Genomic DNA, 125,466 nt, shown 5'->3' on the forward strand with positions numbered 1-125,466 from the left:
AAATGAAGGCCATATGAAGCCTCATGCTTTCACCCAGTCTTCCCCTGTCAGGCCACAGGCTCCAAGAGGTGTTCATTCCAACACTTTGTTGCTGTTCATTCGTGGGTTTTTATTGCAATTTTCACAGGTGATCAAACGTTACGACTGATAATATTAGGAGGCAAACCACGTCCACCATCCTACTAAATCCACATTAGGTTTAATTAAGATGTCACCATAACACGTTTTTCATTTCAACTTTTTGTCAAATAAAAGGGTCAAAAAACAAATTAAGGTGTCATGTATTTTTTGGATGTGTATTTTGTAGCAAACTGAAGAAAAACTTGCACAGGACAGGAGAAATGATGACTCCACTGGCAAATGTGTGGGAATGTCACTGTTCTAGAATAGTGAATAAAAACATTCTTCAGAAATTGAGATTTCCCCTTTAAACCTTGGACACGCCTCTGTTTTCAAACTTGTTTTCTCCACGTTGGTGAAGAATGTGGAAAGGTAGGTTTTGCATTGTAAATCATCAGGCCATTTCTTCCAAATCATCCACTTTGTTCAGGCATGTCATTTCATCAGGTGATATTTGCAACAATGGTTACATATGACTATTTCTGCTCATGCATGTTACACATTGCAAGTCTTAAATTGATGGAAATTAGCAATGGCTTTCTAATGCTTGTTACACCTGCAATTGTCAAGCTGACAATTTTACAAACAAAACAGGTTAGAAGAAAAAGAATGAGATTACTAACTGAAATTCCAGCCAATCATTGAGCAGCATTTGCACTGTTAAACAAATGAATCTCACCTATTTGTATTTGTTCCCCTGCCTCCACACAATGTGGTTATTTCCAAGAGAATATGCTGTTTCAAAACGTGGTCAGAGATAGGCGATGGTAGCCCATCCACGGAGTGTAGATGGCAGATAAATGAAAACTAATTTAGACTGCAGGTAAGACATTCCTCACTATTTGCTGTCATCAATATGTCATGTTTTTTCAATGGGTGGCTACTTTGAAGAATATTAAACAAATGAAAACGTGTTATTTCACATTTTTGATGTCTTCACTATTATTCTACAATGTAGAAAATAGTCTAAATAAAGAAACTTGAATGAGTAGGTGTGTCCAAACCTTTGACTGGTACTGTATATGACCTGCTGCTGCTTACTATCAGGCTGTTAGTAAATGAGTGAGTGAATGGTGGGAAGGGGAGGCCCAATGTGTGCAACCTCTGTAAATGTCTGTACTGCTCTATGTCACTACACCAATGCGACGATATGTGTTCCAGTACCTCAGAACTCCCCAACCACCCTCTCGTGCTCACTTTTTGTTCCGGCACCTCCCGAGTTACAGAATTAGCACTGCCGACATGCCTAGCTGTGACTCTCCCATCTCCCTCCCTCGCTAGCTCGCTCTTTCTTTGCTGTGAAAGATGTGAGTTTGTTCTCAAAGTAGACTACAGTAAATAATTTCCTCCATTCCAAAAATACTGAATCTTAGGAGTCCCCACCACACTCTCTCTTTATTTCTCTCTGTCTCCAATCAGCATGGTGTGTGTAGAAGCCATCAGATGAGCACAATAGACAGAATCCACAGGACCAGGTTTCTTATTCCTTCTTGAATCCGGGAATCTTCCAACCAGAATTCCTGGAAAACCAGAATAATTTGGGGAAAGTTTAACATATAATAGTTACTTGCTAAACCTGTTCTAGGATTCTTCTACCTTTGATGATATGCCTGTACTGGAAGAAGAAACTAGTGAACCCACTTCTGACCTAACTCTAGATGGCGCCACCAGTACCTGGCAGGGCCAGGTAAGGCAATTAGGCTTGTAACGATAACGAACAGATTAAATGTCACCATAGAGAGAACGTCTCCTATCTTTGCCATAATGGCTTCTTTCTCTATTTATCTATGCGTTTATATAGTGGCCAACTCCTTGAAATAAGGGGAAGGGGGGTACCTAGTCAGATGTACAACAATGTGCCTTCCGTATTTAACCAAACTCCTCTGAATCCGAGAGGTGCGGGGGGCTGCCATAATTGACTTCCACGACTTCGGCACCCGGGGAACAGTGGGTTAACTGCCTTGCTCAGGGGCAGAATGACAGATTCTTACCTTGTCAGCTCGGGGATTCAATCCAGCAACCTTCCGGTTACTGGCCCAACGCTCTGACCACTATGCTACCTATTGTAGTGTACTATTAATAAGTACTAAATTAGTGTACTATATAACTACTGTGCTTTATCTTGGCCAGGTCGCAGTTGTAAATGAGAACTTGTTCTCAACTGGCTTACCTGGTTAAATAAAGGTGAAATAAATAAAAATATATATAGGACACGGGGTGTCATCTGAGACTTAGCCATTGATATTGTTGAATCTGATTGATACTGATAGGGGTGCAGTGGTTTTGTACAAAATATAATGCTGTCACTAAGCCCCCTCTTAGGATTGTAGCTGTGGTGAGATGCCGGTACTGGAGGAACAGGCTAATGCTACTACCACTACTGACCTCCACTACTGACCTCCTAACTCAAGGTGGCGCCACCAGTAAAGAAAATGTATGGGAGTAAAAAGTGCATTTGTTCTTTAGGAATGTAGTCGAGTAAAAGTTGTCAAAAATATAAATAATGTACAGAGCCTGAAAAATTACTTCATTACTGAAGTAGTACTTTAAAGTATTTTTACTTAAAGGGGCAATCTGCTATTCAAACAATAACAAAGCGACACACAACCACTGTAAGGGTGTATGGAAATCCCCATTGTTAACTGAGGAGTCACCATTTGTAGTTAATGGTGATCATCCAACCATTATGTTCAATATAATGATAAACTGTGTTCATCAATCTGACTCCAATAATATGGGAATAAATGCAACAGGCTGTGTACGTCTTTGGAGGATCTAGTCATCAATCTGACTCCAATAATATGGGAATAAATGCAACAGGCTGTGTACGTCTCTGGAGGATCTAGTCATCAATCTGACTCCAATAATATGGGAATAAATGCAACAGGCTGTGTACGTCTCTGGAGGATCTAGTCATCAATCTGACTCCAATAATATGGGAATAAATGCAACAGGCTGTGTACGTCTCTGGAGGTTCTAGTCAAGGTAGCGAGCCTTGCATCACCTCTCAGTATGACTATAATGGACATATGTCTAACTTTCACCGTTATGCAATTATTAAGAGACTAGATGCAAATAGCTAATCCTAGCGACCAATATTCTAGCATTCATTTATTGAGGCAAGCAGATCACAGATGTCAAGGTGGTACTGTACAGTGCATTTGGAAAGTATTCAGACCCCTTGACTTTTTCCCATTTTGTTACGTTTCAAAAAAAAAATACATTTAAAATGTATTAAATCATTCCCCCCCCCTCATCAATTTACAAACAAACCCCATAATGACAAAGTGAAAACGGGTTTAGACATTTTTGCTAAAAAAAAATGTTTTTAACAAATGGAAATAATACATTTACATAAGTATTCAAACCATTTACTCAGTACTTTGTTGAAGCACCTTTGGCAGCGACTACAGCCTCAAGTATTTTTGGGTATGACGCTGCAAGCTTGGCAAACCTGTATTTGGGGAGTTTCTCTCATTCTCTGCAGATCCTCTCAAGCTCTGTCAGGTTGGATGGGGATTGTTGCTGCACAGCTATTTTCAGGTCTCTCCAGAGAAGTTTCATCGGTTTCAAGTCCGGGCTCTGGCTGGGACACTCAAGGACATTCCGAGACTTGTCCCGGAGCCACTCCTGCATTGTCTTGGCTGTGGGCTTAGGGTCATTGTCCTGTTGGAAGGTGAACCTTTGCCCCAGTCTGAGGTCCTGAGCGCTCTGGTACAGGTTATCATCAATGATCTCTCTGTACTTTTCTCCATTCATCTTTCCCTCGATCCTGACTAGTCTCCCAGTCCCTGCTACTGAAAAATATCCCTACAGCATGATGCTGCCACCACCATGCTTCACCGTAGGGATGGTGCCAGGTTTCCTCCAGACTTGACGCTTGACATTCAAGCTAAAATGTTCAATCTTAGTTTCTTCAGACCAGAGAATCTTGTTTCTCATGGTCTGAGTCCTTTAGATGCCTTTTGGCAAACTCCAAGCGGGTTGTCATGTGCCTTTTACTGAGTGGCTTCACTCTACCATAAAATGCTGCTTGGTGGAGTGCTGTAGAGATGGTTGTCCTTTTGGAAGGTTCTACCATCTCTCCAGAGGTACTCTGGAGCTCTGTCAGAGTGATCATAAGGTTCTTTGTCACCTCCCTGAACAAGGCCCTTCTCCTGATTGATCAGTTTGGCCAGGTGGCCAGCTCTAGGAAGAGTCTTTGTGGTTGCAAACTTCTTCCATTTAAGAATGACGGAGGCCACTGTGTTCTTGGGCACCTTCAATGCTGTTGGGAGAGCATCAGTTATTGTTTATAATTATTTCCACAGAGCGTGGTTTGGAGCGCACGCTGCAAACCTATTGTGTTAGGTAAATGGTAAATGATCACAGACCAACAGATCATCACGGGAGTATTACACCATGGATAAATGGTTAAAATGTAACAAAATGACATGAACATAAGATAAACCTGGAAGGATTAAATATGAAACATAATTATTATTTGCTAAATTGAAAAATCCTGATATCAAACTAATTGAGATTATAGATTGAGATCCTAAATGACTCAATCATGCTTCATATTGAATTCCTATTGAAATGAATTGCTGAATTACTTAATTATGTTAATGATGAGAATGATTGTTATGATTTGACTTTCTCATTTGATTGGATACATGTTATTCTGTTTTGTTTGTTATGCAGCACAGACAAACTACCCAGTAAATATACCACTTTGTGTTTAAAGGAATTCCTGCCTCAGTCTCCTCCAGTCTCCTCCATTCCTGACCCCTTGACCACCTGTTCACCTTCACTAGTGTCAGTCATCCTACCTGTCCATCTACACACACAGATTCTAATAATCTTTCACCCTCTCTCTTCTTTATCTCTCTCTTATTTCTCTCATCTTTCTCTCTTATCGCTTTCTCTTATTTCTCTATCATCTCTCTCATCTCGCGCTGGCATTGCTCCCTCATCTTTTTCTATTATCTCTATCGATCTAATCTATACCGGGATTCTCCCAGATTGGATAATATTGGGATTTGAGGAGCTAATAAACCAGGCAGCTACTGATGTCCAAGTTTCCAATGGAAAGTGAAAAGGGGCATACCTAGTCAGTTGTACAACTGAATGCATTCAACTGAAATGTGTCTTCTGCATTTCACTGGGTGTCAAGGCTTGTCTGGCAGGAAACCCTAGAACATCAAGAACAAGAGCATAGCATCTACTAAGAACATAATGCCTATTGAGATGCCAACCAGGAGTAAGGCGTCTAGCAAGAGAATGATGCCAAGCAGAAAGCAAACACCTACCAAGAAATTGACCCCTGGCAGGAGCAGAACTCCAACCAAGAGCGTACTGAAAACCCCTGCCAATTTTTTAATTTAATTTCACCTTTATTTAACCAGGCAAGTCAGTTAAGAACACATTCTTATTTTCAATGACGGCCTGGGAACAGTGGGTTAACTGCCTGTTCAGGGGCAGAACGACAGATTTATACCTTGTCAGCTCGGGGGTTTGAACTCGCAACCTTCCGGTTACTAGTCCAATGCTCTAACCACTAGGCTACGCTGCCGCCAATAGAATAGTGAAAACCCCTACCAAGAGAATTTCATACTGAAAACGCGACAAAAGGGCCTATCAAGAGCAAAAAACGGCTATGGAAAGCGAAGACAAAACACCAACAGCGACTGTAAGATCTACAGAGATTTAAACATCTATCAAGTGTGAAGAGGAAATGCCTACAGACAGTGAAAGGCCTACAAAGATTGAAAAACTCAGACAGCGAATGGCAGAGTTTATTTACAGAATTTAAAAGGCCTACCAGTGAAAGAGAAAAGCCTACCCAGAGAGAAGGGCCTGCAGAGACTAAGAAGCCTACTGACGGAGAAACGCCTACCGAAAGTGAAAGGACTAAAAAGACCAAAAGGCCTACCGAGAGGGCGAAGTCTACCGAGATGGCGAAGTCTACCAAGAGGGCGAAGCCTACCGAGTGAGGCCAATCAAGTGGGAAACACCTATCAAAAAAAGTTATTTAATAAAATACTACACACTTTGCAGTGTAGCTTTGTTGTTAAATTTGATGGTTGGCCTAATATATTGTACAATGGTTCCACAGGAGGCTGGTGAGGGGAGGACAGCTCATAATAATGACTGGAATAGAGTGAATGGATTGGTGTCAAACTATGTGTTTGATGTGCTTTATACTCCGTTCCAGCCATTACTATGAGCCCATTCTCCCCAATGAAGGTGCCACCAGTCACCAGTGGGTGGTTGAGTCTCCTTTCCCCCCTCCTCATCCCCCTCTCTCCTGCATTCTTTCTTAGGACTCTCCCAGAGTGGATGGATGCTTGTGGGTTTCTCCCTGAAGATACTGGTCACACTACACCTTCACAACAGTCAGCGTGCCTGGACCAAACACAAACCACCTCCTCTTTAACATGTGGTTTTATTTATCTTGCCTTTTTAATAAGCTGGCTCATTGAAATACACTGTAATGTACACTATTTGGTTACGAACTTTACATTGAAAATACTGAGTTACATTTAATCAGTTACATGCACAGTAACATCAGAACAGTGATTACTCACCACGAACTGGTAGAAGCTTTTTCCTTTAACGAGTCCAACGTGGAGGATATACTGCTTTCCCGGGAACAGGCCCAAATCCCTGTCATTTGCATGAAGAGAAGACAGAGAAAAAGGGGGCGGAGGTCAGGCTGCCTTTATGAGAATTTGTTGGTGAACGAGTAAACCCCCACTGCCATCAGTTCTATTGGCAGACATGCAATCATTGGAAAATATAATCGATGGCCTGCGAGCAAGATTAAACTACCAACGGGACATTCAAAACTGTAATATCTTATGTTTCAATGAGTTGTAGCTGAACGATGACATGAACAACATACAGCTGGCATGTTTTACACTGTATCGGCAGGATAGAACAGCAGCCTCTGGTAAGACCAGGGGTGGCGGTATATGTATATTTGTAAACAACAGCTGGTGCACGATATCTAAGGAAGTCTCAAAGTTTTGCTTGTCTGAGGTAGGGTATCTCATGATAAGCTGTAGACCACACTACCTACCTATAGTTTTCATCTGTATTTTTTGTAGCTGTCTACATACCACCACAGACCGATGCTGGCACTAAGACCGCACTCAATGAGCTGTACTCCGCCATAAGCAAACAGGAAAACGCTCATCCAGAGGCGGTGCTCCTAGTGGCCGGGGACTTTAATGCATGGAAACTTAAATCCGTTTGACCAAATTTCCACCAGCATGTTAAATGTGCAACCTGAGGGGAAAAAAACTCTAGACCACCTTTTCTCCACACACAGAGACACAAACAAAGCTCTCTCTCGCCCTCCATTTGGCAAAGCTAACCATAACTCTATCCTCCTGAGTACACCACATCAGTCACTGGCTTCATCAACAAGTGCATCGATGACGTCGTCCCCACAGTGACTGTACGTACATACCCCAACCAGAAGCCATGGATTACAGGCAACATTCGCACTGACCTAAAGGGTACAGCTGCCGCTTTCAAGGAGCGGGACTAACCCGGAAGCTTATAAGAAATCCAGATATGCCCTCCGACGAACCATCAAACAGGCAAAGTGTCAATACAGGACTACGATTGCATCGTACTACACTGGCTCCAGAGTGTGCAAAGTTGTCATCAAGGTGAAGGTTAGCTACTTTGAAGAATCTCCAAAATAAAATCTATTTTTATTTGATTAACACATGATTCCATATGTGTTATTTCATAGTTTTGATTCTACAATGTAGAAAATAGTAAAAAAATAAAGAAAAACCCTTGAATGAGTAGGTGTGTCCAAACTTTTGACTGGTACTGTACATATTACCTCGACTAACCTGTGCACACGCACATTGACTCTATACCGGTACCCCCTGTATATAGCCTCACTACTGTTATTTTATTGTTTATTGCTCTTTAATTATTTGTTATTTTTCTATTTTTTTTACTTCTGTTTTATTTATTTTGTTTATAAATACTTTATCACTTATTTTTCTTAAAACTGCTTGTTGGCTAAGGGCTTGTATAAGTAAACATTTCACTCTAAGGTCGACACCTGTTGTATTCGGCGCTTTTGACAAATGAAATTTGATTAGATTTGATTTAATACTAAATTACCTAGACGATTGGCTAACCTGTGCTTATTCACGAGAACAGGCAGAAGCCGACACGACATCTCTCCTGAAGCACATCTCAGAGCTAGGCCTCAGGTTGAACATGCAAAAAGCCACCTGGCCCGCACACAAACTGCAATATTCGTGGGCATGCAGATCGACTTGTCTCTAATGAGGGCCCATTTCGACGAAGAGAAAGTCCAGAAATTGTAGTTCACCTCAATGTTTTTGTCCAAAACCAGAAGGTAAATGTTTTTCAGTGTCAGAGACCGATGGGTCTCCTCTCCGCAGCCTCTTTTTTGACCCCATTGGGCCTTCTACACTTGCAGAGCCCCCGGCCAAGTTGGTTCAATGCTCAGGGTTTACATCCCAAGGAAGACAGGTATTGTCGTCTGACTGTGTCTAAGGAATGTACCTGAGCAGTTGCAAGATAGCAATCATTGAAATTCTTTTCAGTCAAGATACGCCTGGACAGAGTCCATCGGAGGGAACTGGTCCAAACAGACGCCTCCTTGACAGGCTGGTGAGCAGGTATTGTGGAGGAGGGAGACCAGTGAGACATGGAGCCCCAGCTGGTCCAAACTCCCCATCATCATGCTGGACTTAAGAGCAATCCAACTAGCTGGGCTCAATTCTTCAACTACAACTGCGAGACTAACCTGTGCTGGTACAGACAGACAGCACCACAGTGGTAGCTGTGGGGGATCTGGGCTCCACCAAGGGGGTCTGGGTTCCATCCGCCTCCACCAGATGGCACTTACACTTCTGCCGTGGTCACAGAAGAATCTGGCTTCACTGCGAGCTGTACACCTCCCAGGGACTCTGCAGCGGACATGCTGTCCAGGGAAAGCCCTCAGAAATGGGAGTGGCGACCGCATCCCCGAATAGTGAGAGGAAGCAGAGCTGGATCTGTTTGCCTCAGAGAGAAACACACAGTGCCCCCTCTGGTTCTTGATATCCCCCCCAGGCCACTTGGTCTAGATGCCCTGGTTATATACCTTTCCCCGCTCCCGCTGATTCCAGTGACTCTTGTCAGAATCAGGGAAGCGGGCCACCAGGGGTTGCTCCAGAATCTTGTCGAATAAATTGATGGATACATGAATGCTATCGAAATTATTTGGATGCATTCAAGCATCTATCAATTTATACGTGCATGTATTTATTTATTAATGTATTCGTCTATTTATTTGTGTGTACATTTTATTTATTCATTCATTTTTTTCTAATTGTGGCAGATTAGGTCCTCCATACAATTGACCTACTTGTTGTTTGTTTCTTTGTTCTATGGCCTATCTCATGTTGCTATGTAGGCCTAAATGTTGTTGACTGAGATTGGATGATGGAGCATGATGTTACACAGATTGCGACAGATGTCCATGGTCCATTCTTTACCCGACATTCTAATCGAACACATTTCTCCAGTATTAGGTTATGAGAATAGACAATACTCATTTAGCAATGCAGCCAATGATGACTATTTTCTCAAAACATGTTTACTGGCAAGCTTATTAAATGGGCTAAATGTAAAACAAATGATCAATAGTTTTTTTGGTACAATAAATTAACTTTAACACCCTAATTAGATGACTGTCGTTCGACTGGGCGTGTAGGCCAATAGGCTAAACATGTTGTACCTGTGACCGACCTTTTAACCGGTTCGACTTGATGCCACAACCGTGGTTGCTTGGATGTCAGTGAGGGAATTCGATTAATCTGTCTCGGGAGCCTGGTGTGGCGTGTTTTGCACCGGGTGAAATTTGATCGCATTCGTTTTGGAACCGGGCTGCCTCCTAGGCGTGAGCCAGGTGCCCGTTCAAAGCCCACGGCGACGTCGTCTTAAAACAAAAGTGATGTAATTAAGCATGTGGGGTAATGAGTAGCATATGCTAAATTGATTGCCATATCTGCCTTACCAATGAAAAGTCGTTTGAAAATTAAAAAATATACTTTATGGAAATGATATGTACGTTTCTGGACGATGCACCATGCTGCCTTGTTAACAAAATGACCAAGCAGCACATATTATTGTTCTTTTTGAGAGGGTACTCCTCCCTTACCGCTTTTCCCCGTTCACGTCACAGTCCATAGACCGGTGTCTCGCGGCTCAGCATAATCGAATCCTCCCATTGTCGGAGTCTTTCACTTGTCATGTCTTTCTGAAGGGCGTGACATGTGTGGTATGTTAAAAGGATGGACTAACTACCCAGGTTGTTGTTATTCTTTTACTTTATGTGCAAGGACGCTAGCGCACCTTTCTTATAACGTTCATTGTGTTGTAGTACAATAAATCAACGTTTGGGATTTTTTGTTTGTTTTGTACGGGTTCACGTCTTCACTTGGCTAGTTTTCATTTTGGACTAGTCTTTATTTTTTATCCAACCAGCTTTTTCGCACTCGGTCTCCTGTCCTTCGCTCTCTGTATCTAGACACATTTTGAGATATCAGGTTTTATGCAAAGCAAAACAGTTGCAGCGGAATTAACTTTCGACTCTACGGCATATGTATTACCATTCAGTGAATAGCTCACACAACAAAGCTGAAAGGGTTAATTTGAAATCTGGTTTGATCTGTCAAGGCTTGCCTCGTCGCCATGGAGAGGCAGAACAGTCACCAAGCAACTTATTCTTCCCAACACCCATTTGTGCACACGTTGAAACTGACCAGGGCGCAGTTAATAAGGGTGAGTTGTCTTATTATGCTTGAGGAAATGTGGTAAGAGCTGCACAACGATCATACCTCCAAAACATGCTAACCTCTCACCATTATGCCTAACCTGGTCAGCCGCCAGTGGGCGTTATGGATCTCAACTATCCAGACATAGCGCCCACTAGCGGCTGCCCGGCAGGCTACATTATATTTATACCACTTTCACACTGATCATTCTTCACGATTGATTAATGATTATCTGTAATCATGGTAGCGTCCACATTTAATGTAGTTCATTAAATGAAGTGTTCAGAAATATAGAATATTCTTATTTATAATAAAAATGACACTACATTATTCACCATTCAGTTACTATTGGGCACAACATGATCTGAAAACACAACCAAAACGAAATGCAAATGCCTCCAACAAGTTGGTAGTCAACAAGTTTGATGTAGTCATTGTGTGCTATGAATATGGGACCGAAAACTAAACTTTTGTGTACTTTAATACACTAAGGGAATTTGTCCAAATACTTGACACCTTCAAATAAAACAGATATGTATGAAAATACCCACAAATAAAAAGTGACATTCTGTACTGTCGACTCATGAAATATTTGATCTCAAATTCAAAATGCTCGAGTATAGAGGCAAATTAAACGTTTTAGCTTCACTGTCCAAATAAATATGAAAGGGATGTATGTCTGTGTGCAATGCATGTATGATACAGTTGAAGTCATTAAAACTCGTTTTTCAACCACTCCACAAATTTCTTGTTAACAAACTATAGTTTTGGCAAGTCGGTTAGGACATCTACTTTGTGCATAACACAAGTCATTTTTCCAACAATTGTTTACAGACAGATTATTTCACTTATAATTCACTGTATCACAATACCAGTGGGTCAGAAGTTTACATACTCTAAATGTACTGTGCCTTCAAAACAGCTTGAGAAATTACGGAAAATGGTGTCATGGCTTTAGAAGCTTCTGATAGGCTAATTGACATCATTTGAGTCAATTGGAGGTGTACCTGTGGGTGTATTTCAAAACCTACCTTCTAACTCAGTGCCTCTTTGCTTGACATCATGGGAAAATCTAAAGAAATCAGCCAAGACCTCAGAATTTTTTTTTTAGACCTCCACAAGTCTGGTTCATACTTTGGAGCAATTTCCAAACGCCTGAAGGTACCACGTTCATCTTTACAAACAATAGTACACAAGTATAAACACCATGGGACCATGCAGCCGTCATACCGCTCAGGAAGGAGACGTGTTTTGACTCCTAGAGATGAACGTACTTTGGTGTGAAAAGTGCAAATCAATCCCAGAACCTCAGCTAAAGACCTTGTGAAGATGCTGGAGGAAACAGGTACAAAAGTATATATATCCACAGTAAAACAAGTCCTATATCGACATAACCTGAAAGGCTGCACAGCAAGGAAGAAGCCACTGTTCCAAAAACAAAACCAGACTACAGTTTGCAACTGCACATGGAGACAAAGATCGTACTTTTTGGAGAAATTTCCTCTGGTCTGATGAAACAAAAATAGAACTGTATGGCCATAATGTCCATCGTTATGTTTGGAGGAAAAAGGGGGAGGCTTGCAAGCCGAAGAACACCATCCCAACCGTGAAGCACGGGGGTGGCAGCATCATGTTGTGCGGGTTCTGCAGGAGGGCCTGGTTCACTTCACAAAATAGATGGCAGAATGAGGAGGGAAAAATATGTGGATTTCTTGAAGCAACATCTCGAGACATCAGTCAGGAAATTAAAGCTGGTCGCAAGTGGGTCTTCCAAATAGACAATGACCCCAAGCATACTTCCAAAGTTGTTGCAAAATGGCTTAAGGACAACAAATTCAAAGTATTGGAGTGGCCATCACAAAGCCCTGACCTCAATCCCATAGAAAATGTGTGGGCGGACCTGAAAAAGAAACAAAAGCAGAAATAAATCATTCTCTCTACTATTATTCAGACATTTCACATTCTTACAATAAAGTGGTGATCCTAACTGACCTAAAACAAGGAATGTTTACTAGGATTAAATGTCGGGAATTGTGAAAAACTGAGTTTAAATGTATTTGGCTAAGGTGTATGTCATCTTCCGACTTCAACCTACGCTATGCAACATAATATCCTCCATATATGATCATATCCCTGTCCCTCCCATCCACAGGGCATGGTGTTGGGCTCCATCCTCGTCCCCATACGAGTTTTTCTGGCTGTCCTCTGCTTCCTGATCATGTGGCCTATTGCCCGGCTCCGATTGGCTGGCCTCTCAGAGGCGGAACGGTCCCGGCCAGTAACGACTGGGTGGAGGAGATGGTTACTACACCCCATCATCTGGTTCCTTAGCCGGGCAGTGTTTTTCTTCCTGGGGTTCTTCTGGTTCCAGGTCAAAGGTTGTAGGGCGGGGCATAAGGAGGCTCCTGTGTTGGCAGTGGCACCTCACAGTAGCTTCCTGGATATGTTGGTGCTGACGGAAACCCAGCTGCCTACGGTGGTGTCTAGATCAGAGAACCAAAGCATTCCCGTTATAGGGGGTGAGTGTTTTGTGGGAGACTGGGAGAGGTTCTGGGTCAAAGTTGCCCTTTTAAAGAGACAGGATGGACATTTTTCTTTGGCATCACCTTCATTAAAAGAATCACATACATTTTCACATCATACATTTTCACATAATACACATTTAAACCAGTCAGTCCATCATTAATACATTAATACATTCACTCACAAACAACCACTGTCCCAACTGCACTAGATAAGTACATATACCGATACAGTCTACTTTGCATTTAGTAATCCAACAGCACAAGGAACTAATGAATATTTGAACACAACTCTCATGACTCTCTTCTGAATGTGTGCTAAAGTTGTATTTTCCCTCATTTTCTTTCACACCTTCCCCCTCTTAGTCTCTTGTCTCTTTGTCCTGCACTCTCTTTCCCCACATTCCATCTTTCTCCTTCAACTTTTCCATCCCCTCCTCTCCTCCCTCTTCCTTGCCACCTCTCACATTTCCCTGTCTGTTCTCTCTAGTCTCTCTCTCTCTCACATTTCCCTGTCTGTTCTCTCTAGTCTCTCTCTCTCTCACATTTCCCTGTCTGTTCTCTCTAGTCTCTCTCTCTCTCACATTTCTCTGTCTGTTCTCTCTAGTCTCTCTCTCTCTCACATTTCTCTGTCTGTTCTCTCTAGTCTCTCTCTCTCTCACATTTCCCTGTCTGTTCTCTCTAGTCTCTCTCTCTCTCTCACATTTCCCTGTCTGTTCTCTCTAGTCTCTCTCTCTCACAATTCCCTGTCTGTTCTCTCTAGTCTCTCTCTCTCACAATTCCCTGTCTGTTCTCTCTAGTCTCTCTCTCTTCTCACATGTCCCTGTCTGTTCTCTCTAGTCTCTCTCTCTCTCTCTCTCTCTCACATGTCCCTGTCTGTTCTCTCTAGTCTCTCTCTCTCTCTCACATGTCCCTGTCTCTCTCTCCCTCTCTCTCTCTTTCTCTGTCCCTGTCTGTTCTCTCTAGTCTCTCTCTCTCTCACATGTCCCTGTCTGTTCTCTCTAGTCTCTCTCTCTCTCACATGTCCCTGTCTGTTCTCTCTAGTCTCTCTCTCTCTCTCACACATGTCCCTGTCTGTTCTCTCTAGTCTCTCTCTCTCTCTCTCTCTCACAATTCCCTGTCTGTTCTCTCTAGTCTCTCTCTCTCTCTCTCTCTCTCTCACATGTCCCTGTCTGTTCTCTCTAGTCTCTCTCTCTCACATGTCCCTGTCTGTTCTCTCTAGTCTCTCTCTCTCTCTCGCTCTCTCACATGTCCCTGTCTGTTCTCTCTAGTCTCTCTCTCCCTCTCTCTCTCACAAATCTCCCTGTCTGTTCTCTCTAGTCTCTCTCTCCCTCTCTCTCTCACACATCTCCCTGTCTGTTCTCTCTAGTCTCTCTCTCCCTCTCTCTCTCACATTTCCCTGTCTGTTCTCTCTAGTCTCTCTCTCCCTCTCTCTCTCACATTTCCCTGTCTGTTCTCTCTAGTCTCTCTCTCCCTATAGAGTTTAAGTCTCTCCCTCTCCTCTCTTCAGTAGCACTTCAGTGGCGTTTGTGTCCTAATGAATATAATTATCATGTCAATTTGGCTATGTCACATTATAACAGTCGTGTGTATGGTTTGTCTTTTCTCTCTCTCAGCCCTCCTGGAGTTTAACCAGTCAGTGTTGGTAAACAGGAAGAATCCAGAATCCAGGAAACGGGCTGTCGTTCAGATCAAAGAGAGGCTCACCTCCAATGGCTACTGGCCACAGGTAAGCAGGGGTCAAAGGGCAAATTAGGCTCATGGGGGAACTGGTGTAACGTAGAAGCCCTGCCTGAGACATGCAAACCCAATTGTTGCTAGCAGACTACAAGGATTTCCTCTTGGTCTAATGGTGAAGACAGAAGACTCTGGTTCAGATCCCACCAGTTACACATGAACCTCACTGCATCAGTCTTGCGTCATATAGCACTACAACTTTGTTGACTTGCAATACCGGTATGTCATGTTCGAATAATGTTACTGGCGGCCAACAATGAACTTTACTGATGAAGGGACGGCTTTCATAGAACTGGTTTAACACACCTCTATTCATCAGTCCCTCCTCCGAATGAACCTTCCTGATGGGAGAACATAGAACTGGTTTAACACACCTCTATTCATCAGTCCCTCCTCCGAATGAACCTTCCTGATGGGAGAACATAGAACTGGTTCTACGAACTCCCTTGCTTTCTAAATTCCCATCGCTCTCATTGTCTCTATTCATCAAACAGTCTCCCTTTCTCTCATGGCCAGATGCTGATGTTCCCAGAAGGCACCACGACGAACGGCACCACTCTCATAAAGTTCAAACCTGGTGAGATTTAGACCTGGGTTCAGATAATATTTGAAATCTTTCAAATGCTTTTTGCCTTTGCTTTAGCCTGCTTAGGGTGCCAGATGGGTGGGGTTTGCACTTTTGTGACTATTCTACTGGTTCCATTGTGCCAGTCAAGCTCAATCAAGCCCAGATAAAGTAGTTGAGATAATTTAAAATAGTATTTGAACCCCGGGTTGGTGAGAACATCATAAAGAATGTCACTTCTTCTACACCTAAAGTAATGTATGGTATGTTGTGTTACATAAGAGGGTGAGCTGACTGGTTTGCTGTTTTGTCTCCCTCCTAGGTGCCTTCCTAGCTGGAGTCCCAGTCCAACCTGTCCTGCTGCACTACCCCAACAAACTGGTGAGTAGACTGGACTGCGTCAGTATTGGGATACAGCAGAGAAATTGAGTGTCAGAACGGAGGGATGGAAGCGCTGGCTCCAGGGGTGCATGTTGTCAGGGGAAGCAGCACTGTCACTCGTAGTTTACATTCCGACGCAGCGGAAGGTGTAGGGTGAAGTTGCACATACATTTGAACTGACTCTACACACATCCCCTCACATACAATCATCATGTGCGCTGCTGCTACTCTGTTTATCTTATCCTGTTGCCTAGTACCTTTACCCCTATACATATCTACCTCCATCACTCCAGCATTCCTGCACATTGTAAATATGGTACTGAAACTGACCCTGTATATAGTACCCTTACCCCTATACATATCTACCTCCATCACTCCAGCATTCCTGCACATTGTAAATATGGTACTGAAACTGACCCTGTATATAGTACCCTTAGCCCTATACATATCTACCTCCATGACTCCAGTATTCCTGCATATTGTAAATATGGTATTGGAACTGACCCTGTATATAGTACCCTTACCCCTATACATACAGTGCCTTGCGAAAGTATTCAGCCCCTTTGAACTTTGCGACCTTTTGCCACACTTCAGGCTTCAAACATAAAGATATAAAACTGTATTTTTTTGTGAAGAATCAACAACAAGTGGGACACAATCATGAAGTGGAACGACATTTATTGGATATTTCAAACTTTTTTAACAAATCAAAAACTGAAAAATTGGGCGTGCAAAATTATTCAGCCCCTTTACTTTCAGTGCAGCAAACTCTCTCCAGAAGTTCAGTGAAGATTGCTGAATGATCCAATGTTGACCTAAATGACTAATGATGATAAATACAATCCACCTGTGTGTAATCAAGTCTCCGTATAAATGCACCTGCACTGTGATAGTCTCAGAGGTCTGTTAAAAGTGCAGAGAGCATCATGAAGAACAAGGAACACACCAGGCAGGTCCGAGATACTGTTGTGAAGAAGTTTAAAGCCGGATTTGGATACAAAAAGATTTCCCAAGCTTTAAACATCCCAAGGAGCACTGTGCAAGCGATAATATTGAAATGGAAGGAGTATCAGACCACTGCAAATCTACCAAGACCCTCTAAACTTTCAGCTCATACAAGGAGAAGACTGATCAGAGATGCAGCCAAGAGGCCCATGATCACTCTGGATGAACTGCAGAGATCTACAGCTGAGGTGGGAGACTCTGTCCATAGGACAACAATCAGTCGTATATTGCACAAATCTGGCCTTTATGGAAGAGTGGCAAGAAGAAAGCCATTTCTTAAAGATATCCATAAAAAGTGTTGTTTAAAGTTTGCCACAAGCCACCTGGGAGACACACCAAACATGTGGAAGAAGGTGCTCTGGTCAGATGAAACCAAAATTGAACGTTTTGGCAACAATGCTAAACGTTATGTTTGGCGTAAAAGTAACACAGCTCATCACCCTGAACACACCATCCCCACTGTCAAACATGGTGGTGGCAGCATCATGGTTTGGGCCTGCTTTTCTTCAGCAGGGACAGGGAAGATGGTTAAAATTGATGGGAAGATGGATGGAGCCAAATACAGGACCATTCTGGAAGAAAACCTGATGGAGTCTGCAAAAGACCTGAGACTGGGCCGGAGATTTGTCTTCCAACAAGACAATGATCCAAAACATAAAGCAAAATCTACAATGGAATGGTTCAAAAATAAACATATCCAGGTGTTAGAATGGCCAAGTCAAAGTCCAGACCTGAATCCAATCGAGAATCTGTGGAAAGAACTGAAAACTGCTGTTCACAAATGCTCTCAAATCAAATCAAATTTGTCACATACAAATGGTTAGCAGATGTTAATGCGAGTGTAGCGAAATGCTTGTGCTTCTAGTTCCGACAATGCAGTAATAACCAACAAGTAATCTAACTAACAATTCCAAAACGACTGTCTTATGCACAGTGTAAGGGGATGAGAATATGTACATAGAGATATATGAATGAGTGATGGTACAGAGCAGCATAGGCAAGATACAGTAGATGGTATCGAGTACGGTATATACATATGAGATGAGTATGTAAACAAAGTGGCATAGTTAAAGTGGCTAGTGATACATGTAATTACATAAGGATGCAGTAGATGATATAGAGTACAGTATATACGTATACATATGAGATGAATAATGTAGGGTATGTAAACATATTAGGTAGCATTGTTTAAAGTGGCTAGTGATATATTTTACATCATTTCCCATCAATTCCCATTATTAAAGTGGCTGGAGTTGAGTCAGTGTCATTGACAGTGTGTTGGCAGCGGCCACTCAGTGTTAGTGGTTGCTGTTTAACAGTCTGATGGCCTTGAGATAGAAGCTGTTTTTCAGTCTCTTGGTCCCAGCTTTGATGCACCTGTACTGACCTCGCCTTCTGGATGATAGCGGGGTGAACAAGCAGTGGCTCGGGTGGTTGTTGTCCTTGATGATCTTTATGGCCTTCCTGTAACATCGGGTGGTGTAGGTGTCCTGGAGGGCAGGTAGTTTGCCCCCGGGGTGATGCGTTGTGCAGACCTCACTACCCTCTGGAGAGCCTTACGGTTGTGGGTGGAGCAGTTGCCGTACCAGGCGGTGATACAGCCCGCCAGGATGCTCTCGATTGTGCATCTGTAGAAGTTTGAGTGCTTTTGGTGACAAGCCGAATTTCTTCAGCCTCCTGAGGTTGAAGAGGCGCTGCTGCGCCTTCTTCACGATGCTGTCTGTGTGAGTGGACCAATTCAGTTTGTCTGTGATGTGTATGCCGAGGAACTTAAAACTTACTACCCTCTCCACTACTGTTCCATTGATGTGGATAGGGGGGTGTTCCCTCTGCTGTTTCCTGAAGTCCACAATCATCTCCTTAGTTTTGTTGACGTTGAGTGTGAGGTTATTTTCCTGACACCACACTCCGAGGGCCCTTGTGGATAGGGGGGTGTTCCCTCTGCTGTTTCCTGAAGTCCACAATCATCTCCTTAGTTTTGTTGACGTTGAGTGTGAGGTTATTTTCCTGACACCACACTCCGAGGGCCCTCACCTCCTCCCTGTAGGCCGTCTCGTCGTTGTTGGTAATCAAGCCTACCACTGTTGTGTCGTCCGCAAACTTGATGATTGAGTTGGAGGCGTGCGTGGCCACGCAGTCATGGGTGAACAGGGAGTACAGGAGAGGGCTCAGAACGCACCCTTGTGGGGCCCCAGTGTTGAGGATCAGCGGGGTGGAGATGTTGTTTGCCTACCCTCACCACCTGGGGGCGGCCCGTCAGGAAGTCCAGTACCCAGTTGCACAGGGCGGGGTCGAGATCCAGGGTCTCGAGCTTGATGACGAGCTTGGAGGGTACTATGGTGTTAAATGCCGAGCTGTAGTCGATGAACAGCATTCTCACATAGGTATTCCTCTTGTTCAGATGGGTTAGGGCAGTGTGCAGTGTGGTTGAGATTGCATCGTCTGTGGACCTATTTGGGTGGTAAGCAAATTGGAGTGGGTCTAGGGTGTCAGGTAGGGTGGAGGTGATATGGTCCTTGACTAGTCTCTCAAAGCACTTCATGATGACGGAAGTGAGTGCTACGGGGCGGTAGTCGTTTAGCTCAGTTACCTTAGCTTTCTTGGGAACAGGAACAATGGTGGCCCTCTTGAAGCATGTGGGAACAGCAGACTGGTATAGGGATCGATTGAATATGTCCGTAAACACACCAGCCAGCTGGTCTGCGCATGCTCTGAGGGCGCGGCTGGGGATGCCGTCTGGCCCTGCAGCCTTGCGAGGGTTAACACGTTTAAATGTTTTACTCACCTCGGCTGCAGTGAAGGAGAGGCCGCATGTTTTCGTCGCAGGCCGTGTCAGTGCCACTGTGTTGTCCTCAAAGCGGGCAAAAAAGTTATTTAGTCTGCCTGGGAGCAAGACATCCTGGTCCGTAACTGGGCTGGTTTTCTTCTTGTAGTCCGTAATTGACTGTAGACCCTACTGTAGACCCTGCCACATACCTCTTGTGTCTGAGCCATTGAAATTATCCAACCTCACTGAGCTCGAGCTGTTTTGCAAGGAGGAATGGGAAAAAAATTTCAGTCTCTCGATGTGCAAAACTGATAGAGACATACCCCAAACGACTTACAGCTGTAATCGCAGCTACAAAGTATTAACTTAAGGGGGCTGAATAATTTTGCACGCCCAATTTTTCAGTTTTTGATTTGTTAAAAAAGTTTGAAATATCCAATAAATGTCGTTCCACTTCATGATTGTGTCCCACTTGTTGTTGATTCTTCACAAAAAAATACAGTTTTATATCTTTATGTTTGAAGCCTGAAATGTGGCAAAAGGTCGCAAAGTTCAAGGGGGCTGAATACTTTTGCAAGGCACTGTATCTACCTCCATCACTCCAGTATTCCTGCACATTGTAAATATGGTACTGGAACTGACCCTGTATATAGTACCTTTACCCCTATACATATCTACCTCCATGACTCCAGTATTCCTGCATATTGTAAATATGGTATTGGAACCGACCCTGTATATAGTACCTTTACCCCTATACATATCTACCTCCATCACTCCAGTATTCCTGCACATTGTAAATATGGTACTGGAACTGACCTTGTATATAGTATGCTTACTTGCTACTTGTGTTTATATCTTGTGTTTTGTTCTACGTTGTTATTTCTAGTATTACATTGTTGGGGTTACAGCTAGCAAGAAAGAAAGACTATGCACTGTACGTGTGCATGTGACATTGAAACTTGAAGTTGGCACTAGATGCTTATCTTGGGTCAGTTTTGCATTTCCCCCCCACTAATGGCTAAGGTTGGGCTTGTGGGATTTTAACCCGGAGCGCATTGGAATTGTGACTGAGAGCACCCTACCTTGTCGTATAAAGAAGTAGCATGTGGTTTATAATCATAGTTAATGTTTGTGGATGTTGGAACTCTCGTGGCCCCACAGCATGCCTGTACAGTCAGACGTAGGCCCATGATGTACTGTCTGCACATGGCAGTTCACCTTCTAGAGTTATTATTTCTATGCCCTGTTAAAAACATGCTTACTTTCTAGGATACTGTGCGCTGGACCCACAGGGGAACTACCTGGTAAGACACCATCTATACGAAATAAAAACGTCTAATAATCATTCAAATCAATCCTTATTTGTCCCATGCGCCGAATACAACAAGTGTTGACCTTACCGTAAAATGTTTACTTACAAGCCCTTAATAACCAACAGTGCAGTTCAAGAACTAAAGTAAAACATAATAAAAAAGTAACACAATAAAATAACAACGAGGCCATATAGAGGAGGTACCGGTACCGAGTCAGTGTACAGGTTAGTTGAGGTAATCTGAAGTGACTATGCATAGATCATAAACAGCGAGTAGCAGCAGTGTACAAAACAAATGAGGGGAGGGGTGGTGTTAATTGTTAATTATTAATTGTTCAGCAGTCTTATGGCTTGGGGGTAGAAGCTTTTAAGGAGACTTTTGGACCTAGACTTGGCGCTCCGGTACCGCTTGCCGTGCGGTAGCAGAGAAAACAGTCTATGACTTGGGTGACTGGAGTCTCGGACAATTTTATGGGCTTTCCTCTGACACCGCCTATTATATAGGTCCTAGATGGCAGGGAGCTTGGCCCCAGTGATGTTCTGGGCCGTACACACTACCCTTTGTAGCGCCTTACAGTCAGATGCCAAGCAGTTTCCGTACCAGGCGGTGATGCAACTGATCAGGATGCTCTCGATGGTGCAGCTGTATAACTTTTTGAGGATCTGGGGACCCATGACAAATCTTTTCAGTCTCCTGAGGGGGAAAAGGTTTTGTCATGTTCTCTTAATAACCGTCTTGGTGTGTTTGGACCATGATAGTTTGTTGGTGATGTGGACACCAAGGAACTTGAAACTCTCGACCCGCTCCACTACAACCCCGTCGATGTTAATGGGGGCCTGTTCGGCCCATCTTTTCCTGTAGTCAACGATCAGCTTCTTTTTCTTGCTCACTTTGAGGAAGAAGTTTTTGTCCTGGCGCCATACTGCCAGTTCTGACCTCCCTATAGGCTGTATCATCGTTGTCGGTGATCAGCCCTACCACTGTTGTGTTGTCAGCAAACTTACTGATGGTGTTGGAGTCGTGTTTGGCCATGCAGTCATGGGTGAACATGGAGTACAGGAGGGGACTAAGTACGCACCCCTGAGGGGTCCCAGTGTTGAGGATCAGCGTGGCAGACGTGTTGTTGCCTACCCTTACCACCTGAGGGCGGCCCGTCAGAAAGTCCAGTGCAGAGGGGTGTGTTTAGTCCCAGGGTCAGTAGCTTAGTGATGAGCTTCGTGGGCACTATGGTGTTGAACGCTGAGCTGTAGTCAATGAATAGCATTCTCACATATAGGTGTTCCTTTTGTCCAGGTGGGAAAGGGCAGTGTGGAGTGCAATAGAGATTGCATCATCTGTGGATCTGTTGGGGCTGTATGTGAATTGGAGTGGGTCTAGGGTTTCTTGAATAATGGTGTTAATGTGAGCCATGCCTTTCAAATCAATTCATGGCTACAGATGTGAGTGCTACGGGTCGGTAGTCATTTAGGCAGGTTACCTTCGCATTCTTGGGCACAGGGACTATGGTGGTCTGCTTGAAACATGTTGGTATTACAGACTCGGTCAGGGAGATGTTGAAAATGTCAATGAAGACACTTGTCAGTTGGTCCGCGCATGCTTTGAGTACACGTCCTGATAATCCCTCTGGCCCAGCAGCTTTGTGAATGTTGACCTGTTTAAGGGTCTTGCTCATATCGGCTACCGAGAGTGTTATCACACAGTCATCCAGAACAGCTGGTGCTCCCGTGCATGCTTCAGTGTTGCTTGCCTCGAAGCGAGCATAAAAGGCATTTAGCTTGTCTAGTAGGCTCTCGTCACAGGGCAGCTCGCGTCCGGGTTTCCCTTTGTCGTCCGTAATAGTTTTCAAGCCCTGCCACATCCGATGAGCGCCAGAGCTCATTATCATCTTCATTATCAAATCTCAATTTAACATACATATTATTGGAAACAAGTTGTCAATATATGATATTTCACTGATTGGTGGGGGTGTTTTTCCCTCCAGGGTTGAGGCATTGTGGCACACCTGCTCTCAGCTCTACACTAACGTTACTGTTGAGGTAAGGCCATATTGTCCATAATCAAAATGACCACTCACCGAAGAAGAATTTCCTGTTTTCTCATTGGCTGTAATACCTGTCAGTAAAAAATGTATGTTCTCTTATTGGCTACAGTACCTGCCAGTATACACCCCCTCCCAGGAGGAGAAGGATGACCCTAATCTGTATGCAGACAATGTCCAGAAACTCATGGCCAAGTGAGTCTACACAGCGTGTGTGTGTCGTTTGTGGACGTCTCCCACTGTTTGGCATGTTGTGGTCAATTTTGCCTCTGTATTTGCATAATGTATACTTGGCTATCTGTTTGCTTTGGATGCATGTATTTTCTGAATGTGTGTAGATGATTCTAACATCTGTAACCTCTTGTGTCTATCAGGACCCTGGGCATCCCGGCGACAGACCATGTGATGGAGGGGCGTGTTCCTACCAGAAAACTGGGAGGGCTCTCCCTCCCCCTTGAACCACCTGCCAGAGAAACTCTCTCTCTGCTGCATAAAGACGGGTAAGATACGTGTGTGTACACTACATGATCAAAAGTATGTGGACACCTGCTCGTTAAACATCTCATCATTCCAATATCATGGGCATTAATATGGAGCTGGTCCCCCCTTTGCTACTGGGCCCCTCATCTCTCTTTCTCGCCCCTCTCATCTCTCTCTCGCCCCTTTCATCTCTCTCTCATCTGTCTCTCTTGCCCCTCATCTCTCTCTCTCTCTTGCCCCTCATCTCTCTCTCTATCTTGCCCCTCATCTCTCTCTCTCTCTCTTGCCCCTCATCTCTCTCTCTCTCTCTTGCCCCTCATCTCTCTCTCTCTCTTGCCCCTCATCTCTCTCTCTCTCTCTCTTGCCCCTCATCTCTCTCTCTCTCTCTCTCTTGCCCCTCATCTCTCTCTCTCTCTTGCCCCTCATCTCTCTCTCTCTCTTGCCCCTCATCTCTCTCTCTCTTGCCCCTCATCTCTCTCTCTCTCTTGCCCCTCATCTCTCTCTCTCTCTCTTGCCCCTCATCTCTCTCTCTCTCTTGCCCTCTCATCTCTCTCTCTCGCCCCTCTCATCTCTCTCTCGCCCCTCTCATCTCTCTCTCTCGCCCCTCTCATCTCTCTCTCTCGCCCCTCTCATCTCTCTCGCCCCTCTCCGCCCCTCTCATCTCTCTCTCCGCCCCTCTCATCTATCTCTCTCTCTCTCTCGCCCCTCTTATCTCTCTCTCTCCCCCCTCTCATCTCTCTCTCTCTCTCCATCCTCAGTCTCAGAGAGTTCGAGGTGGAGGCAGCACTGAGTAAGATAATTGACAGGTGTCAGTCAGAACAGGGTTGGAGGGCTGGTGTGGATGAGCTGGCACCACTCCTGGGACTGACAGACAGACAGACTGCTGCTAAGATCTGTGGACTCTACTCCAAGGTAAACTACTCCAAGGTTAAACTGGCCACCACCAACCGGCATCAAGTGTGGTGTGTGTGCTTCTGTGTCGAGTACTGAAGTAGTAGATTTCCATAAGTATTCCTTGGTGTTGTGTACTTTGCATACTCTGTGTATGTGTTAACAGTACATGTGTGTGTTCCAGGATGACAAGGTGGACCTCAGACAGATCTATTTAAGTGTGACATCAGTCTCTGGGCTTCTGGGATTTAAGTCCCTCCTTCACACTGCATTCACTGTAAGTTCTGCTCCAAGTGTGTGTAGAGTAGATTTAGAACCCCAGTGTTTGTGTAGAGTAGATTTAGAACCCCAGTGTTTGTGGAGAGTAGATTTAGAACCCCAGTGTTTGTGTAGAGTAGATTTAGAACCCCAGTGTTTGTGTAGAGTAGATTTAGAACCCCAGTGTTTGTGGAGAGTAGATTTAGAACCCCAGTGTTTGTGTAGAGTAGATTTAGAACCCCAGTGTTTGTGGAGAGTATACATGTTAAACTTGGTATGTACGATATGCAGTTATACGTTTGAACCTATAACTGTATGTACTATACGTAGCCTGGATCCCAGATCGGTTAGTGCTCTTGTCAACTCCAACATGTTTGCAATGACAATTCAATAAGGAGTTGGCAAGGGAGGAGAAATAGACTGGCACCCAGGCGGTATGTCCGGTTACTACGGTATAAAGAGGAAGCTTTAACCTATATACTAAATGAATATATTTTATATAAACTACATTAATATATTTTACATAGACAGTATATAAATGGTATAAATTTACATAAATGTATATATTTGAACCCAGTGTAAACTGTCTGCAGCTGTATGACAGAGAGTGTAGTGGCAGTCTGACTGCAGTGGACGTGTCTGACCTGATGGGGGCGCTAGTGGGGAGTCCTCAGTACCACACAGAGGAACTGTACACTGAACTGTCCTTGAGAGGAGCGCCCACCGAACGTAAGCCCAGGCACCCATCCACTAACAATGTTGACATTCAAATACATGAATAACTTGAAACTTATCTTGATTATTAGTGGTGTATTAGAAACTTCTCCGCCTGTTTGTTGGGCACAAACCAAGTCTGTGATTTGACCCTAGTTATGGCTGTTTCTCAATTCGTCTTTCTGAGATCCCTCGCAACCCATCTCCTCGCCTCCTTCTCAACAGCATTCGAGAAGTTCCAAGGACCTTTTTCTCCAATGAGAAGGAGGCAAGGAGAGCAGATGCAAGGAATCGAGGAAAGATGAATTGTGAAAGCCATGTCCTGTTGTTCGTCCCACTGTCCCTTGGAACTGCAATGCTATGTGGTTGTATCTCTACAGAAGACCTGTTCAGTGTGCTGACCACCCACCCCACCTATCAGAAACTGATCAGCGAGTACTTCACACCTGAGGGGGTGGAGTCCTCACCACCATCCTCTCCTCTGACCAAAGGGAAGGCAGGGAACAACAATGCAGGATCGCCTAGCGACAACAGATCGGCCTTGCCTTACAAAACGGCTGATAACGGCTCTCCTCTGCCCAGTAAGAAGAACGACTGAGTGAAGGAACTCTGAAGCATACTGATAGAATTCCTAGCATGGACTGGGCAGTTATTACGGATTAATCTATATGGGTGAGCTTACTTACAAAAATGGCTGCCGGTTATACATCGACTTGAATGGGGATCCCCTTCTAGGAATTCTATTTCTAATGGGGCTTACGCCATTTTGTGAAATTGAAGAAAAACCTAAGGCAGCTCAACAGTATCGACAGATATGCCACTATAACACGCTGTTCTCTAAGAAATCAAAGGGAACGACTCATAGTGAACTAGTGCATATGTCTTTCAGATGGGTTATATGTGGTCTTTTAAGACTTGTTTACAATGTCATAGCTACATAGCTAGCTATGATTGTTACACAATTCTCTGGATCTGCCTGTCAAGATGCTGGGAAAATAGTATCACGGTAGTGTTTATTTATAAATGTAATACGATTTTAATCAAATTAAGTGTGTCTGTCTTATTTTGTACGGCTTGAAATGGGATGTGGTATGTGAATTTGTATTGATTTAATGAACAAAATATACAAACCAAATGATTATGTAAATTACTATTCTCAGGATTTTGTATTGTATTTTACATTTAATCTATTAAACTGAATATTAAACATTGGACTCCTTTTGTTTCATTGTAGCCTTTATTTTAAAGAGGTCTTCTTCCTTTTCCTTTGAAGTTTGTTTCTCCCATCCTTCCGCCCTCTCATGTCACTCAGTCTCTGTCTTTTACCCACTCTCTGGCTCCATCTCTCTCTCGCTCTGTCCATCTCTGGCTTTCTCTCGGGTTCCACTTTCTCTCTCTTCTCACTCAGTCTCTGTCTTTTACCCACTCTCTGGCTCCATCTCTCTCTCGCTCTGTCCATCTCTGGCTTTCTCTCGGGTTCCACTTTCTCTCTCTTCTCACTCAGTCTCTGTCTTTTACCCACTCTCTGGCTCCATCTCTCTCTCGCTCTGTCCATCTCTGGCTTTCTCTCGGGTTCCACTTTCTCTCTCTTCTCACTCAGTCTCTGTCTTTTACCCACTCTCTGGCTCCATCTCTCTCTCGCTCTGTCCATCTCTGGCTTTCTCTCGGGTCACCAGTCTCTGTCTTTTACCCACTCTCTGGCTCCATCTTTCTCGCTCTGTCCATCTCTGGCTTTCTCTCGGGTTCCACTTTCTCTCTCTTCTCACTCAGTCTCTGTCTTTTACCCACTCTCTGGCTCCATCTCTCTCTCGCTCTGTCCATCTCTGGCTTTCTCTCGGGTTCCACTTTCTCTCTCTTCTCACTCAGTCTCTGTCTTTTACCCACTCTCTGGCTCCATCTCTCTCTCGCTCTGTCCATCTCTTGCTTTCTCTTGGGTTCCACTTTCTCTCTCATCTCGTCAGATGTGTGACCTTCTGCCTGTGTTGGTTCATCCTCCTCCACTTTACTGAGCTTGGCTGGGATGGGAGGATGAATGGTCTCTCCATTTCTTTTTCCTCCCTCTGTTTTTCCTGTCCTCCGTTCAGTTACAGGGGACAGAACTGTTTCTATCTCCCTTTTCCCGTCACTGTGTTTGGTTCTGGATGCTGGAATGGTCTTTAGCTCTATTTTGTTTTCTGTTGTCCCTCTGTTTCCTGTTATCTTAGCATCGGTTTCTACCTTCTCTATCTTTCCGTTGGAGGACGAGGTGGATTCCTCTGTTAGTCCTCTCCTGTTTTTAGTTTGAAGCTTTTTGAATCCTAAATGGCTCCCTTCTTCAGATTGAACCACTACTTGTCTTTCCTCCTTCTTCCCTCCCATATCCCCACTCTCTCCCGCCTTCCTTTTCATTCCTTTGCGGTTTAGACCCCTGTTGGTTACGAATGCATCATTCTCGATAGTCCCTTCCCCCTCGATAGTTTTACTTTTCAGATTTTCTGTCAGTTGCTCTTCCACCTTGTCCCCTTGTTTCCCCGTCTCCTCCTCTGCAGTGTTTGGGGACTCTTCCTTCTGCTCCTTCCTGCCCATTACGGCTTTAGCATGCCTCGTTCTTGCCATGGGACTTGGAATAGGAGAAGACTTTTCAGTCCTCCCCTCCTTTGTCTCGTTCCCTTGTTTTCCTGTCTCTTTCTCTGCTGGTTTTGCTTTATCCTCTTTCTTTCCCTCTACATCCTTCCTTCTTGCTCTAGTCACAGGACGTCTAAGACTAGACTTCTCAATCGTCTCTCTCTCCTTTTTCCCCATCTCTCCATCTATCTCCATATTTGCTGTGCTCGGCTCCTTCTTGTCTTTCCTTTCCACGTCGTTCTTTCCCCATTTCCTTCTTGTCATAGGACTGAGCTCTCTCCACGTCACCTTCCCTGAGGTTGGTACGTCCTCCCTCTCTTCTCTCCCTCCCTCTTCCCTCTCTTTATCAGTGTAGATATTAGGGGTAGTAGCCAAGGCCTCTTTTTGAGCTGTGTGCGGATTCTGTTCTTTCTTACACTCTTCAGCTCTCCAGTTCCCTCTAGTTGTGATCATACGGTTTGTCGCAGTACTAGTCATGGGACAGGGGTTTTCAGTCCTCTCCTCTACCTCATCCCTTTGTTTCTCTGTCTCGCCACCTGTCTCTTTCTTTGTGTTTGGCTTCCCTTCTTTTTTCCCTTCTGCATCTTTTCTTTGCTTTCTTGTCACAGGAGTTAGAGTTCTGGGCCTTTCAGATCTTTTCTCTTTTCTCTCGCCCTCTTCTTCATCCATCTCTACAGATGTCACTTTATTCATTGTGTTTCCTGGTTTGGGCTTCTCCTTCTCTGCTGCTCTGCTCTTCCTTCTTGTGGTTATCATAGGACTTGGGATAAAACGGGGCTTTTCTGTCCTTTTTGCCTCATCCTCTTTCTCTGTCTCTTTCTTCGCCGTTTTGGATGACTCCTCTTTCCCCTTCTCTGCAGCTTTGCTACTCCTCCTTGCTCTTATCATAGGTCCTGTCATGGTACTTGGCTTTTGTGTCTTATCCTTTGCCTCGTCCCGTTGTTTCAACGTCTCTCTGTCTGCCTCCGTTTTCTGGCCTTGACGCTGTTGAGGCTCTTTCAGTGTCACCTTCACTTTATCAGTGTTAATATTAGGCGCAGTAGCAGCCTTGAACTCCGTCTGCACCGCTCTGTCACTCCTCTGTTCTTTCTCTTCAGCCTGTTCTCTATTCACAGCTTGTCTCTCTCGTCCTTTCCTTGACGGTCTCTGTTTCTTTTTCTCTGTTTTCTCTTCCATCTTGTTTTCGATTGCTATTACTTCCCCCTCTTCTTCTTCTCTAACTGCTACTTCCCTCATTTCTATTTTCTCAGTTTTCTTTACTACCTCCTTTTCATTTTCTATTTCTTTCTTCCCCTCTTCTGTTTTCATGGTGTCGTTCCTCCGTCTACTATCTCTCTGTTTCTGATGTCTAGTTGACCTCTTGCTGTTTCTGCTTGGATTCGCCTTTGACGGCTCTTCAAGTCTTCCAACGATCTCGTTCCTCTCCTTCATTCTCTCTTCATCTTCTTCTCTTTCTCTCCTCTCTGTATTCCCTCTATCTGCCCGTTGACCGGTTTGGGTGGTCTCTACCTCCGACTCAGTCTCTCTCTTCTGCTGCTTCATCTCTTTTACCTCCATCTCCGCCTCCTCTCCTGTCTCCACCCCGTCTTCTCTCTCTCCATCACTCTCCATCTGTCCCTCGGTGCCACCCAAAACTGTCTCCCCCTCTGTACTTCCACGAGACGCTGGGGTGAGGGAGTGTTCCACCTCAACCTGCCCCAGGTTGAGGAGGGTGTGTGCGGTAGAGATGTTGGCCGTCTCCCTTGTGCTGTCCCTGGGCATGTATGACTGGAGCTGGTCGCTGTTGACCCCTGTAGCCTCCAGACACAGGGGGAGTGGAGTGGACTCATCCCAGGCAGAGTGAGGGTGGAGCAGCCCAGGTATGGAAGCCTGACTATCGGACATAGACTCATCCAAGTTCACCCCTTCTATAGGCTGGTTCCATGTTTCCTCCATTCTAGGATAGGCTTCTTCAACTGTCTCACTCATACAGTCTGACAGTAGGGTTGATCCAGGATCTCTGCTGCTTATGGATGGCGGTGAGCTCTCTATGTCTGAGTCCACCTGAGTGATAATAGGAACTGTACTGAGGTCAGCGAACTCTTTCACACAGTCAATAGCAGGAGAGTCTGGCGACGGTTTGTTGCCACCAGCTGAACCACATGACTCAGTGATACCAGAGGCTTCGGTGGCTGTGATCACGTCTGTTAGCTTTTCGTTGACAGTGGTTGAACTTCCAGAGTTAGTAACGCAAGGTGCTTCAGTGATGGTTGTGTCTGTTGCTTGAACAATTGCACTGTTAGTTGCCTGAGTGTTGACATTGTCTGGAGGATTTGTTTCAGACACATTTGTCACCTTAAGATCAATTATATTTAATGCTTTAACGTTGGCACGGTCCAGTCCTGAAGCTTGAGAACTGACACGCATGTCTGAAGCTTGAGGACTGACATGCATGTCTGAAGCTTGAGGACTGACACACATGTCTGAAGCTTGAGAACTGACACACATGTCTGAAGCTTGAGAACTGACACGCATGTCTGAAGCTTGAGAACTGACACGCATGTCTGAAGCTTGAGGACTGACATGCATGTCTGAAGCTTGATGACTGATACTCATGTCTGAAGCTTGAGAACTGACACGCATGTCTGAAGCTTGAGAACTGACACGCATGTCTGAAGCTTGAGGACTGACATGCATGTCTGAAGCTTGAAAACTGATACACATGTCTGAAGCTTGAAAACTGATACACATGTCTGAAGCTTGAGGACTGATACACATGTCTGAAGCTTGAGGACTGATACACATGTCTGAAGCTTGAGGACTGATACGCATGTCTGAAACTTGAGAACTGATATGCATGTCTGAAGCTTGAGAACTGATACGCATATCTGAAGCTTCAGCTTTGTTGCCATCTGAAGCTGAACTATTCACACAGTCTAACGTTTTAGCAGTGAAACTATCAGATGTTTCAGTGTTGGGCCCATCGAATGACGAAGTGTCTATCACCCTCCATTCCTCCTCACCTCCATTGTCAGCTGCCTCCACCTCCATTCCTCTCCCAGTCACATCCAGTCTAGGACCTTCCTCCAGCTGAGGCCTGTGTTCCAGACTCCCTTCCCCAATTTGAGGCTCCTCTATGGGGTCTGAGAGAGAGGCAGTAGCCCATAGAGGTAGAGGCTCTGGATCTCCCTCACCTGCCGGGTTCAGGGTGTCCCTAACCCAGCCTGTCAGGTGAGCATCCAGGAAGGGGTCGCCTCTGGGGGTGGAGCAGGAGACAGCCATGATGAAGGACTGGATGGGTACGGTGCAGGGGGTATCCCCATCCCCATGGCCTAAAGGGGGGGTGACCCTGTCCCTGTCCCGGGCAGGGTGAGACAGCTGAAAGGGGCGAGGATCCTGGGGCTTCCAGTTCAGTTGACCCTCGTCCTTGTTGTCGTCTCCTTGGCCCTCCGGGGGCGTTGAAGAGGCAGAGTGGATGAGTGCAGCCATGGCTAGGAGTCTCAGGTTAGGGGGGCAGAATGGTGGGTTTTCCGTCAACATCCTCCTGCCCCCGTGATAAGCCGCCAGAGGGAAAGGGCCGGGGGATGCAATCGGAGTAGGCGGGCCTAGACTAGAGACAGGAGGAGGTGAGGGGAAAGGATATGTCTGGATGGGTGATAGTACTACTCCTTCTTCTCTTCCTCCCTCTTCTTCTTCTCTCCCTCCCTCCTCTTCTTTCTTTTCTTCCAGATCCTCCTGTTTCGGCACATCTCCCACTTTCCCCGCGGTGGAGTCGCCCGAGTCCTCTTCTTCTTCACTCATTCCCTCCATCACTCCATCTTCCTCTCTTTCCAGAGGCAGGATCGTGAAGGTTGACCCATCTTTACTCGTATTTAAGGGGACAGACAAGTTTGACAAGTTTGCCTCGTTCCGGGGGTTGTAGTTTTGTTGACCTGACTGGTTGTAGTTCTGTTGATCGGACTTAATCCGGTGCAGGTTGTTGAGTACCCCAGACGTGGTTGAGGATGTGGTGGGCTCGGAGGCTAGAAGATCCCCTTGCAGAGGACCGCCCTGGAGGTCAAGGACTGAAGTGATTGAGAGTGGGTCTTTTGATTCCTGAACCACAAAGTTTGAGGCTGAATGTCCTGTTCTATATTGACCACTGCTGCCAACAACAGGCAAGATGGCGGCGGGTAGTTCTATTGACGAGCTATGACCATGTGACAATATAGCTTCATAGGCTGTATTAGGCCCAGTTGTTATATAAAGATTCTGATTGTTTTCATTTTCTACAGGCATAGCTCCTGGGGGATAGTAGACATCAGTCACAGCAATAGTATTGTTTGGATAATGATACTGTGTCTGTTGGGAAGTCTGGTTACTAGGAGTATAACTCAGGATTTGATGTTCAGAGAAAGGAAATGGGGAGGGGAAGTTCATCATCATCGGAAGTGGTGCATTGTGGGGGACGTAATCTCCCATAGGAATAAACATGAAGGGTCCACCCTCAGGGCTGTCCTCACTGAACACAAAGTGCCTGGAACGTTGTGGAGGACACATCTGAAATGCATCCTGGCCTGCCATAGGGGTAGGGAGTGTGGAATAGTTTTCCGGTAGGACGAAAAACCCTTGCGGTGGTGGTGCGTTATGGTAGTTGTCATTTTTGTGACTAACAGGTAGAGGTGGCAGAGGGAAGGCTCGGAGGTGTAGTGTGGGCATTGGGAATGGTGCATTGTGGGAGTAGTTGTTCCCAGGTTGAGGAGGAGGGCAGGGACCTTGAAGCTGAAACATGCCGTCCTGTGAGGTTGCCAGTTGGAAAGTTCCAGACGGTGAAGGGGTAGGAGGGATGAGGTAACTAACAGTACAACCATCCTGGGTCTGTATGAACAATGGAGGCCCGTGGTCAGGTGCATTGTGGTTATCGTAGTTTGAAGTTGAACGGCTCTTACGATGAATACTGGTAGACATAGACCTGCAGTGCCTCTCGAATTGTAATTCATATGATGTCATAGGTGGGCTCAGAGCTTCTCTGTGTTCTGTGAGTGACGGGGCCTGTTGTTGTGCAGTACAGCCTTCAGATGCAGTGTGGGTAGCGTAGTCCTCTGGGTCACTGCAAGTAACACTGGCAGGTACATCTGGCATCTCCTGATCCACCTGTGAGGAGAAAGGGACAGGAGACACACCAATGAAATAGGCTACATCAAAGCATTTCTTTGTTTGACTTTTATTGAGAGATAGAGCACGTTGTAACACCTGTGCCTCCTCCTGTGCTCGGAGGTCGATGGTATCGGGGTCTGAGGTGAGGAGAGAAGACAGGTACTGCAAATCCAGCACTGCTCCGACCTGCGAGGGAAACACAGAGGGGTGGTGGCATCAAAACCCCACATATCAACCACTGCAACCTACAGGAAACACAGAGGGGTGGTGGCATCAAAACCCCACATATCAACCACTGCAACCTACAGGAAACACAGAGGGGAGGTGGTATCAAAACCCCACATATCAACCACTGCAACCTACAGGAAACACAGAGAGATGGTGGTATCAAAACCCCACATATCAACCACTGAAACCTACAGGAAACACAGAGGGGTGGTGGCATCAAAACCCCACATATCAACCACTGAAACCTACAGGAAACACAGAGAGATGGTGGTATCAAAACCCCACATATCAACCACTGAAACCTACAGGAAACACAGAGGGGTGGTGGCATCAAAACCCCACATATCAACCACTGAAACCTACAGGAAACACAGAATTCAACTGTTGTTTGAATAGTAGCTTATCATGTGTGAAAAAGCAACAATAACATCATCCACGATGGATGGAGGACCACACTGGAAAACAAGTCTATTGACTTTATTGTGTTTACACCAGAGGCTAGCGGGAGGAGCTATAGGATGTGGGTGGAGCAATGTCTACATAAGGTTGCAAATTACAAACACTAACAAAAGCTCCGACGAAGGCCTTGAGGCCGATATGTAAAAATAGCAGGGATACCAGCGAGAGCAGTGTGCAGGTTTCTTATTTTTCCTCAACTGTTGTTCCTTACCTTAAAACGCCATCATCACACTATAGGATTTATAAGACTGAAAAGACAGAATCCACCAGGAAATGCTTATGATTGTAAGAAAAATAGACATCACATCAATTCCTTTGTCTGTTCATTACCTTAGTGACAAACTCCTTCTGACTGCACAGCTCATTTAGGTACTCTGTGAACGAGCCTTCCCCATCTCCTCCTCCCTCCTCATCATTCTTCTTCTCATCCCCCTCTTCCTCTTGATTTCTGACCTCTAACCTCTCCCTGACCCCGGTGGGGTCAATAAGGAGGGCCTCCATGGCTGCCGTGTACTCCCCGAGGGCACGTTCCTCCAGGACCTTGAGGAAAGAAGACAAATTGTTTGCCTTTGTTTAACATTCTACACGGCCATGCCAAATGAATAAAGTTTAACTGCAACTAAAGCATCTGACAAGAGTGACTGGGTCCTTTTGGGACAGTCTCTATATCCTACAAGTGTAGCTTCCAGTAACTTTTGTCAATACCTTGATGTCCACTTTCCCTAGTCGGCGACCACGGGACACTCTAGGACCACTGCCACTCTTAGCGGCCCTCTGAGTTTTGTCTTTGGCTTGGTTAACTCTTGTGTTGCATTTGGTTTCTGTCTCTTTGGCTGACGTGGTGGCACTGCTCTTCCCCGTGTAACCTGCCGAGAGGGGAGAGAATTAGAGAGAGAGAGGGGAGAAAGAGGGAGAGAATTAGAGAGAGAGAGGGGAGAGAGAGAGAAAGAGGGAGAGAAAGAGAGACCATCATAAAGTTGCCACACCATGTGGCTTCATTCGTTGATACAAATGATTAATTCACTTTTTGGTGAATCACTTTAACTATATATATAATTAACTATACACTACCGGTTAAATGTTTTAGAACACCTACTCATTCAATGTTTTTTTTTATTTTATGTTCTACATTGTAGAATAATAGTAAAGACATCAAAACTATGAAATAACACATATGCTAAACAAAAAAGGGTTAAACAAATCTAAATATATTTTATATTTGAGATTCTTCAAAGGAGCCACCCTTTGCCTTGATGACAGCTTTGAACACTCTTGGCATTCTCTCAACCAGCTTCATAAGGTAGTCACCTGGAATGTATTTCAATTAACAGGTGTGCTTTCTTAAAAGTTAATTTGTGGAATTTTTTTCCTTCTTGATGCGTTTCAGCCCATCAGAAGATAGCCCTATTTGGTAAAAAACCATGTCCATATTATGGCAAGAACAGATCAAATAAGCAAAGAAAAATGACAGTCCATCATTACTTTAAGACATGAAGGTTAGTCAATCTGGAAAATGTTGTGAAATTGCTGGTGACCTATTGTGACCTCTCAGTGGTAGTTAGCATGCAGGAATCCTGACCTTTCAACTCAGCCTGGGCTCCACTCTGACCTGACGGTGACCTTTGTATGACCTTTGACCTTTCCTTAGCTGTCACCTCCTCCACCTCAAGCTCCACGAATCTAGAGTTGATCAAGCACACACACACACACGCATGCGCACACCCACACACAAGACACCTCAAATGACACCCTATTCGCCAACATACTTTAACGTGATCAAAATGTATGTGCACTAATATATTGGTAAAATATTATGAGAAACAACCAGAAACCGAGCATCAATTACCAGGTCGTCCAATTCTCTTGTTTCGCATGCATAGTGCTCTAATTTTGACTGGGCCATTAAGGCTCTGGTCAAAAGAAGTGTATAGTACATACTACCACTTTATAGGATATAGGATGCCATTTAGGATGCAGCCATGGCATTTAGGGCCACAAACAGCATGTTTTGACAAGCTATGTGACAAGTGTTTGTAATCTAATTACATTCAGAGATACTAGAGAAAGAGGAGCTGATCGAGGGAGGAGCTGATCGCAGACGACAGGAAACAGGGGGTGTAGAACACGCCCCCATCCACATTGGCTGGGCTGCAGTGGAGCGGGTCGAGAGCTTCAAGTTCCTCTGTGTCCAAATCACAAAGGACTTAAACTGTTCCACACGCACACGCGCACAGTCGTGAAGAAGGCCATCATTGTAAATAATAATTTGTTCTTAACTGACTTGACTAGTTAAATAAAGGTTAAATTTAAAAAATGTAAATTGAAAGTGTTGGCCCCATGTTTCATGAGCTAAAATAAAAGATCCCAGAAATGTTCTATACGCACAAAAAGCTTATTTCTATCAGATTCTGTGCACACAATGTTATATCCCTGTTGGTGAGCATTTCTCCTTTCCCAAGATCACTCCAGTATCCCTGCACATTGTAAATATGGTACTGGAACATACCCTGTATATATATATATATATATATATACTGAACAAAAACATAAATGCAAGCATCTATCAGATTCTGTGCACACAATGTTATATCCCTGTTGGTGAGCATTTCTCCTTTCCCAAGATAAGCCATCCCCCTGACAGGTGTAGCATATCAAGAGGCTGATTAAACAGCATGATCATTACACGTCTGACACCAGCCACCCGGACAGCTGATGAAACCGAGGAGTATTTCTGTCTGTAATAAAGCCCTTTTGTGGGGAAAAACTCATTTTGATTTGCTAGGCCTGGCTCCTCAGGGGGTGGGCCTGATCCCTCCCAGGGTCCCCCATGGCAGAGCCCCTGTCCAGTCATGTGAAATCCATAGATTAGGGCCTGATGCATTTATTTAAATTAACTGATTTCCTCATATGAACTGTAACTCAGTAAAATCTTTGAAATTGTTACATGTTGTGTTTAGATTTTTGTTCAGTATAGCTTAAATACTTCTCGTGTTCTTATTTTTTATTTCTCGTGTTTTTGTTCTACCTTGTGTTATTTTCAGTACTACATTGATATTGATTACTGCATTGTTGGGTTTAGAACTCGCAAGAAAGGTATTTCACTGCACTTGTGCACGTGACATTAAGACTTGAAACTACTAATGTAAATTGAATCTAAATGGATAAATAAACTCTTTCCACATGATTCATATCTTTATATCTTCAGTAGGGTATCTTTGTTAGTAGCCTTCAATGTAATTCCACAATGATGCAGTTACCCACTTATTTGATAATCTAATCAAACATTCCATCTTTTATGAGAACATTCTGTTGACGTTAACACGAAAAGTACATTTAAAGGAGCAATCTGGGGGATGGAATCAATGGCAATATCAGTATAAAAATGGATGAACCAATCCCAGATTGCTCTTTAGGTGCAGGGCTATGGGAGTTACAAATCTGTACAAACTGTGAGGGTAGTAAATTGGATGGTATGTCAGTGTTAACACTTCTTTCAAAAGTTGTTTGTGTGTCTTAAAAACTGTGCCAAAGTTGAATGACATCTTGTGTTTTGTGAGGACACACACAGACACACTGACTGACTGACATGCACACACGCACCACACACACACACACACACTGTGGACTCACTTCTGGGCCAAGTGATAGTACTCCATACGGTCGTAGTTAGAGAGCTTCCCCCATTCTCCCACCGCTATACTGATGCCCTGGATGAAGAGGAGCGAGGGGTACTGGAGACAGAGGGAACGAATCACTGGACTGAAGAGAGACACACACACACACACACACACACACACACACACAGGGTTAGGGGTAGCACGGTCAATAACTATGTAGCCAAAACTGTAACAAAACCCTCTACAACTCTCACTCGCAGGTCCTCTACTCAGAGACTATTAGTTTTCAAGTTTTAATGTCACATGCACAAGTACAGTGAAATGTCTTTCCTGCTAACTCAAAACCCTACAATGCAGTAATCAATAACAGTGTAATACTATTAATAACAAGGTAGAACAAGAACACAAGATATAAAAATATGAAGAACACAAGTAGCAAGTAAGCATACTATATACAGGGTCAGTTCCAATACCATATTTACAATGTGCAGGAATACTGGAGAGATGGAGGTAGATATGTATAGGGGTAAGGGTACTATATACAGGGTCAGTTCCAATATCATATTTACAATGTGCAGGAATACTGGAGAGATGGAGGTAGATATGTATAGGGGTAAGGGTACTATATACAGGGTCAGTTCCAATATCATATTTACAATGTGCAGGAATACTGGAGAGATGGAGGTAGATATGTATAGGGGTAAGGGTACTATATACAGGGTCAGTTCCAATACCATATTTACAATGTGCAGGAATACTGGAGAGATGGAGGTAGATATGTATAGGGGTAAGGGTACTATATACAGGGTCAGTTCCAATACCATATTTACAATGTGCAGGAATACTGGAGAGATGGAGGTAGATATGTATAGGGGTAAGGGTACTATATACAGGGTCAGTTCCAATACCATATTTACAATGTGCAGGAATACTGGAGAGATGGAGGTAGATATGTATAGGGGTAAGGGTACTATATACAGGGTCAGTTCCAATACCATATTTACAATGTGCAGGAATACTGGAGAGATGGAGGTAGATATGTATAGGGGTAAGGGTACTATATACAGGGTCAGTTCCAATACCATATTTACAATGTGCAGGAATACTGGAGAGATGGAGGTAGATATGTATAGGGGTAAGGGTACTATATACAGGGTCAGTTCCAATACCATATTTACAATGTGCAGGAATACTGGAGAGATGGAGGTAGATATGTATAGGGGTAAGGGTACTATATACAGGGTCAGTTCCAATATCATATTTACAATGTGCAGGAATACTGGAGAGATGGAGGTAGATATGTATAGGGGTAAGGGTACTATATACAGGGTCAGTTCCAATATCATATTTACAATGTGCAGGAATACTGGAGAGATGGAGGTAGATATGTATAGGGGTAAGGGTACTAGGCAACAGGATATAAGATTAACAGAGTAGCAGCAGTGTAGAGTGTGTGTAGAGTCGGTATAAATGCATATTATGTGGGAGTAAGCAGATGATGGTGTGAGTGTTTGTGTGTGTTGGAGTGACACTGTGTGTGTGAGTGAGTAGGGCCCTGTGAGTCTGCATAGTGACAGTGCAAACATTTAAATAAAAGGTCAATAAGATACAAGGTTTCTATTTATATTCAGTTATTACGTGGTAATAAAGACTATATTACCAAAACAATACACAGCACCAAGTCACTGAGCAAGAGTCTACATAAAAACTAGCTAAACAAGAATAGTTAAGGGAAAGGGGGATGGAAAGTGCCCTATAGAGTGCACTCATTTTTGTCCATTGCTCTATGAAAAATAGTGCATTACATAGGGAAAAGGGTGCCATTTCAGACGCAACCTCAAAACTCACATGAAGAAGCAGGCCAGGGCCTCTGCGTCAGGTCCACTGTCGGGGTAGATTTTGCTGGCTATGTCTCGGAGGTTCTGCCACCACCTGTAGTTCTCAAACATCCCCCGGGAGGAGGAGCCCTCGCTGCGACACCAGGCCTGGGGAGGTGGGGGCTGGCTGGGGATAGAACCAGGGATGGAACCAGCCATCCCAGGGAGATGACCGGGTAAGCCTGGGCCGAGCTGGAAGTCCGGTGGTGGTTGGAGGTGGTTCGGGCGTAGCTGGGGGGCCAGTGAGAGGAAATTAGTCCTCGGTTGGGGGGTCAGTGAGGGGTGATTAGGGCCTGGTTGAGGGCAGTTGTGGTTCATCTGGGGGTGATATGAAGGAAAGTCTGTTGGGAGATCCAGGGGAGGGCAGCTAGGGATAAGGATTGAGTGACAGATCATCGGACAAGGGCCATTCGATATGGATGGAGACTGCTGAGGCCGCATGGGTGAATATGTTGGTGATTGTATGGGTGGAAAATATGGGAGAGACTGAGACTGTGGTTGGAGATATCGCAGGTGGGAACTTTCAAGGATTCTGTCCCTCCCCTGTGAGTCAGACTGCAGAGTCTCTACACCTGGTTCTTGTCTGATGTATGCTGCTGGATACAATATAGCCAGAGAAGAGAGACCGGGCTCAGTCTTGACAGTCAGTGAGACTGGGGCTGGCTGTTCTGGCAGTAGGCCTGTCTGTGCTGGGTCGGATTGATGAGGTGGCACCGGCTCAAATTCCTGGGAGTCTAGGTGAGGTAGAGGATCATTAGCCTGTATTTGGACCAGATCAGGGCATTTTTCTATCTCTATCTGAAGTGGCTCTGAGGCAGGCATGGGATTTTCAGATCGCATCCCATTGCACAAGTCTGGTTGTCCAACACATGACGCTGAACATGATACAGCTGGAGAGGCCAGGTCAACCTCCGATTCAGACATAGAGGTCAATGCTGTGGCCGGCTGCTCTGAAGGTATCTCGGCTGGGTCGGGCTCCCCTTGGAGCTCAGGCGGTGTCTCTGTTGTAAATCTTGGGTTTTCTGAGTCTGTGTCAGGGCTTGGGTCTGGCCCCAGCTTCGGAGTAGCCTCTAGCTCTCTGGAATCTATGTCAAGATGAGGAGTAGGCCTGGGCATAAACGCCAACTCAGGGTCTGGTTCCACGTCTATCTGAGGTGGTTCTGAAGCAGATATGGGATCCTCAGAGCCCCTCATGTCATATGGGTCTAGTTCTGGTCCTAGACACAGTGCTGTCTCTGACACAGTTGGAAAGGAGAGATCAGTCAGCAGGATCAAACCTGGGACTGGATCTCGCTGCTCTGATGGTTTCTGTGCCGAGTCGAATTCCTCTTGTGTCTGACATGGAACTGAGTCAGAGTTTGTGTTTTCGGGGTCCACCTCAGGGCATGGGGCTGTCTCCAGCTTCAGAACTGACTCTGATTCCTCAGGGTCTATGTTAGGAAGTGGAGAAATAGACACCGTCTGTGCAGGGTGTGATTCCCATAGTATCTGAGGTGGTGGCTCTGACTCAGACATGGGCCTTTGCGAGTCCACCCCACAGTCTGGGTTTGCTCCCTGTGCCGTTACAGACTTCGATTCATCCGGGTCTGTATGAGGAAGAGGAGTTGGTATGGATGCTGTCTGTGTATAGCCAAGGTCCATGGGAGATGATGTTCCTTCTCCTTCCTCCTGGGGTAAAGAAGTGGGTTGTGGGGTTGTTTCCAAAAGTGGATCGTTCAAGAATTTGAATTTTTGCACCTGCCAAAACACACAGTATTTGATATCATGCTAAACTTACTGTAACTTTGGGAGTTTCTGTTTAGTGAGTGTCAGTAAGCGTCTCAATCTCTCCCTGAAATAGGACTATTACAACTAGTGGGGCGGGGAGAAGTATTGCTATTTTATAAATTAAATTCCTGCAATTCTACACATTTTGCCATAGGGTGGAAGCAAATGATTGCAGTTTTTAATATGATAACTGATGAATGATCAATGAGCCCCACCCTGGTCGGTAATTCGACCATGCTTACTAGGTTACAAGTTTAGATTGCTGGCCGCTTGAATAATTGACCAATCTAAAAAAATGCTGACATGGGCTAATTGAGTGACTGCTAATACGCACCCAAATTTCGAAATTACACCTTGTGTATTCTATTATTCTAACTAGCAACATTAAATTGAGACCCTGACTGACTCGTCCTCGTCCCAGTCCCCCCGGTTGGACGAGACGCGGACTGAGTCGTCGCCCTCCACCCCGGACATCACTGATCTAGCTGCATCGAAAACAACTATGTAAACTATGTAATAAAGCTAACTTTGTAAGTGTCATAAACTATCACAGACAGGCCGCCTCTTATGATAAAGACTGGCGAATCTGATGTATTTAAAGCCAGCATAATAGGGAAAATACATTGATATCCCACTGGGTAATTTGATTAATCATCAGAAAAACTTGAGAAGCTATATATATATATATATATATATATATATATATATATATATATATATATATATATAAACTCACCTGTTATGGCATTTGTTTTGGACGATGTTTTGCAATCTGTGCGCACACGCAAATTATCATTTTGCATTTTTCGTTCATTTTGTTTCGAAAATAAACATTTCGAGTTCTGATTCTAACTCAGATAGTTACGATGATCAAACATTATGGGGACAAAAAAAACTATTTTATAAACAGAACGTTATAATAATGTTGTACAGACTGTGTTTATAAACTATGTGTTTATAAACTATTATAATACGAAAACTCTTTCCAAGTATGAGGACTGCAAATAAAACTCTTTTTCCCGATTTGCTTTGCGGAAGAGCTATCCTTTTGCTTACGGATATCCGCTTTTTAGTTTCTACCAAATTACAAAAAGTTGCACGTGGAGCGCAGGAACGTTACGGATACATTTTCTGTCAAATAAAAGTGAATAAGTCCACTTTGGTCGGTGCAGTAAATTTGTTTATAACTTAAAAAGCACAAGTTATTTACCACGATGTTCCTGCAATTCTATTTGAACGAGAATGGGGAGAGAGTTTACACATTGAAGGTATGTTTAGCAAGCTACTTTTTATTTATTTAACTTAACTACTGTAACGTTTAGCAGTATTCAATGTGGGATAGAATCGTGTCTGCTCTATACACATTGGCTACATTTTCAGTATTTTAATGCATTTTTCACGGAATGTGTTATTACATTGTGTGTAGACCGTTATATGGTGTTATTCTAGGTCCTGATTTAAATAGCTAGTTAGCTAACGTTAGTGTTTTTATGTCCTGCTTAGATGGCACGTCAACTAATTACACAATTCATAATCTTCTCTAAGGATTGGTACACGTATCCAAATAGCTTATTTTTCTGACCCTACAACTTGTATGTAGAAAATGGGCCTGTCAAACACTAAAATCCTAGCTATGTGACAAGTTATACAAGGCTACTTGTTCATGCTATATGTTATCTTCTCACCCCTCTTTCCTCACGTTCTCCCATGGCGTGGCTCAACAGAAGGTGGATCTATTGGGCCAGCCCACCAGCTCTGCCCATCCTGCCCGCTTTTCGCCTGATGACAAGTTCTCCAGGCACCGGGTGACCCTGAAGAAACGCTTCGGCCTCCTCCTGACCCAGCAGCCTAGACCCATACTATGATTGAAGCATGGAACAACACTTTCCCAATAACTTATGGCTGATTAATGCAACATGGCTGACCCAAACTGTAGGCCCAATGCGTTGGCTTGGATATTTTTTTCTTCACATTGTCCTTTCCAGCATGCTGTGATATGTAACCAGTACAGCTCAGCTTTGTCATGTATGTGTGAATCAGGCTTTGATTCACACATTATCAATTGATTTGAGAGGCTCTCTCCTCCATTGTTTGACAGACATGGGCCAAAGGGGTGCAGATGGCTTTTGTTTGTTGACATCTGTTTAGGATGTTTGCCTTGGGGCTAGCCTGAGATATCTGCATGTGAAAGTCTCAGGCTGGCACCTATATAGGTTGTTTGTTCTGCTAGAATGTATTTTAAAATTTAGTTTGTTTTATTTCTGTCTTGTTTACAGAACACTTATAGTTTTGGACATCAAATTCTGCATTGGGATTCTCTTGTAATGTGGTTTCAGAGCAGTCAAATTGAGGTGTACTATTGTCAATATGTTCTGAACATGTCTTGGAGAATAAATGAAATGTGGACAGTACATTGAGTTCTACTAGCTACTGTTTCACTTGCTTTCCCAACTCTTGGTTCATCTGGGACAAACCTTTTTGTCTAGGGATTTATTGTTCCACCCTACCCCGCATGCGTGAGTTCGAAATTACGGCAAGCGAAAGAGGTATTGAGAGGCGGGGGCTGGCACGCGTTTCTGACTGTTGGACAAAGTGCCGACAAAAGGATGAGGCGAGTACATGCATGGAGCTATTATGGATTCATTTCATTTTGAGGACCACTAGCAAGCCAAGCAGCTGGATACAAGGGACACGAGAGTACTATATACGCGCTATGTATATTGTTTGAAATATTTCCTTGAAGTTGCCGCAGAATTCTGCCAATTTCTAGCCGTTGAGCAAGGTACGTGGAGTTCTGTCACACGTTTAGCGGCGTGGCTAACAGCTAGCTACTGTACCACTGTAAATTCAACGGACGACAGTCGACTGATACCGACAAGTAGCTAATGTACTGAACGAGTTGAAGGGATCCTTTCATGATAAGCAATACAAACGTAGTAGTGTGTTCGTCTAGTTTATTTCGATACCATGACTTGAAAGTTGACACAAATGACCGTACACATTATGTTGTGTAATTCCAGAAAGAAAATGTTGTTTACTACAACGGAACATCTGCTTGCATACATTGATTGACATGCTAATACATTGTTGACATGCCGCATCGTTTTGCCAACAAAAACGCTATAGCTAGCTACCCATGCTAGTTGTAGTTTTAAAAACATACTATTTTTTTCTAAATATATTTCAACCGCGGGATTGGAATATATTGATATGACAATTTTCCCTGACTGGTTCAAACTAGCTAGAAATTATAATTGGCTTAACGTTTAAGGGTAGTTACTAGTTAGCCAGCCAGCTAATGTTAGCCTAACCGATACTAGCTAGCTCGTCGTACGATATTTCAAGCAAGTGCGCGTAGGTGTAACGTTATCAGTATGTTTCATCTGGACATTTGATGAGTCTTGCTCCGCGAACACAATCTTATTTCGCTTTACATATATGCTCCAACTAGTTGCTAAGCGTTCGTTATAATTTAAACGGCTGCAGTTCAATTCAACAGTCGCATACTGGCCAGTTTTACAGATGCTGGTCCTTGTCTCTACCATTTGTATAGATTCATGGGATGGCAATCAAGGTTCAAACTAGCTATGAGACTAAAATAATTGAATGCACTGTTAACTAGCTTCAGTTCATGTGTACCCCGCGAACTGACATGATTGCCCAAACAATTTGCCAACCCCTCGTCTAGCTAAAAATGTCTAGTATAAAACGAGTAGTACAACTCGAAATGTTGCGAAACTGATAAGCTACCATCCCATCTTTACATACGGGTAGCAGTCTACAATACAGCCACAGTACTGCACAAAGCCATGAGTGCCTTCGCATGTGGCTCGGCTCTAGCTGCCGCTGGCCCATCCGGTTGGAACTGCTCTTGTATAATAATTAAATTATAAACCGCACCAAAGCAACTACTCAACTGAACTACAAGTAACTGCCAGAATAAAGGAAGCAATTTAGTTAAATGAGGGAAACAAAGCAGGTGCATCCACACAAGTGTGGTTCCTGAGTTAATTAAGGAATTAACGTCACATCATGCTTAGGGTCATGTGTATATCTATGAAGACACTTTATGTTGGTGTTTCCTTTATTTTGGCAGGTACTTGTACCTCACATAATTGAGTCAGAGCAAGGAGACTGTTTATCAGTCAGTGTTCTCACCTGGTTAACTATGCAGTTTGCTCCCCTGAGCGGTGTTTGTGAGCACATGATTCTGTTCTGCTCTTTGTCAGGTTAGGTTACTGAGTGACCTACATGTCATCGCTCATTAATCAAAACAAATGCCTTTTGTATACTGTCACCTACCATACATAATTGAACTCTAATAGCAGCTATCCTCCTTTGCTCTTCTCCCTTTTTTCTCTCCTTTTGTCTTGGTTCTTACCCCTTCCCTGTTCCCCCCAATCAATCCGTCATTAGTCACTCATTGTCATCCATAGAGGAAATCTAAGCTATCACTGAGGTGCATATAACCACAGAGAAAAAAACAAACCCATGTTTACTTGGGAATACGAGAGGAGAGGCAGATTTGAGACTAGGCGTACATATTGATAGCCAGTATTATTAAGTTCATTGTCAGGTCATTTGGGCATGTACGAACTAACCGTACTAATCCAGTTTCTGAACAAGCAATGAGATGCAATAATATTAATCGAAGTGAAAAGGGAACGCTACTTTGCTTCCCTCTTTTTAAAAATATAACCTGACTTGAAAGCTGAAGGGGAAGTTTAAAAAAAAAAATATTAGAGACACCGCTTACTCCTCAACCTAATTCATTTGTTTACAATTTTAATGTGTAGTCTCTGTTAAACCATTACACATTCATCAAATGGAAAAAAAGGCACACATATCTCATGACATTCATCCCATATGTGCCATTAAAACCAGTCCAATTCAATGGGGAAGTGCAGATTCAAGTGTAGTAGGTGTCTCTGCACAGTCACTTGAACGTTAGCTTAGCATAGGTTAGCCTAGTATTGGTTAGCCGAGCTAGCGTAGTTGGTGACCCTTGACCTCTAACCCTTGACCCCCATTCCTCCAAGACCCAATAATGGCGTCGGTACGGTTCACGGTGACGCCCACCAAGGCTGAGGACCTCCCGGGGCTGTCAGACACCTCGCCGGACATCAGTTCCCGGTCCAGCGGCCGCGGCCACGTACGTTTTGGCTCACGGGAGAGTGTGAACCGCAGTGAACCGCTAAGTGAGGGGTCGGGAGGGCTCACCACAACTGGTGAAAACGAGACGCCTGACAGGACCAACACAGATCAAGGTGACACATCACTTTGTGTGTGTGTGTGTGTTTGTGCGCAACAAGTTGACAACTTTAGGTTATTAATGGGTTGTATTCATTAGGCACCAAACATTTAAAAAACAGACAAACAGCGATGGACTGTCTGGGCTTGTCTAATAAGCAGCCCTCATTTTTGTTTTCCATTGCATGTCCTAATGAACATTACCCTGTTTTGGACTGTTAGCCTATTTGCTCAACTGTTTGTGATGTCGCCCTCTAGTGGCAGGGTACTCTCAATCATTCTTCTGGACAGAATCAGCTTCTATGTTACAATAATAGTCTCAATGTTAATAAGCAATTACTGGCTCCAGAAATAGTCTCAGCTGGGTTATCTCATTGGTGATGCTTTGGTTATTTATATCAAGAAAGGAGAAAAGAAACACAACAAATCAAACAGGAAATTAACTGGCACAGGCTGCACTAAAGAAGCAGACATGCACGCACACATTTGAAATGCTGGTGGTGAGAACACCTTTCTCACCTAAGTAGGTACCAGCTCGACAAGGCGGTCATGTCTTGCAATGTACATGTCTTTGTATGAACGGCGACCATTAACAACATGTGAAACAGTCTCCATTACATTTAACTCTGGGTGTAAAACACAGAAGGGATCATGGTTTGCAGGGTACCAGAGTGTTAGGTTGTGTTTTGTGAGTAGAACTTACAGCCTCGCCTTAACAGTAAGTGTGAGAATGTCCTCGTCACTGGCAGTATTCTGGTACATGGAATGGAAGACAGAAACGTCAGCACAGTCCAGAGCAGCAAGTTTCCCCAGCAGCCTCAGGCCAGTCCAGAGGTGCCGTTGCTGCATCTGTCTAAAACAGGAGTGTTGTCATGGGTGACAGAAGCCTCCACGACAACACAACTAAATCACAGGCAGTCACAGTCTCAGTCCATGTCAGTGGAGGCTGCTGAGGGGAGGACGGCTCATAATAGTGGCTGGAACGGTGCAAATGGAATGGCATCAAACACGTTAATTGAGCCCGTCCTCCCCAATTAAGGTGCCACCAACCTCCTGTGGTCTGTGTGTCAGTTTTGTGTCCGGTTGTACAGCTCCTTGAGGTCTGACCAGACTCCAAAGCCTGCAGCACGAGTGTCCAGTTTTCCATTGGCCTTCCTAATGAAGCTCAGGAAGTTGTCCCTTAGTGTCATTGGCCAGTGGGACCTTCCTAGTCCAGGAGGAGGGAGACTCTGGCTAAATGTCGCGTTGACACTGTTGAGCATGTTCGACAGGTGAGTCAGTCTGGTAGCAGTGTAAATCCACTGGACATTTGGGACACCCAGACCGTTTAGCTCAGGAAGATGATGTTTTATTTTTTATTTTATCAACACTTGACAAGTTTTGTTATTAATTTCCCTTAGAATGTCCTGTGGGAGAGGTACAGTTGATGTCGAAAGTTTACGTACACTTAGGTTGGAGTCTTTGAAACTTGTTTTTCAACCACTCCACAAATTTCTTGCTAACAAACTTTAGTTTTGGCAAGTAGGGTAGGACATCTACTTTGTGCATGACACAAGTCATTTTTCCAACAATTGTTTACAGACAGATTATTTCACTTATAATTCACTGTATCACAATTCCAGTGGGTCAGAAGTTTACATACACTAAGTTGATTGTGCCTTTAAACAGCTTGGAAAATTCCAGAAAATTATGTCAAGGCTTTAGAAGCTTCTGATAGGCTAATTGACATGATTTGAGTCAATTGGAGGTGTACCTGTGAATGTATTTCAAAACCTACCTTCTAACTCAGTGCCTCTTTGCTTGACATCATGGGAAAATCAAAAGACATCAGCCAAGACCTCAGAAAAAAAATTGTAGACCTCCACAAGTCTGGTTCATCCTTCGGAGCAATTTCCAAATGCCTGAAGGTACCACGTTTATCTGTACAAACAATAGTACGCAAGTATAAACACCATAGGACCACGCAGCCATCATACCGCTCAGGAAGGAGATGCGTTCTGTCCCCTAGAGATGAACGTACTTTGGTGCGAGAACAGAACAACCGCAAAGGACCATGTGAAGATGCTGGAGGAAACAGGTACAAAAGTATCTATATCCACAGTAAAACAAGTCCTATATCGACATAAACTGAAAGGCCGCTCACCAAGGAAGAAGCCACTGCTCCAAAACCGCCATAAAAAAAGCCAGACTACGGTTTGCAACTGCACATGGAGACAAAGATCGTACTTTTTGGAGAAATGTCCTCTGGTCTGATAAAACAAAAATAGAACTGTTTGGCCATAATGACCATCGTATTGTTTGGAGGAAAAATGGGGAGACTTGCAAGCCAAAGAACACCATCCCAACCGTGATGCACAGGGGTGGCAGCATCATGTTGTGGGGGTGCTTTGCTGCAGAAGGGACTGGTTCACTTCACAAAATAGATGGCATCATGAGGGAGGAAATTTATGTGGATATATTGAAGCAATATCTCGACATCAGCCAGGGAATTAAGTCGCAAGTGGGTCTTCCAAATGGACAATGACCCCAAGCATACTTCCAAAGTTGTGGCAAAATGGCTTAAGGACAACAAAGTCAAGGTATTGGAGTGGCCATCACAAAGCCCTGACCTCACTCCCATAGAAAATGTGTGGGCAGAACTGAAAAAGCATGTGCGAGCAAGGAGGCCTACAAACCTGACTCTGTTACACCAGCTCTGTCAGGAGGAATGGGCCAAAATTCACCCACATTATTGTGGGAAGCTTGTGGAAGGCTACCCGAAACGTTTCACCCAAGTTAAACAATTTAAAGGCAATGCTACCAAATACTAATTGAATGTATTTTTGACCCACTAAGAATGTGATGAAAGAAATACAAGCTGTAATAAATCATTCTCCCTACTATTATTCTGACATTTCACATTCTTAAAATAAGGTGGTGATCCTAACTGACCTATGACAGGGAGTTTGTACTAGGATTAAATGCCAGGAATTGTGAAACTGGGTTTCAATGTACTTGGCTAAGGTGTATGTAAACCTCTGACTTCAACTGTACATTGGCAAACCGATGTTGAATCTTTGCAAGGGCCACCTTTTTCACAGCCGCTAGCTTCATGACCACAGTCTGATGGGAAATGTCAATCATATCAAGCCTGCACATTTAGTGTCTTTCACTTCCAGCCCAGGCAATTCCTAAAAGTTGTCTGTGCGAGAGAGCATGTTTTTGATCTGAACATCATCAAGATTCCCCTGTACTGGGTTCAGTGACCACACATGGGCTGGGGTACACTGGCATAGCCATTTCAGCCACTGGTTGATGGCTAGGATGAAGTTGACAGCAGTCTGTTTCTATGCTAACCCTGAGTGGGATTGGTTCGTTTTAGCTGCTTCCCACAGGTAACTTGGAGAAAAGAGCCTTTGTACTTATCGGATATAATGTCCACATAAGCCAGTGGTATTTCCTCGATGCATCTCTAAAGTCCAGAAACACTGTAAAACCATCAATTCCAAATGCTCATTCATGCCCTGTCTGTCTATATACACTACATGACCAAAGGTATGTGGACACCCGCTCGTCAAATGTCTCATTTCCAAGGTCATGGACATTAACATGGAGTTGAGTGCTCGATTTGTTATTTTTTTATACACCTGTCAGTAATGGGTGTGGCTAAAGTAGCCAAATCCACAAATTTGAAGGGGTGTCCACATACTTTTGTGTATATATGGTGTATATGCCTGTTGTTTGGGAGAGAGAATGCCTGTATCTATGAGCCATGGTAGTGTGCAGGCGAGAAAGCATTTCATGAACACTTTATAGACCAAGGGTGACGCTTTGGTTATTTATATCAAGAAAGGAGAAACGAAACGCAACAAATTGATTAGGAATTTACTTGCACAGGCTGATCTACCGAAGCAGACACACACACTGCTGAGACGATGCAGTGTACTGGCTGAGCAGCCATAACAGACAAAAGCAGTGGAGAGAGTGAGGCAGCTGTGTTATTTCAAGGAAGGTCAAGCGCGAGATGGTTATTTTTAGCCGGTCTTGCCCACAAAGCAGTAATAGAATTTGACAGACTGGATCCATTCACATCACACATTAACTCCTGATATCACATTCTGCTCCATCAGACACACGCACATGCACGCACACACCTCAGGTGAGCACTATCTGGAGGGAGGGAGAGAGACCCCTACACCTCAGTTGAGCACTATCTCACCTGTCGTACACACATAAGGCTACCTTTGTGTATTGCTGGGGAGGATGTGCTTGCTGTGGCGGTTGTGTTTCCTGTGACGGTTGTGTTTGCCGCATAGGCTGTACAAAACATTAGGAGACCTGCTCTTTCCATGACAGACTGACCAGGTGAATCCTGGTGAAAGCCATGATCCCTTATTGATGTCACTTGTTAAATCCACTTCATTCAGTGTAGATGAAGGGGAGGAGACAGATTAAAGAAGGATTTCTAATCCTTAAGACTTTTGACACATGGATTGTGTATGTGTGCCATTCAAGGTGAATGGGCAAGACAAGAGATTTAAGTGCCTTTGAACAGGGTATGGTAGTAGGTTCCAGGCGCACTGGTTTGTGTCAAGAACTGCAATGCTGCTGGATTTTTCATGCTCAATAGTTTCCCGTGTGTATCAAGAATGGTCCACCACCCAAAGGATATCCAGCCAACTTGGCACAACTGTGGGAAACACTGGAGTCAACATGGGCCAGCATTCCTGTGGAACGCTTTCGACACCTTGTAGAGCAACAACTCAATATTAGGAAAGTTTTCCTAATGTCTTGTACACTCTGGATAAGAGCGTATGCTAACTGATTAAAATGTATTTGTTTACTCAGCAAAAAAAGAAACGTCAACTGCGTTTATTTTCAGCAAACCTACCGTGTAAATATTTGTGTGAACATAACAAGATTCAACAACTGAGACAAACTGAACAAGTTCCACAGCCATGTGACTAAGAGAAATTGAATAATTTGTCCCTGAACAAAGGGGGGGAGGTAAAAATCAAAAGTAACAGTCAGTATCTGGTGTGGCCACCAGCTGCATTAAGTACTGTAGTGCATCTCCTCATGGACTGCACCAGATTTGCCAGTTCTTGCTGTGAGATGTTACCCCATTCTTCCACTAAGGCACCTGCATGTTCCCGGACATTTCTGGGGGGAATGGCCCTAGCCCACTCCCTCTGATCCAACAGGTCCCAGGCATGCTCAATGGGATTGAGATCCGGGCTCTTCGCTGGCCATGGCAGAACACTGACATTCCGGTCTTACAGGAAATCCCGCACAGAACGAGCAGTATGGCTGTTGGCACTGTCATGCTGGAGGGTCACGTCAGGATGCGCCTGCAGGAATGGTACCACATAAGGGATGATGATGTCTTCCCTGTAACGCACAGCGTTGAGATTGCCTGCAATGACAACAAGCTCAGTCCGATGATGCTGTAACACACCGCCCCAGACTATGACGGACCCTCCACCTCCAAATTGATCCCGCTCCAGAGTACAGGCCTCGGTGTAACGCTCATTCCTTCGACGATAAACACGATTCCGACCATCACCCCTGGTGAGACAAAACCGCGATTTGTCTGTGAAGAGCATTTTTTTGCCAGTCCTGTCTGGTCCAGTGATGGTGGGTTTGTGCCCGCAGGCAACAATGTTGCCGTTGATGTCTGGTGAGGACATGCCTTACAACAGGCCTACAAGCCCCCACTCCAGCCTCTTTCAGCAGCTGTCTGTCCTGTCTCCCTGTAGTGCTGTCTTAGGCATCTCACAGTACAGACATCTGCTGTCCTCATGCCTCCTTGCAGCATGCCTAAGGCACGTTCACGTAGATGAGCAGGGACCCTGGGCATCTTTCTTTTGGTGTTTTTCCAGAGTTGGTAGAAAAGCCTCTTTAGTGTCCTAAGTTTTCATAACTGTGACCTTAATTGACTACCGTCGGTAAACTGTTAGTGTCTTAACGACCGTTCCACAGGTGCATGTTCATTAATTGTTTATGGTTCAATGAACAAGCATGGGAAACAGTGTTTAAACCCTTTACAATGAAGTTTTGGGATTTTTACAAATTGTCTTTGAAAGACAGGTTCCTGAGAAAGGGATGCTTTTTATTTTTTGCTGAGTTTAGATGTTTGTGTGTATGTGTAGCAATGAATGAGACAAGGATGTCACAAGGATCATCCCTGTGTGTGTGTTTTCAAGACGCGGTGTGTTTGTAGACATGTCTGTATTTAACTATGCATGTCTGAGACTGTCACGTGCGTGCGTGTGTTTTTGTGTGTCCTCCCTGGTGGTAGAGGAGAGGGAACTGAGAGAGCTGATTCAGGGCCCTGCTGACAGAGGTATAACTTTTCTCTCCTTCTTCCTCTCTCTCTCCCTTGTCTCCTTTCTGTCTCCCCTCTCTCTCTCTCCTGCTTCCTCCCTCTTTCTCTCCTTCCTCTCTCACTTTCTCCCTTCTGTCTCCCCTCTCTCTCTTTCTCACTCTCTCCTTTTCTGTCTCCTCTCTTCCTCTTCCTCACTCTCCTTTTCTGTCTCCTCTCTTTGTCTCTGTCTGTGTGTGTAGGAGATGGCAATGCCAAAATGTCCAATGTCTACATCAACAACAGTCATGGGGTGGACGATGATGACTTCTATGACCGAAACTTGGCTCTCTTTGAGGTTAGAGCATCAATCAATCAATAAATAGTGTTTGATGCACTCTGTTTTATGAGTGTCATGTCTTCATCTCTTCCTATTTTCTCTCTCTGCCCCCCCTCCTGCAGGAGGAGATGGACACTAGGCCGAAGGTATCTTCTCTCCTCAACCGTCTGGCCAACTACACCAACCTGACCCAGGGGGCCAGGGAGCACGAGGAGGCAGAGAGCATAGGAGAGAAGAGAAAGGCCCACAAGGTACACTCCACTCTGACCCCTTTGCTCCCGGCATGGCCTGGCATGGTTCTTTGATCCCTGGCAGTAATATCTAAGCGCTGTGATTCCCATGATGCTTTTAGGTTGTACTTTTGACTCCCTTGTTACTGACGACTCCACCCTTACTGCACTGACTTACAGCACCGTACAGGTACTGTAGAAGAGAATAGACCCAGGGATGTAAGATGTCTGACCTAATATAATCGCACCTAGCACGTCATGGATATGATCAGGAGTTTTTATTTTTTGGAAAATGCTTTGCTACGGTGTTCACTAATGAACAGGACCCTCATATCTAATGCCATTTGTGTCTCCCAGTCTCTACAGATGGGTACGTTCATGGGGTTGTACCTGCCCTGTCTGCAGAACATGTTTTTGTTACGTTGTGCATTAATGATCACTATTCTCCTGTGTGTCTATCCCAGTCTCCCCAAATGGGTACGTTCATGGGGGTGTACCTGCCATGCCTACAGAACATCTTCGGGGTGATCTTGTTCCTGCGTCTCACCTGGGTGGTGGGAACTGCCGGTGTGCTGCAAGCTCTCTGCATCGTCTTCATATGCTGCTGCTGCGTGAGGATAATATACACACACACACACACACACACACACACACACAGAGTTTTGAATCTACAAATCACATTACTGTCGAGAAGGATTCAAACATTTCCTAGGTCATGGATATATGGACACTTATGGATACAAGACGCACCTTCCTCTGACCTTTGCTGTATTAACAATGACCGTTACAACAGGTGGGCTTAAGTTGTGTTAGTAGATTGCCATGTTTTGGTACAGAGCTGCAGCACGTCTACTCCTGGCAAACACACACACACACACACAGTAGAGGCAACACACACGGACAAATGCAGACACACATACACACATTTTTACATTTTGGTGATTTAGCAGACAATTATCCAGAAAGTGTTTAAGATAAAGAGAACAGGAGATAATTGGAACAGGCCTGTTAAGAGCAGTGCCCTGTAGATCGTGATTAGTGAGTATCTTTATGTGTATCGATATATGCATGATACAACTACTGCTCCTCTCTCATTCTGCAGACTTTACTGACTGCTATCTCAATGAGTGCCATCGCCACCAATGGAGTTGTACCAGGTATTCCCTCCATCCATCTCTCCCTACCTCCATCCATCTCTTCATCCACTCCATCCATCCATCTCTTCATCCCTCTCTCCATCCATCTCTCCCTACCTCATTCCTCTCTCCATCCCTCTCCATCCATCCATCTCTCCCTACCTTCATCCCCCTCTCCATACATCCATCTCTCCCTACTTCCATTCCTCTCTTCATCCCTCTCATCCCTCTCCATCTCTTCATCCCTCTCCATCCCTCTCCATCTCTTCATCCCTCCATCCATCTCTCCCTACCTCCCTACCTCCATCCATCTCTCCCTACCTTCATCCCTCTCTTCATACATCCATCTCTCCCTACCTCCATTCCTCTCTCCATCCCTCTCCATCTCTTCATCTCTCTCCATCCATCTCTCCCTATCTCCATCCATCCCTACCTCCATCCCTTCATCCCTCTCTCCCTACCTCCATACATCCATCTCTCCCTACCTCCATCCATCCATCCCTACCTCCATCCCTCTCCATCTCTTCATCCCTCTCTCCATCCATCTCTCGCTCTCTTTCTCTCCATCCCTATATCCATCTCTCCATCCATCCCTCTCCCTCCATCCCTCTGTCTTGTTGTCATCCAAGTATATGTTTAATGTTTGTTATGGTTTAAAAATGCTGGTTACTTTCTCCAGAATTCCCAGGTTTTCAGGAATTTTGGAAAAGTGATCTGAATTTTGCAACTCTATCTCAGTGACGGCTGTATGTGTCAGACCTGGGTATTTAAAAATACTTGTAGCTTTTGGTTTAGTCTGCCTGAACTGCCAGGTGGGCGGAGTCTGGCAGTTTCCCAACTATTCTATCGCTTCCACTGCGCCAGGCAGGATAAAGATAAAATATGTCAAATTATTTCAAATGATATTTGAACCCGGGTCAGGTTTGTCTGTTCATTCTAACGTCTAATTTGCCTCTCCCCTCTCTGACTGTACCCATTGAGACATAGTGTCCTCACCCAGAAATACCATTCACCACTAGTAAAACTATAGACATAGAATGAGTAATTATACACACATAATAAAATCATTCTAATTCTGAGTGAAACAACATTCACGCCGGAAATATCCCAAATGTCAAAGTTGTCGTTGAACAATTCTAACATTCTTGTGATATTTGAATATGAAGCAAATCAATTTCAGTTGATTTGAACTATTCCATCTGATAACATTGTAGTTAGAATCAGTAAGGGGCTCTATGTCAAGACAAAACCCTTGCTTCTATCTGCAAAGTTACATTTCCTCCATTGATCTCCTCCTTCATCTATGGGCCTGGTCAAAAGTAGTGCACTGCATAGGGAATAGGGTGCCATTTGGGACCTATGTTATTGGTACAACCTTAGTGTGTTGTCTCTCATTATCATAATACTGTACTATTCTACTTTTTTTCTTTCTCCTTCTCTCTGTTTTCCTCTTCCATAACGCCCATAATGATACTAACACCCATTCTTCTCTTTACTTCTCTCCCTCCCACCCCCTCCTTCCTCCCACCTCCTTCTCCCTCCCACCCCCTCCTTCTCCATCTCTCTCCTCTCTATCTCTTCCCCCCACCCCTTCCCCTTCTCTCTCCCAAACTTCTCCTCCCCTACCCTCTCTCTCCCCCTCTTCTCTCCTCTCCAGCGGGTGGTTCCTACTTCATGATCAGTCGTTCTCTGGGGCCAGAGTTTGGGGGGGCGGTGGGGCTGTGCTTCTACCTGGGCACCACATTCGCCGGGGCCATGTACATCCTGGGAGCCATCGAGATCCTGCTGGTGGGTGGGAGAGCCTTCGTCGCCCGCTCCTCTTCCTCACCGTCATCCTCATTATAACCATCATTTATAACCTCAGCATCAGAAACTCCAGCATCAACTCACCCTCACCAATCCAATATATCGTTTGATTTTGCTTGTCTGTTATCTTACCCTCTCTCGCTCTCCTCCTACCCCCAGATGTACATTGCCCCGTGGGCGGCCATCTTTGTCTCCGGCAGTCCGGACGGTGAGGGAGCAGCCATGTTGAACAACATGAGGGTCTACGGATCAATCTTCCTCCTCCTCATGGCATTACTGGTCTTTGTCGGCGTCAAATATGTCAACAAGCTGGCGTCCGTCTTCCTGGCCTGTGTCATCATCTCCATCCTGTCCATCTACACCGGAGCGCTGGTCTCCGCCTTCAGCCCGCCCACTTTCCCGTGAGTTCCTCCATTGTGATTGTAGAGCGGTTTGATTGATAGATTCATGGTGTAATCGGAATTGATTATGGGTCGCATTTTGGTCGCAAAGAAACAAGAAACTAATCTGATGTGTTTCCATTGGCATGCCTGATTTACACTTTCACCGCCGGTAACACCAGTGAGAAACCTGAGAACGTTGTAACCACTCTCATTGAGACATACACGTACCCGTATTGACCCATTCTCAAGACTTTCACACCACTCTTACTGCCAAACACTTACAAACTTGACTGATGCCCTAATTGACCATCCGTTCACTGTCATCTCTGTGATTGACTAATCCCGTGCTCTAATCTTCTCCTCCCTCCTCCTCAGGGTGTGTATGCTGGGTAACCGTACCCTGTCAGGACACATCCTCCATGATAGTCCCTGTGCCAAGACCACCCTGCCCAAAGAACCACCCAGACCTGTGGATACCAACCTCACACTCGCTGGTAAAACCGTCAATATTACCTTTCAATTTGGAAAAATGACATAAACAGACAAAAAATCTCTTTATAATTGACTATGTTAACCCTCATGTTCTCTCTCGGTCCATTCTGTTTGACATCTCACTATGGGACATGCCCACTTGCGGCTCATTTGCTGAAGCCTTAATCAATCACGCCTAACAGGCCAATCAAGGCTTTGAAGGTGTTAGATCTGCCTGCCATTCGACCACTGTTAGAATTCCTCATTCTCCACCTCTTTGCTCGCTTGTTCATTATCGTCCCCAATATAAACTAATCAACCAATTCTTCTAGGTAATGGCACGGTGCCGTCAACCTTTGATCTCTCCTTGCCCTCCTCTGAGGCGACCACGACCCTGTGGCTGCAGTTCTGTGAAGGCCCAGACCTCAATGCTTCCTGTGACTACTACTTTAACCTCAGCAACATCTCTGAGATACCTGGCATACCAGGCCTGTCCAGTGGAGTTATCACAGGTACATTCTCTGTCTGTCACACTCTCTCTCTCTCTCTCTCTCTCTCGCTCTCTCTCGCTCTCTTTCTCTCTAATAATTAGTATTCTCTCCATAGAGAACATATGGAGTGTTTACCTCACTAAAGGGGACGTCCTGGAGAAAGGGTCACTCCCCTCGCCCAGACCCGTCCACCCACCCACCAATCGGCTGCCCTATGTCTTCGCTGACATCACCACCTCCTTCACGCTATTGGTGGGAATCTTCTTCCCCTCAGTCACAGGTATATTTCCTCCTCTTTTCGTCTCTCCTGATCCCAGTACCTCCCGATCCCCTTGGACCTCTTGATGTTGGTAGATCTGAATTGGTAGAAGCAGTGCAGTGGTGGAGCTCCCACCATGGTGCTTACAGCTCTGCGGAAACAGAGACGAGTTGTAGGGAGAGATTTGGGACAGGCTGATCCAGCTGTAAAATAATTTGTCATAGATTCATACACCAACTCTTTCTTTCTCTCTCTCCCTCCTCACAATTCCTCCCCCTTCTCCCCCCTCCAGGTATAATGGCTGGTTCTAACCGGTCTGGGGACCTGAAAGATGCTCAGCGCTCCATCCCCATAGGAACCATTATGGCCATCCTCACTACCTCCCTCGTCTGTATCCTTCACTGTGGACAATAAAGCTTTCGGATTTTTAATTGAGAATCTCTTCCATATTAACTCTGTTTGCGTCCGAATTGAGACCCTAATCCCTACATAGTGCACTACATTTGACTAGGGCTCTTGTCAAATGTAGTGCAGTGTGTAGGGTTTAGGGGGCAATTTCAGACACCCAAGGACAACAAAGCTGTTGTATTTTTAATTGAAAATGTCACATGTAAACTCTGTCATAGAATCATTCTAGTTACACACACCTGCATGGTGCTTAGTGTGTGGTAATGGGTTGATATTGGGACAGACTTGTGTTGTGGTTCAGGTGTGATGTGACTAGTGGGTTATTTACCTGAGTGGCCTGGCCAGACCTGAGCAGTGTGGTGCTGTTTGGAGCCTGCATCGAAGGAGTGGTGCTCAGAGACAAGTTAGTATATTGTTGTCTCTCTCTCTGTGTGTGTGTGTGTGTGTGTGTTTCAGGGTGGAGTTCATTTAAATTGAGTCAATTTAGGAAGTAAATTGAAATTGGTGTGTCTTCGCCTTCTTAGGACACATTATGTGGTCACACTAACTGACCTGTCTTTCTGTCTGAATGTTTGGAGACTCTGTGAAGTCACACTAACTGACCTGTCTGTCTGTAGGTTTGGAGACTTAGACAGATCAGTTAGTGTGACTTCACTATCTGAAGGTTTTGAGACTCGTTGAAGTCACACTAACTGACCTGTCTGTTGTTCTGAAGGTTTGGAGACTCTGTAAAGGGAAACCTGGTAGTGGGCACCTTGTCTTGGCCCTCCCCCTGGGTCATTGTGATTGGCTCCTTCTTTTCGACGTGCGGCGCTGGCCTCCAGTCACTGACGGGTGCTCCCCGCCTCCTCCAGGCCATCGCCAAGGACAACATAATCCCCTTCCTCAGGGTGAGATAGATAAACAAGTGTTGTAGTATATATAGCTCTTCTTTCTCTCTCATTCTCTCATTCCTCTCTCACTCCTCTCACTCTGATGTTCTGTTCTCTCTGTCCAGGTGTTTGGTCATGGCAAGGCTAATGGAGAGCCTACCTGGGCTCTGCTCCTGACAGCTCTGATAGCTGAGCTGGGAATCCTCATTGCTTCTCTGGACCTGGTTGCACCCATCCTCTCCATGTGAGTGTGTGTTTCTTGGAGAGAGTGTGAGTGATTGTTTGTTTGTCTGAGTGTATGGATGCTGATTCAGTGCAGCCTGAGTCCCACATCTCCCTCTCTCTGTAGGTTCTTCTTGATGTGCTATCTGTTTGTGAACCTGGCCTGTGCTCTGCAGACGCTGCTGAGAACTCCCAACTGGAGACCACGCTTCTCCTACTACCACTGGTACACACACACACAGTCTTGCACAGCTAACCTTGTGTGGACATACAATTCAGTCCCATTCAAAATCCTATTTTCCTTAACCTTGTACCATAACCTTAACCTATCCCTAGCTCTTAAGCCTAACACTAATTCTAACCTTAACCCTAAACACCCTAGAAATAGCATTTGACCTCGTGGGGACCTCGTCAAATTTTTGTTTGTTTACTCTTCTTGTGGAGACTTCTGGTCCCCACAAGTATAGTTAAACACGTCCACACACACACACATTCCGTATACTCTATTTACATATCAACGTTTTATAAATGGAGAACTTTTCAAGTGTGATTGATTATTTTCTATGTCTCTCAAGTCTGAACTTTTTTAGCCACTTTTTTAGTCACAAATGATGTGGTCTGTAACAAGTGTTTTCACATCAATGTTTGATGCAAAATAAAATGTGTTACTTTTTGCCATAGACAATCGGATATAAATGTAGGCTACACTCTGTCCATTGGCTTCTCTGCATATTCTAGCCTGTCTCAAAATCCAACCCTGGCCCTTTAAGACTCTCCTGCTGGATGGTTGACCACCCTCGGTAGCCTATAAAATATTACAATTGATCCCATTCTGATCAGAGTCATTTTTGATTTTGTGATTTATTGTACTATATTATTATTATTGTTTACTTGTCCATTCTTCTTGTCCGACAATAAAAACTCAAATAAAAACTTGTCATAATGTTATTTTTTACTTGTCCCGGACAAGAGGGCAAGCATTAATGTTGAGCCCTGCGTGATGATGGATTATTTTCTCTCTCTCTAGGACCTTGTCATTTCTGGGTATGATCATCTGCTTGGCACTGATGTTCATATCGTCATGGTACTATGCTATTGTTGCTATAGTGATTGCTGGCATGATCTACAAATACATCGAGTACCACGGGTAGGTTTCCATGGGGACCTACTGGAACAAACCAGTTGTGTGTGTGTGTTTCAGATTTTGTGGTGTGTGTGTGTGTGTGGGCTTGTGTGAATGGAGGTCACAGAAATCCAATTATATATTTTGTGGAGGTGTTACATTCATAATTCAAAAGGAAGATGAATATATTTATACAAAGTGTGTGTAGGAATCTCTAAGTTGTCTTCATGTGTGTGTTCCAGGGCAGAGAAGGAGTGGGGAGATGGTATTCGGGGTCTGTCCCTCAGCGCTGCTCGCTACGCCCTCTTGAGGTTGGAAGAGGGACCACCACACACCAAGAACTGGAGGTAAAGTATAGCAGTATACCGTTAACAGTGACTCATGCACAACCACCCATGTATATACACCCAATCTCACACCTTTACAATCACTCTCTCTCCCCTCCAGACCCCAGCTCTTAGTTCTATTGAAGTTAGATGAGGATGCCTATGTCAAGTCTCCCCGCCTGCTAACCTTTGCATCTCAGCTGAAGGCAGGTAAAGGTCTAACCATTGTAGGGACCGTCATCACTGGAAACTATCTCCACAGCTACGGAGAGGCACTGGCTGCAGAACAGGTTGGTCTCTCTGTCTAGCACTCTTGGTGCATTTCTCTAGAAATGTTTTTTTTTTTTAAATACCTCTTCTGATTTTCGCCCCTCTTCCTCTCCCTTCTTTCAGGCGTCTAATTTTGTCTTTCTCCTTCAGACTCACATGATGGATCTGTAGGTGTATTGTGTTATAACATCTCTCTCTCTCCATTCCCTCTCACTATCCCTCCTCTCTCTCTCCCTATTTCCCATCTCGCTCTTTATTCACCCCCCCCTGTAGACTCTGAAGCACCAGATGGACAAGGAGAAGGTGAAAGGGTTCTGTCAGTGTATTGTGGCTAACAAGGCCAGGGAAGGCATCAGCCACATGATCCAGTCCAGTGGGTTAGGAGGGATGAGGCACAACACTGTGGTTATGGGCTGGCCCCTGGCCTGGAGGCAGAGTGAGGATCCACAGTCCTGGAAGACCTTTATCAGTGAGTACAGGAGAGGTGTGCATGTGCGCTTTCTCATCAGGCTTCAAGGCAAAAGCCATGATGTGAAAGAGAGAGGGGGGGGAAGCAAGAGGGAATCATTGAATGGTACCATTACTGCCATCTGTTTGTCAAACATTGCAACTGGCCCTTTGAATTTTACTACCTGCCATCTAACTTTGAGACGTTGTGGTTTGAATAAACAGTACCCCCTCTCTCTGTGTGTTTCCTCCAGACACGGTGCGTGTGACGACAGCGGCCCACCTGGCCCTACTTGTGCCCAAGAACATCTCTCTGTTCCCCGGCAACAGTGAGCCGTGCGCGGAGGGATACATTGACGTGTGGTGGATCGTCCACGACGGGGGCATGCTTATGCTACTGCCCTTCCTGCTGAGGCAACACAAGGTCAGAGAAATATTTAGTCATATCATGTCATCATCTTCTCGTAGAGCGAAAGGTTGTGTACACGTGGTCGTGTTTCTGTCCCCAGGTGTGGCGTAAGTGTGCGATGCGTATCTTCACGGTGGCTCAGATGGAGGATAACTCTATTCAGATGAAGAAGGACCTGGCTACGTTCCTCTACCACCTCCGCATAGAGGCTGATGTTGAAGTGGTGGAGATGGTAGGTTTCTGCATAGACCCAATAATAACTTGAGGCACTTTACTCAAACGTTCATGTAAAAATGCCGTACTGATGATCAAGAAATATCTTTTGATTTCAATATTGAGCGCTAGCTAATAAGCTATGTGTTAGGCTTTGTTCATTTGACCCATGAGAAACTGTTGTTCTCTCCTCTCTCCTCACTACCCCCTATTCTCTCCTCCCTTCTCCTTTCTCCCCCTGCTCTCTCCCCTCTCCTCTGTACCCCCTATTCTCTCCCTCTGCTATCTCCATCTCCCCTCTCCTATCTCCTCCCTCTTCTCTCTCCACCACCTCCCCCCCTCTCTCTCCACCTCACTCCCCCCTCCCTATCTCCTCTCCTAGCATAACAGTGACATCTCTGCCTACACCTATGAGAGGACTCTGATGATGGAGCAGAGGTCTCAGATGCTCAGACAGATGAGGCTGTCCAAGTCTGACCGGGAGAAAGAGGTGCGGAGGCCTCAACAAGTGTGTTTGTTTCATAGTTCTGTTTCCATATGTGCGTGTGTGTGTGAAAATGAGAGAGAGAAAAAGTGTGTGTGTGTGCGTTCATCTTCACCTCATCTGCCTATTGTTGTTTTCCTTAGCGAGTTCGCTGGAGTATAGATGAAGTAAGTTTGCTGTCTGCTCAGTTAGTAATTGACTCCGAACTGTCTCGTAGACTACGTAGTCAACTTCAGACTCTATCCTGCAGCCTACATATTGCTAATATCGCTAGACGTAAGCTGTCCTGTGTTGGAGAGTGTGTATCAGGGTCGTATTCATTAGGCACCGAACGGGAGAAAGCGGACTGAAACAGGGAGGGGATGACCTAAACTTGTCTTATAAGAAACATCCGTTTTTGTTTTCCGTTCCAAAATGTTTTTCTACGGTGTGCCCTAATGAATATGACCATATAATAGGGCTGGGCGATATGTCCAAAAAATTATAGCTACAATTTGTTCAAACTTCTGGCTGATTCACAATATATACCTCAATATTTTTACAGTTTCTCTAAATAGCCTTTGTTTCACAATTAAAGGTCAATACACAATTTCAGACAGTCAGGAATAATCTTATGAATTTTGGGTTTGTAAAATTATACCTAGGCTAAATATAAGCCTTCCACAACTATAAGACCCATTCATAATTGAATTATTTTATCAAAATAGTTTAACCTGCTTTTTTTACAATACTTACTGATCTGGCTTTTAAATCTGTATATGAAAATGCCAATTTTCTTACAAATGTAACCATGCACAATGCACATCCACTAATGGTATCAAGCATTCTAGAAAATGAACACCGGTCTCATCTCTCAAGCACAAAAAAACACGTGCTAGTGAGTAACCAGCTGATTTTAATATTTAATGTCTCGTCAACTTGGATCTATTTGCTTGCTAACAAGGTAGAACAGTCTAACTGTTATGAATGCACCTTTCAGTCTGTGTCTAACTGTTTGAACAACAGCCTGTTCACGTTGTTTAGATATTTCAGTCAAGTAGCCTACCTGGATAAGATGCTTATTTTTCAGAATGAGGACAAGTTGCCAATTCCTTATATAAATGTGTTTTTTTTTATGGTCATTGCACATTTCTAAAACCCAGACTAGACAGCTAGCACATAACAGTCTGTGGACATTTCTAAAACCCAGACTAGACAGCTAGCACATAACAGTCTGTGGACATTTCTAAAACCCAGACTAGACAGCTAGCACATAACAGTCTGTGGACATTTCTAAAACCCAGACTAGACAGCTAGCACATAACAGTCTGTGGACATTTCTAAAACCCAGACTAGACAGCTAGCACATAACAGTCTGTGGACATTTCTAAAACCCAGACTAGACAGCTAGCACATAACAGTCTGTGGTTAAAATCCTGCTAGTGGTATATGGTACTGCAATGCTGCACGTGACAACCTGACCATTCATTATCCACAATCATGTTCATTGATACTCTCGTCTTAGCAGGGTCTGCTCGGTTCTACATTTTGGGAGTTGAGACATAAAAAGGGTATCGTTGGAAATGTCTATTACAGTAAATAATGTCTCTAAGTGTTTAGGTGTCCGTGTGACCGGTTCTGTTGGACCAAAAACCTCAAATGCAAATAGCGAGTTTAAACTGCTTGTTGTCAGAGAGGAAGAAGTGATCTTTAGGATTTTTTTGTTGTGGGAAGTATGCTAGTGGGAATGTGCACAGAAGGAGGAGGGGCTTGGTGTCTGCAAGTGGGAAGATTCACAGAAGGAGGAGGGGCTTGGTGTCTGCAAGTGGGAAGAGTCACAGAAGGAGGAGGGGCTTGGTGTCTAAGTGGGTAGGCACACAGCACAGGAGGAGGAGTGGCTTGGTGTCTGTGCGAGTGGGAAGGCACACAGCACAGAAGGAGGAGGGGCTTGGTGTCTGTGCGAGTGGGAAGGCACACAGCACAGAAGGAGGAGGGGCTTGGTGTCTGTGCGAGTGGGAAGGCACACAGCACAGAAGGAGGAGGGGCTTGGTGTCTGTGCGAGTGGGAAGGCACACAGCACAGAAGGAGGAGGGGCTTGGTGTCTGTGCGAGTGGGAAGGCACACAGCACAGAAGGAGGAGGGGCTTGGTGTCTGTGCGAGTGGGAAGGCACACAGCACAGAAGGAGGAGGGGCTTGGTGTCTGTGCGAGTGGGAAGGCACACAGCACAGAAGGAGGAGGGGCTTGGTGTCTGTGCGAGTGGGAAGGCACACAGCACAGAAGGAGGAGGGGCTTGGTGTCTGTGCGAGTGGGAAGGCACACAGCACAGCACGGTGGGAAGGACAGGAGGAGGGGGCTTGGTGTCTGTGCGAGTGGGAAGGCACACAGCACAGAAGGAGGAGGGGCTTGGTGTCTGTGCGAGTGGGAAGGCACACAGCACAGAAGGAGGAGGGGCTTGGTGTCTGTGCGAGTGGGAAGGCACACAGCACAGAAGGAGGAGGGGCTTGGTGTCTGTGCGAGTGGGAAGGCACACAGCACAGAAGGAGGAGGGGCTTGGTGTCTGTGCGAGTGGGAAGGCACACAGCACAGAAGGAGGAGGGGCTTGGTGTCTGTGCGAGTGGGAAGGCACACAGCACAGAAGGAGGAGGGGCTTGGTGTCTGTGCGAGTGGGAAGGCACACAGCACAGAAGGAGGAGGGGCTTGGTGTCTGTGCGAGTGGGAAGGCACACAGCACAGAAGGAGGAGGGGCTTGGTGTCTGTGCGAGTGGGAAGGCACACAGCACAGAAGGAGCGAAGGAGACGAGACCAAAAAGACACAGAATGCTCAAACATTACAAAATAACCTTGATGAAGGCATTTGGAACATCACGTTAAAACAAAAATTCTAATCAATTGGATATATCGCCCAGCCCTACCCTGTACTCAGTGACTAAGTGTATTTTGTAGGTGTATCTCTCTGAGGGAGGGGGGGGGAGAGGGAGGATTTCTAAACGTGTGTTACACATTCTCTCCCCCAGGCACAGTTGGTAAAGGATCGTAACTCCATGCTTCGGCTAACCAGCATTGGTTCTGACGACGATGAAGACACCGACGGGGGTGGAGGCCCCACAGGAAATGCCGAAAAGGGAGGAGGAGCAGCCGGAGGAAGGGAAAGGGATGGAGGGATGTCAGCCTCGGAGAACAGACGAGTCCACATGACCTGGACTAAGGAGAAAGCCCTGCAGTACAGAGCTACACACTCCGGCTGTAGTACGCCAGAGGGCTTCAGAGATATGCTCAGTATCAGGCCGTAAGTCACACACACACACATATGCATGGACACACATGCACGCATGGACACACAACACACATGCACGCATGGAGACACACATGCATGGACACGCACACACACACACACTTGAATGGAGACACATACAAACGGATGACTGTTGATGGTTGTTGTTATTAATGATGTCTCTCTCCCAGGGACCACTCCAACGTGCGGCGGATGCACACGGCCGTCAAGCTCAACGAGGTCATCGTCAACAAATCCCATGATGCTCGGCTGGTCCTGCTCAACATGCCGGGACCGCCACGGAACCCAGCCGGAGACGAAAACTGTATCCTTCACTTCCTACTTCCTGTTGACTGTGCTTCTCTTCCTGTGTACCAGGGTTGGACTCAATTCCACTTCAATCGATTTATTTTTCACCTCCTTAATTGAATGAATTGAAAATGAACCAATAGCTGTGTGTTCTGTCATAGCTATAGTAGACGCAGTTGTAGTAGTTAAAGTATTATGCTTTTTATTGTTATTGAGAAAACGTTTCCAGACCAGTCCTTAACCGATGGTCAGATATGGAATTTCTGGAAGTTCTAACTGAGGGATTGGAACGCGTCCTATTGGTCAGGGGTGGAGGAAGTGAAGTCATCACCATCTACTCCTGATTTACTCACACAAACCAGCTATGTCAGAGCAGCCAATCACGTGGAAGAGAATGCTAAAGGAGGTGGGGCTAAGGAGCCCTGGGGGTGTGGCCCCTCTGTCAGACAGCGCAAAGATGGACTGTCATTGGCTGCAGCTTGGATAAACCCCTCCCATCTCTCCGCTGTCAGTCATTATTCCTAGGCTTCCCCATTCCACTAAAGACGAGCTACAAAAAGCCAACACGATTCCTCAAGTGAACATTGAGCGAAAGTTCTCATAATGTGTGTCTGTGTGTGTCTAAGTGTATGAGAGATATTCATCTCAACATATAATACAAAAAGGACCAGCCCACGTGACTAGACCAGGACAATTCCTGGTCCTGGTTATAGCTGATAACTAGGGCCCTGAGTATTCCCCCTGATCAGGTCACATGGTCAGGAAAAACTTCTGGCCTCCCACATAATGCACAATAATATACAGCAGTTGGATCAGGGACCAGTGTTTATGTCCCAAATGGCACCATGTTCCCCATAGTGCACTACTTTTGCACTAAATAGGGAATAGGGTGCGATTTTGGACTTACAATGTGTAGTATGAGCGTGTATGGACCAATGGATGATAGTCATAATCTAGTAGACAGACAGACCATATAGAATCTAGAACATCCTAGAACATCGATATAAAATCGAGATCATTCTAGAACATCTATATAGAATCTAGAAAATCATATAGTATCTCGAACATTGTAGAACATCTAGATAGAATCTAGCACATCCTAGAATATCTACATAGAATCTAGAATATTGATATAGAATCTAGAACACCCTGAAACAGTGAGTGTTCCACTGAGTGACTCAGGGTTTAGTTATAGAAAACGACAACAGGCGCGCTCTTCCAAAATCCACATGTCTAGCATGCTAGAGTGAAGCTGTGCATTCTACGTAATATGGATTATTGGAACGCAGACCTGATGAGTGGATTGTGTGGTACGAGTGAGAAAATGTGTGTTATGTATGTATGTACATTGTGTAGGCTAGAGCTAGACAGAGAATGGACTTAGGTTCATATACTATTTGAAATCATTTGAAATACTTGAGCTATGCTTGATGGAACCAAAAGAATAGTGCCAAAACATGCAAACCCAACGTTTGGTATTGGTGTCTCCAACCAGGCAAAGCAGACAGACGCTCAAGAAGAAACATTTGAAATAGTACCCAGGTTTTGTGATACGTTATAATAGCCTGCTGGTCTCTGATCTGTATTTGGGTCATTATCATTAAAACGGTTTTAAAATGTCTGTACCAAATTGAGTTACAAAACCATGATACATCTTAAAAAATCAACTATCATTCTGAGGAATAAGATGTCTAGTTTTGGGGAAAGTGTCTTATTTGAAATAAATTTCACATTTTCATCCAAATTCTCATTACCGAAATGCGTCTGGATTAAATTCTCTGGTCTATTAAAAAATAATCTTTACAAAAATGTAACCTATTTGAATAAAACACCAAATATGTTGCTGTAGTTTGTCCATAAATCATACAAATGGTATTCTAGTTGGAGTTTACATTAAAGTATAATATTTATTAAGTACAAACAGTGTCTGTGGACGTCTCATTACTTATTCAAGTTCCTGTAAAACATTTTTAATAAAGTTCTATTCACCCATGATGCATCATCTAGAGGAGTAATCCTTATATGAGCACAAGTTGTTAATTTATTAGCTTTTATGCCTTCAGAATAAGGTTCTTATTCTCAAACACCCCCTTTACCCCACTTGGCCTTCTCATTACTGAAATGGCTAAATAGCTCAAATAGGGGGGAAAACTACGATTTTATAGTAATTGTATAATTTTATTTTCAGTGTTATGTTTAACTCGGGCCTTTTCATTAGGGAAGACATTTTTAAACAATATCTAAATATTGATTTGTTTATGACTTTTTTTTAACCTTTTAAAACTGTTACGGTAATGAGAATTTTGTGAAACTGTTGGTAAAATGCATAATATCTGATCAAAAAACAATTATGAATTAGATAAGTACATATCCTAATCTCAGTGATTCAAGAGGATATTATGTGAAAAATTACACCATTTTTTGGGACAGTGAGAATGACCCATTTGCTATAGCCAACTCCTCTAACAATACAGCCATAGGAGTTGGTTAAAGCATAGACAGATCTGGGACCAGGCTGTCCTTGAATAGAGAGAGGTGTGAGTAAGACATGTAAGTTCAGGACTAGGACTGCAAATCGGTACATGTGTTGACAGCAATGGCTCCTAGTTTAGGTGTAAACATCCCCTAGATGTGTTTTCTCAAGGCAGGGTGCCAAATCAAGGCCTACCAAGTCAATATCAAGGGGGTGGTTCACTTTAAACACAACAGTAGTCAATTGAAGCCAAATTATTTCAGGCCTGCCCAGCCTGGTAGGGGAAAACTTGAGTGAGAGAGGTGTGGAAGGTTTTAAGGATGTAAGGAATGAATTGAAGTATTGTGAATGAGTAACAGTGTTGTAGGTAGCCATATTAGGTGGGGGGGTGTTATTGTTGCACACTGGACCACTGTTGTAAAGAGACCATTACCCTGCATGCTGTTTAACATTTTTTTTTACGTTGCACTGTCAGTGAAAGGGAGGGATTGGAAGTTTGCGTGCGAGAGAAGGAAAAAGGTGATTTAAAAAAGAAATCATCTTACGAGTTATCCTCCCCCTCACTACCTACCTATTAGTACATGCCTGTGCTGTTCCGTCAGCTTCTGCTGTGCTAACTGCCCATTTATTTCCCAAATGGCACTCTGCTTCCTTTGTAGTGCACTATGTAGGGAATTAGGGTGCCATTTGGGGGACAAGCTGGCAGTATTTTATTCCACAATGCTTGTTTTCGATCTTCTCAATGTATTGACTTTATTGTACAGGGATGGATTATTTGTGTTCAATTGTTTTTCCTCCACCATTTGTTTTTGCTTGTACATAAAAACTAAGAGAAATCCCACGTTTTTTTTTTTTATTACATGAATATAAAACAATTTTAAAAAATGTTGCTTGAGAAAATGTGAATAAAACCAATTTTGAAATAAAGATATCACCACTTGTCATGTTCTGTGTCTATTCTGACATGGATATAGTAGAACATGTTCAAATAACAAATATAATTCTCAATATCATAATTGATCAATTGTAGTTAAAAAAAATAATAATACACACTTAACTTGACTCATTTGCATATTTGAAACTTGAGCCCGCGCTACGTCAACGTGCTCACGTCGCTCCGTGGAAATGATGTCACTTCCTCATGTTATCCCGGAAGCCGGTGCCATGTTGTGATTTTTGACGAAAAACTAAAAAATCATCACGGGCGAAGTTCAGAAAAGTGGGACAGAGCACATTTCGGGGTGAGAATGGAGGTAAGAACGAGAGTAGAGAGTTTTCAGTGGGGAATCACTTGTGTGGTCGGCATATCCAACCCTGTACAGGTTGGATCGCACAAGTGTCAACAATATTTGGTTTTCAAACACACAACAATGAATACACGCTCAGAAAGCCTGACATCATTCAGACCTAGCAAGCTAACTAGCTATTAGCCAACTCTTTCCTAGTTTGTCAGCATTGAGTAGAGAGCTTTAACCTCTGTTTTCTAAAAGTCCCTGAAGATTGAGATTAACTAACTACCTTATATGATCTTTGTGAGAAAGCTTGCTAGTAAACAGCAAGAAGGTGACAACAGGAAAATAATTTCCTCTGCCACTCTATTCGAGTTGTCTCTAAAATTAACGCGTGGCAATTGCTGTTTTTCTATGTTATTCTTGACAGTGGGATTTTCCAAAGATGTGAACGACAGTTAGTAGTGGTTGTTGTAACATTTCTTTTAGGTTTTGTCCAGAGAATAAACGGTTAAAGCCTTTAATTTGGCGTGGTCTTTACTAGGCCATTGGGATAAACCATTTGAGAAAAGTGGGAGGGAGAGAAAGTCCATGTTGGATATCAGATGTTTATTTAATTCAATAATATATTGGTTTGTTTGTCATAATTGAGCCATATGTGCATTTTTTTTAAAGTACATCGATTGTTACATGATGACAAACCGCTTTGAAATAAACTGTTTGTAAGCAAAATTCCGATATCCCAGACACCCTCCATTCCCACACTGACACCCGCCCCCAAGATTATGGCGATTCAATTCCAAATCCACAATTCTGGTTCCATTGATCAGCCTTGCTCGAACGCAGAGCAGCGGTGAGAAAGAACCGGACGAGCCAAATTCTTAAATGCATCAAGAAAAGTCAAACTACGGTCATTTGCGGGATTCCATATATCGTATAATATTAGCCTTATGCTAGCTTGTGAGGTTAAGATAGTTTGAGTTTGTTCTAGTGTAGTAATTTAGGTGTATATATATAGCTAGCACAGGATTCGGTACCACCGCCTTGCGTCAGCATAGTAGGATAGCCACGCTAGCTAGTAACTAGACGGGTTATTTTTGGTATGAGTGACCCGAGCTCTGGCGTGCACTGAGAGAATTATTTCGCCATATGCATAGCAAACGTCCGCTTCGTTTTATACCTTGAAGTCGCTATGAATCCTACATATTTCATGACAGAAATCTGAAGTCTGGGCTGTAGCCATTTTTGATTTATTCTTCATTGTTTGTACATTTCGTGATACTAAAACAGTCAGTGAGTGGTACAGTAGTTTTCGTTTATAGATTTGTTCCGCACTTCATCCAATTGCATTGATTGAATGTCATACGAAGCGCCCTTAGAAAATGGACCTGAATTTTTACTCTGATCTAATGGATGGGACTGGGCAACACGGAGATCCAGAATTCCTGGACCCGGGGTCTTTCAATGGATTTGACAATAAGGTGACCGACAACAAGAGCTGTGTGTGTGTCTGTGTGTGTGCGCGAGCTCTATGGTGACATCTATGACCCCCACAAACACTCAGAAGTCTTATAACTGCATATTAGGGCTTGGTTGAATATGTGGTAGCTACAACACACGTGTAATGTATTGGCTGATATGGCGAGGTGAGCTGTGGTCATTGGGATGTTTACTATGTGAAAAGTATGCCTAGCTGTGTGTGTGGTTGTTGTAAGGTTTGATGAGGTGTTGTTGATGCTATGCATGATGTCATTGACTTTATAAACATGATGATGATGCTGCTCATTGTTATGTGGTGATGATGGTTTGACCCATGTGTGTGTGCTCTGTGTTTCAGTTCCCTGGAGGCAGTGACAACTTCCTGACCATCAGCGGGGCAAGCCATCCGTTCCTCTCCTCCTCTGAGGTAGCTACTCAAACCTTCCACTTCACTCTCTTTTCGAAACATGCTTTCCCTCTTTTTCCTCTCCCCTATCCTGTTTCTCTATCTACAAATCCTCAAACAATCTGCAGTTATTCACACACCACTAACATACAGTATAGCAGGTGAGGACGTCTCATACTTGACATCGTTTCATACTTACAATGACATACTTCTCCCCGCCCTCTTTCCTCTCTACTGTCTCCTCTCCACCCCTTTCTTTCTTACCATCTCCCCCCATCCCTTACCCTATTCTCCCCCTTCTCATTCCTCTCCATTCTATCCCTCCCCTCAACAGACATTCCACACCCCCAGCCTGGGCGATGAGGAGTTTGAGATCCCCCCCATCTCCCTGGATCCGGACCAGGCCCTCACTGTGTCTGATGTAGTGGCCCACTTCGGAGAGCTCTCGGACGGGGAGCGCGGTGGCCTGTCCACCCCCGGGAATGCGGTGGTGGGGGGAGACGACCCGTCCTTCGCCATGACCTTTGTCAACCCCCATTCGGGGTCACAGGGGCTGGAACACCATCTTAGTCTGGGGGTCATCAGTCAACCTGGTGGAGGGGCCATGCTGGGGTCTGCTCTGGGGATGGTGAGAACCATAGAGATACATTTCAATTAATAAATATTATCTGACCAATATGGCCGTCCTGTAGTCTCGTTGCCCGGAATGCTAATCACCATTCTAGTGTTTTATTTAATTCTGTAAGGACTACAATATTTTATTTAGCTCGTAATACTCAGCCCTTGTCTGTCTATGAACCCCACCTCTTTTCCAGGATCTGGGACACCCCATTGGTTCCCAGTTCAGCAGCTCCTCCCCAATGACCATAGACGTCCCGCTGAATGACATGGGCCACGGCCTGTTGGGCCACAATCAGCTGACCACCATGGACCAAACAGAGTTCAGCGCACAGCTGGGGCTCAGCCTGGGGGGCGGGGCCATCCTGGCGTGCTCGCAGTCGCCTGACCAACCACTATCGGCCGCTGCTTCACCCGTTGGTTCACTACAGGATGACGACATGGACGACTTCAGACGGGTCAGTCCTATTGGTCAATCTTTCTGTCATGTCTGTCTATTAGTGGATTAGTCTCTGTCTGTCTTGTTTGTTTGTCTTTCTGTTGTAATGCAATTCTCAATGTTGTGTTTACAGTGCATTTAGAAAGTATTCAGACCCCTTGACTTTTTCCACATTGTTACATTACAGCCTTATTCTAAAATGTATCAAATAATTTTTTCCCCTCATCAATCTGCACACACTATCCCATAATGACATTTCAGCAAAAACAGGTTTTTAGAAATTGAGCAAAAGTATTCAAAATAAAAAAGATATTACGTTAACGTAAGTATTCAGACCCTTTACTCAGTACTTTGTTGAAGCACCTTTGGCAGCGACGACAGCCTCAAGTCTTCTTGGGTACGACTCTACAAGCTTGGCACACCTGTATTTGGAGAGTTTCTTCCATTATTCTCTGCAGATCCTCTCAAGCTCTGTCAGGTTGGATGGGGATCGTCGCTAAACAGCTATTTTCAGGTCTCTCCAGAGATGTTTGATCGAGTTCATGTCCGGGCTCTGGCTGGGTCACTCAAGGACATTCAGAGACTTGTCCTGAAGCCACTCCTGCATTGTCTTGGCTGTGTGCTTAGGGTCATTGTGCTGTTGGAATCTGAACCTTTGCCCCAGTCTGAGGTCCTAAGCAGGTTTTCATCAAGGAACTTTCTGTACTTTTCTCCGTTCATCTTTCCCTTGATCCTGAATAGTCTCCCTGTCGCTGAAAAACATCTTGACAGCATGATGCTGCCACCACCATGCTTCGCTGTAGGGATGGTGCCGGGTTTCCTCCATACATGATGCTGTCACCACCATGCTTCGCTGTAGGGATGGTGCCGGGTTTCCTCCAGACATGATGCTGCCACCACCATGCTTCGCTGTAGGGATGGTGCCGGGTTTCCTCCAGGCGTGATGCTTGGCATTCAGGCTAAAACGTTCAATCTTAGTTTCATCAGACCAGACAATCTTGTTTCTCATGGTCAGAGTCCTTCAAGTGCCTTTTGGCAAACTCAAAGCGGGCTGTCATGTGCCTTTTACTGAGGAGTGGTTTCTATCTGGCCACTCTACTGTAAAGGCCTGATTGGTGGAGTGCTGCAGAGATGGTTGTCCTTCTGGAAGGTTCTCCCATCTCCACAGAGGAAGTCTGGAGCTCTGTCAGAGTGACCATCAGGTTCTTGGTCACCTCCCTAACCAAGGCCCTTCTCCCTCGGTTGCTCAGTTTAGCCGGGCGGCCAGCTATAATAAGTCTTGGTGGTTCCATACTTCTTCCATTTAAGAATGATGGAGGCCACTGTGTTCTTGGGGACCTTCAGTGCTACAGAAATGTTGTTGGTACCCTTGCCAAGTTCTGTGCCTCGTCACAATCCTCTCTTGGAGCTCTACAGACAATTCCTTCGACCTCATGGCTTGGTTTTTGCTCTGACATGCACTGTCAACTGTGGGACCTTTTTATATAGACAGGTGTGTGCCTTTTCTAAATCATGTCCAATCAATTGAATTTACGACAGGTGGACTCCAATCAAGTTGTAGAACCCTCTCAAGGATGATCAAGGGAAACAGGATGCACCTGAGCTCAATTCCAAGTCTCATAGAAAAAGGATCTGAATACTTATGTAAATAAGGTATTTCTGTTTTTTTATTTCTAATAAATTTGCAAACATTTCTAAAAACCTGTTTTCGCTTTGTCATTATGGGGTACTGTGTGTATATTGCTGAGGACATTATTTATTGAATCCATTTTAGAACATGGCTGTAACATAACAACATGTGGAAAGGGGGAGGGTTCTGAATACTTTTCTGAATGTACTCTATATTCAAGTACTTTGATCAATGTATGGGGAACTGTTTTTCTGTTTTCTCTCTGTATTTCTCGTCTCTCTCCCCATCTCTCTCGCCTATTCTAATTCAGCAGAGTGTGTTGGTGGAGTCCCCTGTCTCTCTCGGCGTCATCTCCCTCGATCCTTCTCTCTCCGATTCCCCCATACCTTCCTCCGCTCCGTCCTTCAGCACCCCTCCTACCCTCGTCCGGAGAGGGGGAGCGGTCGGAGGAGGAGGAGGAGGGAAGAAAGGGAAGAGGAGGAAAGACCCCAACGAGCCCCAGAAGCCAGTGTCGGCCTACGCTCTGTTCTTCAGGGACACACAGGCAGCCATTAAGGGACAGAACCCTAACGCCACCTTCGGAGAGGTGTCCAAGATAGTAGCCTCCATGTGGGAAAGTTTGGGGGAGGAGCAGAAACAGGTACACATTCACCTGCAAACGAACACACGCATGCAGACAGTCAAACGCACATGTTCACATTCACTATACAAGAACATATGTAGATATGAATAATGATACTGAACAAAAATATAAACGCATCATGTAAAGTGTCGGTTTCATGAGCTGAAATAAAAGATCCCAGAAGTGTTCCATACGGACAAAAAGCTTATTTCTCTAAAGTTTTGTGCACAAATTTGTTTACGCCCGTTAGTGAGCATTTCTATTCTATAATCCATACACCTGACAGGTGTGGCATATCAAGAAGCTGATTAAACGGCATTATCATTACACAGGTGCACCTTGTGCTGTGGACAATAAAAGGCCAGTCTAACATGTGCAGTTTTGTCACACAACACAATGCCAATGATGTCTGAAGTTTTGAGGGAGCGTGCAATTGGCAAGCTGACTGCAGGAATGTCCACCAGAGCTGTTGCAAGAGAATGTAATGTTATTTTCTCTACTATGTGCCGACTCCAAAGAATTTGGCAGTACGTCCAACCGGCCTCACAACCGCACACAACTTGTAACCATGCCAGCCCAGGACCTCCACATCCAGCTTCTTCACCTGCACAAACTGTCAGACCCACTCAGGGAAGCTAATCTGCGTGCTTGTCGTCCTCACGACAAAGCCTATTCCCCCTCAGAAGACTGAAAAGATTTGGAATGGGCCCTCAGATCCTCAAAAGGTTTGACAGCTGCTCCACTGGTTGCATCACTGCCTGGTATGGCAACTGCTCGGCCTCTGACCGCAAGGCAGTACAGAGGGTAGTGCGTACGGCCCAGTACATCGCTGGGGCCAAGCTTCCTGCCACCCAGGACCTCTATACCAGGCGGTGTAAGAGGAAGGCCTTAAAAATTGACTCCAGCCACCCTAGTTATAGACTTCTCTCTTCTACCGCATGGCAAGCGATACCTGAGCGCCAAGTCTAGGTCCAAAAGGCTTAACAGCTTCTAACCCCAAGCCATAAGACTCCTGAACATCTAATCAAATGGCTACCCAGACTATTTGCATTGTCCCCCCCTATCCCCTTTTTTCCCTGTTGCTACTCTGTTTATTATCTATGCATAGTCACTTTAACTTGACCTACATGTACATATTACCTTTACTAACCTGTGCCCCCGCACCCTGTATATAGCCTCGGTATTGTTATTTTACTGCTGCGCTTTAATTATGATTATTTAAGAGAATTTACTCATCTATTTTTACTTAACTTATTTTTCTTAAACTGCATTGTTGTTAAGGGCTTGTAAGCATTTCACTGTAAGGTCTACACCTGTTGTATTCGGGGTATTAGTATTTATAGTTTTTCAATTGACTTTTTGAACAGTTAAAATCTTCAAAATTGTTGCATGTTGCGTTTATTTTTGTTCAGTGTACTATCATCGGGTTCACACATTCTCTCATGATATCCCTGTATGTATTCTTCTCAGGTGTACACGAGGAAGACTGAGGCAGCTAAGACAGGGGATCTCAAGGCTCTGGCAGCCTACAGAGATAATCAACTTCCTGAGGTGAGACAAGACTAGTGTTCCTAGAGAATGATATTCAGTTGTACTGTGTGTGTGCTTAGGTTTATTACGATGGCCAGTCTTTGTCAACGGGATGCAGGTAGCCTAGCGGTTTAGAGCATTGGGCCAGTAAACGTTGGATCAAATCCCGAGCCATCTAGGTGAAAAAACTGTTGATGTACCGTTGAGCAAGGCACTTAACCCTAATTGCTCCTTTAAGTCGCTCTGGATAAAAGCATCTGTTAAATGAATAAAATGTAATGTGTAAACTAAATGTCCACTTTTACCTCTACCCCTCTAACTTCAAACTCCTTTCTCCTCCTTTCTCCCAGCCAACCATAGAGCTTCTGGACACTGCTCTGTCACCTCCCTCTCCTCCATCCCCCGCCCTTCTCCCCACCCCCGTCGCCCCCATTCCCGCTCCACCCGTTCCTCCACCCCCACCTGGCCCCGAGGAGAACACCATTACCAACATCTGCACCTCCAACATCATCCTAACAGGTGGAGATCTCCCTCAAGTCACCACCCGTTCCCGTACAGGGGCACACAAACCGCCCGCCCCGGCCCCCAGCCCCCCCACCGTCACCAAAATCATCATCAAGCAACAGAAGTCTCCCTCAGGGGTGACGGTGGTGTCCAGTAGTACGGTATTGTCGTCTCGTCAACCACCGCCACTCCAACAGATGCAGAACACCCCTCCTCCCCCCCGTCTCCAGCAGATGGTACATGCCCAGGCCCCTCCGCCACTGCAGGCCAAACCAAGAGGCGGGGGTGCCGGTGGTGCCACAGCACCACCCCCCCTGCAGATAAAGATGGTCCATCCCTCAGATTTGGACTCTCCAATTATCGTGACTGCTGCAGGGGGTTTAGCTGCGGCGGGTGGGTTCAATCCGAACTCGGGGAAGGTGGTACAGTCCTCTGCCATAGTAATGGCCTGTTCAACGGAGGCTGAGGACGGGGCTGAAGGAGAGGAAGGGGTAAGATGCTTCCTAGATATGGTGATGTCATAATATGTGCTTGGTAACATGCCTGCTAATTCTATAAATCTGATATTTGCCACTCAACCCCCCCTCCCCCATCTTAGATGCAGGTAGAGTTGAATGTGTCTTCAGGGCCAGTTGTGACCCAGGCCTCCAGCCCTAACCTGTGTGTCAGAGCCGGCTGCACTAACCCAGCTGTCGAGAACAGGGACTGGGACAGGGAGTACTGCAGCAACGAGTGTGTGGCCACACACTGCAGGTACGGACGGATGTATACGTACACACACACACACTGACATTACCACGTGAAACGCTTGGGAGTCAAGATCGATCATGTTCTTCCCAAAGAATGGAAAATGTTGATAAACAAAATTTCTGCTCCCAATTGTGATTTTAAAAATTGGTGTTGATCTATTGACGATCTCTATAGGGATGTCTTCATGGCCTGGTGTGCGATCCGAGGGCAGAAGTCCACCTCCGTCACGTAAGGAATGGACAGAAGAGAGGAGTGAGAGAAGATTATCATGATATAGACATGATAGAGTGAGGACTAGGAAGGAGAGAAGAGGAGTGTGGACTGAACAATGGACATGGTGGAGGAAGGAGAGAAAGGAGAATAGATTTGGCTTTTATTCACAGCAGACTTTGTCCTCTTAAGAAGAATCAAGTGGAAGACCAATACTCCTGTGATGTTAAATTATGAAGTTTAAATAATGAGAGTATTTTATATGAAATGTTTTTAATCATTTTAAGATGTTGGTGAAAAGTAATATAACGCTGCAGGGTACTATTGGGATGTCTTGCATTTCATTGCTTGGATGTTAGAGTTGGATAAAGGGTAAGATCAGGAGTTTATTTTTCCTGATCACGTGACACAAGGAAAAACTTAGCCACGATGACCATATTCTTCTTGGCTAGGTCACGTGATCAGGAGAAATTCCTGTCCCTATCCATCAGCCAATGAGAAGGCATGTTTATTTCACGTGTGCGTCCTCTCGTCCGACTTCCGTTGAAACGGAGATCACGGTATCAATGTTGTCCATGTTATCAATGTTGCCTGCGACTTAAAATCAGTCTCACCCTCAGCCCTAGTGGGAAATTCCCTTCAGTCTAATCGTTTAGACCGTTGGTTTCCCAAGCAGACCTGGTTTCAGATCCCACCGTGACATACAAACCTCTGGGCTGCGTTCAGGAGTGTGAAAAATTCTGAACGTTGCTGATAGACAGGCCATGTATAGAATTGACATGATTCCTTTCTCTAGAACATGACAGAGAAGCATGTCTGTTTACATGTTGTATTCCTATCAGAACGGTTGTTCCACACTGAACATGATTGCCATTGAATGGGAAGGTTTCACGTATGCATATTAGGAACATTCAGGATTACAGTTTGTTTTTGAAAAACCATCATGTTGGTGAAATAAAACTGTAGGAAAAATATATTTGAAAGAAAATACATAGTCATTTAAGTAACGCACAAAACAACACTAAACCAGCTTTTATTTTGACACTACATGACCATAAGCATGTGGACACCTGCTCGTCGAACATCTCATTCCAAAATCATGTGCATTAATATGGAGGTCGTCCTCCCCCCTTTGCTGCTAATGCGGCGCCAAACCCAGATTCATCTGTCGGACTGCCAGGTGAAGCATGATTCATCATTCCAGAGAAAGTGTTTCCACTGCTCCAGAGTGCAATGGTGGCAAGTTTTCCACCACTCCAGTCAACGCTTGGTGATCTTAGGGTTGTGTGCGGCTGCTTGGCCTTGGAAGCCCATTTCATGAAGCTCCCGACAAACAGTAATGTGCTGACGTTGCTTCCAGTGGCTGTTTGGGACTCGGTAGTGAGTGTTGCAACCGAGGACATACGATTTTTACACGTTAGATGCTTCAGCACTCTGGGGTCCCGTTCTGTGAGCTTGTGTGGCCTACCACTTCGCGGCTGAGTCGTTGTTGCTCCTATACGTTTCCACTTCACGATAACAGCACTTACAGTTGACCAAAGCAGCTCTAGCAGGACAGAAATTTGACTTACTGACTTGTTGGAAAGGTGGCATCCTATGACGGTGCCACGTTGAAAGTCACTGAGCTCTTCAGTAAGGCCATTCTACTGCCAATGTTTATTTTTTATTTGTTTTTGTTTTTTTTTACCTTTATTTAACTAGGCAAGTCAGTTAAGAACAAAATCTTATTTTCAATGACGGCCTAGGAACAGTGGGTTAACTGCCAGTTCAGGGGCAGAACGACAGATTTGTACCTTGTCAGCTCGGGGATTTGAACTTGCAACCTTTCGGTTACTAGTCCAACACTCTAACCACTAGGCTACCCTGCCTAGAGATTGCATGGCTGTCAGCATTGGGTGTGGCTGAAATAGCCAAACCCAGTAATTGTAAAGTGGTGTCCACATACTTTTGTAGGTATATATAGTGTGTTTCTGGCGAGGAAAGGGAGAATATATATTTTTTTAATGTTTTAGTGCCTCGGAGTAGGAATGCTGATTTAGGATCAGGTCCCCCCCCATATGTGATCGTGTGAATTTGGATCTAAAAGGCTGAACTGATCCTAGATCAGCACTTTTACTCAGATGCTTTATGAAGACGGCAAATAAAGAAATGAGTATTTTAACCATTGAAATGTAATTACGAGAAAGGACATCCCCATTCACTACTGTAACAATAAAGGGAATTCTCAATTTAATATAAATTCTATTCAATAGTAATTATATTGATATGGTTTTACCACGTGCATCCATAGATTTACTTGGCATTGCATTAGTAAAAGGGAAATTATGGGTTGTGAATTATCACTTACTAGTTGTCATCACTACATTATGCATGTGGAACAAAAATGACATTAACATGTTAATGTATATTTATAAAAAAAAGGAAATGAATGAAAAGGTTATTTTTTTGTAGATAATTTCAACTAATGATCATAAATGTTTAATGGAAAAAATAATGCTTTATGTATCATTAGGTAAGATTTGTGTGTGCTTTGGTTTATATCCCTAAAAGGTAAAAAAAAATAAGGGGGGGAAATGGGGTAAAGTTGCAGAAAATTAAATGAACTAATCCAGTTAATGATTTTTTAAATCACTTTTTGCAAGAGCCATCCCTGCACATCCCATTTCAGCGGCAAGGAGAAGAGGTTTCTGCAGTGATGTCAAAAACTTGTTTTAAATATACGTTTGTTTCCAGCGTGACGTGTCAGCAATTTTAAATTCTGGAGGTGGCGGGAAAATATGCAGTGGCGGGAAAAAAGCGCATGGTCACAGCCACGATCCGACGGAGGCGGGTTTTCAGATGTACCTTGGGAGGCGCTGTCGAGCAATGTAAAACAAATAAATGATACACTATGTGTAACAACACACGAGTACTGTCTTTGGTAACAATATGCATGAAATACCCCAAATAGAACCCTTCCATCAAACGATTTTATGCACTGATATAAAAATAAACATGTACGTTCAATAAAGATAGAAATCAAGGCATGGGTCAAGAGAAAAACATAAGCAAACCACGTGTGGCATATAAATCACCAGCATTTTATAAACACATGGCGCTATTTTATCAAAATAATGTGGTTGCCATTATAGGGGCGAGTGTGGTAATTGACCTATCAAACATCAACATGCCCGACAGACTAACAACGGGGAGGGAGGGGGAAAACTGAGAAGGGGGGAGGGTATTCATTATTTCGAGTCGTTTATGCTTGGCACCAGTGTGGGCAACAAAACAGCTAGATGTTACATAATTTTTAATCAGAAGAAAAATTATGCATTTTATATTTGTATCGATTTTTAACAAAACGGGTGTATTTTAATGTGTGTATATATATATATATATATATATTTCAAAAAATATATACAAAAAAAAAAGGTAATATATCAACCATAGAGGCACATCTTGAGAACTGAACGTAACCACCGTGCATATATCGAGAAGGAAAGAAACATCTCTTTTGATATAGGTTTCAAGGCGTGGAAAGTGCGAGAAAACAGCAACCACACTCATTCGGCCTGTGCTGCTCTGAGAAGCCAGGAGCTGGAGTTTGAAGGTGTAAAATACTCGCTATGGCGGTAAACTTGGACAAGGAAGCGTACTACCGCCGAATCAAGCGATTATATGGCAATTGGAAGGTAATTAGCACGATATAAATATTTGTATATCAAACTAGTAAAAGCTAGATGCTGGCACGGCGGGGAGCCACGTTTTTAAAGTGCGTTTTTTGACTTTGTTTTCAGCATGAGTGAGTGCCGTGGTTGGTTTTGTAGCTACAGAAGCGCAAACCGCAATGATCAATTTGATTATATAGACTTACATGTAGTTATGAAACACTTGTAGATTGAATACATTCAGGAGATATTACACATCCTAAAAATGATAGTTACAACATGGCCACTTATTATGCATTGTATATTATCCACCAAGTCAGGCTGTTAACGTTAGCTATGCTAATATATAGTTAACTAGCTAACCAGCCATATCTGGCACTTTGTGGAACAACCACTTTAGCACGTTGCCAGTCCAGCAAAATATTAATTCATTCTGAAGTTTCACCAAAATACGTTGTCAGAAAGTACCATGGAATGTTTTGACAGATTGCTAGCTAGTTGCCTCTTGTCCACATAACTAACATCAAAGTTTGACATTTTCAAGCTAGCATGCTACTGTAGCTAACTAGCTTTACATCGCGCCAAGCAGGCACTGATTTGTTGCATGCACTTTTTTCTTTTGAGGGCACAACAATTGATCTCATCATCTGCATTTGAATGCCAACCAGTAGTTCACTAGCAACTTTCTCTCAATCTTCATTGAGATAAAGCAATAGATATAGTTATCAACTTTAGCTAACATGTTCTTAACTGGTTAGCTAACTTTCCATTTATTCATACTTATCACCTACACTCAAAAAGAACAAGCAACGTGTCGACCATGACTATGGCTAACTGTACCTTTTTGCTCACTGGTTGACTTAGCTTGAAGAATGTGAATCATTTCTATGTTAATCAACAAGTATCTATTTTTCTCTATTAGAAAGGAGAAGATGAGTTTGGCAAAGTGGATGCCATGGTGGTCTCCGTCGGGGTGGACGAAGAGATAGTGTATGCCAAATCCACTGCCCTGCAGGTAAAACTCATGGACTTAACCCTATCCAGGAGTTATTCCTGACTGAGCTCATCAGAGAAAATTGTGTTCTTGTGTATAAGTGCATTCAGAAAGTATTCAGACTCCTAGACTTTCTTTTTTTTAAATTACATTAGTCTTATTCTAAATAATATATTTTTTAAATTCCCCCCTCAATCTACACACTATCCCATAATGACAAAGCAAAAACTGGTGTAGAAATTTTTGCAAATGTAAAAACCGAACATATTTACGTAAGTATTCAGACCCTTTTCTCAGTACTTTGTTGGAGTTCCTTTGGCAGCGATTACAGGCTCAAGTCTTCTTGGGTATGACACTACAAGCTTGGCACTCCTGTATTTGGGGAGTTTCTCCCATTCTTCTCTGCAGATCTTCAAGCTTGATCAGGTTGGATGGGGAGCGTTGCTGCACAGCTATTTTACAGTCTCTCTGGAGATGTTTGATCGGGTTCAAGTCCGAGCTCTAGCTGGGCCACTCAAGGACATTCGGAGACTTGTCCCAAAGCCACTCCTGTGTTGTCTTGGCTGTGTGCATAGGGTTGTTGTCCTGTTGGAAGGTGAACCTTCACCCCAGTCTGAGAACCTGCTCCAGAGCACTCAGGGCTTCATCAAAGATCGCTCTGTACTCTTCTCTGTTCATCTTTCCCTTGATCCTGACTAGTCTCCCAGTCCCTGCTGCTGAAAAACATCCCCACAGCATGATGCTGCCACCACCATGCCTAACCATGGGGAGGGTGCCAGGTTTCCACCAGACATGATGTTTGGCATTCAGGCTAAAGAGTTCAATCTTGGTTTCATAAGAACAGTGAATATTGTTTCTCATGTTCTGAGAGTCCTTTAGGTTCCTTTTGGGAAACTCCAAGCAGGCTGTCATCTGCCTTTTACAGAGGAGTGTCTTCTGTCTGGCCAACACCATAAAGGCCTGATTGGTGGAGTGCTGCAGAGATGGTTGTCCTCCTGGAAGTTTCTCCCATCGCCACAGAGGAACTCTGGAGCTCTGTCAGAGTGACCATCGGGTTCTTGGTCATCGCCCACACCAAGGCCCTTCTCCCCAGATTGCGCAGTCTGGCTGGGGCGGCCAGCTCGAGGAAGTCTTGGTGGTTCCAAACTTCTTCCATTTAAGAATGGAGGCCAGCATGTTCTTGGGGACCTTCAATGCTGCAGACAATTTTTGGGACCCTTCCTCAGATCTGTGCTTCGACACAATCCTGTGTCGGGGCTCTACAGACGATTCCTTCGACCTCATGGCTTTGTTTTTGCTCTGACATGCACTGTCAACTGTGGGACCTTTTTATATAGACAGGTGTGTCCCTTTCCAAATCACATCCAAGTTCAAGAAACATCAAGTTGTAGAAACATCTCAAGGATGATCGATAGAAATAGGAGGCACCTGAGTTCAATTTCGAGTCATAGCAAAGGGTCTGAATATTTACTTAAGTAAGGTATTTCAGTTTTTTACTGTTTTTGCTTTGTTGATTGAGGGTTAAAAAAAATGTAAATCCATTTTAGAATAAGGTTGTAATGTAACAAATTGGAAAATGGGGGAAGGTGGTCAGAATGCACTGTATGTGTTATGGCTTCTGTTCTGAAGAAACCTCGGTAGTTTACACTCCAGCATAAGCATATTGCATAGAGTAATTCATATACCCTCTCATCCTTCCTCTCCAGACATGGCTGTTTGGTTATGAGCTGACAGACACCATCATGGTGTTCTGTGAGTCTAAGATCATCTTCCTGGCTAGCAAAAAGAAGGTGGAGTTCCTTAAACAGGTGGCTGTAACCAAGGGCAATGAGAACGCCAACGGGGTTCCACCAATCACACTGCTCATCAGGGAAAAGGTAAGCGTTGATTGGTGGACTCGGGATGTTCTATCCCTGATTCGCTGTCAATGCGTATTCCCCCATTTCAGGACAGTTCTTTTAATGTGTGTGGCACAAGAAGTTGGTGTGACCGTTCGTGTGTTTGAAAGTGTGTGTGAGTGCATGCACTCATGTCAATGTGTTTGAGCAGAAGGATAACGCTTTAACACTACTCTCCCCCTCCTTCCCTCAGAACGAGAGCAACAAGGTTAACTTTGAGAAGATGGTGGAGGCGATCAGGGCCAGTAGGGAGGGCAAGACTGTAGGTGTGTTCAGCAAGGACAAGTTCCCCGGCGAGTACATGAAGAGCTGGAACGACATGATCACTGCCGAGGGCCTGGAGAAGGTGAGCGGAAGGAGGAATGTGGGGAAAAAGGGACGGAGGAAGGGAGGGGTGAGATGGGTTGATAATAAAATATCATTGTTTCCATGTGGTATCAATTTGCAGAATGGTGGGTAGCTGGTCTGTGGCGGGAGGCAGTGTTGCATTAAATAGAGACTCGCATGTAGCTAGTTATTGGTCTGCAACAGGTCACAATCCTTATGGGCTCTCCCTGCCTCCATCTCTCTCTCACCTCCCCCCAGGTGGACATCAGTGCAGTGGTGGCCTACACCATTGCCGTGAAGGAGGATGGGGAACTGGCTCTGATGAGGAAGGCTGCAGCCGTCACCAGCGACGTCTACTCCAAGTTCTTCAAGGAGCGGGTCATGGAGATCGTGGACGCAGACGAGGTAGGCTTTGTAGTCACGCTCATTATCCGCTCCTCCATGGCCTGTAGACGGGTGAAACATCCCAGCAACCACATTCATATGATATAGCCATCCTGGAAAGCCACTGTTATCATTCAGGCAGGTGCAGTCAAATTGGGCCAGACTGACCCACTACCAATTTAAGATCTAGACTGCATGTCCAAATAGTTTTGAACCATCTCATTTTGTCCCCAAGATGACAGAAACAAAGCATTGCTTCCTGAATGTGTTCTCTCCTCTGTTCCCTAACAGAAGGTGCGCCACAGTAAGCTGGCTGAGTCTGTGGAGAAGGCAATCGAGGAGAAGAAGTATCTGGGGGGAGCAGACCCCTCCACGGTCGAGATGTGTTACCCCCCCATTATTCAGAGTGGGGGCAACTACAGCCTCAAGTTCAGCGTCGTCAGGTGAACAGCTGCTTCCTGTTATGTTCATATTTTAAGTATCCCTATATTTCTGATATTACTGTGCTATCACTCTGTTATTAGTGCTCATGCACAGGAGTCTCAGTTGATGGACCTGAGTGTAATGGCGACGATGTGCAGTAAACGTTGTTCAACTGGAGCCTAGTCGTTGTCATTTTGAGTTAACATTGGTAGCAGATGATGGCTAATAACTGCAATGTTAGAGGGAAAAGCAAGAGATACAGCAATGGAAATATTCGTGGAGGATTTGAACAAGGATGACGGTATGGGAACTTAGATCAGAGCACTGGATTCTGTGTGTAAAGAAGAGAAAGACCGTGCCTACGAGGCATATTCAAACGTTGACCGTGTAGAGACATTTCGGGTTGCGATGACGGACTACATAATTGATTTGGAACAGAGGTACAATAGGATGCGCAAGTGCGACATTCTCCCGGATGCAGCGTCAGCTTTCAAGTTGCTAGATACTACTGCCTGTCTGGATGGTAGGGGGAACAGTTGGCTTTGACTGCTTGTACTGTGCTGACCTTTGCGTCATTGAAGTCGGCACTAAAAATGATTTTTGATGGAAAGACTGATGGAATGCAAGTGAGGGACGCAGAATATTACACTGAGCAGCAGAGAAAAGGTGCCAACAAGTCACGTTCTCAAGACAACCAGACGAGGGCGCCATTGCCAAGCACAAATCCACTTGACAGATATGAAAGGAGATCAAAATATGCTATTTGTCAGAGCACTTACCATTGGGTTAAAGACTGTCCTCGTAAAAATGAACCCGTTAAACTAACAGAGGAAAATGTAAACACAGAGAGAGAGCAGTGTACCATTACACTGTTTTCAAACTAATCTGCTTTTGAGATCTTTATAGTTGAATCCTTAGGTTCCGCTGTGAGTGATACTGCATGGACACGGACAGTGTGTGGCGCAAAATGGCTTGATAGCGTTGCCAGTGAACTAATAATGAAAGAAGTACAAAATATGACTGACACACCAAGCAACATAGCTTTCAAATTTGAAGATGGGAGAATTGTCCATTCTACCAAGAGTTTAAGATACCAGTAAACATTGGTCAGACTAAGAGACATCGAAACAGAGGTGGTCCATACAGATATCCCCTTACTATTAAGAAAAGTTTCCCTCAAGAAGGCAGGGGCTGTACTAGACATGGAAAATGACACTACAGTGATGTTTAAACAACCAGTGACCCTTGAACTTACTACATCGGCCCACTATTGTGTAAACATTTTTAGACAGACGTCAGAGTCCATGTAAAAATTAGATTCTGACGAACACAGAAACACAAAGTATTGTTAACTTCACAAACACTTTGGACATGCTACAGCTGACAGACTTCAGAAATGACTCCACAGTTCAGGGAATAATGATGAGATTATTTCCATTCTACTGCAGATAGTTAACAGTTGTGAGACATGTCAGAAATACAGCAAACCTAAGCCCAAACCAGCTGTTGGTTTGCCACTGGCTTCCAAGTGCAATGAAACAGTGGCTGTAGAACTACATGAGCCTGGACCAAGTGTGTGGTACCGTCACATAACCCACCACTTCACACGCTTCAGTGCTGGAAGCCTTGTGGATACATAGAAACCCAGTGAAATGGTCAAGCACTTCATTCACTCCTGGTTAAGTGTGCATGGCCCGCCCCAGAAATTGTACAGTGACACAATGGAGGAGAATTCAATAATAATGAAATAAGATAAATGGCAAAGAAATTCAACATGGAAGTAAAGACAACTGTAGAGTATACAGTCCATGGAGCAATGGACTTCTGGAGAGAGACAATCAAACACACAGAGATCATGCTGAAAGTGAAGCAAGACAATGGATGTGACTGGAAAACAGCCCTAGATTGGACTTTGATGGCAAGAAACTCAATGCACAATGTTCATAGTTACAGCCCATAGCAACTAGTGTTGGGGCAGAACCCTAATCTTCCCTCTGTACTGGTTGACAAGCCACCAGCACTAAAAGGGACCAGTGTGAGTGCAGGGGGGTGGGACAGCACCTTTCAGCACTAGAAGGGAATAGTGTGAGGGCATGGGGGTGGGACAGCACCTTTCAGCACTAGAAGGGACCAGTGTGAGGGCATGGGGGTGGGACAGCACCTTTCAGCACTAGAAGGGACCAGTGTGAGGGCATGGGGGTTTCAGCACTAGAAGGGACCAGTGTGAGGGCATGGGGTGGGACAGCACCTTTCAGCACTAGAAGGGACCAGTGTCAGGGCATGGGGGTGGGACAGCACCTTTCAGCACTAGAAGGGACCAGTGTGAGGGCAGGGGGTGGGACAGCACCTTTCAGCACTAGAAGGGACCAGTGTGAGGGCATGGGGGTGGGACAGCACCTTTCAGCACTAGAAGGGACCAGTGTGAGGGCATGGGGGTGGGACAGCACCTTTCAGCACTAGAAGGGACCAGTGTGAGGGCATGGGGGTGGGACAGCACCTTTCAGCACTAGAAGGGACCAGTGTGAGGGCATGGGGGTGGGACAGCACCTTTCAGCACTAGAAGGGACCAGTGTGAGGGCATGAGGGCAGGGGGTGGGACAGCACCTTTCAGCACTAGAAGGGACCAGTGTGAGGGCATGGGGGTGGGACAGCACCTTTCAGCACTAGAAGGGACCAGTGGGATGGGGGTGGGACAGCACCTTTCAGCACTAGAAGGGACCAGTGTGAGGGCATGGGGGTGGGACAGCACCTTTCAGCACTAGAAGGGACCAGTGTGAGGGCATGGGGGTGGGACAGCACCTTTCAGCACTAGAAGGGACCAGTGTGAGGGCATGGGGGTGGGACAGCACCTTTCAGCACTAGAAGGGACCAGTGTGAGGGCATGGGGGTGGGACAGCACCTTTCAGCACTAGAAGGGACCAGTGTGAGGGCATGGGGGTGGGACAGCACCTTTCAGCACTAGAAGGGACCAGTGTGAGGGCATGGGGTGGGACAGCACCTTTCAGCACTAGAAGGGACCAGTGTGAGGGCATGGGGGTGGGACAGCACCTTTCAGCACTAGAAGGGACCAGTGTGAGGGCATGGGGGTGGGACAGCACCTTTCAGCACTAGAAGGGACCAGTGTGAGGGCATGGGGTGGGACAGCACCTTTCAGCACTAGAAGGGACCAGTGTGAGGGCATGGGGTGGGACAGCACCTTTCAGCACTAGAAGGGACCAGTGTGAGGGCATGGGGGTGGGACAGCACCTTTCAGCACTAGAAGGGACCAGTGTGAGGGCATGGGGGTGGGACAGCACCTTTCAGCACTACATGCAGTGAGAAAAGCGTTCACTGAAGCAGAGTGTTCAGAGAGAATTCACAGGGCTCTGAGGAAACCGCTATGTCCCGCAGATGAGTAATATGAGACTGGAAACAAAGTACACTACACATGAGTTGACTGTCAAGAGTGGAAAGGACCGGGAGTAGTCATTGGCCAAGATGGTGTCGTGATATTTGTGAGACACGGAGGCACCATTGTCAGGTTGCATCACTCAAGATTACGGAAAGTAAATTGATCAACAAGATGTAGGGGCTGTTGCTGAGAATCAGCCTCCCACTGAAAATAACAAAAAGGATGCATTAACAGACACAAACCTACCAGATGTCGGATCCAATGATACGGACACTGAAACTGACACAGGAAATGGAGCAGAGACCTTCAACCATGACAGGTAATACTGTTGTGTTCAAATTAGGAAAAACGTTCATCGACATATGTGTTAAGACAACGTGGTTGTTCCAGTCTGAAAACTGGACAAACTGTTAAATACATGGACAGAGAAAGTGGTATTCCACATACAGCAACAGTCATTGGACGAGCAGGAAAAGCCAAAAAACACCAGAACTGGTACAACCTGCAGTACTCTGAACCAGCTACACTTTCTGGTACAACAGGGCCAGCTGACCTGTCACTTGTAGATAATCTGATTTCATCCGATAGAAAATTGAGAAACAGAATGACATTCAAAATGATGTACTTGAAACAAAAGACGTGTCATTTGACTCGGCTAAACTATATTAGATCAGTAATTGGAGGAAAAATTGAGTGTTTTGAGGAAGTCAGACATTGGACAAAAATGTCTCAACAAGGTGGGTGTGTACCCTTAACCGGAATAGTGCCAAAATCATGTCTGGTTGCTAGAGTTTTTGAGTAGCTGGCTGCTAAAGAACGCCCAAGCGACTCATCTAGTGGCTAGAGGTTTAGAGGAGCTGGCTGCTAAAGAACTCCCAAACGACTCACTGACATGTGCCTCAGTCACTCAGATTGCTGCTGACGGTGATCTTCCAGAGAAAATGGAAACTTCATTCCATAGACATCAAATCTGCGTTTTTGCAGGGAACGGAGCTGTCAAGGGACAGTCACATCTGACCTCCGCCTGAAGCTAAGAGCGAAGGAACACTGGAAACTAAAAAAAAAGTGTGTACATGGCCTGGCAGGTGCATCTATCAACTGGTACAACAAAGTGAAGGCAACAATGCTGAGTACAGGTGGAAACATGTCAAGTGGATCCTGCAGTCTTCTATTGGCTTGATCAAGACTGCAATGTGACTGGACTACTTGCCTGTCATGTTGATGACTTCATCTGGGGGGGGGCTCACAGACCTTTACTACAACTGTGATTCCACACCTCAAAGCTGTTTTCCTGGTCGACCACAAAGGAACAGCCTGCTGACTGTCAGACTAAAACGGAGCATCCGGTCTTGTGTTCCTAAAGTAATGGAAAGTGGCAACTTGAGTAATACAAATAAAAACCTTGTCACTCAACCCATTTGTAATGGGGAACTTAAATAATACTGGGGACATTTTAAATATTTTGTTTTATTTGTCTAAAGAAAAGTGGGAGATTGTTAAGTTCATGTTTTAAGGATGCCTATATTTCTGTTATTACGGGGCTATCACTCTGTTGTTAGTGCGCCTGTGCGGGTAGTCTGTTGAAAGACCTGTCCTGAGTGTAATGGCTGATGTACTGCGGAGTAAACGTTGTTCAACTGGAACCTAGTCGTTGTGTCACTTCCATGGTGACGTCTTCAACGACCGTCCCCACTGTGATGTATATTTCTTTTACCTAGTTTCAGTGCTTAACGGGTTAATCCAAAATGTGACCCATTTGGATGATAAAGACCAACTTCTTTCTGTATCACACATACAGTACCTGTCACTGCAGACTCATAAGACGTTATAACACCTTTTATAACACTGCTCTAACTCTTCAGCGATAAGAACCACATGCACTTTGGGGCCATCACCTGTGCCATGGGGATCCGCTACAAATCGTACTGCTCCAACCTGGTCCGGACCCTGATGGTGGACCCCCCACAGGAGATGCAGGACAACTACAGCTTCCTACTGCAGGTGGAAGAGGAACTACTCAAAGAGCTCAAACACGGTGAGGGATGGAAGGGAGAGGCAGGGTGTTTGTGTTTTACGGGGTAGAGTACACATGATTTACGTAACCTGACTTTATTTCAAGTTCTTTCCCTCTTACCTTGTTCTCTGTAGGTATAAAGATCTGCGACGTGTACAATGCCGTTTTGGACTACGTCAAGAAGGAGAAGCCAGACCTGGCGGCCAAATTCACCAGGAACCTAGGGTAGGACACACACACTTACCTTCTCACACACATGGCCTCCTGTATTGGTCATTAGGCTTGGGCGGTAGATTGTCATACCTTCGTACCGACCTTGTGCCATTCCGGGATATTCTGTAATGCCAGCGATGAACACAAAGGACACTATTTTCAAACCCCACTGATCCTCTTCAATCTAAAAGTTAGCTATGCTAACAAGTACATGTAAAATCCCATAGAGAATGATAACTTAATGCTAACGAGCGCATAGCGTACATTTTATACAGTCTCTGACCTAGAGTATTTGCAGTCTAATAAAAAGCATGAGCTGGCGAACACCCCAAAAATGTTGGTCGATGTGCTGACTAACGGCGGGTCAGCTGTAGGCTGTGTGGTCAGCTGTAGGCTGTGTGGTCAGCTGTAGGCTGTGTGGTCAGCTGTAGGCTGTGTGGTCAGCTGTAGGCTGTGTGGTCAGCTGTAGGCTGTGCCGCCTTCAAGATCACCCTGAATCTCAGTGCAAGAGGCGTCACTGTAGTACCTGGTTCGAATCCAGGCTGCATCACATCCGGCCGTCATTGGGAGTCCCATAAGGCGGCGCACAATTGGCCAAGCATCGCCCGGGGTAGGCCGTCACTGTAAATAAGAATTTGTTCGTAACTGACTTGCCTAGTTAAATAATACAAATAAAAAGAAGGCATAGTGATGCGAACACGTTGGTGGTTTACCCAATAAATTACTGTGCGCTTGTCTATATACAGTCTGCGACTCTTATCTGAAGTATTTGCAGGACAGACATCCCAGCTAATACACTTATACAAGTAACTCAAAAATGCTACTCAAGGCCTACCGGGTGGCGCAGTGGTCTAAGGCACTGCATCGCAGAGACCCCAGAGACTCTGGGTTCGAGCCCAGGCTCTGTCGCAGCCGGCCGCGACCGGGAGACCCATGGGGCGGCGCACAATCGACCAGGTCGCTAGGTGTACTGTGTTTCCTCCGACACATTGGTGCGGCTGGCTTCCGGGTTATCATATCTACACCTAAACAAAAATATAAACGCAGGGTGTTGGTCCCATTTTTCATGAGCTGAAATAAAATATCCCAGAAATGTTCCATACGCACAAAAACCTTATTTGTCTCTAGTTTTGTGCAGCAATTTGTTTACATTTGACTGCAGGTATTTACTTAAAGATATACAAACGTATTTTATAAAACTTCAAAGAAATAGATTCAACAGTATTGGAAAATACCATCCCGTGGCTATTTTCAAACAGGGTGGGACATGTACTTTTGGTCCACCAGCCGCAGTAGCTGGTGAATACCCTTACTTTACCAGCCACATTTCATTCTGAAAGAGATTCTAGTGAAGATTAATCACAGAACACAGTACCTGCTTTCTCCACTAGGTTAGATATTTTCTCTTCCAGAGCTGACACTCATTTATTTATTTTTAATTTTTACATGGGTTTTGTATTCTATAGGGAAGAAAATAATTAAAAAAACTGCTCCCAAATGCTCTGTGTAACCACCTGCCAATTTGTCTGGTAAATATTACGGTATACTGCCCAAGCCTATTGAGGATAGAGTATGTATCATGTGTTGATTTTGTGCGTCCTCTCCCTGCTGTAGATTTGCCATGGGGATAGAGTTCAGAGAGGGTTCCCTGGTCCTGAACAGTAAGAACCAGTACAAACTGAAGAAAGGTGAGCACTCAAGTCACTGTAGTGTCTTACTGACTATAAGTAGGATACTTTGTAGACATGGTGTTTTGTGAGTGTCTCATACAGAGGCCATTTTAAATGGTGTGTAGAGCGGACACTCATCACTGTGTGTTGTGTGTTTTACAGGCATGGTACTGAGCATCAGCCTGGGTTTCGCTGACCTGGTGAATAAGGAGGGGAAGAAGGAGGAGCAGAAGAAATACGCCCTGTTCATAGGAGACTCTGTACAGATCAATGAGGTAGGAGAGAGGAAGGAAGAAATGCTCCCTGTTCATAGAATATACAGATCAACAAAGTAGGATATATTTCAAACTCTTTATTTTTATTTATTTTTAACTATATGTTTGACAGTCACTGTTATCTATCAATCACATTTGGGTTGTGATATTCGCTCAGTGATGGCAGTAAAGAAACACGTATAATGTATATCTTTAAGGATGATCCAGCGACAGTTCTCACTCCGGTCAAGAAGAAGATAAAGAACGTCGGAATCTTCCTAAAGGTACGAAAGATGTCCGCCGTCTCTCTCTGCTTCTTGATTCGTTCTCTCCCTCACAAACCCTGAAAGATTCATATCTATTTTAAATGTTTAGTTAGGGCTCTATGTCCTCTGTTTATATTTAAGCAACAAGGCCTGTGGTATATTGTCTGACATACACGTGGCTGAAATACTGTTTCGGCCAATCAGTATCCAGGACCCAAACTACCCAATTTAGCCCCCCCCAAAATACGATTTGTTTCTTCTTGACAGAACGATGAGGAGGAAGATGATGAGGAAGATGCTGACGATGCAGAGGAACTACTGGGGAAGGGAGCGCGTGGACAAGCTTTACTCCAGGACAGGACTAGGGTGGGTGTGTCTGTGTATGTGCTTGAGAGAAATTCACTATACTTACACCATCTCAGTTTGTGTGTATGAGCTGAAACGCTGTCTTTTTGATTGGTCAGAATGTGAGTAACTTATTTATTTGGGCAGAACGAGATGACTGCAGAGGAGAAGAGGCGGGCTCACCAGAAGGAGCTGGCCAATCAGGTGAACGAGGAGGCCAAGAGACGTCTGACAGAACAGAAAGGAGAGCAACAGGTCCAGAAGTGAGTGAACGAGGGGAAAAGAGGAGGAGAAGGGATGATGGTATAATAATTGGAGGGAGATGGGAGACCAGAATGAGAGGAGGCTGGTAACCGTTAAAGGAGTGGAATGGAACGGAGGAGGAGAGGTGGTAGAATCTACATGATTGGGGAGAGGTGGAAGAACGAGAGAATTACGAGATATTTATAGTATTTATAGGAAGAACGAGATTTCTAATGTTGGTCTAAATTATCTTTCGTAGAAAACAACTAGAACATACATTTGCATGATTAAATAATTCATGATTTCACTCCCTATGTTTATGTAGATCGTCTTTCCAAAAATGTGTGACGTCACCAATGAATTAAATTATTAAATGCAGTGTTTCCTTCTCTTTTCCAGGTCCAGAAAGTCCAATGTCTCCTACAAGAACGGCTCTCAGATGCCTCGAGAGAAAGATATTAGAGACATGAAGATTTTCATCGACAAGAAATATGAGACGGTTGTTATGCCTGTCTTCGGTATCGCCACCCCTTTCCATATCGCTACCATCAAGGTACACCTCTCACACACAGACACGAATCACAATTTGACTGAATTTGAGACTATACCTATCTGAGGATAAAAAATTAAATAAAAAACATTTCTGTGTCCCTCTGTCTGTGTAGAACATCAGTTCGTCTGTGGAAGGAGACTGGACGTACCTGAGGATAAACTTCTATGTTCCCGGCAGCTCTCTGGGACGCAACGAGGGCAACATCTTCCCCAACCCTGATGCCACCTTTGTCAAAGAAATGTGTGTCTGAGTGCCCATGTACTGCATGTTTCACTGTTGTCAACTATCAAGCAGATGGACTGATAGTCCGTGTGTGTGTGTTGTATCCATCTTTATCCACCTGCTGCTGTGTCTGACGTTGCTCATATTTTCCCCCCCACCCTCAGTACCTACCGGGCGTCGAACCTCAAGGCGCCTGGCGACCCAACAGTCCCGTCCACTAACCTACAGAACGCCTTCCGCATCATCAAGGAGGTGCAGAAGCGCTATAAGACCCGGGAGGCTGAGGAGAAGGAGAAGGAGGGCATCGTCAAGCAGGACTCTCTGGTCATCAACCTGAACCGCTCCAACCCCAAACTCAAAGACCTCTACATCAGACCCAACATCGCCCAGAAGAGGATGCAGGGGTCGCTGGAGGCCCATACCAACGGTGAGGAAAAGGTTCCATTAACAAGGAATTGAGAGAGGAGGAGAAGAATGGAGGAACGAACAGAGGGGAAAGAGAGAATGGTTGAGGTTCTTCGCAGATCAGTGTTGCTGTAAAGACTAAGAATGCTGTGTGCTCTCAATCAACATTTGTCATTTAGCTGACTCTCTTACCCAGAGTGACTTACAGGAAATGCATCCATCTTAAGATGGCTGGGTGAGACAACTACATATCAGTCGTAGTAAGTGTATTTTTCTCTAAAAAGTGGGGTCTAGTTGGGAAAAGTGTGTCCCTCCAGCCTCAACGAACCCGGTAAACAACATGTCTGTCTGTCCAGGACAGAACCTGGTAAATAACACGTCTGTCTGTCCAGGTTTCCGTTTCACGTCCGTCCGTGGGGACAAAGTGGACATTCTCTACAACAACATTAAACACTCCCTCTTCCAGCCCTGTGACGGAGAAATGATCATCGTACTGCACTTCCACCTCAAGGTGTGTGTGTGACCTTAGGCTAAGTACAAGATGTCTGACTACACTTCCACCTCAAGGTGTGTGTGACCTTAGGCTAAGTACAAGATGTCTGACTTTCTATGCATTTGTAATCAAGCTGTGGGTATTTGGGTCTATGCTTTCCCCCGTGGCACTTGGAGTGGTCTTGATTTAGTTTAGATGTGTGTTTGTGTGTCCATTTTGACTAATCCCACCCCTCTCGTCCTCCATCAGAACGCCATCATGTTTGGTAAGAAGCGTCACACAGACGTGCAGTTCTACACAGAGGTAAATATGAGATTAAATAAAGTTGTTATCCTATGTTTTATCTTACCTTATTATATTGTCTTAATATTGTCTCATCCTACCTTATCTCTTAGGTGGGTGAGATCACCACAGACCTGGGCAAGCACCAGCACATGCACGACCGCGACGACCTGTACGCCGAGCAGATGGAGAGGGAGATGAGACACAAGCTCAAGTCTGCCTTCAAGAACTTCATCGAGAAGGTGGAGACCCTCACCAAGGAGGAGCTGGAGTTCGAAGTGCCCTTCCGAGACCTCGGGTATGAGGGAGGGGGGGGTGGAGGAAATTGATCGGAGGGATATTGACAGGGTTAAGTCATTTTGAGAAAGTGAGTATTTAAAGGAAACATTCACCCACTTAGAATTTTGTATACTTTTTGTGCCTCTGAGTGATGTTCTATTGATTCCCGAGGACATTTCATGTTTTAATGTGTATCTGAGCGATGGCTGAGTTTTGCATCATATGATGGGTGACTCTTTCCTTTAAGCGCAGAGTTGGGTGTTCAAGTAATGAACTGTATGAAACTGTTGAAGTTACTGTGTGTGTTCAGGTTCCAGGGCGCCCCCTACAGGAGTACCTGTCTGCTGCAGCCCACCTCCAGTTCCCTGTGTAACACCACTGAGTGGGTGAGTGCCTGCTAGTACTGTTACTGCTCCTGCTGCTAGTACTGTTACTGCTCCTGCTGCTAGTACTGTTACTGCTCCTGCTGCTAGTACTGTTACTGCTCCTGCTGCTAGTACTGTTACTGCTCCTGCTGCTAGTACTGTTACTGCTCCTGCTGCTAGTACTGTTACTGCTCCTGCTGCTAGTACTGTTACTGCTCCTGCTGCTAGTACTGTTACTGCTCCTGCTGCTAGTACTGTTACTGCTCCTGCTGCTAGTACTGTTACTGCTCCTGCTGCTAGTACTGTTACTGCTCCTGCTGCTAGTACTGTTACTGCTAGTACTGTTACTGCTCCTGCTGCTAGTACTGTTACTGCTAGTACTGTTACTGCTCCTGCTGCTGTTACTGCTCCTGCTGCTGTTACTGCTCCTGCTGCTGTTACTGCTCCTGCTGCTGTTACTGTTACTGCTCCTGCTGCTAGTACTGTTACTGCTCCTGCTGCTAGTACTGTTACTGCTCCTGCTGCTAGTACTGTTACTGCTAGTACTGTTACTGCTCCTGCTGCTGTTACTGCTCCTGCTGCTAGTACTGCTCCTGCTGCTGTTACTGCTCCTGCTGCTAGTACTGTTACTGCTCCTGCTGCTAGTACTGTTACTGCTCCTGCCGCTAGTACTGTTACCGCTCCTGCTGCTAGTACTGTTACTGCTGCTAGTACTGCTCCTGTTGCTAGTACTGTTACTGCTCCTGCCGCTAGTACTGTTACCGCTCCTGCTGCTAGTACTGTTACTGCTGCTAGTACTGCTCCTGCTCCTGTTGCTAGTACTGTTACTGCTCCTGCCGCTAGTACTGTTACCGCTCCTGCTGCTAGTACTGTTACTGCTGCTAGTACTGCTCCTGCTCCTGTTGCTAGTACTGTTACTGCTGCTAGTACTGTTACTGCTGCTAGTACTGTTACTGCTGCTAGTACTGTTACTGCTGTTAGTACTGTTACTGCTGCTAGTACTGTTACTGCTGCTAGTACTGTTACTGCTGCTAGTACCGCTACTGCTGCTAGTACTGTTACTGCTGCTAGTACTGTCACTGACTGCTAGTACTGTTACTGCTGCTAGTACTGTTACTGCTCCTGCTGCTAGTACTGCTCCTGCCGCTAGTACTGCTCCTGCCGCTAGTACTGCTCCTGCCGCTAGTACTGTTACTGCCGCTAGTACTGTTACTGCCGCTAGTACTGTTACTGCCGCTAGTACTGTTACTGCCGCTAGTACTGTTACTGCCGCTAGTACTGTTACTGCCGCTAGTACTGTTACTGCCGCTAGTACTGTTACTGCCGCTAGTACTGTTACTGCCGCTAGTACTGCCGCTAGTACTGTTACTGCCGCTAGTACTGTTACTGCCGCTAGTACTGTTACTGCCGCTAGTACTGCTACTGCCGCTAGTACTGTTACTGCTGCTAGTACTGTTATTGCTCCTGCCTCCTGTTATTGCTGCTAGTACTGTTACTGCTCCTGCTGCTAGTACTGTTACTGCTGCTAGTACTGTTACTGCCGCTAGTACTGTTACTGCCGCTAGTACTGTTACTGCCGCTAGTACTGTTACTGCCGCTAGTACTGCTATTGCTGCTAGTACTGTTATTGCTGCTAGTACTGTTACTGCTCCTGCTGCTAGTACTGTTACTGCTGCTAGTACTGTTACTGCTCCTGCTGCTAGTACTGTTATTGCTCCTGCCGCTAGTACTGTTATTGCTCCTGCCGCTAGTACTGTTACTGCTCCTGCTGCTAGTACTGCTCCTGCTGCTAGTACTGTTATTGCTCCTGCTGCTAGTACTGTTACTGCTCCTGCTGCTAGTACTGTTATTGCTCCTGCCGCTAGTACTGTTATTGCTGCTAGTACTGTTACTGCTCCTGCTGCTAGTACTGTTACTGCTGCTAGTACTGTTACTGCCGCTAGTACTGTTACTGCCGCTAGTACTGTTACTGCCGCTAGTACTGTTACTGCCGCTAGTACTGTTACTGCCGCTAGTACTGCTACTGCCGCTAGTACTGTTACTGCCGCTAGTACTGTTATTGCTCCTGCCGCTAGTACTGTTATTGCTGCTAGTACTGTTACTGCTCCTGCTGCTAGTACTGTTACTGCTCCTGCCGCTAGTACTGTTATTGCTGCTAGTACTGTTACTGCTCCTGCTGCTAGTACTGCTCCTGCTGCTAGTACTGCTACTGCTGCTAGTACTGTTACTGCTACTGCTGCTAGTGTTTAGTAGTAGTAGTAGTACAACACCTTCCCTGATATAGCCAGCAGCACTGCTTGCTTACTCCCATGTGTTTTAAACCAAGTTAGGCCTTGAGGCAGATATTTGACTACAGATCTAATAATAAAATCCTTAGTATGTTAAAAGGGACATGCTCTCAGCAGTCTGTTTTCATTCCATCCTCCCTCTCCTTCCCCGTCCTCTCTCCTTCCCCAGCCTCCGTTTGTGGTGACTCTGGATGAGGTTGAGCTGGTTCATTTTGAGCGTGTTCAGTTCCACCTGAAGAACTTTGACGTGGTCATCGTCTACAAGGACTACAGCAAGAAGGTCACCATGATCAACGCCGTGCCCGTCAACTCACTGGACCCCATCAAGGAGTGGCTCAAGTAAGTACATCAATTAACCTAGACTAGTTTTTCTGACTAGATTACTAATCTACTGCCTTTCCTCAAAGTCCCACCCACAGTGATTGATTGACAGGTCTGAAACCCTACTAACTCTGACTCACAAACATCCTGCCCCGTCATCTAAAAATTCCACCCACAGTGATTGACAGGCCAAACTCTTAGTGGTAGTTCACCCAAATTACAAAATGACATTGGTTTCTTTATCCTAGGTGTCGACAGCAGTAGATCCAATAACATACATCATTTTAAAAAAACAAGCATTGTGGCAATTCATATTTTGCAGTAAAAATAAATATTACTTTTAATTTCAAGAGAACTGGTTTAATGTTAAAGGTTCTCTTCCTTACAAAATAGTCCTGATCATGTAGGTCTTGGCCTCTACTATATCCAAAACAAGTAACACACTGAATGCACACATTTTCAGTCATTTTAATTGTAGTCTTTCTACTGAATGCCACAACTCATCTTACCAATCTGGGAGGTAAAGTTGTTAAACTATTTAATAATTTAGCTGTGCATTTCGGATGGAATCAAGGCATTAGAATGTACCAGATGCCACCACAAATGGACCTTGTTCTGCCCCTCAAATTCAGGGGACATACCCCCTGGCTACTTTTCTTTTGTTTGGCTGGCTACTCCATGAATCTACGGATTAACCAATTAGTCAGTCCACTCACTGGACCCCATCAAGGAGGGGCTGAAGTACATCAATTAACTAATAAATACCTTAACCAATCAACTTATTAGCCGGTCTGTCAACTCACTCGACCCCATCAAGGAGGGGCTGAAGTCGACTGGATCCGTGTGGCTCAGTTGGTAGTGTGGCACTCGCAACGCTAAAGTCGTGGGTTTGATTTCAGATCTGCAACCAATACGAAAATGTAAGCACATCTGTAAAACGCTCTGGATTAAGTGTCTGCTAAATGTCATATAGCCATCAACCAATCACTTTATGGATTTAGCCTCCTCCTTTTTAACTGTGAATTTGTTTTTGGGGGAAAGGAATTAGATTTTAAATTGTTTGTGTTTTAGTAGAGTTTTACCAAGTGTTGCTCCTCAAAATAAATAAATACTTTAAATACCTGTCTCGTTCTCCTCTGTATCCCCCCCTCTCTCTCTCCACCCCCCATCTCTCTCCACCCCACCTCTCTCTCTCTGTGTCTCTCGCGCTCTGTCTCTCTCTCTGTCCAGTTCCTGTGATATCAAGTACACAGAGGGGGTCCAGTCTCTGAACTGGACTAAGATCATGAAGACTATAGTGGATGATCCAGAGGGCTTCTTTGAACAGGGGGGCTGGTCTTTCTTAGACCCGGAGAGCGAGGTGTGTGTGTGTGTTATTGCAAGACACAAAACGGTGTTAAAATGAAGATGTTGGACAAATGTATTTCTCTCTCCATCTGTCTCAGGGGGAAGGAGCAGAGGATGACTCTGAGTCGGGGGAAGACGAGACATTTAACCCCTCGGCAGACGAGAGTGAGGCAGAGGAGGAAGACAGTGATGAAGATTATGACTCGGAGAGCGAGGACTCCGGTAATGGTAAGAAGTCATGTTGAGACAGACACACAGACACACTGTAACACACACTGTAACACACACACACACACACACACATAGAGACTTAGCAGTGTGTGTGGCCGTGTGTATTTCAGACTACAGTGCGTCGCTGGGCAGTGAAGAGGAGAGCGGTAAAGACTGGGATGAGTTGGAAGAGGAGGCCAGGAAAGGTGAGTCTACTCTACATTCTCCCCAAGAAGGGAGAAACCTAGCTTACAATCCCTGAAGCAAGAGGTACCATCGCTTGCTGCTCCATGGTAAAGGAACACTGGAAAATAATCCATCTTGGTTATCCGATGTGAATTGGAACTTCTTCGCTGACCTATGACATTTTTGTCCCTGTGTTTGATATTGACTCTTCCTGTAATGTGAAATCAGTTTCAAATGTTTTGGTATTGAGTGTGTCTCGCGCCTCCTCTCCTAGCCGACAAAGAGTCTCACTATGAGGACGCGGAGGAGACCTCGTCGGCTAAGCGGAAGGGTCGCTCGTCAGCCCCGCCTCCCAGCGCCAAGAAGAAACGCCGCCACTGAATGGCACCACCACCAGACTGTCTCACCTACGCATACACTGCCAAAAACATTGTTGATTCAATCCCCCTCTCCTCTAATTCATCTTGGCTCTGTCATTTCCCTTCGTCTTTCTCTCATACGCGCACACACACACACACACACACACACACACACACACACACACTATACGATGTGTATATAGAGGTAGTAGCACCCCCATGCGTTTGTATTAGGCCGTGAGTGTCGTGATTAAATGGGCATATCGTACCTGGCCGTAGACGGTTCATTCCTTTGGCAACTCATTCCCCTGTTTCCAAGGGCTGTGTGTGTGTGTGTGTGTGTGTGTGTGTGTGTGTGTGTTTTGAAAGGGTTTTAATTGTAAACTGTTGTTTTTCTGTTAAATTGTTTCTAAACCAATATAGTAAGCAGTGATGATACAGTATCTTCTGCTAAGCATTTTTACAAGATTTAGTCTAAACAAATAATCTTCCATTCCTCCTTTCTACCGTTCTATCCTTCTTGGACATTGTTTATTTGTTGAGAGCGATTGATGTGGGGGGGAGCAGATATCAAATCCGTTTCCCAATTCCTTTTTTTATGGGGGTTTGTACAGACTTACTGATGCTCAAGAACCTCACAATGTCTCTAATTTCCCCACCACTTTCCTCCATCTTTCTGTTAATCCTGGATAGGTAGACTGTTGAATTGTTAATTAAAAATCCTGATGTTTTTGTAATAAAATTTAAAAAAAATAGTGGTTATTCTGTCTTTTTCATTCATTTGAGTGTCACTGTCAATGCTGCCTATTAATAACAGGTTGATGAACCATTCTCTATGCTACAGTGTTCACTTCTGTGTTGGTCTAGCATGACCAGTCTTCTGTTAAGTTATTCTCATACAAAATGTGTATATAGTGCTTTGAATACAAGTAACAAAGTGCTTCACATCATAAAATAATGAACTGAAAGTACTAGCAAATAAACACAGGACCGGAGAAAGGAGAATGTTGTCTGGCTGCAATCTCTGCCAATAACCAGGCAAGTAACAACAATTGTCAGGTGGTATGATGGGGAAACTAACAATGGGACCAGGAAGTAAAATCTAAACTAAAGGAACATTTCCTTAATTCTTAGTGTTGGAATTGCGTCAATTCGAATCTGGTATCAGGATAAATATGAAAATGAGTCACCGATTTTATACTATGTATTTTTTTATCAGCCAAGCAATAAGTGGTAAATGCAATTTTCGTATATACGGGCTCTCTGTCCCACCACGCAGCACAAAACGGAGAACTGACAAGATGTATGTAAACAATATTCTTTATACTGTGATAGACAGTTCCAACCCGTCTGTTAGCCTATCACAGAGACTGGGCGTGGTTTAAACTTGCTCAGCCTATTGCAGGCGCTCAGGCGGGTCCCTGCTTCTTGGCGCTTCTGTTGATAGATGTAACTGTTACATTTGAACATCTTGGCCATGTTCTGTTATAATCTCCACCCGGCACAGCCAGAAGAGGACTGGCCACCCCTCATAGCCTGGTTCCTCTCGAGGGTTCTTCTTAGGTTTTGGCCTTTCTAGGAAGTTTTTCCTAGCCACCGTGCTTCTACACCTGCATTGCTTGCTGTTTGGGGTTTTCGGCTGGGTTTCTGTACAGCACTTTGAGATATCAGCTGATGTACGAAGGGCTATATAAATAAATTTGATTTGATTTGATGGATGGAAGAAGAAGTTTTGATAAGGAGAAGAAAAGAAAGGAGGATTAAGAGAGAATCATATTTATTTTCATGGCAAATAGAGAAAACGTGCTACAGAAAGATGGCTTTATTCTTTGATTCTTGTCTAACTCTTATACAAAATAACAATGTACTTCACTATATACCAATTAGTTAATGCTCTTTGTGATTCAACGTTCGTTGTAAATTCTATATTGACAGATTTAATTGGGGTGGCAACTGAAAGGTTGCTGGATTGAATCCCCGAGCTGACGAGGTAAAAATCTGTCGTTCTTCCCCTGAACAAGGCAGTTAACCCACTGTTCCCCGGTAGGCCGTCATTGGAAATAAGAATTTGTTCTTAACTGACTTGCCTAGTTAAATGTAAAAAAAATATATATACTTTTACAACAAACTATATCCACTGAATCAGCACTTATCTAAATGTTAATATTAGCATTTGTCCTGTCGCTATAGAATTAGGAAAGGAAAAGGAAATAAACATGTTTCATACACAACATACATTTTTACATATACTACCTTTCAAAAGTAGTGTGTGATATATACTACCTTTCAAAAGTAGTGTGTGATATATACTACTGTTCAAAAGTTTGGGGTCACTTAGAAATGTCCTTGTTTTTGAAAGAAAAGCTACTTTTTTGTCCATTAAAATAACATCAAATTGATCAGAAATACAGTGTAGACATTGTTAATGTTGTAAATGACTATTGTAGCTGGAAACGTCAGATTGTTAATGGAATATCTACAAAGGCGTACAGAGGCCCATTATCAGTAACCATCACTCCTGTGTTCCAATGGCATGTTGTGTTAGCTAATCCAAGTTTATCATTTTAAAAGGCTAACTGATCATTAGAAAAACCTTTTGTAATTATGTTAGCACAGCTGAAAACTGTTGTCCTGAATAAAGAAGCAATAAAACGGGTCTTCTTTAGACTAGTTGAGTATCTGGAGCATCAGCATTTGTGGGTTTGATTACAGGCTCAAAATGGCTAGAAACAGAGACTTTCTTCTGAAACTCGTCAGTCTATTCTTGTTCTGAGAAATGAAGGCTATTCAATGCGAGAAATTGCCAATAAACTAAAGATCTCGTACAACGCTGTGTACGACTCCCTTCACAGAACACCGCAAACAGGCTCTAATCAAAATAGAAAGAGGACTGGGAGGCCCCGGTGCACAACTGAGCAAGAGGACAAGTACATTAGAGTGTCTAGAGAAACATACGCCTCACAAGTCTTCAACTGGCAGCTTCATTAAATAGTACCTGCAAAACACCAGTCTCAACGTCAACAGTGAAGAGGCGACTCCGGGATGCTGGCCTTTTTTAGCCAACACAACGTGCCATTGGAACACAGGAGTGATGGTTGCTGATATTGGACCTCTGTACGCCCATGTCGATATTCCATAAAAATAAAAAAACATTTACAACATTAAAACAATGTCTACACTGTATTTCGGATCAATTTGATGTTATTTTAATTGACAAAAAATGAACTTTTCTTTAAAGAACATTTCTAAGTGGCCGATTGAACGGTAGTGTACATCCGTTACCATTTGGGGGCACTTTTGGAAAAAGTAACAATCACAGCAAAATATGATCTTATTTCTTTTCAAAACATCATTAGACATGAAAAATGACCAAAACTGTTATTTTAGCAAAATTGCAGTGAATTTGCATTTTCTTTCAAACAAAAATATGGATTTTTCCTTTATATAAAGTTCAGATTTTTTCCAAAGAACAATCTACATTACCATCATTTGATTATAGTATCATTTAGTTTTCATAATTTTGAAGAAAATATGAATTTTGTCATATGCATATGTCTAAGGTAATTTAAATGTTTTGCACACTCATATCTAGTTATAAACAGTTATAACCAGACAAGTACAAATGGTGCTCCATCTCTGCAGGTGATCTATCTACCAGGTCAAGATCACTTCAACAGGTCCCCCTACACCAATATGCTTATTTCACATTAAATAAGAGCTAAATAAAAGCTTGTTAATAAATGTCTTCTGTTGTGGACATCGGGATGCACTAACTGTTTTACCTCCTGTCCCCATTTACTGTAATGCTACATGTTTTATATACAATGAACTGAGTCCTAATGGCCACTACATGTTTTATATACTATGAACTGAGTCCTAATGGCCACTACATGTTTTATATACTATGAACTGAGTCCTAATGGCCACTACATGCTTTATATACTATGAACTGAGTCCTAATGGCCACTACATGTTTTATATACTATGAACTGAGTCCTAATGGCCACTACATGTTTTATATACTATGAACTGAGTCCTAATGGCCACTACATGTTTTATATACAATGAACTGAGTCCTAATGGCCACTACATGTTTTATATACTATGAACTGAGTCCTAATGGCCACTACATGTTTTATATACAATGAACTGAGTCCTAATGGCCACTACATGTTTTATATACTATGAACTGAGTCCTAATGGCCACTACATGTTTTATATACTATGAACTGAGTCCTAATGGCCACTACATGTTTTATATACAATGAACTGAGTCCTATGGCCACTACATGTTTTATATACTAGGAACTGAGTCCTAATGGCCACTACATGCTTTATATACTATGAACTGAGTCCTAATGGCCACTACATGTTTTTATATACAATGAACTGAGTCCTAATGGCCACTACATGTTTTATATACCTATGAACTGAGTCCTAATGGCCACTACATGTTTTATATACAATGAACTGAGTCCTAATGGCCACTACATGTTTTATATACTATGAACTGAGTCCTAATGGCCACTACATGTTTTATATACAATGAACTGAGTCCTACTGGCCACTACATGTTTTATATACTATGAACTGAGTCCTAATGGCTTCTACCTGTTTTATATACTATGAACTGAGTCCTAATGGCCTCTACATGTTTTATATACTATGAACTGTGTCCTAATGGCCACTACAAATATTTTGTCATTTTTAAAAATGTATTTTCAAGATGTTTATTTTCTTCACCCCAAACACTTATGTGACGCAAAAAATAATAATTCCAAAACTTTTTTGGTTCCTTGATCTGATTAGGCTGTACCTTCTTTCTCTCTCTTTACAATGTGTTACAATGAGTGCTCACCCCCTGTATTAGTACCCTCAGTATTAGTATTAGTACCCCCCTTAGTCTCACCAAACCAGTTCTCTCTCTTCCCCCGTTGCCAGTGGACACAACGAGTGCAAAACAATTAAATAACACTTAACACTAAGTCTCGTCTCGTCTTTGCCAACTGACTTTTCTGCTTTGACTAAAAATGGTCTTACCGACTTTGGAATGTGGTTGTCTCACCCAGCTATCTTAAGATCAATGCACTGACTGTAAGTCGCTCTGGATAAGAGCGTCACCTAAGTGACTTAAATGTCAAATGTAATGCTCATCCCCAATGGTGTGTAACGTCAAGGATGACGTGAAAATATGCAAATAAGCACCTTCAGTTATTCACACCAAATCAGTTCTCTAACCCCTTCCTCCTCATCTGTGGAGTCATGGTGGCCTGAGAGCCCAAATGGGACGAAGAGGATAGTTGCCTTCCTTTCACACACTTAAGAGTTTATTCCAAAACGCTATATATCCATTTTCAGAAATGTTTGTAAATTAGCTTTTCTTGTTTAAATAAACTATGAAAGGGACTGGTGTATTTTTTAAACTATCATATCATGGCATCGGTTTGTTCACTGATGGTTTCATTTCAGATGCAAATAGTCATGTTTTTTGCTAAATGCTATACATACGCCTCGCTCTCAGATAAATAAGTAATATTGCTAGGTTTTGTACACTCAAATGTAACAAATAATTATATTTTTAATAAAGAAATGTACAAATGATACATTTGTGACATCAATATTTATTAAAAAAATATATACATAATAATAATTCAATATGAGATCTGTATGTAAAAGATTTACATTTTAGTCATTTAGCAGATGTTCTTTTCCAGAGCACCTTACAGTTCGACTTCAGATAGCTAGATGAGACAACCACATGCTTATTTTCACAAAATCTTAAGAGACGATACTGTCGATCTTTGCAGACGATACTGTCTCATCATCATAACTGCATACTATATCTATTGGTTTACAAACAAAAACATGAAATTCATGTTGCAAACGCATGCGGCTGCAACCAATGTTCCCTCAAAAAATAAAAATTCATCACTGAGAAAATGTCAGGTCTGCTGAGCACAAATTTGAAAGTTGTGAAAATTCTGTGCAACTTCCAGCACACATTTACTGTGAACACTGAGGCTGTACCTGCTTTAAGTGTCATGCCCTGATCAGTTTCACCTGTCCTTGTGCTTGTCTCCACCCCCTCCAGGTGTTGCCCATCTTCCCCACTTATCCTCTGGGTATTTATACCTGTGTTTTCTGTCTCTGTACCAGTTTGTCTTGTTTGTTCAAGCCTACCAGCGTTTTGTCTCAGCTCCTGTTTTTCCCCAGTCTCTCTTTATCTGACCATATCCCCCGTGCATCCCGCAAAGGCGGAGGGGTTGCTAACATTTACGATAGCAAATTTCAATTTACAAAAAAAAAAAATGACGTTTTCGTCTTTTGAGCTTCTAGTCATGAAATCTATGCAGCCTACTCAATCACTTTTTATAGCTACTGTTTACAGGCCTCCTGGGCCATATACAGCGTTTCTCACTGAGTTCCCTGAATTCCTATCGGACCTTGTAGTCATAGCAGATAATATTCTAATCTTTGGTGACTTTAATATTCACATGGAAAAGTCCACAGACCCACTCCAAAAGGCTTTCGGAGCCATCATCGACTCAGTGGGTTTTGTCCAACATGTCTCTGGACCCACTCACTGTCACAGTCATACGCTGGACCTAGTTTTGTCCCATGGAATAAATGTGGTGGATCTTAATGTTTTTCCTCATAATCCTGGACTATCGGACCACCATTTTATTACGTTTGCAATTGCAACAAATAATCTGCTCAGACCCCAACCAAGGAACATCAAAAGTCGTGCTATAAATTCACAGACAACACAAAGATTCCTTGATGCCCTTCCAGACTCCCTCTGCCTACCCAAGGACGCCAGAGGACAAAAATCAGTTAACCACCTAACTGAGGATCTCAATTTAACCTTGCGCAATACCCTAGATGCAGTTGCACCCCTAAAAACTAAAAAAATTCTCATAAGAAACTAGCTCCCTGGTACACAGAAAATACCCGAGCTCTGAAGCAAGCTTCCAGAAAATTGGAACGGAAATGGCGCCACACCAAACTGGAAGTCTTCCGACTAGCTTGGAAAGACAGTACCGTGCAGTACCGAAGAGCCCTTACTGCTGCTCGATCATCCTATTTTTCTAACTTAATTGAGGAAAATAAGAACAATCCGAAATTCCTTTTTGATACTGTCGCAAAGCTAACTAAAAAGCAGCATTCCCCAAGAGAGGATGACTTTCACTTTAGCAGTGATAAATTCATGAACTTCTTTGAGGAAAAGATTATGATTATTAGAAAGCAAATTACGGACTCTTCTTTAAACCTGCGTATTCCTCCAAACCTCAGTTGTCCTGAGTCTGCACAACTCTGCCAGGACCTAGGATCAAGAGAGACGCTCAAGTGTTTTAGTACTATATCTCTTGACACAATGATGAAAATAATCATGGCCTCTAAACCTTCAAGCTGCATACTGGACCCTATTCCAACTAAACTACTGAAAGAGCTGCTTCCTGTGCTTGGCCCTCCTATGTTGAACATAATAAACGGCTCTCTATCCACTGGATGTGTACCAAACTCACTAAAAGTGGCAGTAATAAAGCCTCTCTTGAAAAAGCCAAACCTTGACCCAGAAAATATAAAAAACTATCGGCCTATATCGAATCTTCCATTCCTCTCAAAAATTTTATAGAAGGCTGTTGCTCAGCAACTCACTGCCTTCCTGAAGACAAACAATGTATACGAAATGCTTCAGTCTGGTTTTAGACCCCATCATAGCACTGAGACGGCACTTGTGAAGGTGGTAAATGACATTTTAATGGCATCGGACCGAGGCTCTGCATCTGTCCTCGTGCTCCTAGACCTTAGTGCCGCTTTTGATACCATCGATCACCACATTCTTTTGGAGAGATTAGAAACCCAAATTGGTCTACACGGACAAGTTCTGGCCTGGTTTAGATCTTATCTGTCGGAAAGATATCAGTTTGTCTCTGTGAATGGTTTGTCCTCTGACAAATCAACTGTAAATTTCGGTGTTCCTCAAGGTTCCGTTTTAGGACCACTATTGTTCTCACTATATATTTTACCTCTTGGGGATGTTATTCGAAAACATAATGTAAACTTTCACTGCTATGCGGATGACACACAGCTGTACATTTCAATGAAACATGGTGAAGCCCCAAAATTGCCCTCGCTAGAAGCATGTGTTTCAGACATAAGGAAGTGGATGGCTGCAAACTTTCTACTATTAAACTCGGACAAAACAGAGATGCTTGTTCTAGGTCCCAAGAAACAAAGAGATGTTCTGTTGAATCTGACAATTAATCTTAATGGTTGTACAGTCGTCTCAAATAAGACTGTGAAGGACCTCGGCGTTACTCTGGACCCTGATCTCTCTTTTGAAGAACATATCAAGACCATTTCAAGGACATCTTTTTTCCATCTACGTAACATTGCAAAAATCAGAAACTTTCTGTCCAAAAATGATGCAGAAAAATTAATCCATGCTTTTGTCACTTCTAGGTTAGACTACTGCAATGCTCTATTTTCCGGCTACCCGGATAAAGCACTAAATAAACTTCAGTTAGTGCTAAATACGGCTGCTAGAATCCTGACTAGAACCAAAAAATTTGATCATATTACTCCAGTGCTAGCCTCTCTACACTGGCTTCCTGTCAAAGCAAGGGCTGATTTCAAGGTTTTACTGCTAACCTACAAAGCATTACATGGGCTTGCTCCTACCTATCTCTCTGATTTGGTCCTGCCGTACATACCTACACGTACGCTACGGTCACAAGACGCAGGCCTCCTAATTGTCCCTAGAATTTCTAAGCAAACAGCTGGAGGCAGGGCTTTCTCCAATAGAGCTCCATTTTTATGGAACGGTCTGCCTACCCATGTCAGAGACGCAAACTCGGTCTCAACCTTTAAGTCTTTACTGAAGACTCATCTCTTCAGTGGGTCATATGATTGAGTGTAGTCTGGCCCAGGAGTGGGAAGGTGAACGGAAAGGCTCTGGAGCAACGAACCGCCCTTGCTGTCTCTGCCTGGCCGGTTCCCCTCTTTCCACTGGGATTCTCTGCCTCTAACCCTATTACAGGGGCTGGGTCACTGGCTTACTGGGGCTCTCTCATGCCGTCCCTGGAGGGGGTGCGTCACCTGAGTGGGTTGATTCACTGTTGTGGTCATCCTGTCTGGGTTGGCGCCCCCCTTGGGTTGTGCCGTGGCGGAGATCTTTGTGGGCTATACTCAGCCTTGTCTCAGGATGGTAAGTTGGTGGTTGAAGATATCCCTCTAGTGGTGTGGGGGCTGTGCTTTGGCAAAGTGGGTGGGGTTATATCCTTCCTGTTTGGCCCTGTCCGGGGTGACCTCGGATGGGGCCACAGTGTCTCCTGACCCCTCCTGTCTCAGCCTCCAGTATTTATGCTGCAGTAGTTTATGTGTCGGGGGGCTGGGGTCAGTTTGTTATATCTGGAGTACTTCTCCTGTCCTATTCGGTGTCCTGTGTGAATCTAAGTGTGCGTTCTCTAATTCTCTCCTTCTCTCTTTCTTTCTCTCTCTCGGAGGACCCGAGCCCTAGGACCTGAGCTCCAGGACTACCTGACATGATGACACCTTGCTGTCCCCAGTCCACCTGGCCATGCTGCTGTTCCAGTTTCAACTGACCTGAGCCCTAGGACCATGCCCCAGGACTACCTGACATGATGACTCCTTGCTGTCCCCAGTCCACCTGGCCATGCTGCTGCTCCAGTTTCAACTTCCACCTGACTGTGCTGCTGCTCCAGTTTCAACTGTTCTGCCTTATTATTATTCGACCATGCTGGTCATTTATGAACATTTGAACATCTTGGCCATGTTCTGTTATAATCTCCACCCGGCACAGCCAGAAGAGGACTGGCCACCCCACATAGCCTGGTTCCTCTCTAGGTTTCTTCCTAGGTTTTGGCCTTTCTAGGGAGTTTTTCCTAGCCACCGTGCTTCTACACCTGCATTGCTTGCTGTTTGGGGTTTTAGGCTGGGTTTCTGTACAGCACTTTGAGATATCAGCTGATGTACGAAGGGCTATATAAATAAATTTGATTTGATTTGATTTGATCTCGGCCTCCTGGTTTTTAACCCTTGCCTGTCCTGACCCTGTACCCGCCATCCTGACCACTCTGCCCGTCCCTGAGCCTGCCTGCCGTCCTGTACCTTGGCCTCTACTCTGGATTATCGACCCCTGCCTGCCTTGACCTATCATTTGCCTGTCCCTGTTACAATAAACATGGTTACTTAACACAGTCTACACTTGGGTCTTACCTTTATTCCTGATACTAAGTTAGTTTTAACAGTGGTCAAGTAGGCTACTGTGGCTATTTGATCATAGTGTAGGCCCACTCTGGGGAGAGAGAGCAAAAAAACAATGAAGAAAAATCATCCCATAATATTTGAACATGGAAATTGCTGTTCTATCATTCAGCCTACAGTAGAATTCAATGTGTGGTGTTCAATGTAGGCCTACATTCCATGAGATATTAGGAAAAAAAACATGCAGGGCTTGAAATGAACCTTTTTATTATTTAACCTTTGTTTTACGAGACAAGATCATCCACTTGTCCTTTGGACAAAGAGCAGACAAAAATGTTTGTGTTTGATGCAAGAAACCACTTTACAAAATAAAATGTCACCCTTCGATGGCAGAAAAATGACTGATTCTGATTGAGGTGGATGGAAGAAGGAGGGAGGAGGAGAAGGAGAGAGGAGAAGGATGGAGGAGATGAGTGGTTGAAGAGAATGAAGAGAAATTCATGTATTTTTTGCATGGAAAATGTAGAGGAAATCCGGCACGGAAAGAAAGCTTTATTGTTCGATTTTTCCGACTCTTAAGAAGGATAACAATGCATACTGAGTCCTTCACTAGGCTTATAACAAACGAATACCAATTAATTCATGCTATTTGTGATTGAAAATACACTGTAATAGCTGTAATCACTCATCTAATACATTTTTGAATATACTATATCAACTAAATCAACATTCTTCATGTTATTACCATCTTATTATCACGTTTTTGAAATGTTATTCGTCATGTTATTGAAATGTTATTCGTCATGTTATTGAAATGTTATTCATCATGTTATTGAAATGTTATTCGTCATGTTTTTGAAATGTTATTCGTCATGTTATTGAAATGTTATTCGTAATGTTATTGAAATGTTATTCGTCATGTTATTGAAATGTTATTCGTTATGTTATTGAAATGTTATTCGTCATGTTATTGAAATGTTATTCATCATGTTATTGAAATGTTATTCGTCATGTTTTTGAAATGTTATTCGTCATGTTATTGAAATGTTATTCGTAATGTTATTGAAATGTTATTCATCATGTTATTGAAATGTTATTCGTCATGTTATTGAAATGTTATTCGTCATGTTATTGAAATGTTATTCATCATGTTATTGAAATGTTATTCGTCATGTTTTTGAAATGTTATTCGTCATGTTTTTGAAATGTTATTCGTCATGTTATTGAAATGTTATTCGTAATGTTATTGAAATGTTATTCGTCATGTTATTGAAATGTTAATAGTCATGTTTTTGAAATGTTATTCGTCATGTTAGTCATATTATCTAAATCACAGACAGTTTACACCAAGTTCAACACATAGGCAGATATATTATTGAATCAGTACTATCATCAAGAACTACAGTTCTCAACAGACCAGAATCAATCAAATTACATGTGGCCCATTCCATCTTGATTTTTAACCAATCAGCCTGTCAGCCTCTATGACTGACAGGCAGAATGACAAATGGGGCAGAGTTCAAGAATCATAAAATACCATTTATGATATCGCATATATCATTACATTTGCATACTGGCAAACAGTTCAGCAGAAGCGTTTTTAGGAAGGATACAGATGGGGATGTTAGTCAAAATACATGTGGCCCATCCCATCTTGATTTCTAACCAATCAGCCTGTCAGCCTCTATGACTGACAGGCAGAATGACAAATGGAGCAGAGTTTTTATCATTGTCATTGACACTAGAGTTCAGGAAGGGGAAAAGTTTCTCATTGAAGGAGCACCCAGTGAAGGAATAGATATGAACCTTGGCTTCCGAGTCGTAAAAAGACACCAACCCTTCCTTGTGATCCACAAACACCCCCACCTTCTGGGGCTTCTCTCTCAGGGAGAGGAGGATGGAGCCAGAATCATCTGCAGCCCTGTACTCATACCTATTGGTCAGCCACAAGGTCCAGTAGCCAATCGCAGGGGTCGGGAGTGCCTTCCCCTTCCTGTCGATGGACTCCCTGGCCACTCCTAGGCCCCAGTCAGTCTTCCCAGAGACCTGCACCTTTAAGTTCAAATTCAAGTAAAAAAAAAAAAACATTTATAGTTATATTTTTGTCATTCAGCAGATGCTCTTATCCAGAGCGACTTACAGTTAGTGCGTTCATCGCTAGGTACGAGAACCACATCTTACAGTCATAGTAAGTACAACTTCCCTCTAATATACCCGCAAAACTGAAACATCCCTACAATGATACTCTGAGGGCTGATTTCTTACCTTGGAAACAATGATCTGAAAGGATTAGTGTGATTTTATTGTCCAGTCTAATATGGTGGTATATATAAATATCTAAAAGCCCAAAAAGTCAAATATCCACCGATAATGTCAGTCAACCGATACATCCGTTTGGCTCTTCTTTATTGTACTGTATCTCACCTCGAAGTAGAATCTCCTGGAGGAGAACCCTGTCCTCCCAAGAACGCTGATACTGGTATTGAACCTCTTGAGGTTGAAAGGCAGGATCCTCCAATCGTTGACGTGTCTGGCCTGTTTCCCATCCTCAGACAGAACAAGGAAAGGATGAGCTGTGTCTGGGTCCAGAATCACGTTCACTATCGGAAAATAACAATAAAGCAGATATATCATTCATCCATTCATCAATTAATTAATACATCCATCCATTCATCCATCAATTGATTCATTCATTCACCCATGCAATAATTCATTAATTCAGCCATCCATCCATCCATTAATTAATACATTCATCTATCCATTCATCATATATTAATCCTTTCATCCATCCATTATTTAATCCATCCATCCATTCTGTTAGTTCTAATTAGGGACAGGGATCTTCCATGACCACCCTGTGGTGTCACCTGACCAGACTATAGTTAGGATCAAAACAAGAACGGATAAATGACAGTAAAATGTAAAATAATGAATTAAATGGTGTGGTAAATAATTCAATGGTGGGTTAAAAGGTTGAGAAACGAGAGATTAACATGTGAATTTGTGGATATCAAATTGTAGCATGTTTTACCTGCATTAGTCTTCAGCAATTTCAACCCTGAATGAAAATAAAAAAACTCACAATTGAAAATGTCATTGTTCACGATGAAGATTTAATCTAATTTAATTATAGAAAAATCGAATGGGTCCAAATAGAAAATTACTGTAAATGTGTAAAACACTGGTTGAACAACATTGTTTCCACATCATTTCAACTAAATTATGTTGAAGAAATGTGGAATAGATGTTGAATTGACATCTGTGCCCAGTGGGTCATGATTCTACAGTATTTGTCAACTTTTATCAAATGTATCATTATAGATAAATAAAGAATAGTAACCTTTATCCATGACTTTCTTCATCTCCTCTCTGAAGGTATCTTCCAGTTGGGACACAATTCCCCAGATGGTTTTTCCACCACTGCTAGCACTGGTCTCAGAACAGATCTACACCAGAGGACAGTTGGGATCGAGTTTTACTAATGACTGTTCTCAGAACAGATATACAGCAGAGGACAGTTGGGATTGAGTTTTACTAAGGACTGATCTCAGAACAGATATACAGCAGAGGACAGTTGGGATCAAGTTTTACTAAGGACTGATCTCAGAGCAGATATAAAGCAGAGGACAGTTGGGATCAAGTTTTTCTAAGGACTGGTCTCAGAACTGATATACAGCAGAGGACAGTTGGGATCGAGTTTTACTAAGGACTGATCTCAGAGCAGATATACAGCAGAGGACAGTTGGGATCGAGTTTTACTAAGGACTGATCTCAGAGCAGATATAAAGCAGAGGACAGTTGGGATCGAGTTTTACTAAGGACAGACTTCAACTAAATGTATTTTATACATTATTTGCATAAACATTGTCACAAAGTTTTTATTTTATTCATTTTTTATTTCTCCGTTATTTTACCAGGTAAGTTGACTGAGAACACGTTCTCATTTACAGCAACGACCTGGGGAATAGTTACAGGGGAGAGGAGGGGGATGAATGAGCCAATTGTAAACTGCGTAACAGTAACCCAGCACAGAGCAGAAGAGAGAAAAACCTGACTCAAAGGGGTGGCTGGATAGAGTCAGCTGAGTTGAGTTTTTACTAAGAACTGATCCTAAACCTGGCTTCATGTCCACATCCCGTCTCAACACTAAGCCTAATCCTAACCATAGCTTCAACCCTAATCATAACCCTAGCTTCATGTCCACATCCCGTCTCAATCCTAACTAAAACCCTGTAGTCGACAACATTCAACTCGACCACAGAGAGAAGCAGTAGCACACCTACTTGTTGTGGGGTGGAACGGAGTTCCCCTTGTTTATTATTTCCACTCTCTAAATCTGCTACTTCCTGTTCCAGCTCCTTGATGAGACATTCAGCTTGTTTCTCCACAGCTCTCTGTTTCTCCTGGATCTCACCGACGACGTCAGCCTGGCTTCTCTCAATGGAGCGCAACAGCTCAGTGAAGACCTGCTCACTTTCCTCTATGTCTTTCTGTGAACTAGCCTGTGGAATGAAGTGAAATAGATTCAGACCAATTAATGTACTGTAAAAAATTACCTATTGTGAATCTGGGTCACAGGTGTTACTTTATGAGGGAATAAAGCACACAATCAGACCATTCAGACTGGGTGGCCCAGAACTATTTATCAGTTTTAATTTTTAAAAATGCAGCTATGATGATTAAATTCATTAAATTGAATTACTACAACTGCAGAAGACCTATACCCTACATAGATGAGAACAACAGTCCGATGCTTATCAGGGCCTGTATTCATAAAGCATCTCAGAGTCAGGGTGCTGATCTAGGATCAGGTTTCCCCTGTCCATAATAATCATATTCATTATGCTGTAAAAAAGCAAAACTGATCCTATATCAGCACTTCTAAGACTCTTTATGAAAACGATCCAGAACTCACTCTGCTGATCTCCACTGAGTTTTTGATCTCCTCCACCTTCTTCAGTCTGGCCTGGATCTTCCTGTTCACTCCTCCATCTGTAGCATCCCCCTGCTCTGGCTATAGGGGGAATGGGTTGATTTGAACCATAATCACAATATTGATGGACAATTGTTTAATTGACCATACCAGGTAAAACTCGGGGCCCTGGTTATAAGTTCTAAACAGGGCCTGGAGTTTTTCCTAGTAAGGTCACATGATCAAGAACAAAAATCTTCTAGCTTTACAATTTTACTCAGCTGTCCCACACCACGTACCTCTCTCAATGGCAAAATGGTGTGTGGAGAAATGTCCTCCTGTGCCGATTTGAACTGGTTGATTATCTCGTTAATGAACGTGTTGACGTGGAGGTCAGGACGTTTCTTGAACGTCTCCTTACACAGAGGGCAGATGGCTTCCCTGATATCCCAGTAGTCAGAGATACAAGCTTTGACAGACAGACAGACAGACAGACAGACAGACAGACAGACAGACAGACAGACAGACAGACAGACAGACAGACAGACAGACAGACAGACAGACAGACAGACAGACAGACAGACAGACAGACAGACAGACAGACAGACAGACAGACAGACAGACAGACAGACAGACAGACAGACAGAGACAGACAGACAGATAGGAACTTTATTAATCACTTAGGGACAATTTTTATGTACATCAGTGACAGACAAAAAATAGATACAATTTACTGTTTGAAACTTAATACAAAGTTAAGATCCATAAAAGATGGCGTACATTTGCAGAAGTTGTGTCCACACGGAGTGGAGACAGGGAGGACGAAGATATCCAGGCAGATGGAACAGCGCAACTGGTCTTCTGTCATGCTGAGAGACGCCATATCTACACACACACACACACACACACACACACACACACACACACACACACACACACACACACACACACACACACACACACACACACACACACACACACACACACACACACACACACACATACACACACACACACAATTTGATCATATAGGCTCTAATAATGTTAGGCATCAATTTACATTGCTTTAACCCTTTTCCCTTTGTAGTACATTTACATTTTAGTCTATTAGCTAGCAGACACTCTGATCCAGAGCGATTTACAGTCAGTAACATTGTAATCACCCAACCAATAGGATTGTATTAACATGTTATTACATAATAGTGCAGAAATGGTCTTGACATGGACTGTTCCTACCTTAATTCTTGAATGTTTTGCTGTCGACAGCGGAGAACAGTGAAGTGTAATCACCCAGTGTATGGAAAGCAGACTGGGTCTGGCTGTTCATCTGCCCAGATGAATTATTTGTAACGGTGGCATTTACAAGAAATGGGGAGCTGGACACTTTCACTTTCACATAGAAAGAGGAGGGGAGCTGGACACTTTCACTTTCACATAGAAGTCTTCATGCATTTCTCCCTCAGTGCAATATACAGTGCCTTGCGAAAGTATTCGGCCCCCTTGAACTTTGCGACCTTTTGCCACATTTCAGGCTTCAAACATAAAGATATAAAACTATATTTTTTTGTGAAGAATCAACAACAAGTGGGACACAATCATGAAGTGGAACGACATTTATTGGATATTTCAAACTTTTTTAACAAATCAAAAACTGAAAAATTGGGCGTGCAAAATTATTCAGCCCCCTTAAGTTAATACTTTGTAGCGTCACCTTTTGCTGCGATTACAGCTGTAAGTCGCTTGGGGTATGTCTCTATCAGTTTTGCACATCGAGAGACTGACATTTTTTCCCATTCCTCCTTGCAAAACAGCTCGAGCTCAGTGAGGTTGGATGGAGAGCATTTGTGAACAGCAGTTTTCAGTTCTTTCCACAGATTCTCGATTGGATTCAGGTCTGGACTTTGACTTGGCCATTCTAACACTTGGATATGTTTATTTTTGAACCATTCCATTGTAGAATTTGCTTTATGTTTTGGATCATTGTCTTGTTGGAAGACAAATCTCCGTCCCAGTCTCAGGTCTTTTGCAGACTCCATCAGGTTTTCTTCCAGAATGGTCCTGTATTTGGCTCCATCCATCTTCCCATCAATTTTAACCATCTTCCCTGTCCCTGCTGAAGAAAAGCAGGCCCAAACCATGATGCTGCCACCAGCATGTTTGACAGTGGAGATGGTGTGTTCAGGGTGATGAGCTGTGTTGCTTTTACGCCAAACATAACGTTTTGCATTGTTGCCAAAAAGTTCAATTTTGGTTTCATCTGACCAGAGCACCTTCTTCCACATGTTTGGTGTGTCTCCCAGGTGGCTTGTGGCAAACTTTAAATGACACTTTTTATGGATATCTTTAAGAAATGGCTTTCTTCTTGCCACTCTTCCATAAAGGCCAGATTTGTGCAATATACGACTGATTGTTGTCCTATGGACAGAGTCTCCCACCTCAGCTGTAGATCTCTGCAGTTCATCCAGAGTGATCATGGGCCTCTTGGCTGCATCTCTGATCAGTCTTCTCCTTGTATGAGCTGAAAGTTTAGATGGACGGCCAGGTCTTGGTAGATTTGCAGTGGTCTGATACTCCTTCCATTTCAATATTATCGCTTGCACAGTGCTCCTTGGGATGTTTAAAGCTTGGGAAATCTTTTTGTATCCAAATCCGGCTTTAAACTTCTTCACAACAGTATCTCGGACCTGCCTGGTGTGTTCCTTGTTCTTCATGATGCTCTCTGCGCTTTTAACGGACCTCTGAGACTATCACAGTGCAGGTGCATTTATACGGAGACTTGATTACACACAGGTGGATTGTATTTTTCATCATTAGTCATTTAGGTCAACATTGGATCATTCAGAGATCCTCACTGAACTTCTGGAGAGAGTTTGCTGCACTGAAAGTAAAGGGGCTGAATAATTTTGCACGCCCAATTTTTCAGTTTTTGATCTGTCAAAAAAGTTTGAAATATCCAATAAAGGTTGTTCCACTTCATGATTGTGTCCCACTTGTTGTTGATTCTTCACAAAAAAATACAGTTTTATATCTTTATGTTTGAAGCCTGAAATGTGGCAAAAGGTCGTAAAGTTCAAGGGGGCCGTATACTTTCGCAAGGCACTGTAAATCTCTCTTAAAGGCACAGTGTGGGCTCAAATGTGGGGATATTGAAATAAAGTCTTCAAAGCCTTCGCTAAGCACCTCATTTATCACGTAATTTACCAACAGGAACATTTCAGTAGGCAGGTCTCCACATTAGATGGCCCAAATGTCATCCTCTGTCTGTCTCTATATTACTGTATTAATATTATTGGAATATTGCTTTTCTACTGGAAAAATAGCTCTTTCAACTAAAGTATATGTTTTTTTATAATAAAAAAAACAAAAGCAATTTTTCCAATTACAGTATGATTGAATACAAACAGTCCAGTTATGCCCTCTGTAAGGTAATACAACAGGCAAAACGTCAGTACAGAGACAAAGTGGAGTCACAATTCAACAGCTCAGACACGACACGTATGTGGCAGGGACTCCAGACAATCTCGGATTGTAAAGGGAAAACCAGCCACATCGCGGACACAGATGTCTTGCTCTAAGACAAGCTGAACACCTTTGCCCACTTTGAGGATAAGACAGTGCCGCCGACACGGGCCGCTCCTGAGGACTGTGAACTCTCGTTCTCAGTGGCCGACCTGAGTAAGACATTTAAGCATGTTAGCTCTCGCAAGGCTGCCGGCCGAGAATGCATCCTTAGCCTCGTCCTCAGCTGGCTGGCTGGCTGAAGTGTTTACAGACATATTCAATCTCTCTATCCCAGTCTTCTGTCCCCACTTGCTTCAAAATGTCCACCATTGTTCCTGTACCAAAGAAAGCGAAGGTAACTGAACTAAATGACTATCTCCCCGTAGCACTCACTTCTGTCATCATTGTCACGAACCGGCTCGAAGTCCTCAACAAAAAGGGAGACCATGTGGCGATAAGGAATAACAAAAATATATTTATTTACTTAAGTAACGTAAATACAATTAACAATGGTGTGTGTAGTCAGTAATCAGTAGTGTAAGTGAATGGTTGTGTGCATAAATGTGATAATGAGGGGTGTTGAAAGGTGCCAAAGCAAACAAACAAAACGGCCACAACCAAAATCTAACAGCGTGTCTGCATGGAGAGAGTTTCCGCGAAGAATGGGGAAAAGGTATATTTATCCCGGGACACACATGAACCCAGGTGTGTGCCATGGCGCTGACGATCCTCCCAGCTCCGCCCACCGACATCCTATTAAGGAAAACAAGAGCAAAGAGAAAGAATTCGGCAGACAGAGTGGGAGGGTCATCATATCATGAAGTGCTATGAGAGGCTAGTTAAGGATCATCTCACCTAACACTTAGACCCACTGCAATTTGCATACCACCCCAACAGATCGGATGATGCAATCGCCATTGAATTACAGACCGCCCTAACCATCTGGACAAGAGGGAAACCTGTGTCTGAATGCTATTCATTGACTACAGCTCAGCCTTCAACACCATAGTACCCTCCAAGCTCATCATTAAGCTCTGGGCCCTGGGTTTGAACTCCCTGTGTAACTGGGTCCTGGACTTCCTGACGGGCATCCCCCAGGTGGTGAAGGTAGGCAACAACACATCCACTAGCATATCCTCAACACAGGGGCCCCACAAGGGTGCGTGCTCAGCCCCCTCCTGAACTCACTGTTCACCCATGACTGCATGGCCACGTACACCTCCATCCAACTCCATCATGTTTGCAGACGACACAACAGTGGTAGGCCTGATTACCAACAATGATGAGACAGCCTACTGGGAGGAGGTGAGGGCCCTGGTAGAGTGGTGCCAGGACCTCTCCCTCAACTTCAACAAAATGAAGGAGCTGACCGTGGACTTCAGGAGACAGCAGAGGGAGCACGGCTCCATCCACATCGACAGGGCCGCAGTGGAGAAGGTGAAAAGCTTCAACTGACAATCTGAAATGGTCCGCCCACACAGACAGTGTGATGAAGAAGGCGCAACAATGCCTTTTCAACCTCAGGAGGCTGAAGAAATTTGGCTTTGCCCCTAAGACGCTCACAAACTTTTACAGATGCACCATTGAGATTATCCTGTCGGGCTATATCACTGCCTGCTACAGCAACTGCACCGTCTACAACCGCAGGGCTCTCTAGAGGGTGGTGTAGTAAGACCAACTCAGTTAATCCCTACCATTGTGACAATGAATCGTCATAATGCTGCATCAAATGTACATGATCCTAGGGGCATTGGCAAACACACTGTAAGTCACTTAATTTATGTGACCCTAATTGCACCGAATACTTCTGTTTATCCTACAGCTATTGTATGCAGTAATCATGAGCCTATGAACCAGAGTTACGCTGTCTCAGCCTCCAGTATTTATGCTGCAGTAGTTTATGTGTCGGGGGGCTAGGGTCAGTTTGTTATATCTGGAGTACTTCTCCTGTCCTATCCGGTGTCCTGGGTGAATTTAAGTATGCTCTCTCTAATTCTCTTTTTCTCTCTTTCTTTCTCTCTCTCGGAGGACCTGAGCTCTAGGACCATGCCTCAGGACTACCGGGCATGATGACTCCTTGCTGTCCCCAGTCCACCTGGCCGTGCTGCTGCTCCAGTTTCAACTGTTCTGCCTGTGATGATGATTATTTGACCATGCTGGTCATTTATGAACATGTGAACATCTTGGCCATGTTCTGTTATAATCTCCACCCGGCACAGCCACCCGACATAGCCTGGTTCCTCTCTAGGCTTCATCCTAGGTTTTGGCCTTTCTAGGGAGTTTTTCCTAGCCACCGTGCTTCTACACCTGCATTGCTTGCTGTTTGGGGTTTTAGGCTGGGTTTCTGTACAGCACTTTGAGATATCAGCTGATGTACGAAGGGCTATATAAATACATTTGATTTGATTTGATTTGTTAGCACTGAAGCGGTGTGCCCTAGTAGGAAGACCACTTTGTGCAGCTCACCCTGCACTATCAGCTCCAATGTAAATAACATGAGCAAGTCTACTTCTAATAAGCTTCCCAGTAAAGCATTAAAAACAATCAAGCAAACCAGAAAGGTGCTAAAAATAGCTCATATTAATATATAAGAAACAAGGTCCATGAAGTCAATAACTTGCTATTAACAGTTGACATTCATATTCTGACTATCTCTGAAACTCACTTAGATAATACCTTTGATGATACAGTGGTAGCAGGACATGGTTATAACATCTACCGAAAAGACAGAAATGCCAACGGGGTGGTGTTGCTGTCTATATAAAGAACCACATTCCTGTAAAGCTTAGAGACGATCTAATGTTAGATAATGTTGAAGTAATATGGCTACAGGTTCATCTGCCTCAACCAAGTGCTAACAGTTAGTATCTGGATAATATATGTGAAATGCTTTATAATGTATGTGATATCAGAGAAGTATATTTTCTGGGTGATTTAAATATTGACTGGCTCTCATCAAGCTGCCCACTCAAGAGAAAACGTCAAACTGTAACCAGTGCCTGCAACCTGGATCAGGTTGTCAGTCAACCTACCAGGGTAGTTACAAACAGCACAGGAATGAAATCATCAACATGTATTGATCACATCTTTACTAATGCTGCAGAAATGTGCTTTAAAGCAGTATCCAGATCCATAGGATGTAGTGATCACAATATAATAGCCATATCTAGGAAAACCAAAGTTCCAAAGGCTGGGCCTAATATAGTGTATAAGACAGGCCTGGGCAATTATTTTCCATGGAGGGCCACATTAGAATATATTTTTGCCATTGCGGGCCAGAATCATATTACAGGATTATACCTCATGTGTATGACTGTGTTGATATCTACTGTAAATCACATCCAGATATGCTACTTATTTAACTTTTTTAACATGCACAGAAATAAACCACATCCATGTTCTCCTTTTGGTAGGTATTTTCATTATTAAACATGCAAGGAACTACACAGGGGGAAAAGTACACTGTGCATTCAGCACCACGGACAGAACTCTTGCGGGTATGCACAAAAACAAAAGAAAGAGAGAGAGCTCAACATGACATATAAACTACTCAATCAGTGTGAGGAGTGAAGTCTCTGATGGGCATTGACTAGAGCAGTGAAGTCAGGTATAGTTTCTGACATCGATATGCGCAGGATTGCTGAAAGGTGAGTCAGTAAGAGATTATATTTGCCTTGACTTGTTATATTTCATCAATTAACATTTCTGTTCACATACATAGGTTGACCCAAACTACAAACATATTCTGAGCATGATTCATAATGCATAGAATGCATAGAACCTAGTCAGTGACATTGTTTTGAATAGTTTTCCAATCACCGCATCAGACTGAAGATCGATGAACTCAAGTTACAGGTCAGTGGGAGCGTTATCCACATTGAAGTTGAAAGGAGAGGAAACCAACAGTATGTCATTTTCCAGCACTTTGAAATCCTCAAAATGACGAGAAAACTCACCGTTTAAAGCATGCAGCAGGATGTATACTTCTCCCGCGGGTCATCTGATAGGGAACAGACGAGTACAGTTGTTTCTCCTTTAAAAGTTGCATCATACTGCGACACACCTTCCATGCTGCCTCAGCATTATATGGCACCTCATTGAATTCTCAGCCATTTCTTCTGTTACTGCAAGTTTTTGCTAGTTTTACCACCAGAGGGCATCTTTGAGAAGCATTTGATAGTCTTCCATATTCCAGAAACACAGGAGACCGGGATTCAATCCCAAAAAGGAGAGGAAGGAGTAGACTGTCCTTGTAAATAAGAATGAGTTCTTAACTGATTCCATATGTGTTATTTCATAGTTGTGATGTCTTCACTATTATTCTACAATGTAGAAAAAAGTAAAAATATAGAAAAATCCTGGAATGAGTAGGTGTTCCAAACTTTTGCCTGGTACTTGCTTAATTAATTAGTTTAATATTATGGTGTTTCTATTCCATGAAAAACGAAAAACCCTCTGGGTAAATTCAGACCGTTTCGCTCTCGGAGTGCACACTGGACGTTGGTGCAGAGGCAAGTCAAGCAACCAAGCTAACATTGGCTAGCTTGCTTGCTACTTCCAGACACAAATGAGACCACTCTGACCATTTTACTCTCCCTAGCAGACCTGGTTAGGCAGTTTACGTGTTAACCAGAGCATTGGTGACTGTAATAGGCTGACCACACAGCTTGCGTTGCGTGCGCGAGTGTTGCAAAATACATTTAGAAATCCATGTTTTTAAATTATCGCACCCACGCTGCTCGTGCGCGCCAATGAGCGTCTGCGTTGCCAAGGGCTAAAATATAAATCAATTCTATTTCTGACTCAGATCGCACTGCAAGTCCTGCCTCCATCTACTCATTGGTTTATAGAAGCAGGTACCCACGTGCCATCTCCTCATTGGTTATACCCATGTGGGTGATTGAAAGACAAACTGTTTTGCCGGTCGTGGTGATAATGCTATGAAAGTTTAGATGACAATCACCATATAAGTTCAAAGATGAAAAAGCCTGGAAGGAGGAGAGATGACTAGAAATGATTTGGTTGACCGTTTTATGTGTGGATTAATTGGCGGAGTAGAGGACCTTGTGCATTTCAGGTAAAATAACAACTTAGTGTTTATATCCCAGGACAAATTAGCTAGCAACAGCAAGCTAGCTAAATAGGACAAATTACCTAGCAAGTGCAAGCTAACTAGCTAAATTGCTATAAATGTGTAATGCTTTTCAACCTGTCCCCAAATTAATATAATTGGTTCAGAGTTTGTTTTGATATTTTAACCTGCGTGTCGTGATCGCGTTTGGTTTGGGGGGACAAAATACATTTATGC

General features: G+C 44.0%; 8 protein-coding genes across 15 annotated transcripts; 5 read left to right on the forward strand and 3 right to left on the reverse strand.

Annotated features, from left to right (window-relative positions):
* The first annotated feature begins 10,390 nt into the window (after positions 1-10,390).
* LOC112259741 (lysophospholipid acyltransferase LPCAT4) lies at positions 10,391-26,807 on the forward strand. 3 transcript variants are annotated; one of them, XM_024434366.2, is made up of 14 exons: positions 10,391-10,456; positions 10,825-10,929; positions 13,075-13,441; positions 15,061-15,173; positions 15,698-15,758; positions 16,069-16,127; positions 21,169-21,203; positions 23,194-23,248; positions 23,363-23,445; positions 23,625-23,750; positions 24,489-24,642; positions 24,806-24,898; positions 25,473-25,608; positions 25,974-26,807. In XM_024434366.2, exons 2-14 carry the CDS (start codon positions 10,840-10,842, stop codon positions 26,189-26,191), a joined length of 1,590 nt encoding a protein of 529 aa, XP_024290134.1. In that variant the 5' UTR covers positions 10,391-10,456; positions 10,825-10,839; the 3' UTR covers positions 26,192-26,807. The 3 variants fall into 3 exon arrangements, with proteins under 3 accessions (XP_024290134.1, XP_024290135.1, XP_042185427.1); XM_024434367.1 differs by lacking the exons at positions 10,391-10,456; positions 25,974-26,807 and adding an exon at positions 25,819-25,967 and having other exon boundaries at positions 10,463-10,929; XM_042329493.1 differs by lacking the exons at positions 10,391-10,456; positions 13,075-13,441 and having other exon boundaries at positions 10,463-10,929.
* A 472-nt stretch (positions 26,808-27,279) lies between these two features.
* On the reverse strand, positions 27,280-35,709 carry LOC121847573 (protein split ends-like). Its single transcript, XM_042329332.1, has 5 exons — positions 35,579-35,709; positions 34,705-34,865; positions 34,330-34,539; positions 33,409-33,498; positions 27,280-33,309 (listed from the first exon to the last, which is right to left on the reverse strand). Exons 3-5 carry the CDS (start codon positions 34,498-34,500, stop codon positions 27,280-27,282), a joined length of 6,291 nt encoding a protein of 2,096 aa, XP_042185266.1. The 5' UTR covers positions 34,501-34,539; positions 34,705-34,865; positions 35,579-35,709.
* A 1,916-nt stretch (positions 35,710-37,625) lies between these two features.
* LOC121847574 (histone-lysine N-methyltransferase 2D-like) lies at positions 37,626-41,227 on the reverse strand. Its single transcript, XM_042329333.1, has 2 exons — positions 39,465-41,227; positions 37,626-37,758 (listed from the first exon to the last, which is right to left on the reverse strand). The coding sequence occupies exons 1-2, from the start codon at positions 41,132-41,134 to the stop codon at positions 37,626-37,628; spliced, it is 1,803 nt and encodes a 600-aa protein (XP_042185267.1). The 5' UTR covers positions 41,135-41,227.
* Positions 41,228-42,327: 1,100 nt separating this feature from the next.
* Positions 42,328-43,671, forward strand: LOC112259776 (H/ACA ribonucleoprotein complex subunit 3). Its single transcript, XM_024434409.2, has 2 exons — positions 42,328-42,528; positions 42,985-43,671. Exons 1-2 carry the CDS (start codon positions 42,475-42,477, stop codon positions 43,123-43,125), a joined length of 195 nt encoding a protein of 64 aa, XP_024290177.1. The 5' UTR covers positions 42,328-42,474; the 3' UTR covers positions 43,126-43,671.
* A 151-nt stretch (positions 43,672-43,822) lies between these two features.
* Positions 43,823-69,575, forward strand: LOC112259731 (solute carrier family 12 member 6). 4 transcript variants are annotated; one of them, XM_024434350.2, is made up of 27 exons: positions 43,823-44,042; positions 45,677-45,719; positions 46,300-46,527; positions 53,057-53,151; positions 53,256-53,384; positions 53,828-53,974; positions 54,466-54,520; positions 56,157-56,287; positions 56,465-56,706; positions 57,064-57,182; positions 57,492-57,671; positions 57,766-57,930; positions 58,202-58,300; positions 58,663-58,720; positions 59,033-59,207; positions 59,315-59,433; positions 59,539-59,637; positions 60,439-60,558; positions 60,777-60,881; positions 60,982-61,150; positions 61,404-61,599; positions 61,832-62,001; positions 62,087-62,218; positions 62,582-62,707; positions 65,678-65,949; positions 66,126-66,259; positions 66,496-69,575. In XM_024434350.2, the coding sequence occupies exons 3-27, from the start codon at positions 46,308-46,310 to the stop codon at positions 66,585-66,587; spliced, it is 3,549 nt and encodes a 1,182-aa protein (XP_024290118.1). In that variant the 5' UTR covers positions 43,823-44,042; positions 45,677-45,719; positions 46,300-46,307; the 3' UTR covers positions 66,588-69,575. The 4 variants fall into 4 exon arrangements, with proteins under 4 accessions (XP_024290118.1, XP_042185405.1, XP_024290119.1 ...); XM_042329471.1 differs by having other exon boundaries at positions 62,582-62,689; XM_024434351.2 differs by lacking the exon at positions 45,677-45,719.
* A 264-nt stretch (positions 69,576-69,839) lies between these two features.
* tox4b (TOX high mobility group box family member 4 b) lies at positions 69,840-79,107 on the forward strand. Of its 3 annotated transcripts, none has more exons than XM_042329485.1 (10): positions 69,840-69,969; positions 71,316-71,426; positions 71,783-71,851; positions 72,165-72,458; positions 72,646-72,906; positions 74,828-75,157; positions 76,610-76,690; positions 77,020-77,664; positions 77,772-77,926; positions 78,098-79,107. In XM_042329485.1, the coding sequence occupies exons 2-10, from the start codon at positions 71,328-71,330 to the stop codon at positions 78,153-78,155; spliced, it is 1,992 nt and encodes a 663-aa protein (XP_042185419.1). In that variant the 5' UTR covers positions 69,840-69,969; positions 71,316-71,327; the 3' UTR covers positions 78,156-79,107. The 3 variants fall into 3 exon arrangements, with proteins under 3 accessions (XP_042185419.1, XP_024290127.2, XP_042185420.1); XM_024434359.2 differs by having other exon boundaries at positions 69,841-69,969; positions 74,831-75,157; XM_042329486.1 differs by lacking the exon at positions 71,316-71,426 and having other exon boundaries at positions 69,842-69,969.
* Positions 79,108-81,371: 2,264 nt separating this feature from the next.
* LOC112259778 (FACT complex subunit SPT16-like) lies at positions 81,372-102,277 on the forward strand. The gene is made up of 25 exons (XM_042329474.1): positions 81,372-81,807; positions 82,706-82,798; positions 84,484-84,654; positions 84,869-85,021; positions 85,261-85,407; positions 85,678-85,829; positions 91,063-91,235; positions 91,349-91,439; positions 93,042-93,115; positions 93,260-93,372; positions 93,570-93,635; positions 93,885-93,983; positions 94,110-94,225; positions 94,605-94,758; positions 94,871-94,998; positions 95,145-95,407; positions 95,778-95,896; positions 96,128-96,181; positions 96,274-96,458; positions 96,750-96,825; positions 99,262-99,431; positions 100,644-100,773; positions 100,859-100,988; positions 101,102-101,176; positions 101,431-102,277. Exons 1-25 carry the CDS (start codon positions 81,742-81,744, stop codon positions 101,535-101,537), a joined length of 3,105 nt encoding a protein of 1,034 aa, XP_042185408.1. The 5' UTR covers positions 81,372-81,741; the 3' UTR covers positions 101,538-102,277.
* A 10,000-nt stretch (positions 102,278-112,277) lies between these two features.
* On the reverse strand, positions 112,278-118,049 carry LOC112259781 (E3 ubiquitin-protein ligase TRIM39). Its single transcript, XM_042329500.1, has 9 exons — positions 117,894-118,049; positions 117,438-117,542; positions 116,957-117,126; positions 116,661-116,759; positions 116,029-116,247; positions 115,086-115,191; positions 114,777-114,803; positions 114,170-114,345; positions 112,278-113,797 (listed from the first exon to the last, which is right to left on the reverse strand). Exons 2-9 carry the CDS (start codon positions 117,538-117,540, stop codon positions 113,423-113,425), a joined length of 1,275 nt encoding a protein of 424 aa, XP_042185434.1. The 5' UTR covers positions 117,541-117,542; positions 117,894-118,049; the 3' UTR covers positions 112,278-113,422.
* Positions 118,050-125,466: the final 7,417 nt, after the last annotated feature.

This window comes from Oncorhynchus tshawytscha, linkage group LG10 (assembly GCF_018296145.1).
Source record: "Oncorhynchus tshawytscha isolate Ot180627B linkage group LG10, Otsh_v2.0, whole genome shotgun sequence".
Lineage (NCBI taxonomy): Eukaryota > Metazoa > Chordata > Actinopteri > Salmoniformes > Salmonidae > Oncorhynchus > Oncorhynchus tshawytscha.

What these genes read in the sequence shown, in the direction of transcription:
- LOC112259741 (XM_024434366.2), top strand. Translation starts at nt 10,840, where the DNA reads ATGGAGAGGCAGAACAGTCACCAAGCAACTTATTCTTCCCAACACCCA. An exon ending in TCTCATAAAGTTCAAACCTG is followed by an intron (nt 15,759 to 16,068) that starts GTGAGATTTAGA and finishes TCTCCCTCCTAG; the next exon opens with GTGCCTTCCTAGCTGGAGTC. An exon ending in GAGAGGAGCGCCCACCGAAC is followed by an intron (nt 25,609 to 25,973) that starts GTAAGCCCAGGC and finishes GTATCTCTACAG; the next exon opens with AAGACCTGTTCAGTGTGCTG.
- tox4b (XM_042329485.1), top strand. Translation starts at nt 71,328, where the DNA reads ATGGACCTGAATTTTTACTCTGATCTAATGGATGGGACTGGGCAACAC. An exon ending in TCAATGGATTTGACAATAAG is followed by an intron (nt 71,427 to 71,782) that starts GTGACCGACAAC and finishes TCTGTGTTTCAG; the next exon opens with TTCCCTGGAGGCAGTGACAA. An exon ending in TGGGGGAGGAGCAGAAACAG is followed by an intron (nt 75,158 to 76,609) that starts GTACACATTCAC and finishes TATTCTTCTCAG; the next exon opens with GTGTACACGAGGAAGACTGA.
- LOC121847574 (XM_042329333.1), bottom strand. Translation starts at nt 41,134, where the DNA reads ATGGACCTTGGCTATACACAGACAGCATCCATACCAACTCCTCTTCCT. An exon ending in GCCCTGGCCTGCTTCTTCAT is followed by an intron (nt 37,759 to 39,464) that starts GTGAGTTTTGAG and finishes GTCTCTCTTCAG; the next exon opens with TCCAGTGATTCGTTCCCTCT.
- LOC112259781 (XM_042329500.1), bottom strand. Translation starts at nt 117,540, where the DNA reads ATGGCGTCTCTCAGCATGACAGAAGACCAGTTGCGCTGTTCCATCTGC. An exon ending in GAAGAAAGTCATGGATAAAG is followed by an intron (nt 114,804 to 115,085) that starts GTTACTATTCTT and finishes ATTTTCATTCAG; the next exon opens with GGTTGAAATTGCTGAAGACT. An exon ending in ATTGCTGAAGACTAATGCAG is followed by an intron (nt 114,346 to 114,776) that starts GTAAAACATGCT and finishes ATTTTCCGATAG; the next exon opens with TGAACGTGATTCTGGACCCA.
- LOC121847573 (XM_042329332.1), bottom strand. Translation starts at nt 34,500, where the DNA reads ATGGAGGCCCTCCTTATTGACCCCACCGGGGTCAGGGAGAGGTTAGAG. An exon ending in AGAAGGAGTTTGTCACTAAG is followed by an intron (nt 33,499 to 34,329) that starts GTAATGAACAGA and finishes TTTCCCTCGCAG; the next exon opens with GTCGGAGCAGTGCTGGATTT. An exon ending in GAGCACAGGAGGAGGCACAG is followed by an intron (nt 33,310 to 33,408) that starts GTGTTACAACGT and finishes TTCTCCTCACAG; the next exon opens with GTGGATCAGGAGATGCCAGA.
- LOC112259776 (XM_024434409.2), top strand. Translation starts at nt 42,475, where the DNA reads ATGTTCCTGCAATTCTATTTGAACGAGAATGGGGAGAGAGTTTACACA. An exon ending in AGAGAGTTTACACATTGAAG is followed by an intron (nt 42,529 to 42,984) that starts GTATGTTTAGCA and finishes GTGGCTCAACAG; the next exon opens with AAGGTGGATCTATTGGGCCA.
- LOC112259778 (XM_042329474.1), top strand. Translation starts at nt 81,742, where the DNA reads ATGGCGGTAAACTTGGACAAGGAAGCGTACTACCGCCGAATCAAGCGA. An exon ending in CTGCCGAGGGCCTGGAGAAG is followed by an intron (nt 85,022 to 85,260) that starts GTGAGCGGAAGG and finishes ACCTCCCCCCAG; the next exon opens with GTGGACATCAGTGCAGTGGT. An exon ending in TACTGCACTTCCACCTCAAG is followed by an intron (nt 95,897 to 96,127) that starts GTGTGTGTGTGA and finishes GTCCTCCATCAG; the next exon opens with AACGCCATCATGTTTGGTAA.
- LOC112259731 (XM_024434350.2), top strand. Translation starts at nt 46,308, where the DNA reads ATGGCGTCGGTACGGTTCACGGTGACGCCCACCAAGGCTGAGGACCTC. An exon ending in CCTCACTACCTCCCTCGTCT is followed by an intron (nt 58,301 to 58,662) that starts GTATCCTTCACT and finishes TGGCCTGGCCAG; the next exon opens with ACCTGAGCAGTGTGGTGCTG. An exon ending in GATATGCTCAGTATCAGGCC is followed by an intron (nt 65,950 to 66,125) that starts GTAAGTCACACA and finishes TCTCTCTCCCAG; the next exon opens with GGACCACTCCAACGTGCGGC.